Source organism: Scleropages formosus, chromosome 20 (assembly GCF_900964775.1).
Source record: "Scleropages formosus chromosome 20, fSclFor1.1, whole genome shotgun sequence".
Taxonomy (NCBI): Eukaryota; Metazoa; Chordata; class Actinopteri; order Osteoglossiformes; family Osteoglossidae; genus Scleropages; species Scleropages formosus.
This window is the reverse complement of record NC_041825.1, coordinates 7776097-7920275: the sequence shown is the minus strand read 5'-3', so window position 1 is coordinate 7920275 and position 144179 is coordinate 7776097. Positions and strand designations below refer to the sequence as shown.

The following is a 144179-nucleotide window of genomic DNA, read 5'->3' as shown; positions in this document are numbered from 1 at the left end:
AGGAGGGTCTCTCAGCCACCATGAAGGAGGACACATCATAAAGAAGGAAGACATACTACAAAGAAGGAGGACTTGAAATGAGAAAGGACACACCATAAGAACAGAGGACTTACCTGCATAGAGGACGACTGGTCACAACCACAAAAGAGGACTCCGCACAACCATGATCAAAGACTCTGCACAAACAGGTGGGTCTCTCAGCCACCATGAACAGGACACATCATAAAGAAGGAGGGCTCAAAAGGAGGACACATCATAAAGAAAGAGGACTCAAAACCACAAAGGAGGACATTCAAGGAGGGGGACTCATTCACCATAAAAAAGCAGGACTTACCTGTCCAGAGGACTTGGGTCTCTCAGCCACCACGAAGCAGGACTTCATCATGATTAAGGAGGACACATGATCATCATAGAAAGAGAGGACTCAAAACCACGAAGGAGGACACGCCATAGGGAGGACTCCTCTCTCAAACAGGGAGCTCTCCAGCACCACGAAGGAGGTGAACTCGCCGCCACTAAACACAGGACTCGCTCCGCGCACGGCCGCGAAGGCGGATCCACGCGCGTAACAACAGGCGCGCCGCTCCACGCGGCACGCGCGCGCAGCCGGTCGTGCGGGAGACGCTGCGGCGCCGGCGGTGTAGCGCAGAAGCGGGACGAGCAGCGTCGCCAGGCTCGTGTCGGCAAATTTGAAGTAACGGAGGAAAAGAACAACACACACAGCAACTTCCCTGCGTGACACTTCCGCGGAGCGGCGTGACGGCGAGTAAGTATCGGCGGCACTTTTCCCAATTCCGTCCTTCGGCGCTGCGTGAAGAACGCGGTCGCGGAGCCGCGGCGCGGAGAGGCAGGGCAGGCGGGTTTAAAAAAAGTGTCTCCAAGTGTGTGAGCGGGTTCCGAGCTGCGGGATCGGCGGTTTCACTAAATAATAAGTCTCTGGCTTTTCTGCCTCGAATAATAATAAGGAGTCTTGAGGAAATAAAAAGAGCAAAAAAATACATTCAATTCATCGATTCTGTCTGCACCGTTCGTTCGTTCGCATGATTTTCGCGCCGCCCTGTCGCTCCTGTTTTCGTTTAGCTGCGGTTTACGAGGGGCTCAAAAAAGGCAAATCACTGCCAGTGCAAATCAGTGCAAATCAGTGTAAAAGTACGACGCTGAGTCTGTAAGTATCCGCAGTAATGTTTCATATTTCCAGAGGCATCGCCGCCGGAATTGCCCTTATTTAATTTACTCTAAGAATTTCTGTGCCTGGTGGCTTTTAAATGTGTTGCTCTAAGTGTAAGCACTAATTTAGTGACTAAAGCACCTCACCTGTGTTTTTATTCTAGCTGGCCTGTCCTGTCACCTGTCACCTGTCACCTTCAAGGGATGCATTTAAGGACAATAAGAGAGTTTTACAGAAGAGCTTTCGCTCGCTGGATGTGTTCTCCACCCTGAAGATTCTGTCCAGGCTTTTGCAACTTTCCAGTTATGGGTCTCGAGGAGTTCGTGACTGTCAGGACATAGAGGGAAGACGGAAAGATGAACCTCTCTTCGGAACGCCACGATGCGCAGAAGAACGCCGTTCCGTTTTTGCTGTTCCAAAATGGATCTCTGGGACGGGCGGGCAAGATGGGCGGCGACTTTTTCGTTCCCAGCAGCCGGGAGTTGGAGAGACTGCTCTTGCTAACCATCCAGGAGCCCACCACCATTGCTCTGACCGTGATGTACACCCTCTCCTTTGTGGTGGGCTTTGTGGGTAACATCATGTCTATCAAGGTGCTCACCAGTAAACGGAACAGGAGACTGTCAGGGGTGAGCGCCACCCGGAGTCTCTTGATCAACTTGGCGGTGTGTGATCTCATGGTGGTCTGTGTTTGCATGCCCATCACTCTGGGCCACACAATCTATACGGCGTGGGTGTACGGGGACTTCCTCTGCAGGGCCGTACCCTTCACGCAGGCCACGTCCGTGTCCGCCAGCGTGCTGAGCTTGACCGTCATCAGTGTCAACCGCTATTACAGTGTGCACAGCCCCCTGAATGCCAGATCCTTCTTCACCTGGAGGAAGATCTTCTTGACCATCACTGTTGTGTGGGTTCTGTCATTGTCTATCTGCATGCCACTCATCTTCATGAACAAGCGGGATGAGATCCAACTAATTGAGGGCCTACCCCTTGTTTTCCCTATCTGCAGAGAAATCTGGCCTCATGCCAAGCTGAAGCAAGCCTACAATGCCCTGCTCTTTATTATGCTTTATTGCATCCCCGTGGCATTTAACTTGACCATCAGCTTCCTCACAGGGCAGAAGCTGTGGAGCACCTCACAGTGTCTGGCGGAGTTTGACTCCCGAAGTCTGGCCGTGCATTCGTCTCGCCTGAAAATGCGCAAGAAGATTGCCAAAATGGTGGTTGCTCTGGTCCTGCTCTTTGCCATATCCTGGCTCCCCCTCTATTTGACCGATATTTGGATCGACCGAGAAGTGCATCCATCGCCGTGGGTTCTGCAGCTGCGCCCCTTTGCTCAGTGGCTCGGCCTGACCAACTCCAGCCTGAACCCCATCTGCTACTGCTTCATCGGAGACCTGTACCGCTCGGCGAAGGTAATCAAAACCCGATACCACCAGAGGTTCATCTCCTTCTTCAGTTCTTCTTTCTCGGAGGATCCTCCTGTCTCCACGTCGCCACCCAAACCGCTCTCCCTCAAGAGGCGGATAGCTGCTGAGAACACGAACAAGGTGGACGAAAAGTTCTCCGACTGGTGTCCTCATAACAGCACGTGTCAGATAACTCAGGTGTCTCTGCATGCCCCGCCATCCTCGAGATGCCCCAGAAACAGATCGGAGCAGACAAGCCTGTAGCTCCCATAACTGCCTCCTGTCGGCTGTCAGGAGCGCTGTTACGGTGCAAGTCGGCTGAAATGCTACATGCAGCTGCACACTGCACAGAACATACCAAATTTGTTGCCTTGTTCTTAGATATTGGGGCGGATCTCTCCGAACTATGACTTCTTATTGTTATAGCAACGATTTTTTGGTTATGATGGAGACTTTTGAGAATTGTCACATGGCAGAGATACCTACAAAGGAAATTGGAAGTGAAGTGAAAATAAAGTGCAATGGACTATAAATATGAAGTTATAAATATGCGATAGATGCACATGCAAAGTACAGAACTCTAAAAGTGAAAATAGGCTCTGAAATGTGTCACGGAAATATGTTTCAGCCGGCAAGCGGGAGGAAGATTCACAGCTGTGCCAGTTGCTCAGTTAGTGCTCAAAGGAGATGTCAGGCTATATCAATCAGAAATTTCTTATCTTTAACTATCGTAGCGCATTGATGTTTCAGCACACATATGCTTTGCCATTTCTCTTGACAGTTATGACCATTAAAGTCAAGCCAGCTCTCTTTTATCTCGTTATTATTGTTGTTAATAACAATAAAAATAATAATTTTTAGGTGATGCCTTCTCCAAGGCAACTTAAAATATTGTATAAGCAATTTTTAACAATGATTTAATCATTTATGCAGTAGGATATTCTTACTGGAGTAATTAGGGGTAAGTACCTTTATCAACAGTAGTGCAGGAGAAGGATGGTTTCAGACCTAGGACCGTCAAAGGGTCAGCCCTAACCACTATGACAAACATAATTCATATTTGAAGCTCACTCGGGTGTACACGTATGTTCTCCTACTCCCAGTTCACTCACAGCTCTACCACACTCTTCTTGCCCAGCTCTGGGTCATTGGAGGTACATGGAGAGCAGCAAGATGAAACTTGAGGAGGTAGGAACATGGGCCCTCTTGATAGGAGATAGGAACATGGGCCCCAGCCTGCACGAGGTCAGATAATTGTGAAGAGCCCAGAACCTCTAAAATGGGAAATTATACATCTTACAATATTTCGAAATAAATGACTTGGGTTTTTTATGTTGAAAAGCCAGACCTTATTCAACTAAGACCCTAGAAAAATAGATGAGGTGAAGAATTTTTTTTTTATCAAAAAATGATAATCAAGCGAATTTGTGAGCGCTTCCAGCCTGGAGTTGGCAATTTATGAAATAGAAATAATTGTGTGCACATCACATGTGTACGAACATGATTGCTGAGGGTAGAAGTCCAGTAGCCATGTGATTACAGGAAATGGGGCGGAATACAAGACCAGCAAGGGACTCGCAGGGACAAAGAGACTCATTTTGCACATTTTTCTCGAGACGGTACTTGATTGTCCGTGCCACAGGCACAACGGTGCGCTTGAAATTCTGCACCCCCCTCGGGTGGAAAAGCACCCTCGATCTTTATGACTACGCTTTGATCTCCTCATCTCGAGAGGTGGGACTTTGTACCACCTATGCTGCGGAAAGTAATAACGCACAGGATATGAGGATATGACCAGAGCCAAATCGGGCCGCTGTTTCGACGGGGACAACGGTTCGAGCGGCGCTTTTGTCAAAGTCTGCTGATAAGCGCTGCTTCTCGGAAGGGTCCGGCTCACGCTAGCACACCGCGAGTTTGTCTCGATGGAGAGCTCTCCGCTGCCTCTGCTCGCCGGGCTCTTCCCTTTGTGCTCCTCTTATCTGCAGAGCCAGACTTCATGATTTGTTCTCTTCCACCACAGTGAAATGTTGCCCCCTTGCCTTTCTCCTTTGTACACGGACATGAGTCCAGCCACGCTGCTTGGTTATTGTGATTTTGCACAGCACATCAGGAAAAAAAGTAAGTTATATCTGGTCAGTAAACATTTGAATATTCACATTATCAGTGGTATCAAGGCATGTGGAGCTTTCTGAAAAGGAAGAGGAATAATAGGTTCGGTTAAACGCTGCAAATTACACATAATGATTCGGGCATTTGCACTTCCGAAATGATGTCACGTACAAATTTTCATCTCACCACAGGTTTCGATTCATTCCCGCAGCCACTGTAGAAATGATGAATTTGAACATTTAATAAACACTTTTTGGGATGTATAGATACACAGTTGCATTGCTCGTCATGATTCTGAATAATTTTCCATTCGGTGAGTCTCAGATGGCAAGTAACTCTAGTTATCAAAGCACCAGTTACCGTGTCGTACGTGAAGAAGGTAGAGTTCATTATACGACGGAAAAAGAGGTGAAAATCTGCCTGGGTTTTCATGCAAGCTCTCTGTGGGATGGGCGGATGACAGAATGTAAGGCCCTTTGGCTGCGGTCACCCTGTAGCCACTGAGGTCAAGGAGTGTGACAGCAACAAATGTAACTACGTCCCATTATTCAGGTGCCTGACAGGCTTCATAATCGCAACCATCCATTCGTCTCATCTACAAGGACCGGATCAGTGAGCAGCTCAGAATGCCGTGCAGGAAGAACAAATACCGTGAATAGCCTCCCTTTGGCACTGTCTGTAATTTTACTGTAACACTTATGTTGCGTTAATTAAGGCTAATTGTATGTGTATTCTGTATTGTCGGTTTCCATAGACCCGCCACCACATGGATGCCATTCATGTTTGGTAACATGAGGATCAATTCAAGTTAATGACTAAATGTTCACTAGGACTTTGTTTCCTAAATTCCTCTCAGCCGCAGTCTTAATAAACTTGTGTGGAGCAAAAAGAAAAAGCTTTTCAGTAGTACATTTGTGATAATTTTCCGATTAATGCAAGTGATATGAATTGTATCGTTGCTGATCCATTTTTTTGTGGGCGCTCATGTCGTGAGATTATATTTCAGTATACAAACAACTGCACTGTGGCTCAATAAACCTAGACCTCGGAAAATTACAGAAACATTAGCAGTCTGAGTCTCAGAATTGGTTTACAGTAATAAGGAAAAGGCTTGAACCTCATTAAAACATAATACACTATTGATTTATTAATTACTCAGTGATGTGGTAGAACAAATAACATGGCCGAGAAAATCCTTGTGGGGGCAGAAATGGTTTTTTCAGTCTTGCAGGCAGCCCAACGGTAGCTGGTCATATTTAATTACGTAGAATTGGCCAGCTGTTTGTGTCAGCAATCTTAAATCATTATGTCCTAATACAGGAGGACTCTGCAGAGGCAATTCTCTTTTCCTGGGGCAACATTAAGCAGTTGTACAGAAACAGTGCTACATCATACTTAATTTATAAATGAAAAAGTAAATATATGCATTAGCTGAAATACGTGAAACAAGAAAATTACAAGTTAGAAAATGTGATTTTATTAACTGTTATGAAATCTTAAGAGCAAATGTACATTTGGTACGAAATACTGAGTACTAAATATTACATTTTGCAACAAACGAACCGGTCCCTGATAAGCAATATATTACGCCACCAGAATAAGATCTATGACATGGTTTGCATTGCTAATTTATCTTCTGGTGACTGTATTTCCAAATGACATTGGGGATGTTAAAGAGTCAGAACTGAAATGGATGTTGCGACCTGCCCCTGGTCCAAAAGGGAATCGTGTCAATCAGTTACCTCTGGCTAGAGTTAAGCTGCAGCTGTGCGGTCTAATGATGAGTGTTAATTGTCTCTCCTACCCAGCAGGTACCCTTCCCCCATAGCACTTCTGGGAGAATTTGGGCTGAGAGTGACAGCTGTATCATACATCTCAAATCAGCTCACCTTACTTCTCTTAGTAACCTTTATAAATTGTTCTCGCAATGGATGAAGGGAAGGAAGTAAATAAATGTCTACATTGTAAAAAGGTAAGAAACTGACTTGTAACCCTTTGAATGAAGGTGCAAAAACCTTCCTGAACAACAGATATTGTTTTGCTGAAAACATGTAAACAAGTGGCAAGGACACCAGGTGCAATCTGAATATCGAAAGTCTCGGGGCAGTTGAGCCGAAGGACAGTGTCCTTCACCGCAGCTTCTTTGGGGTGTAACGCAATTTGACATCGAAAAGGTGTGTTCAAGAACCTACGGTAAAGAAGCTGCTTGAAACCAAACATCTCCAAGCTTAGAATTCCCATTGAAAAGGTAACAATTTTCTAAACGCACAGTTTTATACGATTAATCATCTGACAAGTCGTTGGTGAACAGCTTGACATCAGCAACTGTTGATGGAGAGGACTACAAATAAGCTATTTAGCATTGCCTACAAAAAGAAATTATAGCACGTCGACATTGCTTCCTCCAGGAATGACAGCTTGACAGGGTGTAATTTGCACCGTATTGAGGGTTGAGTAATGAGCTGGTTTCAAATGGCTTGTTCTGCTTCAGGGTCTGTGTTCTCCAGAGCTTCTTAGGGACCCTCTAATGAACCATCCGTGAATAGGGGTCATGATGAGTAGGCAGCTGGGCGAGGGAGAGTTTACAGAGGCCACCTCATTGGATAGCATGGCAGAACTACATTGGCTCCACGTCTCTTCCGTGAAGCAACAGATCCAAAGAGAGATCCATCAGGAACACGAGACTAAATTTACCAAATCGACCAGAGAAATGAAGTATCTTCTCAGTCATGTGTGGTTTTCGAAAATGTTTCTACATCATCAGTAAGCAAAAATTACATAATGGATATTTTAAGACCTAAAAAGCATTAAAAACTTCTTCACTTCAATGCACATCTCCTGGGAGAGATGAATGAAACAGTCAAACGTTTGTGATTTTCACTGAATTGCTTGATGCGCCATAAAATTCTGGCAGACAAAACTTCATGTCCTTTATAATTCTTTAACTTAAAAGCAATTTAAAACCTGCAGCATTTCCAGTGCGTGGCAGATAATACAGATCTCTCAATGCATTAATGAAAGTCCTTACTAATATGAGATGGATTTTTTTTTTTTTTGCTGTTGAGATACTTTGGTGTTATTATTCTAATATCACACATTATTTCTTCATAGGTGATCTTCTACTGGTGAGTTCATTGCTGACAAGTTTCTTTTGAAAAGTTCCTCCAATTGGTATTTATGAACGAACCGCACTAAATCAATGATTCATCTCAAAGAGCTTTTCTACCACCCAGACCATGCACATGTCCTTCACAAGCTTGTTAGACCAATCATTACTATCCATTGAACACTACTGCCAAAATCCCGGCAGTCCTTGGTTCTGGGCTGAATTTTGATCTTCATTATGTACAAATACAATAGCAGAAGGACTGCTTGGCTAATACATTAAATATAAGTGTGATTTTAAATGTAAGGTCAGGAGAAAAGTTTTATTCCACGTCATACCGTTGCCAATAAGTTGTCAGTCTGAAAGTATTTAAACTCTTGACAAAATTTTACAGTCCAGTGTGTGCTGCGCCACGGGCCACCCTACCTGTCCATCATCTCTAATATTCTATAAGAGACTCAACAACCAAGACCAGCTGCAAACTCCTCAGAGGACCCCACACCAAAACACTACCCTGCTGTGATATGTCTAACCACTGAGATGCAAATTATGCAAAAAAATTCAGTAAATCACTTCAGCTGTTGTTTTTAATTCCCTTCTATTTTATAAATTAATCAGAACTATTACCTGTGAATGCGTGATCTATTTTCCATGACCTCCGTGGCTGCAGGGGTAAAGACATGAACCACATACGGTTCAGTCGGAAACGCACCCCGGAACACAATACCTCAGGTTCCTGTGCCAATAAAAAATATAGTCTCATTTATTGTATGTAGAGACCTTCAGGGATTTCTATAGGCATATTGTTATGGAAAAATTGTCTTCTCTGCTAAAATAAAAATCTTGAAAGAAGGATATACATTTCAGTCACATTCATTCTTTTTGCTGATGCTTTCCTCCAAAGTGATTTACGATGTTAAGCTACAAACATTTATTTACCCATTTACTGTATACAGCTGGCTAATTGTACAGAGAGTATTGTTTGCTTCGAGTGTCCTACAAGATGCACATTGAACTGAAATGCTCATTGCAGCTCGACAAAGAAGCAGAAATGAATTTCCATTGAAACGTAACCGATTTTGCACTGAGCGTGAGCCCTGAGACACATCACACAAATTTAATGTGGAAATCAGCTCATTATCTTGGCACTATCAGAACTTCGGGAAAACATCCCAGAGGTTCCCTCCCGATGGTTTCAATGCTTCGCACATTCCCCCCGCAGTTACAATTTTTCCCATTTACTATGTTGATAGATAATACACTCACTTTTGGGGTAAACAAAACTTCAAAAACATTGGAAATTTATTTTCAGACTGTCACTCGTGGCAGTTTTTTTCTTTGTAATAACTTCTTGCAAAACGTTTCAAAACCCCTGTGTAGCTTGATTCAGGTGTGTTTCAGCAGTCAACTGGAGGCGACTGATGATCTCTCTGTTGCTGTGAGGGCGGCCGGCAGGGAACCCCTGGCGACCTGAGAACGGAGACTGTTGACATATCGGCGATGGACGACCTGACAGCCCCGTCGCGCTGTCGTTTTGTCCGATGGAAGATAAATATTGAGCTACTGGATATTAAAAACCGCAGTGCTGTTTGGAGAAAGGAAAGCGCGGGTATGGTAGGACAAAAAGAGGATGAAAAAGAAAAGGAGATGAATTTCCATGCAGATAAAAACTCATCCCGCTCCACCTCAATCAGGGCAGCATGAAAACATTTTATTTTAACTTCTTGCTGTGTTTCACAGCATCCCTTTTTATTTATTTTAGTTTTATTTGTTAATTCAATAAAACATCGTTAATTAAATGTGCTCTCCGCTGGAAATTCACACACATCTAATTATTTCTTTATTTTTTTAAGCTTAGCTGGAGCTTTTAAAACACACACACACACACACACACACCAGGGACTTCAGATTCGGAACTTCAGGTGGTTCCCTCCAGGTTACAAGCACACCTGCTATTCCCTCTCTGCAATTTCTGTTCATTATTTTCGTCCAGAGATTGTAAAATTTTGCATTTAATGTGTCTCCCGCAGAGTAAAATTCGTTGCCTTTTCATCCGCACCTTGAAATATCATCTAGGAGATGAATAGTGCCGTATGTATTGAGGCTCGGCCCTAGTGGAGATCCTCCATTTTCCATGTAGCAGCTTTACAGATATCATTACCGGAATGTGTGATCTGTGAGGAATCTGTGGGCTTTGGCAATTATTGCACATCTGAGCTATAATATAAATTCCTGGTATTACTTGTGCTAGCAGCCCATGGAGTGACCACTCTCGTTTGCACTGCACTGTGGAATTTGTTACTTCCATACGGAGACGAAGGGTGGCGTGTAATAATAAATAACAAATTACAAATCATAGTAACTGTGTTCCATGGATATCTGTGAACACGAGAACTAAAGGGAGAGTGGATTACTTGCTTGTCACATTGAAGACAACAGCATGAAGAACAAGTGTACAATATGAGCTGCTTCTCTTCAGTTCGTTCGTTGCAGTAGAGTACAGCCTAGGTCGATTAACACTGCTCGTCTTACTTTGGACGCGTCTGGCAATCATTTCAGTAAATTCATTACAGCAGTCCAGGGTAACAAACGTGGTGGTGCAGCGGGTTCTGCCGTTACCCGCTCTGTGGCGGGTCTGGGGTTTGAGCCCTGCTTGGGGTGCCTTGCAATGGACTGGCGTCCCATCCTGGGTGTGTCCCCTCCTCCTTCGGCCCTGCACCCTGTGTTGCCGGCTTAGGCTCTGGCTCACCGCGACCTCGCTTGGGACAAGTAGTTGTTGATGATGGCTGGATGGTGTAACAAATATGATAGATTGGAGGAACCCAAGCTGGGACAGAATTCTGTTAGGCATTTTACCGCATGGTTCTACTCATTGCAGTGCATTATTTACATGGCTTTTATATGCAATAGAAAGAGGAAAATATTGGAGAGCCTCAACATATTAACTGTCCCCTCCCCCGTCTTGTAAATAAACTTGCTGCTTACGAAATAAAGACAAAAGAGTCTCAGTTTTAGTCTTACAATTCACGTATAACTCAAAATGAATGAAAGATTAAACACATCTGACCTTTCAGAGGCAACAATCCATCACCTGAAATCTAAACTAGCGCAGGACAAATTAAATTCTACCTTCTATTCTTTAAGACATCTCTCACAGCTGGGAATTTCTAAACTAACAAGAGTGAAAAATAAAACCGCCTGAATGTCAGGAGTCCCGGAATAAATGAGTTTCTATTTGAATGATAAAATTGTCTGTCTCAGTTTGTAGGGCAACGACACAAGGCAGGGGATATAGGATGACGGTGAAACCCATAGAAACCCCGTCAAGTCGTCATTTTACGTGTAGATAGATACTCTCTGAAAACAATGACCTCTCACACTCTTTTACCATCGTCAGGTAAACTCGGGAAGGCAGGGTACGAAAAAGTGTAAGTGTTCGGAGTGCCTAGAGATAGCAAGGAGGTGGGGAGCAGCAGGTGGGACGGAGTGAATATATGTGGAGACTCCAAAGATTGGGGCAGAAAGGTGAAAAACACAGTAAGAGAGGTCGGGGTCTTTGGTGGGTTGTGGACTAGATGAAGCACCAACAGAAGGTGCAAAGCAGTCAGCGTGTTGGAGTTGTAGGGGGTCGAATTCTTTGATGCTGGAATGGCTGGAGTTGTAATAGCCAGGCTCAGAAAAGGCCGCTTTTTCCAATCTCAGCTGAGTGATGGTACTGGTGCGTCCTGGTGCCCAGCAATCACAGCAAATGAGCTCTCACCTGGCCAGCAGCCCTTTGGATTTGCTTTGCTGAAAGTACCTTCGCCAAGAACATGAGCGAGCTCCAGCTGTTTCCTTTTATTTCAAATCAACAGGGCTCTATCGCTGAACCGCAGCATCTCCTGAGGTCAAAGGATTCGACCACCTGCAAGTTCAGCTCCAGGTGTTCTGCATTCAGGAATTCAGTCTTTTCCAACCCTCTGCACAATAAGTAATGAACGCTAGTAATAAGTGACAATCATAAAATAACACTGGAGACCAGTTTCCATCAAACTACCTGCTGTTAGAAGCTCTAGTTAAGAAAGTAAGATGCCACACAGCTGAATTTAGGCATGTGAAAGAAAACAGGGAGGTGTGCAATGTGGATGGGCATGTGGATGTGGCTGGAAATTGAACAGAAAGGAGAGGGGACTGGTGCTGAAGACCAGCTCTGCCAGATAGCAGCCTCAATGACACTTTTCATAGTATAAAATATCCTGAACTTTCTACTTCCTCCCAAAATTTGGTCAAGGAAAATTTTCAAGGCTTAGAACCGAAAAAGCAATTTTATAACTTGGGGAGTAGCAAACACTGCTTTAATCGTGAGAATGTGTGGTGTGTCAGTTGCTTGTCATGCCCCCGGTTTTGAACCATGAAAAGTCATTTCAGAGCTGTCGTACATTGGCAGCGGACCGACTTCTGTCGAAGGTGGGGCCCGCACGGCCCCTCTAGGAACACGAGGTCTTCGGTTAATCTCAGTACACAGCAGTGTGACTGAAGTCACGATCTGGGCGAAAGTCACGTCACGTATCACTGCTGCTGCAAGCCAATCGTAAGTTAGAAGACCATCCTAGAAATCTGCAGGACTGTAATTGTTCCCCGCTTTTATAATGAATTCAAGGGATCAAATCTATGCAGAAGTTCAGTCCAAATCCACACATTTTTATAGCAGCTCATCCGGCATTTTAAAGTAGCCTTACTGTTAAATAAGTCCAGGTATTTGACATGGCTATAGGCAGCTTTTTTTCACACGTGTCATAAATTCTACTCCAGTCGACTCCAAACCTATAGAAAGTTTACAAATATGTGACGAATATGTACAAATAGTTTGCCTTTACCTGTTATTTATTTATTTAAAATTCTTAAATATTAAATCCCATTATTGAAAAGGCAATGGACCCAAAATAGAATTTTTACAAGCAAGACCAAAAACAAATCAAGGTTGAAGTTTTGCATTGCCGTATTGTCAGATGGAAAGTAATAAATTGAGCACATTCCCGGGCACAGAAGCTAAGGCTGTATAAAATAATATTCCATAAACACTAGTTTAGAAAAGCATTGGCAGGAACATCTATTTTAAAAGTTCTGGTGGTAAGAAAACTGCAGGCTGATTTAGGGAAAGAGTTTAAAAAATGCATGCAACGAAGCATCGAAGTGCTGATGCTGGTGGTGTTCTTCAGCTTGAACCTTCAGCAGAGTGCACAGAAGTCAAGTAATAACTTTAGCGCACTCTGCTCTTTTAAATTCATAAGGAACTAAGAACTGAAGAAAATAACTATCATTGTGTTACGAGCTTAAATTGTTATTATTATTATTATTATTATTATTGTTGTTGTTGCTCAGGACATGCGGTTATTGAAATGGCATGGATTACTATTATTACTATTATTATTATTATTATTATTATTATTACAGTAAAAATGGTGAGTGCCACAAGTGAGTGATTTATGTGTATTAAACTGACAAGTGCTGGTTATACTCGAAAACTATTAATTTTTCACCCAAAGTACATTTTTGACATTTGGTGAAATGTGTGATGGACATGACTGTGCCCCTGGAAGCCACCTGGTGTCAATACTGCTATGACCTTTTAGGCCTCTCTGTGGCTGAAGATCATGGTGCAGATGAGATATTGCATCATCCAGCCACTTTCCCAGAAAGATATGACTCAAGGTGGAGCCTTTATGTTAAATATCTGTCAGTGTTAGAAGGAACATAAAAGTCAAGAAGGAAATGAATTGTTCCAGAGGGAAAAAAAGACATCACCTTTCGTTAAGTTCAGAGCAAGAAATCAGTTAGAAGATTTTCATTGCTACCTTTGAAAATCTGAATAATAAAAGTCTTCAAGAATTACTTTGAAGCTTTCAGTTTCATCGACTAAGATAAAAAATTTTGTGAAGTAGTTTTAAGTTTAAATTTTAAATTTATTCTTTTTATTTTATGATAAGATGAAACAAATTCATATTTCTGTACGCCTGGCACAATAAGCAAACACTAGTTGTGTTTGGAATTGAACATTTAGCTTTTTTATTCCTTTTGAAGACATTAAAAAAGTAACATTGATTTCAAAACATAATGCATTTTTTAACCTATCATCTGTGCCTTCCTAAAGTACCAGTCAAAAGTCTGAATACTCTTGCACTGGGCCAAAAAAAAACAGAGAAATTGGACATGCGAGGGGGGTGCGGTGGTGCAGTGGCTTGGACCGGGTCCTCCTCTCTGATGGGTCTGCAGTTCGAGTCCCGCTTGGGGTGCCTTGCGACGGACTGGCATCCCGTCCCGGGTGTGTCCTCTCCCCCTCTGGCCTTATGCCCTGTGTTGCTGGGTAGGCTCCGGTTCCCCATGACCCCGTATGGGACAAGCGGTTCATAAAATGTGTGTGTGTGGACATGCGAGGAGTGGAATTTGGTCTCATGGACTAATCAATAAAAATTTCAGAATGTGTTTGTGGGTCCAGCTACCCACTACTTGCAAGATGCAAAGGAGAAGAGCACATGAGTTGGGGCAGTGTGGTTCCCACTATCCTGCATGGTGGTGGCAGTGTCATGGTCCGCAGTTACTTTGTGTGAGAGATGGTAATTTTACCAAGTACATAGCAGTCTCATCCACAATGGTTCTATGGCTAGTTGGATCACCCTTCACTCTTTTGCAAGATAACAACCTAAAACTTTCCACCAAAGAAGGAGAGTGAAGGACAACCCGAACTAATGATCTATATGTAAAAAAGCTAGGTTCCAGCAAGTGTTCAGATAACAAACATATTACATAAGAGGGCTGTGCACTAAGTAGTGCAATATTCCGTCATAAAACTGAGAAACAAGTTCACCTTCTGGGCTAATTATAAGTGTACCAGCATAAACACACACAGGGACATACTATGATATCAGCTATACAGAGAATCTTCAGCATGTGCGAAAGTACAAAGTGGTCAGCTATAAACCCACAATGCAGAATCTAATGGACTACATAAAACAAAGCAGCACAGTACCAGCATTGGAAAAACAGCAGCAATCAAAACACACTTGGATGTTTTTATTGTGTTTTGCTAAATACACTCTGTTTATCTTCTTAATTAATTAGGACCTTGGGATATAGTAAAAGGTTAATAGAGAATAAAGGAAAAATCAGAGAGGAGTCTTTATTTGGGGTGAAGCAAACAGAGAAAAGGTCGTAACTGGCTAAGAAACCATTTAATGTTATTACAGTGGAGGAAACAACGCAATAAGGTGTCACTGTCCATCATTATTAAAGAAGTATGTTTTTAATATAATATACAGTATTGACATTGCTCTAAGTGACATTTATTTAAAAGGTACTCATTAGCTTAGTGTTCGTTTCGAAAAACTGCTGTCAATCATTTATGATTGTCATATGTAAACGCCTCGAAACCATAATTACCCATCCATTTTTCATGTTCCATACGATGTCTCACAGTTATTGTGCGCAACTGTGAATATGTAAGGGGCCTAGGAAGAAGGAGGATTGATGCATTAAATCTGAACCTACGTTCACCACCTCCTGATGAAATAGTGCTTCTCTACCGTGCTCCTGGTCTGCTGCAGTGTGCCGCAGTACTTAGGCTCTCGGCTACATCAGTCATAAGCCTCCCTGAATCCATTTATCCTTCTCTTGTAATGCTGAGGTTGTTAACGGTGGACATTCTCACACTGTGGTTCAGTACGATCACTAGAGAAAGATATTTGTCAGAGAGACGTCAAATCCAGAGTCCTGGTTGGTGTGTATTTGGAGGCCTTGTTTCTAATTCCAGAAATGTCAGCACTTACGGGACACTGGGACAAGTGCTGTTGTGGACAGCTACAGTGTCCAGGATGAAAACTCCGGTGACAGACACTTCAGCATCGTCCTAATTGGCTGCCGTGAGGTGTCAGTCAGCCGAGGCGAGTTTGTCCAAGACACATTACGTAATACAGTGCGCATGGATCATAAACTGGGCCAATACTGCTGAAACGTTCAGTCTTTGACGGACTGGCGTCCCATCCCGGGTGTCTCCCCTACCCCTTCAGCCTTGCGCCCTGCGTTGCCGAGTTAAGCTCCGGCTCACCGAGACCCTGCTCGGGACAAGCAGCTTCAGCCAGTGTGTGTGTGTGTGTGTGTGTGTGTGTGTGTGTGTGTGTGTGTGTGTGTGTGTTCAGTCTTTCCAAAAGAGAGTAAATATAGACTTAAATCACTGTGTTAAGCTCTGCAGCATAATAGGGTGGCGAGTAGCGCTGGGGCCTCACAGCACCAAGAATATGGTTTCCAGTGTGAGGTTGAACCTGACTTTGTCTACGTAGAGTTTGCATGTTCATCCCATGTTTATGCATGGGTTTCCTCCTGGTGCTCTGGTTTCCTCAGTACAAAGACATGTTTCAGGTGATCTTGTGACTCTAAATTGTCCATAGTGTGTTTGTGTACTAGGGGGTGCGGTGGCACAGTGGCTTGGACCACAGTCCTGCTCTGAAGTGGGTCTGTGGTTCGAGTCCCACTTGGGGTGCCTTGCGAGGGACTGGCGTCCCGTCCTGGGTGTGTCCCCTCCGGCCTTACGCCCTGTGTTGTCAGATTAGGCTCCGGTTCCCCGTGACCCCGTATGGGACAAGCGGTTCTGAAAATGTGTGTGTTTGTGTACTCAATGTGCAATTAAGTGTGTGTGATTGCCCTCCAATTGACTGGTCAAAATTTATGCTGCCTCATGCCCTATGCTTCTTGGGTAGGCTCTAGACCACCTTTCCCCTGCACTAAGATAAGCGGACACCAGTAACAGCTAGATGGATGTTAAGTTCTGGAATGGTGCTGTGACGCAGCACCGGGGTACACTGCTTCTTCCAGAAGTGAGTTGCGCTGATTGTTATGGACTCTTATGAATGAACAGAGTGCACCCACAACCTAATGGAGCAGGTCAACTCCAGGTTTGCTTTTAGAGAGCCTTAAGAAAGAGCCTTAAAATAAACGGGGTGCAAACAAATAGATTAATGATGCCTGTATTCTCCCTTGAGGGGAATTAATGACTCCCAAATTTAATTAAGTCATTAAAAAGACCCTGCGGTTGTTATTATTTTAGTGCATAACAAGATTAAAAGGGTCAGGGCAATTATTGTTCTCAGCAAAAGCAAGAGCAGCACTCAGCATGACAGGCATCAGTGTGATCTGAAAAATTGAGTTAAATGCTATGACAGCCATAACAATGAGCCCGTGCTTTTGCAACTGATAACGGAGTTGCATGTGAATGCGTAATTAAATAACATCTTACAAACATACGTGTTGTCCGCTTGCTTCAGGTAATATCTAAAGGCCTTCCATGAAGAAAAAAAAAAAAAAAAACTTATTTGGTGTTCAAAATGAAGAAGTTATCGTCAGTTTTTGCGGCCGGTTACATAATTCACTGAGAACAGCCGTGCAACTTTGCTGCTCAACAGAAAAGCATCTGCTGAATGTATAAATGTGCGCTGCTCTGTTAGTGTTACAGTTGTTTACTGTAATGACAAATATTTCACCACAACATGTTTAGTTTCTTGCTAAAAGGTATAAGCAAAGTGTGGTGACTTAAAACACCACCGATGTTAGGAATACTTTAAAAATTACAAACTAAAACAGGGATGGATGGCGGTTTTTAAACAACTTCCGAAGCTTGAAAAGCAGCATCTAAGTTTTCATTTTAGTACACACACACACACACACACACACACACACACACACACGCTTTCTGAACCGCTTGTCCCAGATGGGGTTGCGGGGAACCGGAGCCTACCCGGCAACCGAGGGCGTAAGGCCGGAGGGGGAGGGGACACACCCAGGACGGGACACCAGTCCGCCGCAAGGCACCCCAAGCGGGACTCGAACCCCAGACCCACCAGAGAGCAGGACCCAGTCCAACCCACCCCACCCCACCCCACCCCCCTGTTTTAGTATTAGTTTTATATAATCATTTTATTTTGCATGGACAAATTTTTCACCTTCCATGACCCTGACGAGGACAAGTGGTTAGTGAGAATGAATGAACGAATGAAATGTTCACCCCCAGGTGTTTAAATTTTAAATGAGCACACATGAAAAACAGTAAAATATAAAATACACACACATTGGCTTAAACCATTTGTCCCAAGCGGGGTCACGGCAAGCCAGAGCCTAACTCGGAAACACAGTGCATAAGGATGGAAGGGGAGGGGACACACCCGGGACAGGATGCCAGTCCATAGCAAGGCACCCCAAGTGGGACTCGAACCCCAGACCCGCCAGACAGCAGGACCCGGTCAAACCTGCTGTGCCATCGCACCCGCAAAAATAAAAAATACTTTATTAAAATAAGATCAAAATGTGTTTCAAATCACCACTGCAACTGTTGCTCACGGAATCTTATCGTATGGGATAAATTATGTCTTGTGTTGTCATATAGAAGTATCTTTATGTATCTGTACAGGAGTGTAGTCAGGATGTAAAAAAATGGAAATAGCACACAAAGCTTGCCAGTTATTGCTTTTTAGCACAGTGATGGAGTGCAGAAAGCTGATTTCTTTAAAGAAAAAAAAAAAACCAAAGAATTATAATACTTTTGTGCTATATTGCATGAACCTCTTTATTCATAAAAGTGAAGGGTAATGATTCCAGTGACACTTGCATTCTCACCACAAGGCTGTGTGATGATAGTGTTATTAATCTGGCATTAGTAATATTACTATGAATATTCTAAAGTTAATTGTAATTATTCTGTTCACATGCTGCGTTAAATGTGTCTGGCCAAGAAATCAATGAAACCTGGAAATATGACAATTTTATGCTTTAAATAACTCTTCTCTCAGTTAACAAGTACAAACCCTTTTCCACACAAAGTATAAATGCCATTTTATTGCATATTACAAAAAAATCACTCTCCTCCTACCAATGGAGCTTCACAGTGTCTAGGTGATGAAAGCTGGGTAGAGTTTATTTTAATAAGCTCATAAATCAGTACAATCTGTCGGGTAGCAACAGAGGAGGGACCGACGTTTAGAGCCACTTCCCAAATTCTCAGTGTGTAAATTGGGTCCATAAATTCCTGTTCCTTAGTATAGATCACGCTTGTTTACGTGAGTCAGCCCATGAATATTTTTTAATTACAAAAGCCACTCGTGCAAAGTTTACAGGCCGTCCTGCATTACGATTAACGGGATTGCCTTGAGACGTCCGTCTTCTATTTCAATTTCCGGAAAATTGAGAGAAATGATTCCGTGAAAGTGTCACACTGTGTGAAAACATCCCAGGGACAAAAACCTGCGCGCCAGTTCAGTCCGTCTTTTTCCTTCCTTTGTCTTTCCCTGGCTGGTTGTCGCATCCGGTGTCTATCTGTCGGTCGTGGCTATTGAAAAGTTAACGTGTGACGTGTGCTCCTCCGACACATGGCTCCGTCACCTCTCACAGTGCTCTTGTCTAATAGAGGCATGTGGGAGCTGCGCAGTCGCAAGGAGAGCAGGAAGCAGCTCTGATGAAGCCGTCTGGGATATCCTGGCCGAAGGGGCCTTTCTAGTCTTAGAGAACAAAAGGTGGTCGTTCTTCTATGGCACAGAACTCCAGGCCCAGATCTGAATATGAAATAGCCTGGATTGAAACCATCATCTGAGCAACAGTGACCAAATCCTTTCAATTGCTCATTTCAAATTTCGTCTCATTTTCAAAGTTGATGCTTTTCACTTGGAGGGTGCGGTGGCGCGGTGGCGCGGTGGGTTTGACCAGGTCCTGCTTTCTAGTGGGTTGGGTGTTCGAGTCTTGCTTGGGGTGCCTTGCGACGGACCGGTGTCCGGTCCTGGGTGTGTCCCCTCCCCCTCCGGCCCACTGCCCTGTGTTGCTGGGTTAGGCTCTGGCTCCCTGCAACCCTGTATGGTGTGTGTGTGTGTGTGTGTGTGTGTGTGTGTGTGTGTGTGTGTGTGTGTGTGTGTGGTTTTCACTCAAATGTTACTGTAAAAATTCACCTTCACTGTCAGTACACAAGTATAATGAATGGTAGCATGGTGGCACAGCGAGTAGTGCTGCTGTTTCACAGCGCCTGGGCGGTGTGAGAGAACGTGGGTTCGATCCCTGCTCTGTCTGTGTGGAGTTTGCATGTTCTCCCCATGTCTGTGTGGGTCCCCTCTGGGTGCTCTGGTTTCCTCCCACACTCAGAGAGAGTGTGTTCCACTGATGGATGGATGAGTGACCCATTATAAGTAGTGTATCTAGCAGTGTAAGTCACCTTGGTGAATGAGGTGTGCGGGCTCATAACACTACATAGAGTTCATTGGAAGTTGCTTTGGAGAAAAAAACATCTGCTAAGTGAATAAATGTAATGTAAATGAAATGCAACTTCAGAACATAGCCCAAAAGGCAGAATAAACACACACGTTGGAACTGCTTGTCCCATACGGTGTCGCGGGGAGCCGGAGCCTAACCCAGCAACGCAGGGCATGAGGGGGAGGGGACACACCCAGGACGGGACGCCAGTCCGTCGCAAGGCACCCCAAGCGGGACTTGAGCCCCAGACCCACCGGAAAGCAGGACCGTGGTCCAACCCACTGCGCCACTGCAGCCCCCCTAAAATAAAATATTTAAATCTAAATCTTCAACTTTAAAATAATCATAAAATGAAGAATTGTTATGATTTACACTCCTTATTCTATTTATCTACTTGATTCAACCAGTGCAACATGGGGTTCACTTATTTTTGCACCTGCACTACTACTTTTCTTCCTACACGTTTCTTCTAAAGCAACATATGGAGTCGGTCCTTACACACCTAATATGTCACTCAAGACGTGATCAGCTACTACACTCCAACCAGACCCCTCCGCTCATCCATTTCTGCTCGCTTGGTGGTTCCACGCACGGAAGGTAAAGCATGGAGATTCTTGCTTCTGGCTCCGTTGTGGTGGAACGACCTCCCCCTGCCACTCAGAACTGCTGAAACTCCGTCCACACTTAAGAAGGATCTGAAAACTCACCTTTTCCAGACTCACTTCGCCCATGATCTCTCGAGCTCATCGTATGGTGTGAATGTTCATGCACCATAACTTTATGATCATGCCGAGATAAGCCTTTACGCAGCCGCTACTCCTGTCTTGTATGTAAATGTTTGTGAACATTAAAAAAAAAAAATTGTAGGCAGGTGATCAGGATTCGTCTATTCTTGAGCTTTTATGCACCTACTCATGCGATGAACATCGGTGCATAAAGTGTAATGAAACATACTAAGTTTACTTAAGAATCACATGTCTGCAACTATGTCTCTCTTCCTCCTAATGTAATGCACAAATTGTATTTTCTCTGAGATGCAGAGAAAAGCATCTGCTAAATGAATGAATGTCACTGTAAAGAGAAAGACTGCTTCTCGTTCAATAATGATTTTGCGGTAAAAGTAAGGGACGCAAGGGGTCACATACTTTCAAGCAGCAGCGTAGCTCTTGCGTGAACTGAGCTACGAGATTAAGATAGTTGAGGTAGCTGAGACCTCCAGGAGTTTGCTCTTATCAGCCCTCGGTCCTTAGCAGCACCGTGACACCGTGACACTCCGGACTTCCGCTCCGGCCGCAGACGTAGATGCGCCGCGAGGTTCGGTCGCCGGCGATCTATACTTAGTGCGATTTTCCTTAACGCAGATGACAGGCACCTCCAGATCTGACTTCAGCAAGTAAAGGGTATGTGCTACACTCGGGGTTTCCACATGAGCGCGCCCACACTCTCTTAGGGGAGGCCTTTCGTCTGTAAGGCGCACCGACACGCCGCACTCTCCGCTCACACTGCGCTCTCTTTTCCTTTTCATCGGTTTGACGAACAGCACAGGGTTGTCGGAGCACTACGCTGAGAAATTACAAACATGCCCAGAAACATCGAGAGAGGGATCAGGTCAAAAGGTTACAGTACATCATAGGATGATCATGCAGCACTTACTAGTAACTTCCAGAAGGGCATCCACATATCCCACAATTGGGATTTACAGTTATTTGACACTTTTCTCCAAGGCAACTTATAGTGTTAAGGTTACAGTTATTTACCCCTTTATACAGCTGGGTCATGTTTTTTTACTGGAGCAATGTAGGGTAAGCGTCTTGCTCAAGGGTACTACAACCAGCAGTGGGGATCAAACCTGCAACAGTTGGATCCAACAGCAATGGCTCTAACCACTACACTACCAGTCACCCCGTTTGTTTGGTGCCCATGTATGAGCAGTTAACCTACATACCACACCATCATCAAGAAAGAGACAACGAAGCTCATTTTCCAATAGACTCATTCAGCTCCGCTGCCGTAAAGAACGGTTCAGGAAATCATTCCTACCGTTCGCAATAACATTGTACAACAGCTCACCTCTGTGTGACAGATGAACTATTCAGCACTATTAACATTCATTTTGTTACGACTTCATAATGATTATATTACCGTTTTGCACAACTTGCACTATACTGTTGCACTACATACTGTTTTAATTTATTTATTTAATATACTTTTTATTCTTTTCTTCTTCCAACTGTATATATAATTGCACATACTATATTTTTATCTTGTATTTTTCCACTTGTTTTATATGTTTTTTTTTTTTTTTATATTGCAAGTATTTATCAGACTTGTGTTCTGCTGCTGTAACATAATAATTTCCCTTGTGGAATCAATAAAGTATCTATCTATCTATCTATATGTAAGAAAGGAGTGAGTTGTGGTTTAACAAGACAATCGTTGGGGAAGAATCAGATTCTTCAATAAAGGTTTCTTGGATAGTTGTAGGAACCTTGCGTGGTTCCTACAAGTGGTGTCTTATCTGCTTCCCAGAACAGATACACCACAGTGCCTGGAGAAGCTCTGCATTTAAAGCACAGCTGAGATGGTGCATATTTTCGCTGCTTACAGTCCTGGTGAAGATTGCCACGGAACTTAAGTGATACCTTGAAAAATATTAGGTGTAACCGCACACTGTTTGGATCATTTTCTAAGCACCACAACTGTAACGTTCCATTTAATACTCATTTCCATGGAGTTGACCCTTGAACAACACGGGTTTGAACTGCGCGGGTCCACTTACACGCAATTCTTTTTCCAGTACTGTATTATGAATGTGACTGTAATACTGTATGCCATAAAAATTTTATGACCATTCATTCATCAGTGTATAGGACAGGCTACCGTGAAGCAATCGTATCGATTACATTAGGCGACCGTAAATCAAATTGTTACTTCTTCGTTACCCGTGAATGAATCTTCATACCTGTAAATAAATATGAATTTCTTTTTCACATTTTCTTTTCATTTTTGATGTCTAGTCTTAGTAATACATATGACATCTACAGTGTTTTGTATCATAAGACAATATTGATGTAGGTACAGACAGACGATTTATCTTGTAAATTTACGTTATCGATAAATACAGTACAGTACCGTAAATGTATTTTCAACTCCTTATGATTTTCTTAACAACATTTTCTTTTCTCTGTCTTACTTTATTGTAAGACTACAGCATATAATACAAATACAAAATATGCGTTAATCGACTGGTTACGTTATCGGTAAGGCTTCCGGTCAACAGTAGGCTATCAGTAGTTACAAGTTTTTGGGGAGTCAAAAGTTATATGCGGATTTTCAACTGCACGGGGAGTCGGCGCCCTAACCCCCACCTTGTTTAAGGGTCAACTGTATTTCTGCTTTTTAATAAGAGTGTTTTACGATTTTACGACTCAATAATTGTTTACTCTTCTGCGGAGCCGGATAGGGCCGCGTAACCCAACAAACACATTAATAACACAGCTGTTACCACAGAGGCTGAGAAATTTAAATGTTCCTCCGCAGAGCATGTGCGGAATTCGAAAGACGGGAACACGTCGTGAAACTCGGCAACGTTTTCCCCGCAAACGTCAGCGAGCGTGTCCACAAGCAAGGCCTTGTTCAGTCCCCCAAGATGTGCCTGAACAACAAATGTGGGTAATAACGTCTGGTTAAATAAAACATTACTTCGGAAACAGAAATGTATTGAAAATGTATTCCCATGTATCATTCGCAGTTATAGATCTCAAGGGGCGACCGTCAGAAGGATGGAGCTGCCATGTATGTAAAGCAGGGAGCATATTGTTATGACAAGATATGAAATGACTTAAGCAATGAATAAAAGAAGAAAACTTTTTAATAAAATGCATGAATTAAAAAATAAATGACGGTTTTGAGTACGGTGAGTTGCGAACGCTACCTTCGGCGTGGAATAAAATTGGATACAGAAAGTCTGATATGTGAAAATGTTAAGATGGAAAATAAAATGTTTTTTTTATTATTATATCGACGTCCGTCCTCTTTTACTTTAAAAACTGTGAAGAGAATGTGACATTTTGAGCTGAGATTTGCCATAATGAAATCCCGCCACTTGGACAGGTGTGATCTCGGCCCCGGTATCTAGTCCACTTTTACGCAAGTCACGTCAACCTCGTTCGTCATCCTTTCGCTGTGTTTTACCGCGCTCCTTGTTTCTTCACATAACACGTAACGGCAACGTTACTACACATTGCATACTTTGCTTAAGGTGTTCAGTTAGGTCCCAATACCATTTAGGCAGCTTGTTTCGCGTGCATTAGCGTCACGCTGGAGAGCGGCCGGCCTGGAGCGAGCGGGAGCCGAGATGACCCGTGACAGACCTGTCAGAGCCGATTCCGAAAGAGGCACTCGTAAGAGCCTGACACTCACACGCTGACCTTTCTCGCCAGGCTCTGCCGCACAGCACTTGGTTCATGACCAATTTAGCAGGCTGTCCGCTGTCATCCATCCTGGCCCTTTCAGCTCTTTCCCACAGCATTTCGCAGCGCCTGCATGGGAAATGAAGCCCGAGGCAGCCTAAGGAATTATGTGGATCGCTCACGTCTGATGAACTCGAAACCCAATTATTACTAATCAATAAAATCAACAAGCGCACTAAACACAGCTACGCTTTGCACTCTGAATTTGACAATGTCTGCTAGAGTATTTGCACTCTGTAGTCATTATAGATTTCTCATATGCAGGAAGGAGGTGTGGTGGCGCAGTGGGTTGGACCACAGTCCTGCTCTCTGGTGGGTCTGGGGTTCAAGTCCCGCTTGGGGTGCCTTGCGACGGACTGGCGTCCCGTCCTGGGTGTGTCTCCTCTCCCTCTGGCCTTATGCCCTGTGTTACTGGGTAGACTCCGTGACCCCGTAAGGGACAAGCAGTTCAGAAAATGTGTGTGTGTGATATGCAGGTCTAAGTGGTTTATTAATTATTACTATGTGGCTGTTATTATAATAAAAATCACACACCTTTGCTTTTCACCAAAGTGATTAACGGCGAAATTATTTATACCATCCAGCATGGTCGGCATGTCAATTTTCAGAACAAATCTGCAGGGTGGGGTTTCCATCTAGTGGTGAACAAACCGCTTACGGTATTTTTAGTTGCCGTGTTCAGTCCCGCCAAGGTGTAATTTGCATATGCAACCTGCTATTGTCTGCTGCGCTACATACAATACAAAGCAAACTACATTATATTTCAGCTGGACAGGCGAGTACCTGCATTTTACTTTATGAAGCACCAAATTTTGCAAATGCAAATTTTTCACATTTATTCATTTAGTTGATGCTTTGCTCCAGGCAGCTTACAATATTAACCTGCTTACAATTATTTATCCATTTATACAGCTGGGTAAGTTTACGGAAACAGTTCTAGGGTAAGTACCTTGCTCAAGGGTACTACAGCCGGAGGTGGGATTCAAACTTCTGGGTCCAAGGGCAGCAGCTGTAACCACTACACTACCAGCTGTCCCCATAGAAATAAACACAGGACTGGAGGGAATGTAATGAGTTGATAGTGACTAGAAAACTTTGTGCTCTACATTGACAATGAGCAGTACTGGTGAACTTCATCAAATAATTGTTCTTACACACAGAACAATTTAAATATGTTAAATTTTGAAAAAATGGTGTATAACAGGAACTCGGGGACAGCTGGTAGCGCAGCGGTTAGAGCTGCTGCGTTTCGATCCGAAAGGTTGTAGGTTTGAATCCCACCTCGGGCCGTAGCACCCTTGAGCAAGGTATTTACTCTAAATTGCTCCAGTGGGGCAAAAAACCCAGTTGTATAAATGGGTGAGTAATTGTAGTTAGATTAACACTGTAAATTGCTTTGGAGAAAAGTATCAGCTAAATGAATAAATGTAAATCATGGACAATTATTGAGAAAGGAGAACTATGCAGCACATAGCGGTCGTCTCCAGAGATTCCCACGGACTGCTGTATGTGTTCGAGTGAGTCTTCTGTGCAGCTGCGGATGGGCTCTTAACAATAGGCTGAGTGGGAGCTATTTCACCGACCGTCAGGCATGGGCAGAGGTGCGATGAAACCACGCGATTGTCTTGCCGTCCCTTTGGAAGGGGAGTTATCGCTTTGTTGGGCCGATGAGACTCTAATTTGTGTTTTTCGTGCAAGAAGGAACATGATCTCGCCGAGCAACGCTCATTAAGGCTCGCAGCGCTGCTGGGACTTTTTTAGGATGCTGACATTATTTTGCTTAACACATTTACATGTAGCTTCATGTGTACAGTACTTATTTCAAATAGTGCCACTACGCACTTCGTAAAAGTGAAACGCAAATTGTAAATGTTACACGTCAGCAGCGCTAACACCTCATTCTGAGCACTTTGCCTTTAGTAGCTGGGTGAGAATAAAAAAGAAAAAATATAATCAATACTATTTTAATAAGATATGTGTTTTCTGGCTCTAAAAACAAAACAAGGCCTTAGTACCTGAAAAAAAAAAATCTGACTGGCTTTATTTGCACGCAGACAGACATCTCCGTTTCAGATAATAAGTAGGTATTGCAACAATATATCGGGAATACAAACAATATTTAGACCTACGTAAATGACTCAAATTCTCTGCGTTTAACAACAAAAAGGTATTTTAAAATGTGCTAGCGTTAATATCAAAAACTTCAAGGTGCTATACAGTTTTAATGAAATAATATTTCAACTGGTATAAATTGTATACTGTCCAATACTAACATTATTGTTGAATATTATACATATCTAATCTTCCCTTTGAATGCTTGGCAGTAGCTCTGATCATCCTCATTATTACCCATTCAACAGTTCCTAAATATTAAACCTTACAGTAAAAAATTTCTTATCATGCCAGAAGCCAGGATGATTTTTCTGGCATTGCTAATTCCACTTAATGGTATACCATACCTGTTCATGTACATATATTTAACTTAATTTATTTCACTTGTATTGCAACCATTTGTATTGTCTGTGCAACTGAATTCCTCCCAGGGATCAATAAGTTCTAAGATCTATTTTTGTAATAAATGCTGCGCATTTAAATTAATGCAAAAAAAAAGGACAAGCAATACAATCTACAAAATGTCTTAAAAATATAAAATATATACAGGGCTTCAATATACTCAATACAAATATATTACAAAAATTTTGACAAGCTAAACAAAAAATGAACGGAAAGAAAGATACTTTATACCACATGATTACGCAACTATTAGAGCCACAGTACACAGCATATAATATCTATTTCTAAACACACGGCAAATAACAAAAGTCAGCGAAAAGGAATATTACGTATGTTCATAAGTGCTATTTTTAAATGAAAAGTGCGCTCCCATTAAAAGCAGCCACAGTCAGAAGAGTCCGTTCCTGTGGCGGGCGTCACTTTGGCTGCTTGCTCCTTTGTGCCTCGTGCCGGGGAGGGTTCGCTTGAAATTCCCAGGCTGCAGTAGGAGCTTGTTTGTGCCTGACAACTCTGACGGGCCTTGAGAGTTAAAAAAATAAAAAGGTGTGTTTATTTCTAGAAGCTGCAAAAAAATGCACATACATTTAGGCGTTTAGACAGGAAAAAAAAAAAGAAAAACTATAACGATGCTCCTGAGACCCAAACCTCTGACTCGCTTGTGCAGGGTCTGACCTCTTCTGCCCTCGGCGTTCTTCTGGAGCACGGTGCAGGGCGGGGTGCCTCGCATCTCCAGCTTCAGGATGTGGCTTTCGCCTAAACACGAGTACCTTGTCACTTCTCAGTTACCATGGAAACGCTATGCCTCCTAAGTACATGCAGTATAGATGTATCCTCCAAGCGTAATGTATACACTTAGGTCTGATACATAGACCACAGTGGAAAGGGGTACATTTTGGGGTGTAGGCTACTGAGAGTGTGTGTTTGGACCGCTCCGTCCGGACGACTTTGAATGCGCGCGCGCTCCAGTTGTGTTGGAGGTCTTATGTGCTACTGACGTGAGCTGGACATGCATCTGTGTCCACTTCATCGAACAAGCTTGAGTTTTTCATTTCCATGTGTTAAACAGCTGGTTTAACAGCTAAGGGTACAGCTGGTAGCATACTGGTTCGAGCTGCTGCCTTAGCGACCAAAGGTTGTAGGTTCAAATCCCAGCTGCGGTGCCCTTGAGTAAGTTACCTACCCTAGAACTGCTCCAGTAAAATTACTCAGCTATATGAAGGAGTAAATAACTGTAAGTACCTTAACATTCTAAATCACTTGGGATAAATTTAAATGTTGATTTCATAAACTATGGACTGGCCAGATTAAATTGGACCTTTCTATCAATGCATTATTTCCTTAAGAGCCGTTTAAATGATGTGCCCGACAAAACGCCCTACCTTTGTGATGAGAGATGGGATATTTAATTCCATTTAATTTTTTATTTGTTGCTGGCAGTGGTGGCGAAGGATTTCCCCCTTTCTTTAGCGAAAACTGGTTCGAGTTTTGTATGTGTCGCGCAAGTCTGTTATCCGAAATGCTCTCAAGAACAGGGTTCCTCGAAGTGCTGATCTTGGGTTTCTAAGGCATGTAAAAAAGGAGACAGCAATACAAGACACTGGGATTTGGTCTGACACGCATAAAATGCACAACACTGTAAAAAATACTTTTAGCTGGTTTTTGAAATACCTTTGAGACTGAAGGGAATCGTTAAGTTAATGGCATTTGTACGCATTTTAATGCACGTTTTGCTTTCGAATGCATACCCGTTTCAAGTTGGCCTCAAAGGACTTTGAGCGCTTCTTCCGAGCCCGCCTCTCGATGGAGGCCATCCCTCTGTCAGCTCTCTGCAGCTCCTTTTTGGAGCTGGACTGGGAGCTTCCTGGCACCCGGAGCGGCAGCCTCTTGACCTCCAGGCCTTCTGGGGTACGGATGGCCAGACTGTCCATGCTGATGGCCGGCTGGACCGTGACGATGCCGGGGGTTCCATGGGGCTCCGAAGCAGCCCTGTCCGACTCCTCGGCCTCCTCGAGGGATTGCACTGACACCAGGCTCCGCTCCTTGGCCCTGAAGAGACTGCTGCCCGACTCCACGTTGTGTATCCGCGACCGCCTCCTGGCCGCCACCACGGAGATGCTCTTGGTGTCAGAGGCAATCGCCTTCATAGTCTCGGGGCTGATACCCTCAGGGGGTCTATTGATGCCCTTCAACTGAATAAGCTTTTATTTGCAAAAAGAGGAAACGCAGATATATTGTTTACATATGTATGATTGTGCACATATTAATGAAAGGTAATGGAATTTAGACAGGATTAGTTCAGCTTCTAAAAGGGGGGATCATTTGGGAAAGTCCTGGACGAACTAATACCATTGAAGGAACCACGATTTCTGTTCCAAAATGCACAAGCAATAAAATAGAACAGAACAGTTTACGAACACAAAATTCAGAGTTTTCGAACGGCCGAGTAAAAGTCCAGCTATTAGATGCTGCGGCAGGAACTGAAAAGAGCAGTTCATGCTTGAAAATGCAGAGTTGAAGAGTTTCCGCAAGGATAAGTGGTTCGACTCTCCTCCACAGCACTATGACACACTCATCAGCACCTACAGACAATGTCTAGGCGTAGGCGTTACTCCTCAGGGTGGCAGAACCAGCTACCGCATCCAAGGGGGCAACTGCTTTATTCACACAGGGTACTGTGTATTGTATCAGTTTACTGAACCAATAAATAAGTATCACAGTTTTATTTGTCCACTCAGGGTTCCAGCTATCCAATTTTTGGTTTTGGTTGAAGATCTGGCCAAATTTACAGTGAAAAATGTGTGGTGAAGCAGAAAAACAGGGAGGAAAAACCAGGGGTAATATTTTTTTCCACAGTGGTCTGTAGAGCGATGAGTACTGTAGAGCACAGCCTTCATTATAAGGGAATGATGATTTGCCCCTTTTTGTCTTTCTCAAAATCTGCAGCAGTGCCTGTTACCAGGACTCACTGAGACAGATAGATAAATGCTTAGAAACACGCGATCTTGTCGCGAAAAGAAACGCACACCACCTTTCAGTTGACAAAATTAAATTTAATTAATCAAAACTAATTACCTGATTTAATGAAGTGGGGCTTGAGAAAATGTGGCCGCGCTTCAGTTGATGGGACTTGGTAGTGGATTTGAACACCTTGTTGGATTCACTAAAACAAAGATTTATACGTGATGGAAATAATTTTTTAAACTTTGTCATAAACACACACACACACACACACATTTTCAGAACCGCTTGTCCTATACAGGGTCACGGGGAACCGGAGCCTAACCCGGCAACACAGGGCGTAAGGCCGGAGGGGGAGGGGACACACCCAGGACGGGACGCCAGTCCGTCGCAAGGCACCCCCAGCAGGATTCGAACCCCAGACCCACCGGAGAGCAGGACTGCGGTCCAACCCACTGCGCCACCGTGCCCCCCTTGTCATAAACACTAGATATTAAAACCAAGAAGTCCAAATAGACCACCTCTGGATCTGTGTATTATTGATGGAAAAAGCCAGCATTTCATGGAATTTGCTATCCTTTATGAAAAATGTAATTACCTTTCATGATCCGGCACCAAAGAAGGAAGTTTGTTCTTATTTCTTGAGGACATGCTTTTCCTGTTCTCTTGAACCACTGTCCTAGGGGTAAGATCGTCCTTGTCCTTGTCAGGGATCAAATCTCCCAGTTTCATCTGTTTGGCAATATCTAATATTGATCCATCCTAGGAATACAAAAAACAGTTCGGGACGCACAGCCAGTTCACTTGGAAATCTGACTCTGAAACCGTTTTCAACTCCACACATTTGTTATCTAAGCATTTTAAGTCCTCTGTCGTCTTAGAATGAAAACAGACCTACTGTTGTGGGAGAGTCTTACCAGCATTGTGCTCGAAGTGATGGTGTGGAGACTGAGAATCTGGTCGATGCTCCCATCCCTCAGCTCATTGAAGTACAGCGTATACAGCTGCTCGAGCTCATGTGGCACTGGGATCTCATAGTCTGGAAACATTCGAGCAAATAAAAGCAAAATAAAAGTGCCAGTAGATACCAAGGATTGTGGCTAGATTAAGAGTACAAGTCAAAAGTCTGAGTATACTTTCTGGACGCCTTTTCAATTTTTTGCACAAGACATCCAGAAACCAAGATTTGGAGGGAAATCAGTTGGCACTTCTTCCCAGCTCTTCTGCAGCCCTTCCCAGAAAGGTAGAACACTTGTGCATTGTTCTGTTTGGCTCTTCGGCCCAATTTGTCCTATAAATGTACTGCCTAGGTTATCCAGGTGTACTCAAACTTTTGACCGGCTCTATACGTTTCCGCCATTTAACGAATGCAGTCGTCGGATATCGCAGACGCTGAAACGACCACAGGGCAGCACCTTCGATGATGGTTTTTTGCTGCTGTATGATCTCATCGCAGAGCGACCTGTGTTGGTCATAACGCTGGATGACAAAGTCCTTGGTGCGCAGGGCGTTTTCCTTGCACAGCACCATAGACCGGATCTCCGTGTTCTCCACCTCTAGCTCGTGCACCCGGCACAGCAGGGCGAGGATCTCCCGCTGCTCCTCGTTGCTGATCCGCTTCGGCAGCAACTCCTCCATCTTGGACGACTTCATTTTCATGCTCGCCAGCTTCTCCTCCAAGTCCGACTATGGGTGGGAAACAAGGAAACGACCCAAACATTACCCACCCACGACGACAGTGGAAGGACAGCAGAAAGGGGAGAAAGATACAGGAAGGCTGCATTACCTTCAGCACCGTGGTTTTCCTCTGCTCTGCCAGGAGCGTTGCAATCTCTTCCCGGGCCGCCAACACGTCCTGGGGCTCAGTAGAGTCCAGCTCTTCAGCACCACTGTCCCACTCCCTGTCTTTGTCCATTTTCTCACTGCGCCTCTCCTCCCTCCACTTCTTGGCACACCTGGCCTTCTCCCTTTCCCAGCTTTTAAAGGAGAGAAACGGTTTCATCGGGGGAACACTATTTTTGCAAAAGGGAGCTTAACAAGGTTAACAGACAGACCCCCCCCCCCCCCAATTTATGTATTGTAATAGTTATTATAGGACACATGCAATATACTGCTGATTATAAATGAAAAATCACTGTATGTGACACTTTCTTTATACCTCCTATTTACACACAGATAGTCATTACAGGATAACTTATGACATACTCTTAATACTGCATTTTCTGGAGCTGCACTAAAGATTTTCACTCTTCTGTACATGTGATGTTGACGATGATGTGACAATAAAGTTTGATTTGGATATGTATACTGCTGATTACAATTAAAAAATAAATAAATTTAAAAAATAAATCACTGTATGTGACTCTTTATACCTCTTACACCTATACTAATAGTTATTATAGGATATATATACTGCTGATTACAACTGAAGAATCACCATATATGACACTGTACAAAAACATTACAGGGCACTGAAAATAGAACAGTGGTGCGACACTATTTCAGTGTGACTTTCTATAAAATCTGAAAATAATATTTAAGAACATTCAAAAATTCTGTGAAAAAAGGACCAGTGAGTGAAAATTTTATTTGTTGCTAAAACATGTCCCTAAGGACAATCACAGCATTTCATGTTCAGAGTTTTGGGTAAAGCCTCTGACTCTGTGATGGTGACCAGGTGCCTGGACATGACAATGTGGAGCTCCATGTTGCATTTCTCCAGCTCCATGAGGCTACGGCGGATCTCCATCTGCTCCCGGAAGGCACAGAGCAGCTGTTCGCGCAGTCGACCCATCTCCCGGCGACTGTATTCGGCCGAGTGCTTCTGCACCTCCGCTGCAGAAGGCACCCGGAGCAAAGCGTTACTCTCAGGGAAGGATCCCAGCTCTTGACTTCTAGGCGACCGCATGAATGTGCACTATTTAGGCAGAATACCTTGAACATCACGTATATCAGCCTTGTCTCTATTCTTCTGCTGCTCGTGACCTTGTTCGTCTATCTTGGCTCTTAATCTCTCGATCTCTTTGCGCAGGTCTGCGATGATGCTCGTGTACTGGGCTATATGGTAGGAAACATTCAGCAGGTTGCGTTTCACCTGCGCACCAAAAACGAAAAAAGCGTTACCAATGTAAAACTCTCCACGGGAAAATATGCGAATGCTCAAAAATGTCATTATTTTGAGATGCGGGAAATATAGCAATTCTTGTTTCAAGCACACACTAAATATTGCAAAAGGGTAGTATCTGCTTCCCCGATAAATTTTGTAGTAGAGGCTGGAAAAAAACCACGCAAGATAATGACCGCAAGCATCCCGGACCGGCTTCTCTGCATCGCTCATGAACCTTTAACCAGGTCTACGTGCCACCATGCGGAGATGCAGTACTTCAGTGGTTTTAGTGATTTTTACCTAGCACCCAGTAAGAGAAAATATCCAATTATACAAGAGCAGCAGTTGGCCATTATCCTCTACCTTAGTTCTGATGTTCTTTGCCTTGTCTGCATAGATGAGAGTGTTTCGAGACTCTTCGAAGTTAGTACTGGCTGGGCTTATGTGCGTGATCATGACCGTTCTGCTGTTCCCACCAAGAGCGTCCTTGTAGTTTAAACAAAGAAACAAGGAAAAATAAAAGGAGTCAGCGGCTTGAAAAAAATGAAGAGGATTGTTCAGTTACTGGAGGAAAAACCTTGAATTAAGCATACGAAGCAAAGCCTTGCAAGTGTTGCCGATATGCTAAGCGCATCCCCAGTAGACAATATGACTCATTCAACCACTTCGAAGACCGTAGAGTAATGAGTCAGGCATCCCACATGACCTTTTCTTCTGAGGTTCCTTTACCTTAAGCAAGCGGGTGAGCTTGCTGTCCCTATAATTGACGAACTGGGCGCCTTTCCCACCCTTCTCGCTCAGCGCATTGATGCAGTTAGCCAAGGCCAGCATGGAGCGGTTAATGTGAGCTCCCTCCTTCATCCTCATCCCCCTGTTCTGGGTCTTAAGAAGAACACAGGTAAATTAAGCATACTGAGAGCCTTGTGATTTCTGTGAATATTTTCATTTTAAACTATTTATTTATACAGAAATTTATAGTTCAAACGATAACTCGAGCACACACACAATGTCTGCAACCGCTTGTCCCCAGTAGGGTCGCGGCAAACCAGAGCCTAACCCGGCAACATGGGGCACAAGGCCTAGGGGGGAGGGGACGCACCCCGGACAGGATGCCGGTCTGCCGCAAGGCACCCCGAGCAGGGCTCGAACCCCAGACCCGCCCCACCGACCCCCAAACGATAATTGACGTGCGCACAATAAAGACAATTACATTACAAAGACTGAAATAAAAACAAACACGCTTCGACCAAGGGCCATATGCATTTTCTTTGCTCGCACCTGTGCGGCTCTCTCCGTCCCGGCCAGGTCGACCATGAAGAGCTTTCCAACACGGACCTCCTCGTTGATGTTCTTCACTCTGCTCTTCTGCTTTACTGTGACTTGCAGTATGGCGTGGGAGCGAGATGATGTTTTGTTGGCAGCAGTGGGCTCCTGGGTACGCTGCTTATTCCCTTTGGTGAGCAGCTGCATTATCTGTCAGGTGAACCAGCATTTACATTTTATATATATATTTTTTTAATTTATTTAGCAGCTGCTTTTCTCCAAAGCGACTTCCAATGAACTCTATGTAGTGTTATCAGCCCACACACCTTATTCACCAAGGTGACTTACACTGCTGGATACACTACTTACAATGGGTCACTCATCCATACATCAGTGGAACACACTCTGTCACTCACACACTATGGGTGAACAGCATGTCTTTGGACGGTGGGAGGAAACCAGGGCACCCACAGACTTACACTGCTGGGTACACTACTTACACTGGGTCACTCATCCATACATCAGTGGATGACACACACACTCTCTCTGTCACTCACACACTACGGGTGAACCTGAACAGCATGTCTGGAGTGTGGGAAGAAACCAGAGTACCCGGAGGCAACCCACGCAGACATGGGGAGAACATGCAAACTCCACGCAGACTGAGCGTGGATCGAACCCATGTTCTCCCGCCACCGTGTTGCCTATTTAACAAATGGACCTTAAACTGAATCGATAAACAGCTCACATTACAATCCTACACAACGTTTATGCCAAAATGGCTAATGAAACTTTTAAATTAAGGAGTGATCCACCAAGAACGGTGTAAACTTCAGCAAGAAAAGCTGAACACATCAAATCAAATTCATTGACACTAAACAACCATTTTCTGGAATGACCATTAAATGGGTATACAAGATTTGTGGAAAAGACCTTTAGTAATCTTTAGGTGTAGATATTTTGGTGAGTTCTTATTTGTATTTAATTATGATTTTAACTCCGGAGGACAAATTCAAAGCATGATGACTCAGACCCAGCTCACGAGTTATGGAACTGAAGACAAGGAGAACATCTGTGGCGTAGGAAGGACTTAAATCAATTAATCAGAAAAAAAAAGCATGTAGGTGTGTAAATACAAAATGTACATTTACATGTATTCATTTAGCAGACGCTTTTCTCCACGGTGACATACTCATAGAAAATACGTGTCCATTACATTAGCAGAAAGAGAGACAAAGATGCGGACGTGTGGTTCTTAAGTACAGTTAGTTTGTTTCTTTCCACCATATGAACCAATGTTCATCATGAGTAGCTGCATAAAACTTCATCAGAATTACCATTTCTCCTTCACGCAAGTCTGGAAGGTAAAGCAGAATTGCACTCCAGAAACTGTAATCTGCAACTGGTGCTGCTCTAATCTCAACGAAACACGTGATCTTGAGCGATCTTTTAAAAGAGAAATCAAATATAGCGTCTTGTCACGGGTAAAACCTTCACCTCCTTCGCATTGCTGGTAGAGACCTCCGTGATTCCCGCAATCCGGATTTCTCCTTTGGCATCTTCTCGCAGGTCTAGGTAGCCAGAGGCAGGGTTCAGGAGGTCACGGATCATTTCATTGTATATCTAACAAATAACATATATATTGTACACTTAATGACATACATATGCATATTTATAAGTAAAAAAATAGCCACAAATCTGAAATTTTGATTTGTAAATGTAAAGAAAGAAAAGCAAAATGAAACAAAGAGGAAGAAAGTTTTGCATTTACTTCTAAATATGACATGTAAACACTGCAATCCATGTCCTCGCTGGCCTCTTCAATAGCTTTGAAAAGGTCATTCAAGGTGCGAATATAAATTCCTGGCTCTGAGTCGATGCCCAGCATTGTGTAGGTCTTCCCTGTTCCTGAAATTGTTTCAAAAAAAAAAAAAAAAGCAAAATTTTATAATTTACACTCCATTTATTTCACGAAATTAAAAAAAAAAAAATAAAAAAAAAATCTAACACTAAGGAAGTCATGTTTACTGAAAGGGCGCCTTTAAATAAGGTCGAATCATACCGTGGACAAACTCGTCTCCGGTGAAATGTTCATACCTGTTGGCCCGTATGCAAACACGGTGGCATTGTAACCTGAAATAACTCCCTCAATTAGGTTCTTCATCGTGGCCACATATACATCCTCCTAAAGGAAAATTGGAACACGATCTTGAAAGATATTTCGAAAGTAAGTCTTTTGTAATTCCGCTCACGATAACACGACAGAAACATGGAATAAAAGCAGTCGGCATGGGAATACCTGAGTTGCCGTAAAGTCAAAGGCCACGTCAAACATGTATGTTTTCTCTCTAGATCGATTAGCCCGCAGAACATCGTCTGGGTCTTCCGAGGGATCCATAAGAACCACCATCTAAAATTAAATTAATGCGTACACACAATGAGTACATCTGCAGCCCACACAGCTGCACTGTACATTCCAGATGTGCGGGGGACAGCTGGTAATGTAGTGGTTAGAACTGCTGCCTTTGGTTCTAAAGGTTGCCAGTTCGATTCCCACCTCTGGCTGTAGCGCCCTTGAGCCAGGTACTTACCCTAAATCACTCCAGTAAAAAAAAAAAAAAAAAAAAAAAAAAAAAAAAGTTACCCAGCTGGCTATAAATGGGTAAATAATTGTAAGCTTGTGATAATTGTAACCTTAACATTGCTGCTTAATTTGGAGAAAAGCATCAGCTAAATCAATAAATGTGGGTCCAATTAAAACAACAAATCAGTGTCAGGCATCTAATAAGAAACAGGTTATTGATGTTGCCTAATTTAGCATGAAATCTTACACTTAATTCATATGATAAATCAATAATACAATGAATGGAACATAGTCCTAAAACTTTCCATAGCCAAAAAAAGTTTTTAACCTCTAAAGGATCATTGGCATCACCTAATAAACAAATTCTTATTAATATTTTTATTATAGAGCATTTTCCACAAGTGTCTCAAAAGCAGTTTACAATATGCCTAACCTAAAGAAACTAAAATGAAAACATAGTAATTCTGACTTTTGTGGTTAGACATTTGCAGAGAAGACCACCTCTCCAACTTAAGGTTTAATTGTGGGTACAGTAATAAATACGTGCTGAACAATCATACAGCTCTCAGGGAACATATAAGCCAGAATTCGGAAATATATGGGCACCGAAGCATGAAGAGCCCAAAAAATGTGAGAAATATTAATTATAAAATGCAGAGGCATCAAATTGCAATGTGTTCCCTCATCCATACTTTGGTTAAAGTTTGTTGCATTACATTTATTTGTGTCGTTGACAGTTTTCTCCCACGCAACTTACAGCGTTAAGGTTACAATTATTACAAGCTTACAATCATTTACCCATTTATACAGCTGGGTAATTTTACCGGAGTAATATAGAGGAAGCGCCTTGCTCAAGGGTACTACAGCTGGAGGTAGGATTCAAATCCACAACTTTTGGGTTCAAAGGCAGCAGTGTTGACCACTACACTACCTGCAGGTTGTCCTAATACAAGACTGCCATGGTCTGGAGCCTATCCTGGAAGCACAGGGCACTTGGCTAGGCAGGGTACACCTCAGACGGGGCACCAGTCTCTCTCAGGGGAATCACACACACACACACACGAAAAACATGCCATTTTGTTCTTAACTCTTTGCATGCCAAACTCCACTCTCTCTCTCACTCTCATTAACCACCCATCCTTTTCAGGGTCACAGCGGTCCAGAACCTATCCCAGAACCCCTGGGCACGAGACCAGGAGGAGGACACCCCAGATGGGACACCAGATCATCGCAGGGTACCCATTCAGCAGCAAGCAAAATAAAGCCTGCTTCCCTTAATCAGGATAAGCAGATTAAGTCAAAGCTCTAGCCTTATCCACCTAAACCAAAAGTATCCTCCCACTGAGAACTCATTACTTAAAACATCAGCAAAGTACACAGTTTAAATTATGGTATTTCCTTACATAACATAAACTCTACAATACGCGCAACTGGGTTTCAGCATGCGGGGGGCGTGGTGGTGCAGTGGGTTGGACCGGGTCCTGCTCTCCGGTGGGTCTGGGGTTCGAGTCCCGCTTGGGGTGCCTTGCGATGGACTGGCATCCTGTCCTGGGTGCGTTCCCCTCCCCCTCCGGCCTTACGCCCTGTGTTGCCGGGTTAGGCTCCGGCTCCCCGCAACCCCGTACGGGACAAGCGGTTCAGACAACGCGTGTGGATTTCGGCATTACGCTACGTCCGCTACAATCAACGATTGACTGGGGGATACCACTGGCCAGATCATCATTTAGATACACAGCTTTACCCCTTAAAGATGCAGCGCAAATTAACAGCCAAAGGATGAGGTGAGCAGTGACATCATGTAGCCTAAATTAAAAGCAGCTGAGCCAATGACAATGAGATACAGTCTCGCCGGGGAAAAACAGCTCAAAGACGCAGGTAGCACTCGGTTTGTTTCGTGCACCACGGTGAGTGAGCATCGCACTTTCGGCCCTTGGCTCCCCGCTGTTAAGCTCACCTGATTGTCAACCTTGTGAGCTACCAAGGTAGCGCCCTCCTCTATTTCAGCCTCATTCATGGGACGGATCCGGAGTGCCACCTAAAGACAGAGAGCAGCCGTTTGTTCAAAAATCACTTTAAGTCGATTCGCACCGGCTACCCACTGGGATTTAAGCAGTGTGCGGCACAGCTGTTTACGCTGTTGCCTTGGACTCGGAAGATTCCTGATTTAAATCCCACTTCCTGCTCTAGTACTTACCCTGTACTGACACAGTAAAAATACCCTGCTGTATACATGGGTAAATCATTATTATTAGCTGATCATCTAACACGGTGAGTCGAAAAAGACAAAAGATTTCATCTTGATAGTAGTAGGTGTTAGCAGATGCTTCAGTCAAGCTGCCCCATATTTATTCTAAACATATAACTTCTTGTGAATCACAAGGAGAGCTGAGCGGCAGAACATTTCAAATATCCTGGATCTGCGATCGAATCTAATAGAGGGTCATTTGGCAGACATACCACGTTAATACACCGAGCAATATGCGTAACCACTTTAAAAGTGAAAATGACAGATTGCACACTGACTCGGGGACCCATGAAATCACAAGAGTAGAAGGCAACATATCCATGGAGTTATTTCGCAGGGCCGGAGCAGCACTGCTGAGCTGTAGTGCGAGCACGCACTCCTCACCTTCTCACATCAGCGAAAGGGAACGCGTGCGGCCCGCTGGAGTCCTTACCGTCAGCTGGTGGTCTTTGGAGTCTCCTGGAAGGTCCTTCATCATGTTGACCGCAGCTCAAGTTTTCTGCTGACTTCACCACTCGATGTCCATCCTTCGGAGAACAGAGCAGCGGGTTGCCGGGCTGTCGGGCTGTCTGGGACCGGTGCCCGCAAGCGCCCGATTATCCGGCCTGTTGATCCTATAAGTGGATGAGAGACGCGAAGAGGACATGTCAGTGTGGACAACACTTGAGTGCCCTGTCTGCAAAATATTACCTATCAATCACCTTTTTCGTTCATTTTACTGTATTACTTCTCAACTACAATGTCACGTTTAGGCATTATTATTATTATTATTATTATTATTATTATTATTATTATAAGAGGTGTTGCAGCTGCTGTGGGCGGCTCACGCGGCACCTGCGCTGAACTGAAGCCCCACCTGTTGGGTCTGGAGTTCGGAGGAAGCGTGTATCCCGCGGTCGGCAGCTGTCTGCACTGAAATATTAACCACCTTCTAGCTTTTCCTCCTACTGAAGGGCACATAATTAAGAAGTGAAAGGAAAGGGGTAATGTAATATAGCTGGTGAGAACAAAAAAAAAAAGTGCCACCGTGAAACTTTATATAATATATATATATAGCAGCCGCAGCGCAGCGCAGCGCAGCCGAGCAGCAGATCTGCCAGATGCGCCGCGGAACTGCACATTGTGTCAAATGGCAGGCGGCTAAATTGCAGCTCAAACGCGAATAATGAATCCGATTTCTAACGAAAAGTTGGCGTTTGTAGAACAATAATTGCTTTTTAAAGGCTTTTTTATGTTGTTTTTTTTTTTTTTTCCTCATTACCGTTAAGTTATGGTTGACCAAGTGCAGTGCAGTCGACGTCCATCACAACGCTCTCAATGATCACGTAGAAACAAAAAGAATAAACATCAGATACACACACACACATATACATTTATATATAACTACGGAGTAACACTGCTTTATCTCTTTTGTTCTAGACTGTAAACCCAATCGGGTGTCAAGCTTGTTCGGTTCCTTCCTTTGTTTACCAAAATTTGTGTTCTCCTAGCTTCGCTGTTCCCATGGTAACGGCCATCCTCCTCCTTGACGGAAGTGTTTTGGAGTGGAGTTAATTATGGGAAGAGTAGTCCACCGCGATCAGGGCGAGACGCGCTCGGAGGCCACTTTATTAGGCACACCAGCCTAATAATTACACTACAAGTGTAATTACAGGCAGCAGCTCCGATGTGGTGGAAAACATCTCGCAGGTGGGTGTTCAGCGGAGAAAGGAGGAGGGCCATAAGTTAGAAAAGAACACGTCGGCACGACTTTGAGGTGCAGAGGGCATCTCGCAACACACCATAGGTAAAACCTTGACGTAGGTATTCTACAGCTGCACAACACGGGTTCCGCACCTGGCAGCCGAGAACAGACACATGAGGCTCGGAGGGTCATGCGATCACAACTGGATAAAAGTGCAAAAATGCTTTCTTGGTCCAACAGAACCTAGTTTTCTTTACATACTTCTTCAGATCTTTCATGGTCAGAATTAGGAGGAAATATGTTGAACCCTGGGATCCATTCCGTCCCATTTCAGCAGTAGATTGGCGGTGTTGATACGACATGGGGAACACTTTGTCACATGTTAGAACCCTTAGTATCAATCAGCATCAATTGAATTTCCAAGAGAACCTTAACATTTCTGCTGACCCAGTGTAGCCCTTTATGGCCTCCAGGTCACCCTTTTTAAATGGATATTTACAAAATTACGTGCTACATTACAAAGTATGAGGTTTTATAAACATCTGCATCAGTTGAAGCTTCCAAATCTCAACCCAACAGAGCATCTTTGGAATGAGATGGAACAGGAAGTTCTCTGAATGCCAGGGAGCTCCAAAAAAAAAAAAAAAACAGGAAGTCTGAAAGCTATCAATCCAATCTGAACTAAGATGCCTGTGTAATACTTCCAATATCCTGATAAACCCATACACCAAAGAACAGGCTGTTCGGGAGACTGAAGTGTGTTCCGACTGGTACTAGCAAGGCGCACCTAATAAAGCAAGCAGTATTTACAGTATTAAAGCATGAGATGTTTCTCCTCCTCCCATTTTCCTTGAAGCAGGTTTAGGAGTAATTTCTTCCTGTACATTATGATACCCATCATCCATAACATCCTAAAAGTATTCTACTACTGGCACATTAGTGTGATGTATATCTGATAAACTTGAGCAAACATTACAAAACCTATAGTTCTGACAACTACCTATAGTATACCTATACTTAACAGTTCAAGCATGAATTATTTGAGCATTTAACAGATACAGTATTGTCATTCCAGTTAATCAGCCAGTCTTAGTACATATACACCAGCTAAGTCACAAATTCCGAGGTTGAAAACAAAAAGCACACCTTATGTAATGTGTGTTCATTGGTGTGCATTACTATTCTAATTATATGTGATGAAAATTAAGGAAACATCTGCATACAATATTTTTTTATATAATATAGGATGCTAAACAAAGCTGTTGAGCTCAATCTAGTGACTCTACAACAGTGAGCATATAGTGCCATTTGCAACAAAAACATTAAAATACATCCACACAGCAGTCTGTGTCCATATTTTTATTTCTTTGTAGCACATTTACCATAAGGAATGGAGGAGTATCCAGGCCACCAGTACTGTGTCAGCACAGTAAAATTTGTAATGATTCCTGATCACCTGTAGAAAACCCTATTCATAGATGTTTAAGAAAAAAAAAAAAAAAAGATGTGATAAAGTGACACTCCACTTGTTATGGAGTGCTTTAAAACCACAGTGAATTCAGCAAAAATAAGAACTGAAACCAAAATAATGTCACTGATAGAATGAGAAGGTATGTACTTATATCAAAAATGCAAAAAACAGTAATTCAAAATCTTCTGGTGCAGTGACCAATATTTAGAAGGCACTATATGCTGATATCACACCAGGATAGTTTTGAAACAATTCTTTGATACATCAGTTTAAAAAACAGGTGGTTCCTTTGCAAAAGCAGTCTTCTCCAAAGATGGCTGAGCTGTTCAAAAAAAAGTGGGGGGGGGGGGGGGGGGGAGTATATTACATCACATACCTTGCTGTATTCGCTACTCGCGATGTCTTAAATTACACTCCCCTTTAATAAGCAATTATTCACACTTGTATATTACAATAAAGTTTAACTTCAGAAGACCTATAAATTTTAGGACAACAAAGACCAGAGTAAAAATTATACATTTTTATAAAAAAAAAAAAAAAAAAAAATTGCATTAACATAACCACTGAAAAGTACCTTGATGTTTATGCCAAATCTCCAAGTGGAATAATTTCTTCATTGATGAAGAATTCAATGGTTTCCTCCTCCCAATCATCAACATTACTGTCCAGTTCATCTGTGTCCACACCTACGAAATATGGGTTACAAAGTTATGTCATTTAAAAGAAATCGGATGTAAGACACAAACTGTAGCAATACAGAAATATTTGTCAACAGTTCGCTGATTTGTCACCCTTAATGTAAAAATCCACAGAATACAGATGAAATGTAGGCTTCAATTTTAAAGTGTAGGGCTTTGTATTTACAAATTTACTTAAATTTGGTTAAAACAGCTTCTTAGCGCATTTTTAAAAGATTAAAAACAAGTTCAGCAAATGCATGTGACTACATTACATTACTACATTCAGAGTAACTAAACCATTTCTTTTGGCTGAGATTAATAAAAATTCCGCTGTTGAAAAAACAATGCAGACTAACAGGAACTGAGTTCAGACATCATTGAAATATTTTTTTAATGTCCCATGGAAAAAAAAAAAGTATTTATGATGTGACTTTACCACGCATACAGTGAACAAAGAAGCAATACGCACAACGTAGTATTAAGATCGTTTAAAACTGTTGCAGGGGTGATTTGAAAAGGTCAGTTTCCAGAGACTCAGAACCATGTAATACATAGACTAATAAATTAAGGGGAATCATTTTCTCCCCATTAGGGCAACAGATTAAAACAAACATCTCCAGTCCAGGCGATACCAGACAGAAATTAACTTGTTTTCCTGAAGAAACCAAACAGTTCAAACAGGTCCAAAAAGACATTTTCTGCTAACTTTCTAAGGCAAAAGTTTGCTTACCTCCCCTTAGTTCCAGACGAAGAGGTCTCTGTTCCTGATACAACTGTATAGCAGCTTCGCGATATTTGTGATAATCCTCCATCATGGTGCGCCTCTTATCAACCAATTCCTATTGCCAAAAATGTCAATAGTTGTCAGACTTGGGTAAGGGACTTAAAAGGACAGGATGGCATCATGGAGGAAAAAACCAAAAGCTACTGCCCAAGTGCAAAATTACCTTTGATGCTTTAGATTGACTCAAACGATCCTTCTGCTCAAAAATCTTTGCATACTTCTTCAGATCTTTCTTGATCAGCTTTTCATAGAAAAAAAGATTACAAAGAAAGGAGTAAAATGGTCCATCTGATGTACCAAAAACATGACAAAAATCTGTCCATAAACTGCAAGAAATTTAAATCCACCTTGATTTGCTCCTGACTGAGAAGAATGGCTGGACGTGGTCTCCACAGCAACTGGCAGAAGCGATCCTTGTTGTTCTTCTGTAGAAGCCGTCCTTGGAATGTCCAAAGCCAATAGGCATTGTCCACCTGTCAGTGGCAATGTTCATTATCCTTCCACATTGCACTAACACACTGTGCTTTCAAAATTACATCAACTCAAATGAACAGTCCTAACCTTGTGGCTCCACCAGGAGACCGAGGTCACCACATATCTTCCTGTTGGGTCCCATTCCACATCTGAAGCCATGTAGTGCTCTGCAATGTTCATCATGGTGCAATCCGATGTGTCAACAAATGCCAGGGCACCGTTCATGCTGTCCAAAAGAAGGCAGCAAAAGAAGGCAGCAAATAAGCAAAAGTCTACAAAAGCAAGAGCGCACAAAATTGTTAAAACTGAAAGAAAGCTCAAACATACCTCCTGAGTCCCGCCAGTACCAGAAACTGCCCCTGTGGACTCCAGAAAATGCTGTTTGCTTGCTGTTTATCAAACATTTCTATGGAGAAGAAAAACAAAGGTTCCATCAGAAACAATTTTAAGGTGGCACTGAAATAATAAATATAGTTTTAGTACGCTAATCTTGAAAGTAAAACAACTAAGTTTGAAAAGTAGGACATACTTATCAACTCGATTTTGCCATTGTTCTTGACGTGGTAGAATGACACACTTATTCTGGGGGATTCTCCATGCAGCACCGCAAACTTACTACCATTTGGCTCCCAGGCAAAGGCAATGATGCCCTCTGTAATGTGAAAATTTCAGTGCAAAGCAAAGACCAAACAAACAGACAAGGGGAACTGAGTGTAGGTAAAAAGTGCTCTAACATTTACCTTTCATCTCCACTACATCTACAGGGACTTGCTTCTCTCGCATCCTGAAGATTTCAAAGTTGGTCACCACACCCTTGAAAAAGTAAAAATTACAGCTTAGTAAGAAGTTCATACTGTAGTGCAAAACTGTTTGCAAACATGATTAATATACAAAACTGTACACTGTACATCCTATTGTTCCAATCACTTAGCCGGATCTCTAGAAACATAACTAACATGAAATATGTGCCATTTATGAACAAAAGAGAACACGCATCATACCTGAGTACCCTTGGGAGTCCTATCAACCTTCACACACAGGTAGTCCCCATTCTTCTGCCAGTGGAGTTTGCAGTCTACTACATTGAAAAGGTTTCGAACTCTAATCTCCTGTCTGGATGGAAGCTGCATAAGGGTGACTCTTGCTGGAATATCCTTATCTTCTGGTACCCAAAATGCAATGATGTTGTCTCCAGGAGACCAGGAAAAATCCCTACAAACAGCATTTCATCTCACTGACCATATTCCTCAAACATCACTGTCAATGTGAAGATAATTCACCAATGGGATAGTCTTAGAAAAATTAAAGTTGCAAGATCTTCTTGTACAAGATACAAGTTGAATGACTCCCTTTGCAGTAACATGTAATGCAAGTCTGTCATGTACATAGCACAGGTATACACTGCACAATGAAATTCTTGCTTGTGCAAGAAAGTGCCATTCTTTGGCATTATAAAACCTGAAAATTCTGGACTTTTAAATAAATAAATAATTAAAAAAATTCAGAAAGAACCATCCAACAATTTAACAAGAAATCACCATTTCTAAGCTGGCTGTCTAGAATTTCTAAACCCTAAAAATTGTGAATATTATGTAACATCCCATTTACTGGAGAAAGAGAGTACCAAAACTAAGAATAAGATTGATATGTACAGCATGCTGAGATGCACTTAAAACCTACATTCTTAAATTATAAAAGCTCTCATTAAAATTCACTCACTTTATCCCATTGATCTTCAAACTCTTCTTGTCCAAAAGTCCCATTGACTGTTGAGGGGGAAGGAGGAAAAAAAAAAAAATGAAAACACAAATGAGAAATGCATTTCATGTAAAGGCCAACTAACTGGTTATATTCACCTTGAATTATTGGTTAAATTCAATTTTTCTTGGACATAAGTCTTTGGCATAGTACATCTTCACTTACGGGTGTTTCATAAATACTGAGTGTGTCTTGTGTCATTCTGGCAAAGAACTTCCCATCATGACTCCACCTGAAAAGCAAAGCCGGTGAAGCTCTGATTCAGCACCTTCAAAACAAGTGACATCCAGGAAATGTGTGGTATGGCACTTTCTTATATTAAAAGCTTGAATCACTCTGGTATATCAAATCTCTCTTCACATTAAAAAGCCTGAGGAACTGAAGACTTCAATCATAAGATCTTTACACTGGTATACAATGATCAGGATATAGCATTTAAATGAATGCCAAAACTTAAAACGCAAACTATAAACTCGCTCTTTACCAGTAACAAGCATGATGAGCTCATGTAACCAGTTACTTTAAGTTGATCTCTGATGGCTGTCACTTCTATTTTTGTACTGAAGCTGATCCAATTATTACAACCTTAAAAAAGAAAAACTAACGCACTTGAAAATCGGCCAGTGAGCAGAATTTTCACAATGGAATCCTCTCTTCTTCTGACCAGTGAGGACATCCCAGATTATAATGGCTTGAGGGTCATCTTTCGTATCCATAAGAGGGCTGAAGGTGACTATGTACCTAAAAATAAAACATGTACAGGTAACATTAATACCTTTAATGATGACTTGGTTTATTTTTAATTAACATATTACATTTTTCTTAATGAATACCTTTCACATGGAGAAAAATCAATAAGATGGACCCCCTGGTGACTGAACCTCTGGATCTGCTTGAATTTCTCCCCTCCCCAAAGGGCTATGCCCCTCTGGTGGAATGTGGCCAAGTAGGTACCTTTGGGAGACCATCTGACATATGTCTCCGTCCAGCGCTGGAGATTACAAGAAACACGGCAGATAAAGACATGTAAAGAACCAATTAGGGAAATGTGCGCTTATGGGAACATCTGACTTGTCAGTAAAAGGCTCTCTAGGATTAGTTTATTGCTAGATTGTTCATTTAATGATGTACTATATGAATAAAGGTCACATGAATCAGTATTTACTCTACACTTGTCTTCTAACTATTTTATTCCGAAAACATGTAGTTTATCAATATGCTCTTCAAGTTGCATTGCTTTGGGAAACCTGTCAACTAAACAGTCAAAAACGTTAAATGTTTTTGTGAGGGGGGGGGGGCAATTGCTTAAGGTATCACTCACAGCCCTCTCCTCTATTAGGATTGGTTCCTTGACATCATTAGAAAATATCCCGGTTCTTTCGCCAGATTCAAAAATCACACTGTACTGATCACGGCAGTCAGGGTCCTCCATCCAGTGCCGCAGGTTCCCCTGTTAACAAAGGAGGGAAATTTTTCCATTTTTTAAACAAAGCTCAACCAACAAGTAAGCTTGATTTACAAGGATATAACTGGATAATTTTGCTCATGGGCAGGCACACAACACTCACAAAGTCTTTGAATGGCTGTTTCTCAGGTGATTCCCATTCATCACTGATATTCACATACCTAAAAAAAGGCAAGCCATTCAGAAGCATTCGATTTCAGCCATTGTGTATTAAACAAAATTTTTTAATGTTATTAAATACTACACTACTGTTGTGATCAGTTCAAACGAGCACATATATAGGCCTTTTGAGTGAGGAAACAGACAGCTAATGGGGAAGAGGGAGAAAAGTGGCTAACAACATACTTGTCAAAGTCAGTGAAGAGATTCACTCGAAACGTGTGCTGTTTGTCCAGCTTGTAGCCATCAGCATTTTTCACAGCTTCTTGTGCTTGCACAGGAGAGGTGTACTCCAGAAAGATGTACCTAGAGGTCAGATCAATTCATTAGATCAGCAGTTCACTGGCACAGAGATGTACCCCTTCCATTGTCAAAAACCACATATTCCAAATCAGGGCCAAGGTGCTCCAGAGCCCTAAACCAGAAAATACAAAGTTTAAGGTAAGGTACTCCATGCATAAGACACCGGTCCAACACAGGGAAATCTTACACATTCATTGACTCACATACACACAAAGGGTAATTAAGAGTCAACAATTCACCTGAAACTTGTCTTCGGACCACGACAGAAAACAACCGGAAGAACCCAAGCGAACATGTGAAGAAATTCCACACAAACTAAACCGGATTTCAACCAATAGCCCACTGGCTTTGAAATACTAGCACTACCTGCTGTGCCACACGCATACAGACGGTCCCCGATTTACGATGGTTCGACTTACGATCTTTTCGAATTTACGATGGTGAGCCGGCGATAGACATTCAGTGGAAATTGTACTTTGAATTTCGATCCCCCCCGGGCAAGCCATATGCGGCGCAGCACTGGGCAGCGGCCCGCATCTCCCAGTCTGTTACGCGGTTGTGTTTTATGCATCCATAATGTCACAGAAACGCCGATCTGTGTCTCCTGCTACTGGTGGGGAAGAAGAAGAGGAGGGTAAATACTCTTGAGGAGAAACTCAAGATAACTGCCCAGCATGAAGGCGGCAAGCCCGTAATGGCCATCGCACGTACGTTAGACTATGACGTTCGGTAGGTTAGGTGGATTAAATGCATTTTTTGACTCGATATTTTCGACGTACGGGTTTCACGGAACATAACCCCATCGTAAATCGAGGAACACAAACGCAAGCGCGCACGCATGCGACCACCACCAAGATAGAGTACATGTGATTTGAACAAATTTAAAAGCGTGAGGCGGGCGCGCGCACGGACTGACCCCTTGGTCTTGCCCTCGGCCTCGGGGTAGAAGTCGTTGGTGATCTTGCCGAACTTGGAGAAGATCTTGTGGACGACGTTCTTGAGCTTCTCCAGGCGCTCGGGTCCCACCTGAGGCACGTTGTCCACCACGATCACGGAGTCGATGCCGTCCGCCTCCTGGGGCCTCTCCCGCAGGATGTCCTCCAGCAGCTCTGGAACACACCGCCATAGTAAGTGGCACCACTGCCAGTGGCACTGCAGCACTTACTTAGATTGGCACGGGACGGGTTCGAATCCCACTTCCTGCTGTACTTCCCTTCAGCAGCAGGGCATTTAGCATGTTGCCCAGCTGGAAAAAAATAATTCAATTGTTAAAACACCCAAAAGTGCTCTGGAGTGCCGTTAACGCGTCAGCAAAACTAACGGGGCGCGCGCGCGATTAATAACGGCCAGCTGGGAGGCCGGATAACGTATCCCGACCTGATTTAAGTAGACGAATTTATCCTAACACAGTTGAAGACAAGTAACTATATATATATATATATATATATATTATTTTACCGAATAAAAATGCGTCCTTGTCAAGTTAGCACTCTGACTCAGGGTATTCACAACATAATATTATATAATTCAGTCACTGAATGAATCATCATGAGGGGAAGGCCGGAGAGTTGGGAATCGGACCTAAACCGCGTAAACGTTAAAACTCGTCGTCCAGACACAGGTTTCCGTGCCGAAATATAACCGCTCAAGCTGCAGCACAAATCCACGCAACGCGGTTCTCCCGCCACGACACGTCCGCGCGCCCACTGTCGCCGTGTCCCCGTGGCACGAGACGAGGCCGCGAGGGCCCCGGGCGCGCGTACGCACGCGCGCGCAGTTTGCGAGCTGCTGGAGCCGAGCTCTCACCTTCGTCGTCCACGTCGTCCACGAAATCCTCGGGGTCGCTGAAGGAGGGCTCCTCGACCTCGTCGAACGCAGCTTCAGCCGCCATGTCTTCGGTGTCCCGCATTTAGTGAATCGCTCGATGTATAAATACACGATAAATATTAACTTTATGCTACTCAGCCTGCTGTGCTACTTGGCAAGCCATGTGCGTAACCCCCGGCACCAAACCCGTGGTCGAGCGAAAAGGACCGTACCATCCGAACCGACACAGGAATGCAGGGTGGCGTCACTTCGGTTCTAACTGACATCCATATATGTAACATATATATAAAGCGTACTATATACAGTTAAATACGGTAAAATAATTACATAAAGCAACCATGTTAACCTAAATAATGAAACTGTCGTTCTAACGAGTGAACACACCCATTGGCATTTGGTACAGTCGAAAGACGGAAGTTCACCACCATTTTCGTTCCGTGTTGCAACAGGAGGAAGTGCGCGGGAAGAGAGCTGCCAGCGGTCCGTAGGCTCTCTTATAGTTTGTAGGCACAAAGGTTTCTGTTACCGGCCGCTTTTTTGCCGTTTTTGTGCTTAGTTTTAGGAGTAAAGCAGGCCGGCTGTGCTTCTTTACCATAGCGGTACACTGTTTGACCTGTGGCGCACTTGAACTCAACACAAGGCTGAACTAGCCTGACACTGACAGTTAGTTACTCACGAAGACTCAGTTTTCGTAGATCATGCTGAATTAGTTAGTATGATTATTATATAATCATGCAGTAACAAGACTTGAATGACTTGTTAAGTGGGATACAGCTGACTAATGGTTCTTATTGTTATTGTAACAGTAAACTAGTTATTAACACACAGCAGCAGCAACAGTAACTGCCACTGGTTATTTGTAAACAGTCGCTGGTTAGTATTGCAACCCAACAAAGTGAAGATCAACAGATCAGATGCGTATGTTGTAGTGTAACACCTTGGGGTAAATTTATTTATATTATTCACCTGACTTCTTCATCCAAGATAACTTGCAGTTGTAACATCTTAGTGCTTTACGCAGTAGGTTGTAAACTCTTACCAGTTCTGGGTAACTTAAGTACCTTGGCCAGGGGCACTACAGCAGGAGTGAGATTGGGAGAGACAACCTCAACGCTGCAAGGTGACAACCCTGGACAGGACGCGAGCTGCCGTCTCTCTCTGCGTGCGAATGAGTCGTGTAAAAACTCAACTGCCATTTATTAATAATGCTAAAGTCTCGGACAAAACGTCACATCATGATCATCGGTTGGGTTGTTCGTAAATCCGCACCGTGCGCTGATTTTCATTTAATCTCAGTTTGATGTGCGCGTTCCAGGTGTGGTTATGATGGACCCCGACTGTGCGGAGCTGCTGCCCCTGGTGTGCGAGGTGCTGGCCAACCCCGATCGGGCCTTACCGGATGACACTTGTCTGGAGAAACTGCTGGACTGGTTCGCAGCTCTAACGAACAAGGGTGAAAATTGTTGCAGCAGCGTACAAATGTATCATAAGTTTATCATATTTTGCTTCAAAGTAGCATTTCAGAGCAGATCACAGTTTCCAGGTGCATGATAACAGCTAGTTCAGTGACCGTCATGCATAGTTTCCCAGTTCAGACGTGTAGACCTGGATACTTATTGAAATGATTTGGAATATAGCAGGTACACGGTTACAAAAGGCCCGGGATTTATAATCCAGCTCTTTATGTCATAGATTCTTACTTACCATACTGCTGGGTGGAAAAATAAGACAACTGAGTAATGCAAAGCTCTGCAAGATACGTGTGGTTTATGAGTATCATACACAGAAATGTATAATAACCTACTAAGTAGCAAATTATCTGAGAGTACAAATGTGCTGTTTGTGATGTTTCACACAAGTTGTGTTTAACTATTAAATTCTCGTGTTCCCAGTCATCCATTCTGCGAGAATAAATGTTTTACTTTATGTGTTTAAACATTTCAGCACCCGGATTGTCTTTGCTGGAGCTCAACCCATGTCTGGTCAGTTTCATATCTAGTGTGTGCACATCGAAATCAGCAGAGCCTAGTGTTCTTGCCTTCGCTCTCAAGCTCGCAGGCCTTTTGGCTTCCAATGAACGGGCTTTTCCGCTCCTAAAGGTACAAAGTCACTATTTAAAAGTCTGATTCTCTGTCTTTTTTGTCTCGGGGTAATCGCAAATTATGCATCACGTTTTATTTCAGGAAGAAGGCATTATGAAAAATGCTTTTGAGTACCAGGGATGGATGGAATCGAGCGTCTGGGAAGATGCAACTGTGCGCAGCGGATGGATTCATGGGCTGCAGAACGTGCTGAAACACTGGCAGGCCATGCAGTTTGTGCTGGAGAATGGTAAGTGTAAGGCACTTGGTGCAAATGACCGTTCCAGGGAAATAAATTTCTTCCTAACAAGTTTCATGCAGTGTGCACTTTTTGCTCGTTATTCACTGTATTAAAACGACTGATTTTCTTAAAATTGTTACATTTGCATACAACCATTAGCGGTTACCAGTGATCACATGATGTTCAATTCAATTTATTTTTATAGAGCGCTCTTCTCACACAGTGACACACATTCTGGGTTGATGAAAGTTTGTTCTCTCGCCAAATAAGTTGAGGAAAAACTCTTTTACATGGATTAACTTGTTTTTATTGCGGTACTGAAGCTGTGTGTTTCTGCACCATAAAATTACTCTGTGCTCATGGTAAACTTGAACATATTTGTGTTTCCTCAGGGCTTCTAAAAGCTATTCTGCGTTTGCAGTCTGACAGAAGTCTTTTTGTTGCCTCAGCTACAAACCAGCTTTTAGCTTGTATTTTAACATTCCCCACGTCGCCGGCTGGGCACCTTTCCGTGAAGGAGGCTCGCACGACTGAGCGGAAAAATGAACGCAATGCCTGCTGCGGCCACGATTCCCCAGAGCGGAATGAAGGCGCTGCGCAGATAGTCGAGCATGTGGAGGAATCATTAACGTCCAGAGTCCCTTTCCGTGCCCATCAGTCTCTGAAGCTCATAGCCCTGAGTCTCACTGGCTGTCAGCCACATGTCAGAGAGGTGTTGTGGCAAAAGACAGTGGAGGCCAAGGAGATGCTCATGGGGAATGGCCAAAGCTCCTTAGTGCAGCCATTTCTGGAAGTGTTGCGTGCTGCTGCAAGGTGAAGTTAATGTGTTGTTGCAAAGCAGCCTGTTTCATCTCGTTTTGTTTTTATCACTTGAATATTAAGTCATCATTATAGTTTGTCACCTTTGTTACAATTTTTTTAGGATTGCTTGGAATTAATGAAATAATTGCTCCCGTTATGTTTTCTTGCAGGACCCATTTGTTTACTGAAGGAAATTTCGGTGTCGTGACACTCATGGACGACGTGTTGTGCTCCTTAAAGCCTATGTTAGCAGTTCCTTTTGCTACAGGGATCATCCATCTGGATAACTGGTAAGAACAAAGTCACTGTGCTTAGATTCTTTTTTTTTTTTTTTTTTTTTGTTTCTGAACAGAGCTGTAATTGGGTGGTGCCATTGTGCAGCAGGTTAATACTGGTGCCTTACAGTTCCTGGGCTGTGGGTTTGAATCCAGCTCATTCTGTGCATGGTTTGCACTTACTAAGTGCGTTTGCATGGGTTTTCTCTTGGTGCTCTGGTTTCCTGCCACAGTCCAAAAATGTGTTTCAAGTGAATTGATGACTATAAACTCCCTGTATTTTGTGTGTGTGTGTTTGCCCTGCAATGGATTGGCATCCTGTCCAGGGTGTACCCTGCCTTGTACCCTGCCTTATACCCTGTGCTTCCAGGATATGCTTCAGACCTCCATGACCCTGCAGTGGATATGCAGTTACTAGCAATGAATGAATGAAGTTGTACTGAAGGTGAACTCTTTATTGTTCTCCAGCCCACAAACCCTAAAGAACAAGGCCACTGCCATCATTCTCCGACCCCTGGACCATGTCGCAGCATTAGTGCTTTCACAGAAAACATGTTCAGGTACCCTTTCCAGTAGCCAAGATGGAACATTTTATAAATAAGTTTAGATTATTTCTTTTCGTTGACATGGTTTCACGTGTCTCAAATCTCTTCAACAGGTGTGGTCAGAGAATCTGACTTTGAGCATTCAGTCTGGGAGGAGCAGTTATCCCAGAAATCATCTTGTATTTCCCTCCTTTGTCTGTCCCTGAGCGGCACATCGGAGCTGCTGGGCCTGGTAAGGGCATACAGCATGTTGTACTTATTTCAGTGTTTTACTGGAAAGTACATCCTTATTTATATGTATTTATCACTCATTTATTAAGTGAGCAAGATGAAAATCCCATGTTATTTTCTTCCTACAGGAGTCCTTACGTGAGGACATTTGTGTGCAGCCGGTGGTCCTTTCAGTAACTACTTTGCTGAAAATATGTGAGGGGGGTCCATTTTTCACCTCCTCTTCGTCATCCGTTAGCAGAGCTGTCAGAAATCTGATTGGTTGCTCAAGAGTTCAGAAGTGTGTACTGGACACGATGGCAGCTCTTAGTCATTGTCCAGGTGTGTCATACCCTTTTATTCTAACAGAAATAGCACAAGATTGAGGCAAGTGTAGTAAAAATGTTTTTTAACCTCCTTTCCATTTTTCAGGAAGTGATGTTTATGCTGAAGACATCTTGAGTGTTCTGCTTTTGGTTTTGCAAAACCCTGATACTGATCAGAATGTAAGTTTGTTTTTTTTTTCCTCCTCCTGTTTTTTTCCCCCTCTTTTACTTTGGTAAGACTGTTTGTTTTTTTTTCACATGCTCTTTGAACTACTGTTATTGCATTACCCCTAGGTTTTCAAGAAAGCCCTTCAAACAGCTTTGAACTGGTTGTGCTCAGGTTCTCAGTCACGCTCAGTGAACTCTTTCCTTAATAAAGGTGACTTTTTTTTTTTTTGCGGGAACGACAAATTTATTGTTATGGATTAGCAATGTGTTCCTCTTAGTATAATGCAAAGATGGCTAACACGGGTTTATATAACACTTATTTACTGTCAGATGTGTTCCCCATGTTGAAGAAGCGGCTTTGTGACGTTCGCTGGGAAGTTAGGGATTCTTCCCTTGAATTCTTGACCCATCTCACCTTACAATTGCAAGGTGATGTTCTTCTTTGGAAACCTCTTAAGTGACTTTACTCATGCATAATGCTGGCTGAGGAAGTCTTTAATGTGCTTTTATTTTGTAATGCAGAAGACCTGAGTTACTGTGAAACCCTTTCAAGCAGTGGGATCTGGGACTTCCTGATGGCATTGCTCAACGATCCCGAGAGCTACGTTCGAGCGAGTGCAATCTGTGCGCTTGGGCAGATGGCCTATGTCACCTGTCCAGTGAAAGGTCCCCCATCAGGATCAAGTGTACAGGTGACTCATTTTTTTCTTTACTCTTGTTTCGCCCACCCTCTGATCATCAACATTGGCAATGAAATCCTCAGACTTAAGTGAATAATTAACTGTGTCTGTCTAGCTGTATTTGTGCTCTAAATGGATTGTAATTCCCCCAGGAGGAGCTTTTTGTGCATTTCGTGGAAATTTTAGCCCAGGACACGGAAGGCTTCGCAAGAAGAGCAGTGATAAAAGTTTTCTCCTATTGGCTAAGACATCCTCCTCTCCAGCCACTGGAGAAGATGGAGAAACACCTGGGTACTGTGTTTCAACTCGGTAGTGATGACTTGGATTGGGAGGTCAAAGTCCATACACTGGAACTGGCTCAGATTGTGATTGATGAGATTCTGGAAACATCCAGCCAGACGTCATGCCCCTATTCCATCATTCCATCTGCACGTTGCAAGGGGAGGGACCTCACAGAATCACTCCGTAAACTGCATCATCTCATGATCTTTAACACACTTTTCAGTGGATTGCTTGACTGCGACAGGCCTGTTGCTCAGCAGGCGTGCAGAATCCTCCTGGACCTCAAAGAGGTCATCATTGACCACACTGATATTGTGGACAAGACTGTAGTCTTTGACCTGCAGGGATGTAAGTGGGGTCAAGATATATTGAAGAAACATTTTGAAAAGCACAGCATCACTACTGCCATTCAGGTGTGTGTAGATATTGAGGAGTTGCTGCAGTCTCTGGATCTGGAAGGCCGGCAACGGGCTTTAGAAAAGAGTAGCGATCATATGGAAAACAGCCCTCGTTCCCTCATGCAAGACATTCTAGCAGCCGCTCACACCGTGGAGGAGAACATTGTCGACTGTTACTGACGTGTTATTTGGTTTTTGTTAAATAAAATTTAAATGTAAATTAATGAACAATTATAGAGACATCTTGGTTTTCTTTTATTTCATTAAAGTTTGCAGTATTCCATAAGTACTTTCTGAAAAAAGCAGCGTGATGATGTGAAATGTGTATCAATTAGGTTTTTGAACAAGTGATGGTCTAGCACAACCTGAAGTGCATTTATCAAAGCTTGTGCTGTCCAGTATATACGGTGAAACCTTTCTTAAATGTACATTTAAACAGAAGAAAAATTTACTGTCCAAAACTTATCAAGGTGTACATAGGTTTGCATTGTGAACATATGCAGATCAGTGATAATATTTTTAACAAAATAACAATCTACTTATGCGAGAGTTTCTGAAAACAAGAGATCAGACATTTGTACCATTTATTCAGCTGGGTAATCTTACTGGAGCAATTAGGGTAATTTCTATGCTCAAGGGTACTATAGCCGGTGGTGGAATCCAACTCTGCAACATTTGGGTCCAAAGACAGCAGCTTTAACCACTACACTACCAGCTGTAACTGCTTTCTGCTTCAATACAGCTACTATATAACCGTCATTTCAGGTCCTCAGTTTTCTAGATGTGCACTTCTGCACTTTCATTCCTCAAAACAAGAGGCTCATTGCACTGCGCTGTAGTTGCCGTGGCAAGTGGGGTGAATATGCAATGGTTACTTCAAAGGAAAACATTTAAACTACTGTTTTATGGCTTAAACCACAGTATCCTCTGAGCTACAATATAGTATTGTTATATTTCTGCCGCAGTAGCTTTGGGGTAAGAGATGATACAGTATGTGGAGCTCCGGTGCTTGGAGAAGCTCTAACACATGTCTCTGCCATAAGAGGGCGCTCTGCTTTTAAGTAAAATCTCCACAGTGCTTAACTTTTCGGAGCTTCCAAACTAAAGATCCTACAAGTGGAAGAGCATTTCATGTCAACTGAAAGTATGTGAGTGAAATATTTACTTTTCTCCTATTTAGAGGTCATGTTTCTCTACAGCAGTTGGCAATACGGTAAAAACATTGAGTAGAAGAAATGTATTGGATATGAATGTTCTCAGGAGGCCTCGCTGGATTCAGCATTGACATGTTTCTGCAGAAAGGCTAGATGTGGTATTGTGGTGTTGCAGGGTTTCACTTCGATGGATCCTTCATAATGCTTGCGTTGACGCAGAGGTAACTACCGCACGACGTCCTCCCGCCCGCCGGCTTCGGACGATCACCTCCTTCATGTGAGCTTCCCGCTCCTCAAAGTCACCAGTGGTAGAACATTTGAAGGCACCTTCTTCCAAGTGTAACTTTCCTTCTCGCCCTCACGGGGGAAAACCGTAAACGCTCCCTGGCTGAAGAACGAAGATGTTCCACTCCACGTACGAGGGTGCGAACATACCCGCTGTCAGGACGGTGGCCAAGCTGGGCTAGCTGGCAGAGCGTGAGCTGCGGCTGCACACGTCTTATTGTCGATGATTAAATATCAGAGTTGAACTTTAGGTCCAGCTAAAGAGCCTGAAGGAAATATAACAGGAGTCATGAGATTTTACTCACTCAGCTCACGGTTCGCCCACAAAAAGGCCTTTTTATGTCCACAGATGACATCCTGGGGCTGATGAAGGCTGTTAAGAGTCATTACCAAAATATTTATCATGGGTGCTGTAGCGAACTTGTCGACGGTGACTTAAGTTCGCAAAAGGCAAAGGTAAGGAGTAACGTCAGTGAGGGGAAAAAAAACGGATGTCCTCAAGAAGTAGTAGTAACTGGAGGGTTTTGGCAGAACCAATTTGCAAACGTAGGGGTAGCAAAGAGCCGACAGCAGCCGCCTTAGTGGTTAGAGCCTCTGCCTTGTGCTTGAAGGACCCGGATTCAAATCCCACCTCTTGCAGTTGGACCCTTGAGCAAGGGATTTACCTTGAACTGATAGAGTAAGACTACCCACCTATAAAATAGGGTAAATCAATAGTGACTTAATATACAAACTTAACACTTTAGACCCGAGATTTGATTTAATGGTTTTAAATGTGATTTATAATAAAGTAAATAGGTAAACAACACTGTGACAGTGTGCCCTGTCCTTATCGAGGCACGTTGAGGCTCCGTTTATTTCCCTTCAACCTTCCATAAGATAAAGCAGCTGTTTATGAAGCTGAATTTGCTGAAAACCCAAGGGGGGGGTCCTCTGTTTTTGGATTGTCACAGATGGCGTCTCCTATGAAATACTGTGCATAGTTGCAAATGCTGCATTTTTACATTTTTCTTTGACCCCCACAATCCAAAAACTGTTTTAGTTGCTGGTTTTATGGTGAAAAAGCTCGTACTTTTACAACATACGTGAGGAATTGTAGCTGCAGTCCTTTCGCAATTAATTGCAGTAATAAAGAAAATTTACTGCTGTGCTGACTTTTTTAAACACATTTAGTACAGTCATTTTTACTATGTATTGTCCCAAGTATTTTTCTTTCAAGCTGTTAGTGATTCAGCTTTCAAAATTTATTACTATTATTTTAACATTTGTAATAATTTCATTTGTAATAATTTCTAACAGCATGTCACTCAACTATACGCTGAACGGATTTATGAAGTGCTTATTGCACAAAAGTCCACAGTACATGTAAATCACTGGTAACGAAGGGGAGGCTGGAATATGGGTACGAAAACGGAATCGGTTTGATGGGTGGAGTGCAATGTGGGGTCTGAGATGAGCACAACTCGGGGAGAAGGGGCACTGGGCAGCGTGGTTCCCCTTTCAGTTCGCCGCTCCTACCGCAGTACCCTTGATCGAGGCTCCTACCCTGAATCGATACAGTAAGAATGCCCTGCTGTACGAATAGGGTAAATCAGTGTAACTAGTACGTATTACCAAGTACGTAATAGCTTCACCGTGGCTGAATCTGTCGGTTAAGTAATGAAGGTGGGTAAAGACAAACTTCACCATCAAATCAAACGTCACATGTTGAGTCTCTACCACTTGTCAAGCTTTACTTGATGATGTCATTTTCATAATCTGCTGCTCCACTGTGAAAATACTACAGTGATTATAGCATAACTATAGTACTACTTGCTTTTGTTGACCGCTTATCCTGAGGAGGATTACAGCAGTCCAGACCCTATCCTGGAGTCACTGGGTTCTAGGCAGTGTCCACCAGTCCATCACAGGCTAGTTGTGTTACATTTATTTATCGAGCTGATGCTTTACGCTGTTAAACTACCTACAGTTATTCACTACAATTATACAGCTGGGTAATTTTACTGGAGCAAGTGAGGATAAGTACTTTGCTCAAGGCTACTATACAGCTGGAAGTGGGATCTGAACTTATGGATCCAAAGGCGGTAGCTCTACTAGAATACCAGGTGTCCCTGGTACGGCACAGCATAAACATTCTTCAGAATCAGACCCCCTGGTCTTTGAAGAGTCACTTTGAGCATCACTGAAGTATTAAATAAACCTAAGAAAAAGGGTTTACGTTATAGTCCTTTTTATTAATAGACAGCTATTGGTTTGTAAAGATGTGACTTTAAAAGCCGTTTTTCACGCCCGCTTTGTAAATCTTGAGCTGGAACACTTGATATGAGTAGAAGAGACTTCAACTGTTGATGTTTGAGATGAAGCGGCGCTTCCCAGGGGCCACAAGGCAGCGAGGGCAGGATGGGTGCACGATACACACGTGCATTCCTCTTTCCTACAGGGCCTCCCTAATACCCTTGGATTTTTTTCTAGCCAAAGGCAGTGTGAAGCCCTGATCAAGGGGCAAAAATGTATTATGGAGATAAGGAGAAGGCCAGCGGACAAGTGCAGCACACCATTTTAATATCACCATTTTTTCACCCCATACATTATATTTATTCATTTAGTTGACACTTTTCTCCAAAGAAACATAAACTGATAAGCTACCTACAATTATTGACCCATTTACACAGCCCAGCTGGCTAATTTTCACTAGAGCAATTTAAAGTAAATACCTTGCTCAAGGGTACTAACAGCTGGAGTTGTGATTTAAACCTGCAAACTTTGCGCCCAAAAGCAGCAGCTCTACTCACGACGCTACCAGCTGCCCTTTGGAGCTGAACATCGTAAATTCTGCTCAAATTTACTCACACAGGTGACATCACTAAGTAAACAAATGTCTAAATCCATAGTCGCAATCCCCAGATCACAGGATGAATCGAGAAGTCCTTCCAGTGAACTGGTGTTTGTTCCTAAATGGACTTCAGTGTGTGTATGTGTGGGTGTGTGTAATCGCCCTGCTATGGACTGGTGTCCTGTCCAGGGTGTACCTTGCCTTGAGCCCCATGTTTCCGGGTTGGATTACATTGGGCAACTGGTTACTGACAATAGATGGATGGATGGATTCTGTACTTTTACTTTGCTCTATAAAAATAAATTTAAATGAATTGCTGCATTTTTAACAGTGCTGATATTTGTTGGAGATTTCTTTGGAGTTGTAAACCATACTTTTATTTCAAAGCACTTTGAGGAGCTGCCTTTAAATATGTTACATAAAATGAAGATTGTTATTATTAGAATTAATTGTAGGTAATAATGGGATAAGTAATTTTATTTGGTTTTCCGATATTCTAATGCTTTTCAGGAATAAATCAGGACTGGTTAACCGTGGGGAAACGATACTCCCTACTCTGTACCCCTTCTAGAAATATATACTAACCATATTAAATATAAATAAGCATTACATGCTGTTCTTGACTAATATTCCTTACAAAAAATGCAGTTTCTTCATATATATTCAAAGCCTGATCAAAAGAAAAACACTAATTAATCCATGCAACACCATCTGTTCAATAACACACCCCATTTTTCACAGTACTAACATTTAAAATGAAAGAATCAACCAATACATTCTGTGCTGAATTTACAGTACACATAAATTCATTTATTTACTTTGACTCAATGTTTAAAATTCAATATGTTCAGAACAGTATTTCTGTAATTAGTGCTTGCGGACGACACCTCTTTCAAAGACAGAAATCACAACATTCTTTCTGGTAATCGTACTCAAAATGATTACACTCTATATACAAAGAACAGTTTTAAATGCAATGCAGTGTCGTTTGAGGAGGAGTACAAAGGACGTAGAAAATAACGTTGGCTGAAGCAGGACACAAACATGTCTTTTCTTAGTGGAAAACAATGTCAGGAAAAGAGGAAATTAACTGGTCATTGAGGACTGTTCACTCTATACAAAAACCCCTCTAAAGAGTAAATAAAAATGACCGCAGCTGAATAATTGTGAAGAAATGAAATGGTCAGGTGACGACACTGAATGGACCCAGAACATAAATATATTGTGAAAACAATGTTTAGCAATATCCAAAGGATTATTAAAAACAATGCAGTTTGTCTACTGTTAGCCTGATGTTAAAGCATCTAGATTATTGCAGACTTTGACACAGTGAGATATTCAGGATGCCACATACTATATATACAGGGGGGGGTTTTAAAAAAAAAAAAAAAAAAAAAAAAAACTTTACATCTCCTGGTTTGGCACTGAAATATATAACTGACCTGTACTGCAGGACACACCATTTCTGTAAAGCACCAAATATGAAATATGACTAATTTAATTAGATTTCACATACAACACTCTCAAAGAAATGTGCCCAAATACAAGATGTAATTCATTCATTTCAAGACTTTTCTGAGCTTTCTATCTACAATAAATAGACCACAGTGTCTCGTAAGGCGCTTTACTGTAAAACACACACAAACACACACTATAAGGAGCAATGGACAAGGCATTGCCTCTAGATAGTTTTCAAAACAAAGGAGTTCACAGTCTTTTATATATTATATTTTTATTCTTTAAGGTTAAGTATGTACTTTTAAATTTGGCCAGATAATTGAAAAATCATACTTACGGGGGGAGGGGGGAACTTTTCTTGTGAGGGAAAAGATTGTGCAAACACTAGTTGAGATTAGCATTTCACCAGTCTGCAATTTTATCAGGCAATAAGACCCAGAGAATGACTTCTAAAACTGATTTGCTCAGACTCGGATCATTCTTTAAACCTATTTTGCTAAAGGTAAAAGTTCTTTGCCTCTTTTCCTTAGCACCTGTTTTTTTTTCCTCTTAATTCCCCATCTCAGTCTGAATGTGTGCATATTGAAATTGCTGTCCTGCAGATGAGTTTATCCTTCAGATGTTACAGAGGATTTATCCAATTTATCTTTTCTGAAGAGTAAATAACATTTTCAGAAGATTCTGCGAGTTATGTCGGACTTCGAACAAGGCTCACCATTCATACTTGAGATGACAATTATGAAATACATCATATTTGAATGACGGTCACTTGTTTACTCTGCTGTTAGTCACAAATATAATGAAAGTTCTGAAGGTACACTAGTGGAAAACTAGCTTACTCGGAAAACTCGAATAGAAATCCTGTGAGAACAACGTGTGGCAACAGTGGCGGAACAGTCTTTCCGTGGAAGGGGTGTGGAAGTCCACCAGGGGAAACGTCAGTGCATAACTTTGAGGTTCCTCTGGTCTAAAAGTTCTCCCTCTGCTCTTCTGAACAGGAGACAGACAAGGAGGAGGATTTTTCCTAAGGCACGCTTACAGTAAGACAAGCCTCTGAGGAAAGGCTTACTGTAGCATTATGTCTTTCAGGTTTTCCTGCAAGATGGTGTCCTTGACAGCATGAAACACAAAGCGAATGTTCTCTGTGTCGATGGCTGTGGTAAAGTGATGGAAGAGGGGCTTGCTGCGATTCCTCCTTTTGCGGTTGAAACACTGCACCAGATAGGTCTGCACATCCTCAAGCCGGTGAGGGTCACCTTGAAAGTCAGAGAAATGCTTACGGATGTTGACTTTCTTCACTTTTTCCACCAGCAGGTCCATTTTGTTGAGGAAGAGGATGATTGATACATTGGAGAAGAGCTTGTTGTTGACGATGGTCTCAAAGATGTTCATAGACTCCACCAGCCGGTTGGTGCGCCGGTCCTCCATCAGGACCTGGTCGTACTCACTGGAGGACACCATGAACAGGATGGAGGTGATGCCGTCAAAACACTGGAACCACTTCTGCCGCTGGGAGCGCTGGCCTCCCACATCTACCATCTTGAAGGGGATCTTCTTGATGACAAAGTCATGCTCCACGATCCCCTTGGTAGCCTTTCTCGCCAGCAGGATGTCCTGCCTGCTTGGGATGTAATTCTAAGAACCACATGAAAAAGACAAAAGACACTAAAATGAAGCAGACTGGACTAATATGGCAGTGATGCACTTCAGACTTCTTCTAAGAATTGATTTTAGACAATAAGATACAAAAAAAGAAATTACAACACAAGGATATGGAAGTTAGGATTAACTGTCTGCATCTTTCGTGTTTTCACTGTCTGTCTGTCGTGCTGAATTCAGTACAGTAACTGCAGGTAACTTGCACAAGTACTCAAAGAGGATTCCAATTTGCTTCATGTACTCATTTTACAGTTTAGAGTAAGACAACCTTAAAATTGAGCTTCTTCCCCAGACCTTTACCTCTGTAGTGTGATACAGCAGCAATACAGAATGACAATTATTATAAATAATTTTGGTGGTTATTATGTGATATTTTATTAATATATTATCAAGAACACAATGGATTCCACAGTATTAAATATTCAATTTAAAAAAAAAAAAAAAAAACAAATTAAGCTACAACTCACCAGTTGCCCAATACGATCCAAATTGTCCAAGAAGTATTTCACCGACTCACCCTGGAGCAGAAAAAAGAAGGGACTGTGTTACGCAACATTTCTGGCTTTGTGAAATAAATCGTATTTATGAGATTCAACATTTCCGTAATCATGCGTGCATACACTTTCAAGGTTGAAAAATTAATAAACATTTAATAAATACACAAAAAATAGTCAACAGCAATATTAAATAGTATAAAAGGAAAAATAAAATCAAAGATATTTGCTCTTCATGCTTTTTTGGGAGTTTCTGAGTGCATTAAAAGGATGGTAATACAAAAAAAGATTTCAAGACGCAAATAGCAGGATCCTCTTTTATCCGAAACGCTTCATTTGCTGATGAACAATATAGCTGCATTTATTGCAACCCCTTCAAACCACTATATATTTTATGCCATGGCAAGTCTTGTGTTTCCACAATACACTAGAGCTCTTATGACTTTCAGCGTCATTCATCTTATCCAGTTCTGTGGTACAGTCTGATCACCATCTTAACCTTCTCCTTTACACTATGAAATGTGGCAATAAAACTTCCTCAAACTAAAAACACTCCGATTCACCTGAAGGTACACACTATATCTTGACAGTAACTGAAAGTTACAGAACTACACATAAGACAGAGATTCGTCATCTTCTTAGGCCATTACCTCTGCAATTACACACTTATACAAAAATGTTCAGAAATAAATTCAGAGAAAATATTACACTTAATTTATTCTACTGAAGCTTGATTACCTTCGCACAAAACTATGTCATGGATAGTAAGAACATAGCAATTTTTTAAATTTATTTATTTATTTTATTTTTAACTTTTATTTAGTTAAACAGGGTCATTTTCAACATAAGCTTCACAAACCCTGTAGGGATCCACTGAGCCCAAATTAAGAAACCCTAAAGAAGGACAGAAAGAAAGAAAGCATATTTGCTTCCAACCTTCACCTAATGTGATCTCACATAAACCCTGCTATAATAGCTAATAATGTATACAATTTTATACATACTGTATACTTTTTACAGTCTGCTTATAATTCAGCATAATGGCATTTATTATCTGCCATTCAGTCATTTTAATTCATCACATTAAGCTCACAAACACACAGAAGACAGGTCAACCACTGATGAGTACTGCAGAGTCTATCCCAGAAACCAAGGGTGTGAGACAGGGGAATCAATACATCAGGAGGCAATCACACACGACTCATTCGTTTATACACGCAACGGGCAATTTACAGTCACAAATCCACCCGAAACACATATTTAGTCTGTGGGAGGAAACCAGAGCATCCAGAGGAAAACCACGCAGATGCAGGGACAACAGACAAACTCCACACAAACTGCGCTGAATTTAGATGTATGCTTGGATAGCGTACACACACTGCAAGACAGCAGTGCTGCACCATTGTGCCACTCAATAATAATAATAATAATAATAATAATAATAATAATAATAACAACAACAACAACAACAACAAAATTAATGCACCAGTTCTAAAGGCAGCTTAAATAACATGAATATCCTTACACTAGACTAAATTAAGCATTATCTTGCAACAAAGATCAACAAGCGTCAAACATTTGTTTCTAATGCTACACAGCCCCTACAGCAGTATGGTGGCTGTGTGCTTTGCATAGTGACATAGGCAGAGATTGTGGAAAATATTTCTTAAAATCATAAAGATTGCTCAGCCAAATTCTCAAAACATGTGTCCAGCGTACCACGTCTCACCGTGTACCCTGTGTTTTAAAGGTGGACTTCAGAGAACAACTTGTAGATTCTGATACTGAATGAGCAAATGAAAATATAAAATTAAAAAAAAAAAGACATGCTTCAAATGTTTTTACCACCTTACAAAATGCATTGGTGTTGTCACCGTCATGAATAAAACACCATCTGTTTTTGATTTAATTAATATTAGGTAACAAATCCCACAATGGATGATTTCATGGAATGATTAACACCCGTTAAGTGAGGGATAAGTGTATCCCACAAATAGATGCACAAACACATACAGACAAAAATGTATTCCACGGTACAGCTTGTCAACTTTTTTGATGTGGTTTTTTAAGAATGTGTACAAAATCAGGGAATTAAAACAAGACTGGTAACTTACATAAGCACTTAAGGTGAGTTTTTCCACAAGGAAAAAATGGGTTATGCTAACTATGGAAAATATAAGATGACCATTATGCCCATTGCGTGGCTTTAGCATTAATTATTTTAAACCATTAAATCAAACTGCAGTTTCCATAAAGTAAGTTTTTCATTTATAGAGAGTTACACTAAAACACCCATTGTTCAAATGTGTTGACATACAAAAAAGTACTTGTTGATTCTCACACTATACAGGTCATTACAATGTAAAGTACCTAATTATAGTAAAAAAAAACATATTGAGGTATTGTTCTGCTGCTGTCATTAGGCTGAAAAAGAACACGCTTTGTGAGACAAACAAAAACCCACGGCAAGGACAAGTTCCACTTTTTTTGAAATAACGGTTTTGTTCATGGGTTGCTTTGTTTCGCCGAGAGCCCCCCCGCCCCCCAGTCCCCATGCCCCAGAACTTGGCTTTTCCATTGTGCCGGCCAAGCGGAGCTGCTCTCGAGGTATTGTCTTCGCGTGAGCGACGCGGCCGTGGCGGCTCTAGCTCAGAGCCGCAGTTCCTGTCTGCGCCATGGCATGTCCACGCGGCCTCGGGGGCTGTCGCTCCCAGCAGGAAACAGCTGCGTGTGAAATAGGGGGATTAAAAAGGCAGTGCCGCCCCTGATTTAGGGAGCCAGAGCCAGGAGCCCTGAGAGACAGGCCCAGCCCCGTACTGCTGTGACAGAACGGAGCCATCAAAAGAATAAAATGTCTGAGCACAAACACGCAACTCGAGATGTACGTGTCACCTCTGCAAAACACCGGGAAAAGAAACCGTCCGGTATGCAATACGATTCGGAACTGATGGAACAGACGCAAGAAAGTGCCTTTGACGAAAATGCACGAAAGCTGTCGCCAGAAACCCCCTTAAAATACAACAATTACTGGGCGGCTTACAGTTTAACTCGTGAAATTTCAAAAAAATCTACTGCAAAAGGATCTTGAATGCGTCATCTGCTGGAACGCTCAGATATCTGAAAATTATGATGCGAAAGAACTTTTTGGTTCATAATCGAATAAATGGAGATGGCTGCTGTCGTTCCATGGATATGCATCGTTCCAACCTGGTTTCAGCACATCGGCAACAAATCTGGCAAAAGAAAAAAAAAAAAAGATGCAGGAAACCTGACCCTCTGTGTCTGTGCTTTGACCTCAGCACTGGCCCATGTGGACTTTACAAAAGAAAACAAAGAGTCACACTGTCGAGCCACTGAAACCTGGGACAGTTCTCCAGATCGAAGCCCCACCAATTTCACAAGTGTTCTACTGCAGTCAAAGGCAGCTTTAATTAGACCTCCACCTTGGGAGTGGATTAAAATTAACTTTCCTGCATTTCAGTAGTCATCCTGGTTACCGAATTACCTTTACAATTATTCATTTAGCTGACTCTTTTCACCAAAGCAACTTAAAATGTAACCTACCTACACTTACTTACCCATCTGTACAGCTGGGTACTTTTACTGGAGCAATTTAGGGTAAGTACCTTGCTCAAGGGTACTACAGCCAGAGGTAAGAGTCGAACCCACGACCTTTGGGTCCAAAAGCAGCTCTAATCACTACGACGGATGCAGGGAAGACAGATCAGCCACAGCCAAGAATTCTGAACCCAGGCAAAGCAGTATCCTCAGTCTGAGTTGGAGTAGTCTTTCTACTCTTGAATGTACCATCTTGCAGATGAACATACATGTTATTCATACGGATGCACGATTTTATAATCTATTTGCCTCCACAAATTTTCTCTTGCAGCAATAAATAGATTTCTTTCAGAAAGTTGTTTTTTTTTGCAAAAAAAAAAAAAAATCTCATCAGTTCAGTATTGCTTAGTGTACATTGTCTATTATAATACACATCGTCTGAACCACTTGTCCCATACGGGGTCGCGGGGAGCTGGAGCCTAACCCAGCAACATAGGGTGTAAGGCTGGAGGAGGAGCGGACACACCCAGGACGGGACGCCAGTCCATCGCAAGGCACCCCAAGCGGGACTTGAACCCCAGACCTACCAGAGAGCAGGTCCTGGTTCAACCCACTGCGCCACCGCTCCCCCCTCCATTATAATGGGGGGGAAGCATATTGTACATTTCATATTATATATTTCTAATTGCTGTGGAGCACTTACTCCAAGCAGTAAGCTCCCTTTCACAGTGTCCACAGATCGAGTGTTTCAGCCCAAAGCACCAGTTGTGTATGGTTAATGTAAAAGTGTGGGAAAGAATCCTGGGAGACCTTGCGGAGCGCTGGTGTTACAGTCAGTGCCTGTTATCCGGTGTACACAAGTGCAGCAGGCTCTACATATCTCTGCTCCGTGGGTATGGAGAGCGTGATTAGCTGAGACACGTGGGCCGAAAAGAACAAGGCAGCAAAGTTTCCTTTCCTAAGAATATCAGACCTGTCGCTTCAAGCTGCCTCAGAGATATTTCTGCTCGTTCTATTTTGGTGCTGGAACATCTCCGTTCGTCCCGGAAGGGTCTGGCTATTGTCTAAATCCAGGAGAAAGAGAAATGTGTGCGCTGCCCCTGTCACGGACATTGTCGGTCCTTCCATCGAGGTTTACTTTTTGCAAGAAAGGACACGGACCTACTACCCAAGATGATGTTCCCATACTGCTCACGGGCGCTGCTGATGTGACACTCAAACGTAAACTCAGAGCTACAATCCCATTGCTGAAACCGATCCAAAACAGACAAAAAACCATTTAGTAATGGCATTCGGAGATTAATTCACCTGACGTAAATTCAACAGATTTACTGAATTATTTTGAATTCATTCACCAGTGTTTAGGACAATATTAATCAGTTCACGTGATGTTTCAAGGAAATTAAAGTCAAAATTTACTGTGTTTTTCTTTCATACAGTGCTTTCACGCAGTAATGTTATTAATCTTGTAAAGCAATTCAGACGAACACAAGACTTCACAATATTTTAATCTGGCAATGTTTACCACATTAAAAAATTATATATATACATCTAGCGAGTTCAAAGAGATGTGTAAGACAGCAAGCAGAATTGATCTGTACTATCGGTTCAGTAAATTGCTGAGTTCACATTGGCATGGGGTGGTTGTACAACCTTCTGCTACATGTGATCATCACAAGACTGCTCTGTGAACCAGCTGTACTGTACAAAAGCGCTATCTGATATAGCACAGCCTTTTATGTAAGAGTTTTAACCTTCATTTTTTAAAAAAAAAAAAAAAAAAAATTGTTTTCTATTTCATTCCATTCTGGTGTAAGTTTCAATAAACAAGCCCTTATTTTTTATTACAATAATAATAATCAGTTCCTTTCAACTGGAGTCGGTTTTCTGTGGGTCTCTGCTTTCCCCTGATGTCCATGAACCTTTTCTTTAAAGCCATAAAAGAAGAGGACAAAGCATGAATCAAGTTAACGTTTATAATCCACTCAAATTAATTATATATTTAGCACAATAACACATTCCTAAATTGTGTCCAGGGATTTCCAGGCAACAGTTTGCAAGACTGTACACTGATTCAGAGGAAAATCCAGATGTTTTCATGGGAAACACTAATCTGCTCAAATGAAGAGGGCCAGGGTCTGTTACAGAAAGCTTTTTACCTCCTTATTGTAAATATCCTTCATGAAATATAAACAGAATGCTGATGAATTTTATGTGGAATGAGTTTTCAGAAGCAAAAAAAAAAAAATTACCCTTTTCCTTATGCAACGTCTCTTTCATCTGCAGACAAAGAGTCTTCTCTTTGTGGACCAAAACTTTTTTTTCCCCCCTCTGTGGTGAATTAAATGTTTGACTTGGATTTGGGTAAAGAACTCTAATTAATCCCCCACAATGAAACTTACCACACCCTGGACTCCCTGTGGCTTCAGCATTATCCAGCAGTGTTGATCTTAGTGTTACCATAAACCTTTACCCTCCTTTCATCTTCACATACATTCTGTCCTGTTTTCTCCACGCCAGAGACCAAATAAGACATAAATCAAAACACTTCACAGTTCTAAAATACTCGGACACATTAACATTTCTCCAGTAAAAGACTCGATTACTGTCTGAGCATGAATATATACAAAACCAAAGGAAAATACCAACAAATTCAAACAGCAACATTTTTCTTTAAAACATATTAGGATTCATGGATAAATTTATACAACTAATGTTTCTGGTTAACGCTACTTTTAAATTTTATATTCTTTGGGAAAGCTGCACAATTAATTCCTTGGCACACGTTCTTTGAATTTCGACAAACACTATTAAAAAACAAAAGATATTCAAAAATATTAAAAAGGTTAAACCTATTATTGTTTCATCAGTAATATGTGTGAAAAATATTGGGACAGAGATTCATACAAACAAAGAGAAAGCAAATGTGCATTCTGAGTTCATTCAAAACCCAGAAAAAAAAAAAAAAAAAGGAGCATGAACCACAAAAAGACAGCGAAACTAAGTCAATCACAATCAGATAGATAGATAAAATCCACACTCGCAAAAACAACCTAGAGCGGAACTGAAAAGCTGTGGTCAGGAAATGGACGAGATTTTTTGGCCTCCATGAGTTTCCTCGCTTTTTTTTTTTTTTTTTTTAAACCACGCATAATACTCCTAATACTTGGAGGGCTGTTCAGGGTTGCCTGTCTTCACCCGTGAGGAATGTCTCTCCTGCCGTACCCCGAGCCTGACCCAGGAAACAACAACAGAGCAAAGACCAACCATCCTGATGGCCCCTCCATCGCACCGGAGCAGCACTGAGCTGGCGGCCTGTACATTCCACCGTGTGCTCTCTCCATGGACTGGGGGTGGGGTGTCCACCGGGGGACTCGCATGCGTTCCACAAGGGGCCTGCTGATAGCAGCCTGACCGACCGTATCACCTTGTAGGTCCATGGGGATGCAAATCACACACACACACACACACACACACACACACACACACCTTCACGTACTCCTCCTTCACTGCCTCTCTTACTGTGCTGTGAATGACTAAAAATGGTGAAGGGTTGGGGTGGCAGTTTAAAATGGAAGCAAGATAACTGTCTAAAATTTTTCTAATATGTTGCATGTCTAAAAATCTCAATTACCTTCGCAAAGTGAATTCTAATAACTGAAAGTAATTACTTTTAGTTTCAGAGGTAAAATGTTTTACGTATGCCCCGTGCGCAAAACTGACACCCATTTATGGTAAAATGTCAGCAAATGTCAACAAAATGGACAAAGTTAATTCAATAGTTAACATTTGTTATACCACAACATAACAAGGCAGTTTCCCCTTCATTATACACACACAATTTTATTATTATTATTACATATAATACTGTATGACTATCTACCTGTGCTAGTTCGGCTCTTTTCTGTGACAATTACGTACCAGGATTTTGCTGCAGAGACACATTTCATTTGAACGTATGACTCTAAATGGCATTTTTTTGTGTGTGTGTGTGTGTGTGTGTGTGTGTGTGTGTGCGCTGCTGCTGCTGACACCAAGCAAAAAGCCCAAAACCGTGCTTAACCCTGTCAGCACATAAATCTTATGGGATATGCTGCAATAAAGTTGTATTTACAGAAAACTAATAAACACGTTAAACTAAACATTTTTATTAAAAATATATTGACGTTACTTACAAATATTAAAAATAAATCATAAAAGCACCAACATACACAGAATAAATACATATAAAAATGTTTGCGTGGGTTTCCTCTTCCAGTCCTAAGACACATGTTTCAAGTGAACTGGTGACTAAAAATTGCATGTTTTCTGTGTCTGTCTGTCTGTGTGCGTGTGTGTGGGGTACATACATGTGTGGTATGTGAGTGTACACCAAATCAAACATTGTAAGTCATTTTGGATAAAAATATCACCTAAACGTGAATTAATTATTGACCATTTCTTTGCCGAAAATGGTCTGATAAACGAGTAATGAAAATTTAAATGTCTCACGCTGCTTAGCTGTCAGACGGCACACAGAATCCAAACTTGGTCCTCGTAAAAATTAACAAAAAAAAACCCTGTAAGTCGAAAAAGGGTTACTGAATGAAACTCCTTGTAAAGTCGGGTTCTCGGAACTCAAACGAGAGTATCTCTGGGATGACTGCGCTCCCTCCGGACTGCAAAAGAACTATAAATGGAGATTTTATGACTAATTTCCTCACTCCCTCCTCCTCTCACACATTAAACAGAAATTAAATGAAGGTTTGCAAGTTGCTGAATGTAAACAAGGAAACATGAATTTGACATTAACAGTTATTCATCATCATATTCTTCATCATTCTTTGGCACTTTTCAAAAATAACATTTTTTCTGTGGTTATCTTTATGATGCAAGATCAGTGAGTATGAAAAAATTACGTTAAATAAAGGTAGTTTAAAAAAAAAAAAAAAATCAACTAACACCAAAGAATATAAAAAGCATAAAAATTAATCTTGTATTTAAGGATCATTTTCACGTCTATTTGCTATATTTTACAAAAATAACTGCTCTGAACAGAGCAGGCAGAGGTTCCCCGACACTCTCAGTTTTCTAAAAGACGAGCGCTGCAGTCTTCGCAAAGACAGCTGTTCACCAGGGCCTCTGACTTGTGAGTGAAAGCACTCTCCTAGGAGGTTCTGAACATGGTCCACAGTATTCTCCGCAGGCAGAGCACCAGCGTTTACGCCTCTGTTAATGCTGTAAACAACACATGCAGGCGCCTACACACACACACACACACACACACACAAAGGGTGGATGCCAGCGAAAGGCTTACAGCTATACTTAAGGGACTCTACAAGCAAATGCATTCATTAACCAACCAGCAATGGCAGTAAATATTTTTAAGACCTGTTGTACATACAAATAGAACAAGCAGTCCTGGCAATAAATACACGTTGCTCAACGAGGAAGATCCCGCGTGACTCAGCACACGCTAACGCAAGTCACGAACAAGGTCAAAACACAGAAGCGCACAAAGTTTCGCTTGGGCAATCGCTCTTTGCTCAAATGACTGCGCTAGACACATTCAAAGGTGTCGGGATAGGGAATGAAAAGATGGACTTCTTCCCAAATCATCAGTGGACTTTGACGTCAATTCTGCATCATCCAACCGAACGGAACTTCTTAGGAACAGAAGAACTCCACACAGGTTCTCTGTAATACGCTGGAAGATGTCCAGGAAGGGTGAGCAGCCACTGGTACTTGGACCCACACAGGTTTATTTTTCACTAAAACCTTTACTCTGGGGGTTTTTCATTGCCCTTTCCTCACTTTCCAGATGGCTTGTCCCAGATGAGCACATCAGCAAATTGTCTCGTTTATTTTCTCTTTGCTTTCTTTTATCATCATTTATGCATCCCTGTATCTATTCCACTGTTCAGAACTGTCCCATTGACAAGAAAAGCACTATATAAAAATCAGTTGAACTAGTATCGATTGTTAACCGAATGGCCAGTAGTGTAGTGGTTAGAGACGCTGCCGCTGAACCCAAAGGTTGCGGGTTTGATTCCGACCTCCAGCTGTAGAACCCTTGAGCAAGGTACTTACCCTAAATTGCTCCAGTAAAACTATCCAATGGGTAAATAAGTACCTTAACGTTGGAAGTTGATTTTGAGAAAACCATCAGCTAAATGAATAAATGTAAATGAATCGAAACTGAAGAGCTGATGTTCAATCAGTTTTTGTGGGATCATAAACTAGGGTCAGCGATGGACTTTATTACCATGATGTCTGGCATGTGGTGCACAGCCTAAGTTGCACTTCATAATGGATCGTTCCCAGGACCAGAGGGCTGTATTAATGGCAGAAAGCACTGCAGAGAACTGATCCAAATGCATTCCAGCCAAATCTGCCTGGCATTACAATCATCACAACCCCTCCATCCCACAGTCCCCACTCCTACTTAATGCCACCCACATATTTGCATAGACTCAGCAGGACCATGAAAATATGCTTTAAAGATTCACAGTAAATCTGGGCCCCACCCTGGTCATCCCAGAGCTCTGGAATTAAGGTTACGCAAAATATAAATATCCCCCTAAGTATGACTTTCTCTCTCAGGAAGAAACGCAAAAAAATGTGATCCAACATAAACGGCCTGAATCTACCACAGTCTCCAGTAACAACAGATCGAGCACAGAAACCACCTGACTCTCAAAAAAGACCGCAGTGTTTGCTTTGATGTTTTAGACAGCGAAGACAAGCTCAACACAAAGTGGGGCGTCATGGTATTTGGGAAGTTGCGGTTGATTTAACCGCCCTTTCCAATAAAACATCAAGGATGAAGTGAATAAATGATACATGCCAGAATCTGTCTAGATGGTAAATAATGGATAATGTAGCCCCAGGGGACTTGAACTATACGTCGGATAATTTCCCTGACTACATTTCAGCCGGACCTTATTCAGGTGAGCAAAGCTATCTGAGAAAGTCCGGAGCTCTGACCTCACCATTCAGAAACACTGGACCACAGAAGAAACAAAGTAGTGCCAGTACTATAGTTAGCTGCCTCGTGTTTTGGAAGCTGCCAGTCTGACTGGTGTTACAGTCTCTAGAGGGTACAAACAGACCCAGAACCACAACAGGCAATGATCAGCACATATATGAAAAATATTCCATGTATACAGGATGGGAGAGAACTGGGATGGTGATGTCCAAATTCTCTTTTAACTCTGCATCCCTCTAGTCATAACATTGGAAGCTCTAGTGTAATTCTAGTGCTGTGGATGCTCTTACATCCGATAAGGTAAAGCCTTTGCCGAAAAATACCTAAATTTCCAAAAGGTACAATCTCCGGTATTAACAGCATCAAACTAATCATGGACTGATTGCTCTTGTGTGTTGGACACGAACATTGTGCTGGACACATTCACATAAATCCTGTCTACTCAGGATCTGGTGGAACTGCATAAATAGTACAAGAAATTCTGTAATTTTGCAATTGCACCAAAATAAAAGCAGTCCCTCTTGAGCCAGTTATTTAAAAGGTAAGTTTTTACTTTAAAATGCAGTAATCCACAGCCACAAAAACACACTACACTTCAAAACCGCTTTCCACGTGTGGATGCATATCAGATATGACGGGATAGAACTTTGTCAGATTTCTCTCGAATTTGTTTCGCATCGTAGCAGCTCCATCCTTCAGGACAAAGACATGCAGAACAGGGCAACACACAAGGACTGTAGGACAAGAAAAAAATAGACTATTAAAAACTGCGTAGACACAGTATTCATAAAAACGTTCCAGTCCCTTTTGCTGGAACCTGCACTTATTAGCAAGCGTAAATATTCTGTAGAAGGCAAGCTTGGCCAAAAATCCTTCACTCTGTCTGGTACAGACTAAACCCAAGTCATCCTACAGCTTCTCGTGGAAACATTAAATTGGCAACAGATTCTAAAACATATACTGTTACTGTAAAAGCAAAACCTAGCATATGGGAAATTGGTTAATGGTGGGAAATTTAAGTTTCTGTTTTTTTTCTTTTTAAGAAGGAAATCCTCAAACAAATAAAAATGTCAAAACCCCAGGATGCCAAATTAATGAAGCAGTTGAAAGAACAGATGTAAAACCTGTTCGGTCAGAACTAACACTTTCAAAATGTTTCTTCCATGGTATATTTAAGGTAACATCTCTCCGACTAATACCCTAGAGAATATTATACCCAAGTCTACAGTCTGGATAGTGACACAGTAATCTCTAAACAGACCCCCTGTCTTGGCAGATAGTTCTCGATGTGGATGACAAAGTACAGTCCTGTGTGGCCCACAGCAGACAGAAAGAGTCTGTAAAAAATTGGATGCCTGCCTTATCAGACACTACGATATGCTGACACGTGTATATGACAGAATTACATTAAGATTTAAGAGAAACAATGAGTGTTGATATACGCACTATTTTCGTGTTTTAAATCATTCTGAGCATACACATCTATATACAGAGATCAACTAAAGTGCATAGCCAATAACTACGCAAATACACGTGAACCTCAAAGCCGACGATACTCTAGTAAAACTACGCAGTAGCTTTGAATCATTGCGCATTCGTGATGTAAAACACCAAGTATCTGTGTCACCCAGCCTTGTAACTGAAGGCCATCCTCCAAAACAGTGCAAAACAGACAGCTGTTCTGGGCCTGAGTCATCCGGAGCTCTGCTTCGCAACCACGTCAAGACTTGGTGCACAATGGAGCATTGTTGTGTACCGTACACACCCTTGGAGCAGAACCAGGGGAACAGGAGGGGCTTTTTTTTCTAATGGAGACAACTGCATGGGAATCCATTATTTAACCCTTTGAGCTACCCCAGTGTTGAAATACTCCACTGTAGACATTTAGAGGTTTCCCTTTTTTTTTTTTTTTTTAACAGCAAAAAAAAAAAAGAAAAAAAAAATTTCTATCTGCAGTAAGACTAGTAGCATTTTTCAAGTAAACAGAATAAATAACTCAATACGGAAAATACACCAAATTTCGAGCATCTAAAGAACAATCCGCGACACAACAGGAAGGCTGCTGACAAAAATGTGAGTCAAACGCGCCTCATGGTAAAGGAGTCCAGGATTAGACGAACAGTAACCTGTTAACGCAGACGTATTCCGTTACCGTCTCTTCGGCTCTCGGCAAACACGAATACTGGCACACCTGCAAAGAAGGTATGCATCACAAGCGCCGATTGCCTTAATCTCCTTCACGTAGAACTATTTCTCCCGAGCGCATTGCACAGACTATGGCTGCTTAACTCGCAGCCTTACAGGGCCAACTCCGGGGAGGTTTTTAGTTCCAATCCGGCAGTAAATCACCTGATTCAACTTAGTGCCTTGACTGAATGCGCTTAACTATGTTTCTGGGTTTGCAGTCAAGTAAGGAAAGGTGAAAAACCTGATAAGAGTAAACTTATCATGACTGTGTGTCACATAGCATTGGCATGCACTGAATTAATAATAATAAAAAAATCATTTATGCTTGAGAAAGGCACTTTATTTCACTTGGAATGTGTTACGAGCGCTTATCTGTGTCCTCCTCGGAAGCCTGCTCACGATATAGTCTAAGCAGCTGCAGCCAGCTCCGTACACAAACACTCCCTTTCCATAACATTTTTCAAGTTGTTTGCTTTGGACTTTCTATCTGAGACTATCAAACACATTAAATTGCCCTTGGTGGTTTATTAAAGGAAGACAAAGGTAGCCTCAGGAAGTCTTCCAGTGACTTGATGGCCAAAGGAATGTCTTTTATACATTGTTTCTTGACCATAGGGACAAGCACTAGTAAGTTTCAACTATTTAGCCAGAAGCCATTTATTTAAAATCCTTGTGTTGAAAATTCACTGAAATAATGTTCACTTGTGTCTTCACTGTAAACACTATTTTTTGTGATCATCATCACTCCCCCGGCCAAAATACTGATTTGTAAATTCTCAAGATCAAAGCTCATCACATTTATGAAACGCAAAACTAAACCGTATTTCTGCCACCCAACAAGATCTAAATGCTAACAAAAGCCAGAGGTGCTTTAATAATTGTTTCACAAAATTCCATAGCAAAATCTGAATTGAATGAATGACACCCAGTCTCGAAGGCTAAAACACTGGCAGAAAAAATGCACTTCTCTATCCCTCAGACCGGGAAAATCCTGAGCAAGTTCATTCACATATGCCAAACAACTAATACTCTGATCTTTCAGGGTCTTTACCTCCTATTCAAAGGTTTGTGTAAAGCTGTCCTTGTTAATAAGATGCGTGGGGCTGGTTGCACTTAATAGTCTGACTGTTTTTTGGGACTATGCATCCTTGACATAATTTTCTCATAAAATACCGAGAAGGGCATTCACATCTGACATACACAGTCGATCCCAGATGGACATTTGGGAAGTGGCCTACGGGGTGTTTAGTGGGGCCTCAGGTCAGAGGGTGAAAAATGTCACGTTGCCAGCAGACTAAATCTTGGGGGACCCATTGGGCTGTTTACCGCATTAGCCGGAGGAGGGTGAATAAGGCCAAAAGAATGTCTCCACTTCGGCGCCTATTCACTGCCAGTGTACCCAGATTAAGGGGCTTTTGCAAAAGGAATGTTTGAAAAGATTCAACAAGTGGCCACAATGCATGAATAAGTGAGAAAATGTGAAGGGGGTGGGTGCTTTGGAAGGTCTGTCAGGCCTACGTGATGCTGGGCAAAACCGAGCGCACCGCTCGCTGCAGGATGCCTCCCGAGCTTCACGGCTTCTTTCCTAAAGTCAGGAACTGAAAGGACTTCAAACCCCGCACCCTCCACAAACACCAACATGAATCAGCAGAGCCTGGCCCTGCCTGGATGCTTTCATTGGCCGTGGCCCAAAGCTGAGCAGCATGAGATATCCCCGTCCATGCTGAGACAGCCTTCCAGGGCTGGGAGGAAAGACAACAACAAGCTGCTGCGTCCGCAACTGAACACCAACAATCTGTAGCAAGATGCAACCCCCCCCCAACCTTCCTGATGTTCCAAACTGATTGATACAATCCTATCTCAAAAGAAGGGGATGAAAAAAAAAAAGGAACTGCACAGGAAAGCGAAATATTTCTGAAGGCACCAGAAGTTTCTTGCTTTTGATATGCTATGTTGACCACGCAGAATAATCCCCAGAAAAATGACAGAAAAACTACGTAGGCATAAGGTCTGCGGAACATGCAGTATAACCCACATAAACCAAGAAAGTATTTCCATGTGTGTATTTTTAAGTCTGAGTGGTGGCTCTTGGTCGTTCCCCAGTGCCGCTGGGAGTCTCTTCCATTTCCTTTTCCCCAGCACCCCTCTCCTCTGTGGGAGGAAGGGGGGGTCCGCAGCTAATAACAGTTTAGTTCTAATGAGCCTCTACCTGGAGCACAGCCAAGTACAACCAAGAGCCTGTGCCTGGAGGCAGAGCCTCGTCTCACATGGTGCGCAAATAAACACAAATACACACATGCAGAGAACTAGACGCACAAGTATACGCATACATACAAAACACAAACAGCATCCCCCACCCCGCAGAAACGCACACAAGCCCAGAGGTATAAATTCAGACAACACAGTACAACACACAGCGCAATATTTGTTTGTCACTATAAACAAAGTAATGCTGGACATAATTACAGTGTAATTACAGCATAACAAGAGGTGAAAGACCAAGTCTAGCCATACAGACCCTGTTCTATTATATAACAAAAATAACAACAGCATTCAAAGTCTGCTTTTTGCAACTTTACAAATGGTTTGCAGAAGACATTGTTTATCTGAACAGTTGTTACTTCTCAGTTACAATAAATAATTCAAGTCAGTCACTGCCACTAGTGACTTTTTCCCCCCATTCTTTTTTTTTTAAATCCTTAATACTTTTATTATATTTGTTACATGAATAAATAATTTTTTCCCCCTGACATGCATTTTATTATTACAGACATGTTCCCCTGCCCTAATCCCACTTGTTCTTGAGATGTACTATAAAGGCGAACGGTGAGACAAAAAGATGCGTTTGGGAGTGCAGCAAAAGTAGGATCTGGGTTCCACGATCTCAGCAGGAAAGCCTGGGACATGAGCACCTCCTGTCAGCTGCTCAGATTTCCTCAACCTAACACTTTTTGTTCACATCAAAGCCATGAGCACCGTGATATTCTGAAGTTTTTTTGTAAGTGTATATTTGAGATCTGGGATGTCGGGTTTCCTGGGTTGCCACCATAAGAGCAGATGACACAGAAATATACGTATATGCAGCCTTCTGCAAACTTACTTAGACATAGTGTTTGTGGTAAGATGCAAAAGGTGTTAAGCTGCACCTAATGAGAGATATGCATTACTCGGGGCTAACCATAACCCAAACCCATACATTTTACCATGTTAATCACAACAATCCCTCCAAAGTTCCAAAAGATGAACCTTTCATACTTTCCCCAGTAAAAAAAGAAAAGAAAAGGAAAAAAAAAAAAAGTCAAACAGTCAAAATAATTTTTTTGGTATGGAAATGTGCAGGTCTGCATTTTTCATAACCTTGAGGTGACTTTTACATCCCTCACAAAAATGGAAAAATCCAAACACACCTTGTGGGGACATCTTCATATTGTCCTTTTTTTATTTACAGAAACAAACAAAAACAGACATGCTGACATTTGTATTTATTTCTGCCTTCACCTTATGAGTTTTTTTTTTGTTTAAGTGTCTTCACTGAGGTTTCGAAACAACCTAACTAGATTTGTACTATAATGGAAGTTTTGTTCACATAAAAATGACCAATTATTCTTTGCAAGCGAACAAATGTTACTAAAACTCAACGAGGCACATTATTACCTTACTATAAACTGACAAGCTGCTAGGCTTGGCCAAACACCACTAGCTTTTTGGTAGCCGCACTTTTCATGAAAATTATTCTAGCTTTCTACTCCAAAACATCACACGTGTCCTGCCCACAATACCACAAGCCTCTAAGCAGAGCAGTATTTGTGTCCAGTCACATCAACACCACATTTTGCTCACTTTTAATATTATTCCTAAGCATCTGTCTTGAAGGCAACTGGTTCTTTAAGAAAAAATTCAGACGGTAAACAAATATTTGTCTTCCTTTTCCAATTTTCTGAATGCAGTGAAGTCAAACGCATGTCTTGCGCCACTTCTGTTAAATGAAGTAAAACAGACCAACATATAGCAAAGGCATGTAAAATGCAAACAAGTGCTTTGCACAATGGAGCATGTGGAAACTGGAACGAAGGATGACTGTGTCCAGGCCCTGCGGTGAATTCTTACAGATTTATCGAGGTGACTTCACGTTTCCCCGAAGGGAACATCTACATTTATAACAGCTGTGACATGCAAGTGCACACAGGAGCGCCGATATCCCAGGGAATCCTTGGCTTTTCCTATCGGAGGGCAAATCAGAGTGAGCCTTGTTTATGCTTATACTCAAAGCCATCTTGTGTCCTCTCCAAAGATGGGTGGGATCTGTCGCCTTGTGCAGTATGCAGACAGCAAACTGGGAAACACAAACTCTTTCCTCTGTGGGAATGAACAGTGTATTATAACATCCCTGTGCTTCACTCCCATCCACGAAAAGACAGGGTAAATACTAAGGGAAGTGTCAAACAGTTAAGCAGTGGTTAAAACTACTAAACTGTGTTTCAACAATCACTTAAAAGCACAGTAGATGTTCGAGGAAGGTTTTGAGAAATAATCCCCTGCCCCCATCAATGCGGCCTGAATGTCGAAAGAACAGCATGACAGCAACTTAACACGATGTGCAGGCTGGCAAGATCATGACTCACTTCCCACAGACCCTAGATAATAGCCATATTTGCACACAGTATATGTATCATTAAACAGTACGACGAATTCACTTAGAGGCAACCCATCAAGCTAAAAACACCCTCGTTGACATCCTCTTGGCTCCGTAAATGGGAATGCATTATAGGCGAAACGCCAGACAAATCCGAAGATGAACATCTACGAGAGACTGCTATCCATACATTTCTTTCGAAGAAGTTCACAACAGGTAGCATATTTATCATCATCATTCTTTCAGCTAACGGTCCTCTCCCAGTGGTTCCCCTGAGCTTAATCTCTCCACTTTCAGGCATAGGATCAATCCAAGAAAACAGCCGCCTCTATAACTTATACGTGATAATGGCTATCCGATGCTCTGCTCCATAAACTCTTAAGGAACAATTCCACAGTAGACAGGAAGTGCCAAGCTTAAAATATCCAATTACTTGTGCTTCTAAAGTAACATCGGCAACCGAATCATAGGTTTCTGGCAAGTCTGACCTAAACCACATCCAAGTGCCACAATTCACTTGTCCAACAGCAACGGTTTCATTCAGAAAGTGGAGCGCAAACATGTAGGACATCTCAGGCACAATTCTGTTAAACTCTTGTGTATAACTCAGTACATTAATATTAGTAGCTAGTTAATACGTTTCACTAAAATTGGAGTAAAATCATCCGGCAGTGACTGTATCATGCTGAGAACCACCCCACACTGTTGCCTGCACAAGGAACTAAGGTGCAAACAAACTGTAAAAATGTGGAATCCCTTTACTTATTAAATCTTAAAAACTTATGACAATATAGCAACGAAGAATAAGCACAGTTACACCTGTCCAATCCCCTGACTGGGATGAGTGGGTGAAACATGCCGAGTGGTACTGGTGTGGAGAAAAGACATCCGACCGGCAGGAAGTGCACATGTCAAAGACTCTCACAGATTAGCAGTGACCAGGAATGTAAAGTGCACACGTGTATGTGGGATGTGAGGCCCGGGTTGACAAGGCGGACGTAATAGCCGTCCCCTCGAGTACGGACAGCCGAAGAGGGGGGCTCCCGATGTATCCATGGACCCTACAGTTGTCCCCGGAATATTAATGAGAGTTTCCTGCATTAAAAGCGGTCTGCTGCCCAAAAGACAGAATGCTATTTATTTATGTAATTAGCCATTTATGGGATCTCAGATGTTCTAACAAGTAGCAGCCAAAGAGCTTTTGTGAACATAAGCAAATGCAATCAAAGCAAAGAATGAGATAGGGAATACAAAACCGTGATCAAAACTATTTTTCTGTAACAGTGCACAGCATTTTCAGACCATTGAAAGAAAAAAAAAAAAAAAAAGGGTTGTTAGTACAGCAGATGAATGTGTTGCTGGTACAGCAGACTGTTGAGATCAAGTAAAGTTTTTTTAAAAAAAAAAAGAAAAAAAAAAGGTGCTTGAAAACAAATTCTGGAAGATTTAATGTTTTTCGTGCTTATACATTTTTGCAAAAGTGGGAATAGAAGACCTGCACAAATACTACATCAAACCACCTGCTGTGCAAATTTTGTGAGCCAAATGTTCCACAACAGAAAATAAAGGCAAATATTCACATGAGTACAGTGTCTGCCAGCTTTTGCAAAATGTCCAAAGCTCCGACAGGACAAAACCATCCTCACTTTTAAAATGCTTAATTTGAGCATCCTTAGACACTATACATTCAGAGAAGATACCTGTGATTGAGAAGACCACTTTCAGAAAGCACAGATGCTTTTCAGTTGCGGTAGGCCATAAAGATATACAAGAGAATTGCCCCCGTGTCTTACATAAACGACCGTGAAACGAGAGAAGACCAGTCCAACGCAGCGTACGCTACTGACGGACTAAGCACACCGTTAAAAAAATACAGCAACAAAACCATAGTGAAAATATTCCTTATTCCATACGTTGACTTCCTCCAGCAAAGACAATTAAGTCTCTCAATCAGAGAAACATTCAGCTCTTTTTCATGGGAATATCTGATGTCGAAAATAAAACAGCAGAAGGAAGGCACGCAGAAATGCGAGTCTCCGAACCCTGTTTTCCTCAGTAGGGTAATGTCTTTTCCCTATGTTCCATCTCGTACTGTAGATGTGTTCTAAGCCAACATCCTCTGACTGGCTGTGGCCTGGGCTGAGGGCCCACTCAGTTCCCACATTAAAGAAGGATGTGAAGGAGCTGCTGCAGAGACCCCATACACAGCTTTGAGGTCCCACATATATCAAGCAAATGAATCACATGTCCGGGGGCCTGTACCCATCAAGTCCAATAGCGCGTCTCAGCACCGCATGCACCATAGGGTGAATATTATATAACTGTTCTATCATACCAGATAAGGAAACTCGCATCGAAAAGCCAAATAATTACAGCAAGACATTTTGACATGACTGTAACTCATAATAATGTGCAGCTAAAGCGTAGCTGTACTGCAATACCTTCGATTGTTCTGTAAAGCAAAATGCAAAAACCAAGGAAATACAATAAATCTGTGCATTTTTCATTATCAAATTTGAAAAAATGCTCCACTTCCATCTGACATGATATTTAAAAAAAAAAAAAAAAAAAAAATGCAGAACTTTTCCATGAGGTTTACCTGCTAACAGTAAGGTTCAGGTTAACCTTGGTAAGAGGAGACAAAGTTAAAATAAAACAGTTGATGAATGAAAGGGGATGTGTGCAATATGTCAGGAGGAAGAAAAAGTTTTGTGATTTATGGCATCACAGCATATGAATTGTAATGCAAATCAAAATAAACCAAGTCTTAGTAAAAAGAATACATTTGAAGATGTGTTTTATGGCATGTCCACCTTGGCCCAGTCCTTTCCTGGCTTGAAAGTATTAAGGAGGAGTCAGTGTCAGAAGAAGAGAAAAACACTAAGACAATATTAGTAATTCCAAGTCACTGTATTTCAGTGCTTTCCAGCAGTAGCAACTGAAAACATCATGATCATGTTAGAATATGACAAGACAAAAAAAAACCGATGCACTGTGATTTCTGTACAAAATTGAGCCGTGAAACAGTACTATTAAGATTAAACCCCACTACAGTCTAAACATTTCAAGATAGGTGTAGTTATAAAATACGAAAAAGCGAAAGGAGAAAATCGATACAAATGGTGTTACTACTGCATTTGACCCTCCAACTCCAGTGGGAGGGAGCATCTCACACTGTTGGAAGAAAATAGGAAAAAAAGAAATCAAAAATGAAATACAGGATGTATGACTTGTACAAGCAAAATTTCATTTGCCAAATTTCTTTACAAATCACTAGCAAAGAAAATGTCACGAATGTGTCAAAAACCTATGACAATTACACAGGAAGAACTGAGTTCACTGGTTGCAATTCAGGTTAAATTAAGGCCACGATGTTGGCAATCATGTAGCAACCATCAATATTTAATTGTCGATGTGAAGATGCATCAGCAACTGACTGTCATTCTCTATGCTCTACTCCCTGTTCTCAATAATAGAGCTATTGTCAGGAGAGCCATGGCAGATACCAGCCTGTCATTGACAAAAACATTGTAAGCAGTGATCTGTGTACAACAGGAAAGCCAAAAATAACAATTAAAGGTATGGATGATGCTAATGATCAACTGCAACCAATTCAGACTCTCATTGCAACTAACTGACAAAGCAGTCCCAGCAAAGGCTGAGATACAACGCTCTAATCTGGCATGTGTGTAATTAAGTCATTAAAGTTGTTGTTGTTTTTGCTACAAATAATAATTATAATATAGACGCAGTACGGAAGATTTCTACAGATATTCTATTAAAAAAAAACTTATGTTTACATTCCCTAGGAGAACACAGCAAGGCTATTTGTTTGTCAATTACCATATTATTTTTACTCTCTTTATTCCCCCAGTGCTGCAGACCAACAAAATGTTAAAATAGTACTACAAATAAAATGCAAAACTAAACGAATGTGACAATACTATTCAGCTTAAAATTATTTTTCCAAGATGATAAATACATAAGAGAACTAATTCATATGCAGTGCACAAAGTTGCAAGCTCAGAGGCATAATTTCTTCTGCCACATCGTCAAAGCTGGCTTCAGCAGTAACAAGATTACGTTCAGACTGACATGTTATTTCACGGTCTTTTTATGCCTCACCGAACGGATACAGGTCAAGAGCAAGAAACTGCAAAAAAAAAATAATACTACACAAGAAGATCTCAGCACTCAAAGAGGCACCCAACAAAAGGAAACCTGAGCTTACACAGTATTTATTTTATTAAAAGACTAGAAAAAACACCAGTTATTTAATTACAGTGATTTTATGCCACCAAAACAGCATCCAGTCCCATCTCAGCCCGCCTGCTGCATTTGCATAAAAAAAATCTGTCATCACGATTTGCACTTATGTGCTACTAACCTACATGCAACTTCTCGCCGCTGGTTAATATTTCATATCACTAACCCATCTCTATGCTACACAGAGCAATCTCCATTCCAGACACTAATTAAACTTTAAGAAGACTGCTCCGTGGAGAGGTCTCACAAGTCGAAGGCCTGCCCCAACCCCACTGACAGCGTCCCGAAAATACCCACACACACTTAAATGTTTTACCAGGAAGCCCTGTGTCATTTTAATAACTTACTGCAGAAATACATTTTCCATTTTGTTTTATTAAAGAGTCGCTCCATCTGTCTCTCACTCTGGTTCCAGAGTATCTTGAAGTGAAGAAACCATGAGCTGTTTATAAATTAAAAAAAAACCTTCCAGCTTATATTTTAAACATAAACATAAACTAATACAGCTACTGGACCTAAGGAAACTTCATTTTACATTTATTCATTTAGCTGGCGCTTTTCTCCAAAGCAACTTACAATGTTATTTACAATTATTTACCTGTTTACATAGCTGGTTATTTTTTACTTGAGCACTCTTAAAGTAGATACCTTGCTCAATGGTACTACAGCTAGAGGTGGGTTTAAAACCTGTGACTTCTGAGTCCAAATACTCTAAATACTACACTGCCAGCTGCCGCTGAATTTTACACTGAGCCACAAATATCCTGACTTTCCTTCACGCTGAACCACTAATATCGCTCAGTTAAATTGTTTAAATTATCATCATGGCAGTCAGAGAAATGTGCTATCGTATGTGTAATATGTGGTAAAATTTAATTCATTTCACAATCAGCATTCTACTTTATCACCATAATGGTATCCCCATAGCACAATTCAAAAAAAAAAAAAAATCATTGTGATGATGACTTTGATGACTGAAATTAGCAGCCATTTGTCTTTCATTTTCATTTAACCATGTCATCCGAGAGAAGAAAAATATCTTTAATGCAACCTAGAATCCAAAGGAGGCAGAGAACGTACGACACTTGACAAGAGCGGAGGTCAGGGGCCCCTCATCCCTCCGCGGCACTCACCAGCTGGAACTCACTCCTGCGCCCATAGGCCTCCTGGATGCCTGCGTCCCCCCACAGAGCCTCAAGCGCGGGAACGTACAGCTGGAAGGTGCTGGGCTCCACGGGCACACCTGCCTTGTTCTCGAAGGCCATCACGAACATGCCGTGCTTCTCGTTCTCCGAGTTCTGCCAGGGAATGCCCAGCTTGTCACGGGCATCCACCAGCACTCGTGTGCCCTGGATGTGGGACAAAACATCACATGTTAGAAGGCTCACCCCCCACGGCAATGCTCTCCTCACAACACAAACAAGCTTCTAAGGGCCACACAGGGCAGCCATTGATAGAGACTGTCCAAGAGAGCAACACGACTGTGGATCTGATGCGAGAGGGTTTCACGTACAGCTTACATGCGGTGACAAATGTCACGCTCGGTTCTGGTGCAACGTTCCTGGTGGTCTAATTAGGAGAGGCCAGGTCAGACACGCACGTCCGACTCGCAACGAGAGCAGCCGAGGGGCTGCGGAGGGTTGAGGATGACTGAACATTCTGGGAGGTTTCCACTGATGTGTGAAGATGCAATTAAGTTTATGTCTTTTGAACCACTTTATAGCAGACAATTAAACAAGAACAACTGTGTGTCGAAGAAAACCACAGTGCTTGCAATCAAACAAAAGGTTTATTTAAATAAATTAATAAATAACCAGACACCACCATTAAAAACTGTTAAAAAAAAAAGAAAGCTTGACAGGACACCACCAGCAGGACCAAAGGACTAGCACTACCATGGCAGTTTAATTTGCTACATTATGATTATGCATTTAAAAACTGAATTCGCTGAAACGTTTTGACTACGGGGGTTTATGAAAACAGTTCAGAAGCCAGCGAGTTATATTCCACATCTCTTGGTTTCGAAACTTGTGCGACATTTTTCAAGAATTAGTGTTACTTTACATTCATTTATTTTGCAGACACTTTTCTCCAAAGAGACTTCCAATGAACTTCACCGGACACCTTATTCACCAAGGTGACTTGCACTGCTAGATACACTACTTAGAATGGGTCATTCATCCATACATCAGTGGAACACACTCTCTTTGTGACTCACACACTATGAGTGAACCCGAACAGCACGTCTTTGGACTGTGGGAGGAAACCAGAGCGCCCGGAGGAAACCCACAGAGACATAGGGAGAACGTGCAAACTCCACACGGACTGGGCAGGAGTCAAACCCACGTCCTCTTGCACCACCCAGGCGCTGTGAGACGGCAGCGCTACTCGCTGTGCCACCATGGCGCCCTACTGCTGTATGATGTTTTGCATCGTGCTTCACTTCTCCAAGTCATAAACAGTCAGTTTTTTCCAAATTCCACATGCAGTCCTAGCGGTATCATAAAAACTACAGTTTACAAGAAGGCAAATGAGAGTCCATACCCCACTGATCAGAACACACTCTATTCTACTGATATTACTTCTAGAGCAGCTTCAGTCCTCTGCATGTGCAACTGTAGGTCATGTTGGACAGGAATGATCTGATAAATAATGACAAATTTTATAGCCGTTAGGGTCAATTAAGTTCATTTCATGTCTTACACTAATCACGCAGCTCTGAATTACAGCATACATTTCAATCAGATGACTTTGTCAAAGCATTAAAACACTTAAATGTTTTACCAGGAACTCATTTGTCACTTTAATCAAGCTCTCTGTGTGCACAGCTGACTGGCTGTAGAAATTTATTTTCTGTTTTGCTTTATTAAAGAGCCACTTTATCATTTACAGCCTCTCTCTCAGGCTCCATAAAAAGTAATACCCGAGTGCAGTGGGACAAACTGATGGGTAACAGAGAATTATTTCAGACTTATAGGATGTAGCTCCATTTCATAGACCCGCCAACCTAAGAGAATAACTTATTTATTCAGCTTAACTTATAAGGTTGCCTAACGTAACCAAGGCCTTCAAATCATTGCACAAGCCTTACAGAAGAGGTGCCAGTAAGCAACTGAGGGATTGATGAAACACGTACCTCTTGATACAAACATTTAAACAATAACTGGTGTTGCAATTTGCATGTTATTTCTTGATTGGTGCAAGAGGCAGTAAAGTTGTTTACAGTCTATCAGTGCACATGTTTACAGTTTTATTGTCCTCCTAACCCATCTTTTACTTATTTATTTGCACTCCAGAGCATTTTGATATGACCCTTTGCCTTTAGTGTCAAACTTGTATTTGAACTTACTTGCCCCCCCCCCGGAGTAAAACCTTCACTCCACCACTGATCTTTTCCCAATGGCTTGCAGCTGGTAAATTATGTACAGCACCTCTGTGGAAAATTTTGCAGGGACCTTGTTTGGTGTTTTACAATGACTGTCCTTCCTGATTTATCAAAGGTCAGAGCTGTGTGCAATTGTGACCTCTTTGGCTGTTATCTAAATTATACGTTAGTCCTTCCTCAAAGCCATGAGGTCAGCTGTACTTAATGAGTAGATGACATCCGCTTTCGAGCATAAATATGCCAGCCAGTCTTAAAGTAATTTTTGCCAAATGACAGCTATGGAGCCGATAAGTAGGGGGGGGGGATGCATTAGCACGGTTTCCCAGGTGCTTTAGGATTGTAAAGCAGTTCACTATCCAAAAAGTCACACCATTTATAAAAGTGTTCAGATCATAAAGGCCTTAATTCATTTATGAAATACATGTGGAAAGAAATTTTAGGTTTTAGAGTGATACTAGTAGTTAAAAGAAACCTGGTTAAAAAAAAATGTCAAATATGCATAATAATCTTAAAAGGCAAGCGAAACGGTTAGGAAATAATTTGTATTCACAAAAAATTAAACCATAGGTATGCTGAAAACTGTCATACAACACAGGGACACGTGCCACCAGCCTTGGAGTAACACCAAAAAAAAAAAAAAAACCACACTGAAGCTCAGAGGCTTTGATGAGGGGTGGGGGTCTGTCTGTATGGGGTAACTATAGGCCTACAGCATTTGGACTATGAAAGAAGTAAATGGGCTAAAAGATCCCGACAAGACCATCATCTGAACTGAAAATTATTCTAAATTATTAGCAGCACACCTCCTTCTTAAAGGCAACTTGCAATGTTAGTTATATTACACTAAGTTACTGACAATTTACCCATTTAAAGAGATGGGTCATTTTTACTGTACCAATTCAGGGTAGGTATCTCCATCACAGGTGCTTGAGCAGGTAAGCAGTTAAAGTCTGTGGTCAATACTAGTACTTTGTTGCAATACAGAGAACTAATTATATCCCTTCTACATTTACATTTATTCATTTAGCAGACGCTTAAAGCAGAGAAAAAAAAAATACAATTTGTGCATTACATTAGTAGAGAGAGAGAGAGAGAGAGAGAGAGAGAGAGAGAGACATAGTTGCAGACGTGATTCTTAAGTAAACCTAGTTAGTTTCTTTCTACTTTATACACTGATGTTCATCGCACAAGTAGGTGCGTAAAACTCAGGATAGATAAATCCTGATCACCTTCCTCCAATTTTTTTTAATTAAAAGGTACACAAACATTTACATACAATACAGGAGTAGCAGCTGTGTAAAGGCTTATCTGGGCATGATCATAAAGTTACGATGCATGAACATTCACACCCTACATGAGCTTGAGAGATCATGGGCAAAGTGAGTCTGGAAAAGTTGAGTTTTCAGACCCATCTTGAATGTAGACAGAGTTTCAGCAGTTCTGAGTGAGAGGGGGAGGTCATTCCACCACAACGGAGCCAAAACCGAGAACCTCCACGCTTGACCTTCCGTGTGCGGGACCACCAAGCGAGCAGAAGTAGACGAGCGAAGCGGTCTGGTTGGCGTGTAGTGGCCCTTCTATAAAATCAAGATATTATGACATGAAGATCGGTGATGTATTTGTCATAAAACCACTTTCCCCTGAAATTATCTGTTACAGATTTTAGTAAACTATGGCTTCAGAAAAGCACGCAAGTCTAGCAACAGTCCGATTTAAACATATCAAAACACAATGCATGAGCAGCGGCCAAATAAAATCAATATAGGTGATACGCTGATACATACTGCCAGTTTTAAATTTACAAGAACTTCAGAAACACACCTTCACTTTTTAACCTCCTTTTTCATGTTTTCGGCTCTGGCTATCACAGGTCCACCACAGAGGTTCTTAGTATTGAGCGCTTTCCCGACAGCATTAAATATTTAACGGACACCGTCAGCCGCATCTAACCCGAGTTATTTAGTGCTGCGGCTAAAAGACAGGGGCAAGAACACGTGGAAACGGTATTTCAAAATGATTTACAGGTCGCAGGAAGAAAGTCTACAGTCTAAATATCTAGACTCCTCCAGCGGCCTTCCACCTAGGCGTTCCTAACGGCCCAATAAAACAGACAGACGTACGAGGATCCGTGTGGGAGGGTGGCATACTGCAAGTGTTCCTTGGCTGAAAACGGGCCTGATGGTGCCCAGGACTTTCCACTCCTGCTGCTCTGTCCCTGTAAAGCAACTTGGGGCACTTTTTAGGAGCTTCAGCATCTCCCTGCTCTCCTTATGTCGGAATGCCAAAATAACAGCTAGGCCTGAGGCGTGCGCTCTTGCAATAAGCTAATGGAACATACAGTCTTGCTACTTAAACGTAGCAATTGCAATTCTTTTCTGTCACGTTAGTCACGCGGCAACAGGCTATCGTTGACATGCAACATATGAAGCGCAAACCGAAGATTCCTTGTCGTCAGATTTTTTAAAATTTGACAGTAAAAGGAATGCGCGACAGACAGACGGCTTCGAAGGGCCGCGAAGAAACAACATACAGGAAACGAAGGTCTACAAACACTGTGCAAAACGTCCCGGTTTGGCCACAGTTTTCTCATTCCCCGCGGATGATGCTAATACAGTAAATAGGGTGATAAAAAGTGCTGATTGAAGCCTCCTTCTTTCCATCCATCGCAAGAGAGGGGCTTTCCAGAGGACCGCCACCCACTCCTGCAGCATTTTGTTTGGTCTCTAGTGTGTGACCAACCCCCCCGGCTGCCACCAATTCCAATCCGGGCCTTCACAGGCCAGCAATGACCTTTCACCTACTTCCTCAGCGCTCTATCTGGGAACGGAAGGCTCCAGTCCTCCTGAGCTTCACTAGGCAATGCCCAGGGGGACCAAGGGAGAGGACTTGAGCGAGGCTGGGGAGGGGGGCACTGTGACTCAACGCAGAGTCATTGCTGGAGGTCAGCCGCGAGGTCCAGTGTTTCCTCTCGCCGAGTCCAGCACAAGACCCACTGACGACGCAGTACACCCGGCTCTCCGGTCCATCACACACGAAACCCTGGGGAGAGGAATGTCTCTCTGTCTCCACATCCAACACAGCAAACTGAGGACAGCTCTGATTTGTCATTTTGGGAAAGACATGCAATAACAACATGAGATACTAGTTTACATTTAGCTGACACTTCATTCCCCAAAGGGCTTTTTAGAATGTTAATATACATACAATTATTTACCCCTTTATACAGCTGAATAGTTTTAGTGGAGCAATTTCAGAGTAAGTACCTTGCTCAGACAGATTACAGCCAAAGGTGAGATTTGAACCTACAACCTTTGGGTCTAAACACAGCAGTTCTAACCACTACACTACTAGACATCCCTGTAACTTACTTTAGCACAATTTTTAATTTTTGCCATACAAGTTAGAAAAAAAAATTTTATTGAAGCTCTTTAACAAGTATGACTCATCAAAACCTTAAATTTAACAAATAATTAAACATCTGAATGAATATTTTCAGCAAAGCGTAAGACTCCGACATAACAGGATTGCTCTACGTATAAAAAAAAAAAAATAATAAGGAATGTGACAGGAATGTCTTTTTCAGGTGGAAGGTAAACTAGAGAAGAGTGTGATTAGGGTTGTTGGGGCTACCAGGCAAAGTTTTAACCGTGTGTAAGGTGAAAACCACATTACTCATCCTCCTGACAAGATCACGCAAGTGAACCGATGATTCGTCCAAGCAGGCGTGTAAGTTGGACGGTCTGACGAGACGAGAGGAGCTGTCTGACGGCAGAGTAAACATAGCTAATCGGGAACAAGGCCTTGTCTGTGCGCTGCCAAGCTCAAACAGTGCAACGCGCCAGAAACACTTGGCCACACCAGCGATTTATCTCCAATAACCACATACACCCGATGCTGGCGCTAAACCAGAGCCACGTGAGGCCGTCTCACCAACAACTATTCAAGAAGGAGACGGTGATTCCTGGAAGTTAACGGTCTTGTTGTTAACTGTAAGCCTATTGCGTCGATTTACATCTTCCTTTGCCTTGCTATGATGGTTCATCCATGTCTCAGGCCAACGCAATTTAAAGAGAGTTGACATGAAGCTGGACAGTGATGAAATGGTCAAAAAAAAAAAACGGGTAAGATCAGGGTGCCTGAAGTAACCACTTGATAAAAATGCACTTTATCAAAACGTTCTAAATCATTCGCACACTTACTAAATCACCAAAATTGTTGACTAGTAGCTGCTGATTACTGTTAAGAAACATCACGTTCCTCAGCACGAGATAGAACGCCTTTTTTTTTTTTCTGGTGTGCTGGATGGTGCCACAGCCTGGCTGTCAAAGTTTTCAAAATCTCTGTTTGTTCACGGTCCCTCCGAGATGTGTGTTTTGCTGAAGTAGATACCACACTCATTATCTAGGTGATGACAAAGTCAAAAAAGCTCAAAGCAACCCCCAGCCAGGACAGGAAGTGTGGAGGGGGGGGGGGGGGGACAGGGTAATGTTCTGGATTTCTCCTCCAAGAAGCAGCTGCTGTGAAAATTATGGAGGCATTCGTTCTGGGAATCAGTTTACGAGGTCAGATGTTCAGTCAGGAGTGCTTTTCTCTATCGCTAAGAGAAGGAAAACAAACAAGCCTCACCCACAAACCACTCCGCGAACCTACAGGAGGACCGAGTCTCCCTTATGCCTAGTTCCTTTATTTCAGTCTTTTTTCCAAAAAAAGAAGTCCGAAGAACCCTGCGGAACCCAGTGGGGTCAATTTGCCATTTAAGGATGACTGAACTTCAGCAACTGGTTTCCGACAGACCTCAGTCGCTTACACTTGACCCCTGACAAAACAATCTCCAATTTCCCATAATCACTCATGTCTGGTTTTCAGCTACAGGCGCTTTCTCTTGCCTTCGGGGCTTTTAAATATGACACATTCCGTCATCCTCGGTGTTGCATCATGTTGTCCAAACGTTGACTTTTTCTGCACACTCCAAGTGAACTAACCTTCACTGAAGCCAGGCAGAATCCTCAGCATTCACCTCTGGACTTGCATGTTCCTGTTCCAAGTACGTTTTTGTCATACATTACATGCGTTATACATTTTAAAGAAACACTGAACACAAGAAGTTATCTGAAGCACATCCCCCCCCCCCTCCCAACTGTCCATCAGACCTTTGAGTTTTTTGGCACGGCTGACAGCTACGTGATGAAAACAGTCGCACCGAAGATGCGGAAAACACTGCATTGTATCAAATGCAGCACAATGGAATGAACTTCGTCACATGTGAAAATCTGTGCTGGTGTGTGCATCCATTTCCTTGCCGTCTTTGACAAGCGCTCAAAGACATGATACAGAGAAAGCTGATATTCACAAGCTTGAAAATCCGAGAGAGCTAAGTTAGGTAATTACAATCCATTGTAGCCAGACAGAGCAGTCGTCACGATCACACAAATCTCATACAAATAGCCTCATCTCTGTTCACTCAAAGCTCAAATAGCATTACAATCAGTCTCTGCCGAGGCAGAAACGTGCAAAAAAAATTGGCAAGTGCGCACTTTTTCATCCTCACTGCCAGCAAAGCGTGCTTTTATTCGCCGCACACTACCACCTTTCCTTTTCATTGATCACTTCATCAAAACAAAAGCCTTACACCAGAAGTTACAACATACTGAAATTGAACCAGAATAACAATGACTGTCAACCAAATACAGATTTAGCACGCACTATTAATCACCTGCTGTTTATTGTAAATTGGGACTATCCTACTGAAGCACACAGAGCGCTAACATACTCGACATACCATGCTTATATTTCTAGCATGGACAAAACGTAAAAAGTATCTAATAAAAGGTAGGCCACGAGTAACACAGCACAAACCAGAAGTTCGTAATCACGATCAAGGTTTGCAGCGCTTCGGAAAGTGAAATAAACACAAAATGTTCACGGAACAGACGTTAAAAGCGTTGCCGAAGAACTGATTCGAAGAGATGATATGAAAGTCAAGTGATGGAAAAACAAAAAGAATACTTGTTGTTTCAATCGGCTATGAGCGGACTGCTCAGAAAAGATGCCTTTCATCAAAAGGTTGCATCTTTCTGCTACAAACCAAGCTGACCTTAAGATACATTACTTAATAGACCCTACGGTACCACCACGTGTTCTTCCATGCAGAGGCGAAAAAAAGCTTCCACATTTCTGGCCCTGTTATTGTCTATAAATGACAAGGGGAAAAGATTATGGTAATTAAAGAATCAGATATGTCAGCTCACAGAACACATGGTGTGCATATGTGTGCGGCGGCTATATGTGATGACGAAAGCCTGCGGCCAGCGTGCGAGCAGGGATAGGACTCCGCTGTGAGGTTCTTCAGCCAAAACACCCTCTCCAGGGGTGAAGTGCAGAGTTGGAGCTCCATTTGTCGATGAGGTAGTTTATCCCTCTCTATTAACCGTCTGTACTGCAAACAGGTTCAAAACAGGTCCAAGTGGAAACAAAATGCCGCCTCCTCAACCACCTACATGATCTTGGATGTGTCTAAAATTACATCACTAAAAGGATTAATAAAGTCATTTAAAAAAAAAATTGACCACTGGTCTGTTAATTTAATAATTCAGACAAAATATGTCTTGTTAAGTAAACCTTTATGCCTTTTATATGAGAAAAAGCTTACAACACCTCTAAATTTCCAATCAGCAAACCAAATATCTCAATAAATTCATATTATTACCCTTAAAGTAATATTGATGGACACAAAAAAAACAGTTGAAACCAAGGATGCTAAACTCATTTCAGAGTGGCCAACAAGCATGTTGAATTAGAGCTGAGATTTTACACTTAGTCTAATGAAGAATTAATGAAAAGCTAATGCTTTATACAACTTGCATTGTCTGTAATGCTCACGTAACCTAATGAATATTTATCAGTACTAATTTAACGTATTTTCCCCATTTTTTTCTCTTCAAGAAAAACAGTTCAAAACACCAGCAACTAACTATGGGATAAGTTACACATTTTTATTTCAATAGATACTTTATTTTTTTTTACATCTATGAGGAACTAAGTTTGAACCCCCTCCAACAGTCATGCTATTCAATTCCAGGAAGGGAGGGGGCTACAGAACAAAACTGACCATGTGACACAGTTGACACATCTGTACACCTGAGGGACACAATTTATTATTACACTGTCTGATTCATCCTGACTCTCACCTCAGCACCAAGGTCTTTAACTTTCTATTTGTGAAAAATTTTGCTGATATTTCAAATTCCTGCAGAATTTATCCACTTTATTTTGCCTTCTAACTTAAATGGTAAACAAACCTTCCGGCCTAAAAGCAGAAACCTGGCTAATTATGAGACCTACTGTAGAAATGCCCTGACCATTAATTATGGTCATATTAAAAAACTCCATCAGCTGGAAAAGTAACACACGTGTAACGGTACTTTTGATGGAGAGCTTGAGTCTTCTAAATATTGAAATGAAATGTGTGCTCCCTTGTAACAGAGAGGCCAGATAGGTCAGCAATTCTCTGTGCCATCCACATACACACTTAAGGAGAGGTTGTCACCAGTGGCGAGAAGCAGTTGGTTCATGGGAAAGAAAGCTTTTTTCTAAATTGGGCTCTTTTCTCAACACAGCACCAGGGGCTTCCCGCTTTCCAGACTGCCTTCCCATTAATTAAGCCCAATGAGTCACCAGCCTCTAACACAATGGAATCTAAAAGGGACTCCATCTGGAAGAAACCAGAGATCACCATCATCATTGTCATCATTCAGAGTGTGAGGATGAATACAACTAATTATCCCGTAGAGGAAGAGGAATGCACTCTTGGCTCGAAGGCTGACGATGCTGCCCCGCAAAGCACAACACAAGGCAAACCTACTATAAACAGCCTAGCGATTCAAGGCACGTCCAGTCGTTCACATGGCAACGCAAGCGCGTGGATTTCTGGAACTTCGTTATTTGGACAAAGTTCATGAGAGCCAAGAACAATCCAAACCAGGCAGAGAGTACTGCCTTCAGAACTGATGAAAAGCATGGATGTAGCATATCTGACCAGTTTTCTAAGCCCTTATCGCCTGTTTAAACTTTTCACATACAAACATTATGTTAACGTCCATTGCTTACATGTCACTTTTACTCAAGGTGACTTACAGCGATTTACTCATCTAAACAGGAGGGCATTCGTACTGCATCAATTGTGGGCAAGTACCAGAATAAGGGAGGGGGTGCGGTGGCGCAGTGAGTTGGACCGCAGTCCTGCTGTCCGGTGGGTCTGGGGTTCAAGTCCCGCTTGGGGTGCCTTGCGACGGACTGGCGTCCCGTCCTGGGTGTGTCCCCTCCCCCTCCGGCCTTACGCCCTGTGTTGCCGGATTAGGCTCCGGTTCCCCGTTACCCCGTATGGGACAAGCGGTTCTGAAAATGTGTGTGTGTGTGTGTGTCTGTACCAGAATAAGGGGTTCGACTGCAGAAGCGCGGATTACAACCCAGGACCTTCATACTACCGCTTCACGTTGTCGAACGCTACGTCGCCAGCTGCAAAACGGCTTTGACCCCTTAGCAAAACATTGTTAATCGCCGTAATTCTGAAGGCCTACTCAGCTGTGCCCTTTCATTTTTTCGATTACTTTCTCTAGTAAACTGACCGTAGCGGTAAAACCAACAGAAAACACGCATTACGTTATCGCACCGTTTAAGGAAAGCTGCTCAGATCCAGCGTAATCCAGTTAACGCTCCAGTTCACGACTCCCGCAGAAAAGTAACAAAGGTAATTAATCCGTTTTATTTCAAGAGGAGGTTTGTTTATGCAGGTTTTCCTGAAACGCGCAATAAAAAGTAACAAACCAAAACCGAAAGCAGCATCCGTAATGATCCCCCGGACTTGGAACGCCGCACCGCGCTGGCCCACGCACGCACGTCCAAAGAAAACAGATTTATCTTCGCCGAACGTGTTTTCCACAGCCCCGACTTGTCTAATAATCATTACCAAATTGCCCAGATTACGAAATAGTTGGCCATTCAATCTGATCGCTTCCGCGATATGTACAATCTCGCTGGAAACGTGGCCAAGGTGCTCCAACTGTATTTCACCACGTCTGACTTCTGAACGTGAAATAAAGGAACTGGGCAGAGGGGAGACCCAGTTCTCCTGGAAGTTCATAGACCCGCCTGCGCTTTTCCAGTTTTTATGGCTCCGCCGCACGCAAACGTAGTAGTTAAGGTTTCGCCGCGCTGCTCCTTTACACCGTCTCACAGGGGCGCTGGCATTATGGTTACAGCGCGCACGACCGTCCGAAGTACAGTTTCGCTGCTCGGCTGTGAGCCGCCACGATGACCTCGCGGCGTGACCCCAAGCCTGGTCCACCACCTGACCTCAGAGACGACTTTGTGCCCCATTTCACCGACGTCACGCGTCATAATACGGTAAAACTACCTTCACATATAACCTCTAATCTAGATACTGTTATTTAAGGCAAGTACCAGGATCAAACTGACTACAGCGTGAATGGGATTTGAACCCATGGCCTTCAGGCTGCGAGAGAACAGCTCTAATCAACGTGTCACCGACTGCCAGGCGTTAGTAGGGATTTCCAGGTGCGTAAGGGTTCCGGTCCCCACCCGGGGTTCAGGTGCATCACCGAATGAATTGTGGGCAGGTGTGTCCGGGCCATTGGGACACCTGAGCACCAGTTTTACCATGCTCACGCTGTGCTTTCTTCCAGGACCAGCCCGGACTTGGAAACTGGGCTTGGGAATGGGTTCCAAGCCCGTCAGTCCCACTAGGAAAAGTGCCCTGCACTCTGCATTCCGTTGGGGCTTTTTTTTTTTTTTTTTTTTTTTCTCTTCCCTTCCCCTCACATTTTTTTGAATTTTTGTGAGGAATATTACCTTGATAATGTTCTCGAAGATGGTGTCGCGAAAGTCCACCAAGGCTTTCTGATCGAACTCCTTGCCGTGGATGATCCTCATTTGCTTGAGGAAGGTGGATTTGCCGCTCTCTCCGGCTCCGAGCAGCAGGATCTTCACGAGGCGCCGCACGCAGCGCCTCTCGCGCGCCAGCATGGCGTCGATCTCGCGGCTCCTGCGCCTCGCCTCGCGCTCCCGCTCCGCGTCCCGCGCCCGGCTGCGCTCCTTGCTGCCGCTGCGCTCGCGACTCGCCTCCGCCGGCAGCAGGCAGCGGCTGAGAGTGCGCACCACCGCAGACATGGTTTACGCGGGGCGGCCGACGACAAAAAAAAGTCCTATTCAGAGATTACTTTTCATTTGTAATAAGATTATTTCCAGCGCTTTTCTCATATAAAACGTACGCCGCGCTCGGTTCCAGTCCGTCGGGTCACTTTTCAGAACCGCTTCGCTCAAAGTAGTCAAGCAAGACGAAAGTCGGCAGCTGTAGCTGCGCCGCCGCTGCTGCTGCTCCCGCTCCCCGCGCGCGCGCGCGCGCATCCACCTCAGGAAGGAGCCCACCCCCCAGCCTCGAGCCTTTGTGTCTTACATTTCGGCCGCGAGTTCGCTCCGCCGGCTTCGCGCAAACGGCGGCGATAACCGCAGCCGTCAGCAAAAATGGCTGCAGACGGCAAGGCGCGTGCACCGCTTCACTTTTTACATAGGTTGTACGCGACGGACATCGAAGGCGGTGAACCCTGAAGACTCGACACCAAATGACCGTGGGAAGTCACCGAAGCGCCTGTTGCTTCAGGCCAGGGTCTCCTCGCGGGTTCCGTCCCCTCCACCGTTCATCTCGAGCTCCTCAGGGTCTCGTCAGAGTGTTTCCGCAGGTTCTTCTCGCGGTCGCCTTCCCTACACCGCTGCTCTCGAACTCTTCAGGTTCTCCTCAGCTTCTCCTCCTCCTCTTCGGAGCTCGGCGCTCGTCCACTTTTGCACAGCCCATCCAAGTTGCCATGGGCGGTGCAGATTAAGTTAACCACGGGGCCATAAAGAAAGTCTCCCACGCTGATTTAAGAGCCTTAAAAGTCTCTAATGCATATTTCTCGGACTTTTGTCATTACTTCATAACTTTTTAAAAAAAAAAAAAAAAAAAAAAGTGAAGCATGGTTTCTGAGGTTGTAGGTAGACTATTCAGCAGCGCTGAGGGGAAAAGGTGCGGATCCTTGCCTTCCCTGAGAGTAAAGCCCTAAGTAAAACTTATTTTTCCCCTCATTATCTCAACAGAAGGATTAATCCTGCCGCTATGAAATCGTCACAAATCCGTAAAAACAAATACGAAGAATATGAAGTTTAGAGGATGCAACTGAACAATTACATTATTATTGCTGTCACTATAAAATGACAACAATATTAGTCTACGGTAGACGTATAATGGAAGAAAGTGCTAGAACTAGATACGTAATTGTTAGATCATTTGAATGCCAAGTCTTGAAAGTATCTTTTTATATGTCAAGGTCATAAGTATATAAATTTATCAGTGATTCAGCAGCTCTTTATGTGCCATATGACAGATACGGATGTTATGTAATACAGTATTTTTTGTTTCTTGTCGTTAGGTTACATTGTTAGCTATCTATGAATTACCGCCCTGTTATATTTATTGTATCTTCACATTAATACTGCAATATAATAGAGCAGTTGTCAAGTTGACTCTATCTGGCAGTTCAAAACAATGCCATTACAATGTGGAAACATCCATAATAGGACTCACAGCAGTACATGACTGCCTGCTGTGTAGGTATCTGGAAACATCTAGTTATTCTCTTCTATATCCCAAGAATAATAATCCACAGATTTCTCACTGCTTGTCTTGCCTCTCCCCAGGGCAACTCGCATTCTATACGTCTGACAGTCCTCCCTCTGGAGGCATTTCCTGCTGCGCTTTCAAATCAGATCATAACTGGAATTTATAGCACATCACTGGAAGACTTATATAATCAGGAGTACAATTAATCGAAACATTTCAGAACAAGTGCTCTCTGCACTCAGGGTAAATGTGTAAGTCTGCTGTGTTTTAAATGATAGTCGGTATTGTCATTGCTGGGGACAGTAGGACTGTTGTAATCTGAACGTTATTGGTTCCAATCCCACATCCTGTCTCAATGTCCTTGACCAAGAGTCTTACCCTGAACTGACACTGTAAGAATACCCTATTGAAAAAATAGGTAAACCATTTTAAAGTAGATCATTTAATGCTGTAAGTAGCCCTGGACAAAGATGTCAGATAAATAAATGTTAGCGATAATTTCACAACTAGTATCAAAGTACTCATGAATTCTCTGTGCTGAAGTTACTGGCTGCTGCCTCTTAGTGGTCATAACAGGGGACAGGACCCACTGGGGAGTTACTAGCATACACACTGCTTCATTTGTACTTATATTAGCATATAGATATAATATTTATCATTTTGGCTGTTTTGACTCAGTGATTTGGATGTGTAACATAATGGGGAAAAAGCTTTAGTTTTAGGAAGTGTGAGCTTCATGAAACCTTCTATGTATACAGTGATCTTACATCATTTCTCAAGGGGTTAGAGGCACTGCCTTTGGACCAAAAAAAAGAAAACGTCACAGGTTCCAATCCCACCTTTTCTTCAAAGCAACATTGTCAGTTGCTTTGGGGAAAAATGTCAGCTAAATGAATTAACGTAAACCTAAATGTAAGTGGGATTTAAATGCCCAATGTAGGATTATGGATTGTTATCTACAAAATTAAAGGTGAAATTAAAGAATGATCATCTGGGATCAAGAAACTCATGAGAAATTCCCAGTCCAGCCACAAGACCACCACTTACAATAGCCAGAGCCTGGCCACATTTGGGACTAGAAAGATCCTTTCTTTGCATTAGACAGTGCAAACTGTCATGCTTATTGACCTTCTTTTTAGAATCAAGTGTACTTTCTGTACATTTACTAGAGAAAAAACAATGAGTAATCAAACAGAATTTGTCAATGAAAGTTTGAGAAATAAATATTAGACCACCACTTTGCATTCAACAGCAACCTGTAAATCACAAATAAAGTACAGTACAATCATCCCTATATAATAGGTTTCTACATTTACATTATATTTACATTTATTCATTTAGCAGATGCTTTTGTCCAAAGCGACTTACATCTCAGCAGAAGTACAATTTATGCATTACATTAAGAGAAGTTTCTCCGCGACAAAAAAAACCATATAATAGCTTAGGGAATTATATAGCTTTTTCATATAACATCTATGAATTAAAGTTTTATTCAAGCAAATTTTGATCATCTAGCATCAAACATTTGTTAATAATACTGCACAGAGCCTCTAGCTGCATTATGTCTGTGTGCATTGCGGAGTGAAAGACATAGGCAGTGATCATATGAATTTGATTTCTTGATATCATGATAATCCTTGGGCCAAATTGTCAAAATGTCTTTAAAGGTATGAAATGAAGTGCCAAGAACACTGGGAAAGGGCATTTCTTTGCAAAGACAGAGAAAGTTACACTGAAAACATATATAACATTAAAAGATAAGTTAGCATATTTTCCACAGTCCTGCATGTGTCGCTCATGACACTCCTTTGCCACCTCACCCACTCCTGTCCCCTGTCCAGTGATGTCCCACTTGGGGGGGGATCTTAACAACCTGTCTTCCCACAGGGTCACAGTTCAATGAAAGTAACTAATATTACTGCAAAATAAATATGACAGAGAATTCTGAACGCTTGAAAGGTTTCCGCAAGCTTTACGCAACACTGAAGAGGCATGTTCGTCTCGCCGTCCTTCAGCACAGCGACCGCACACAATGTTGTCTCAAGAAAGAGAAACTAGCAAGTAGCTTGTTTGATTTTTTTTTTTTTTTTTTACGTACTTTGAGCCATGTGAAAATTATCAGGGCTAAGATAGGCAGCAGACTCGAGCTGTTTCAAAAGCGACAGTTAATCTCAGAGCAGAGGATTTAATAAGAGTATGAAATATGTCAATGTTTGTTCAACAGGGGGCACTGTGGGCCTGAATTTTCACCAATGGAAGGAGAAAGTGTGGGTTTCTTCTGCATCACAACTACCTTACTAAAGTGAGGCCTTGCAAATCATGATAAGTAACTATCCAAAGAGCATCTGAGGCTAGAAAATAAATTTAACGAAACAGAGAACCGAATAAATAAGAAGTGTAATTCTCCAATTTCTCTGGCAGTTTTTCATAACTTTTTGGAAAAAAAAAAAAACATTTGTGCTTTTTGCAACTGCATATGCTAATATGAGCAGCATGACCAATCATATTTTTTAAAAGAGCAGTATGCAAATTCAAATATTAAAGCAAAATCTGCGTACAGCCAAGTTTCTGTTCAAACTGATCAAGTGTTGTAACATGTTTAGAACCTGATGAGAGGACATGATGTGATTATTATGGACACACCTGTTACTTAAATCATTTAATGGGGCGGCACAGTGAGTAGCCTGGATGGTGCGAGAGGATGTGGGTTCAATAGCTGCTCAGTCTGTGTGGAGTTTGCATGTTCTCCTTATGCCTGTGGGGGTTTGCTCTGGGTACTCGGGTTTCCTCCCACAGTCCAAAGACATGCTGTTCAGGTTCACCCAGAGAGTGTGTTCCACTGATGTATAGATGAGTGACCCAGTGTAAGTAGTGTATCTAGCAGTGTGAGTCACCTTGGTGAATAAGGTGTGTGGGCTCATAACACTAGAGTTCAGTGAAAGTCGCTTTGGAGAAAAGCATCTGCTAAATAAATAAATCACACACACACATTGTCTGAAACCACTTGTCCTGAGCGGGGTTGCAGCGAACCAGAGCCTAACCCAGCAACACAGGGCGCAAGGCTGGAGGGGGAGGGGACACACCCAGGACAGGACGCCAGTCCATTGCAAGGCACCCTAAGCGGGACTTGAACCCCAGACCCACCGGAGAGCAGGACCCAGTCAAGCCTGCTGTGCCACTGCGCCCCTCTAAATAAATAAATGTAATGGAAAATTACAAGCATGATTTGGGCTACAAAACACAAGTGTTTAATTCTTTAACCTGTTACTGACTACCTTGGGAGTGGCAGTTAAATATTCGCATATCTTTTTGCACAGCAAACTATTCTCATTTGCACCTCATTCTTGATGTTGCTCCCCCGCACCACACCCCCCCCCCGTCTGTCACATTGCGATTGCCGTCACCATGGAAGTAACACCGGCAGCCCTACTATTTCCTGCCATTGCCATTTCTCACATACCACTCTATTTGTTTCTGTTCAGCAACGTTTTGGGGAAGCTGCAGACGAAACTGGTGTGATGGCAGTAAACCCGCAGTGGAGATAGAATGGGAGGACATCATCGCAGGCAACGGCGAGGTGCTATTTCTCAGCAGATAAAAACAGAGCTGTACTAATAGGTTCAGATGTACGGGGCGCTACTGACTTTCATCGTGCAAAAGGCCTCGATGCTTGCGGGAGCTCTGGAACGTTCCGGAGCCGCTCCGGTCACGTCCGCAGACAACTAGCAGAGGCTCCGGAAGCTGCTCTGTCTGGCAACCCTACGTCACCCTGAGCAGAGCTCTTCATCTGACATCGATTTGGTGTCATTGCCTATTAGTATGCAGAATGACTCACTTGTTCTTTTTAATAATCTTAATAATCACTTTAACGAGCGAGCATCACGTTAACCAATATATTTGCATATATATGCAGCAGGTGACACAGCTGTTACAGTTGTTGCCTTGTGTTCATGAGTCCCAGGTTTGAATTCCACCTCTTGCTGTCGTACCCTTGTATAGGGTATTACCCTAACTTGATACAGGGAAAATTACCAAGCTGCCAGATAAATAATTTATCAGGTATAAATAAAAGTTTATTAAGTTTATGTTTTCTGCGAACAGACAGAAACCACACGATTCTTTGCACGTGGAACACGTCCCTGTTTTGCAAAAGACTGGCTGAAACATTCCTCGATCAAAGTTGGGCTGCAACATTCGTACAGGATTTAATTTAAATTCCTTTCAATATACAAGCACAGAGTAATATTTGATGGTCCTGATTTGTGTGATTTGTAAGTGCACAATTGTTTCTTTTTTTTTTTTTTTTTTAATTTTAAGCCTCTCACATTCAAGTGGCAGTGCATGTTTGATTACTATTGAAAATCTAAATGGAACCGAAATATTAATTGACTAAAATAATTTACATTTATCACAACAATTTGCATGCTTGAAGGAACATGTAACCTCTCCCCTATGTCGACTTGCTGCTTGGGTGTGCTTTTCAATTAAAAGACCAAATAGAATTTAGAGATGAGAGCACTTGTATTTTCACAGCACAACATGTCCGTACTTTAAGCTCCTTAACCACGATTTCTATTAAAACATCTCTTTTTTATCTTTGGTTCTAGTCAGAAGCGCTGCTTCTTTCTTCCCCAACACAAAGCCTGTGTTCGGAGTATGCGCAGTTTGGAGTTCACGTTTGGAGCGCAAGCCGAGGATGTACGCTTTGCTGTTTCGAGAACTTAAAAAAAGTCTTTTCAATAGTTTTTCCGATGAAGAGCGAAAACAAAACTAAATATAGAAAATAAACATTTCCTCTGTTATTGCTAAGTCCCAGCAAATAATTATATGTTGGTTTTCACTGTTATGTTTGATGACAAAATATGCTAAAGGTTTTGATTATGTTTGCCAATCTGAAGTCTACTCAGGCTGTGCGATTTGCCGAGCATTGGAACAGCATGAGTTTTTACGCATTTGGAGGCACGCACAATGGCTCTGATTGCGATGTAAAAGGCAGTTGATGCAATTCAAACGTTCTCCGAGAGCGAGTATTATGTTCTCTTGCTCAGACGCCGCCGTGATCCGAGCAGACATGGCTGATAGATATTGAAAGCAAAGCAGACTGGCAGACCATCTGCTACGAGCGACTTAAACCGTAGCAATTTCTGCATTTCCACCTGCCGTTTCGAGCTCAGCGCGGAAGCACGTGTCCTCGGAGCCGAGCCTTAACTCAAAGCCCGAGCGCTTCTGCTCGGGGAGCAAATATGGAAGATGGATGATTTCAGCACTGCCGCATTCAGAATTGATCCCGCAGTCATCTGTTCCTGTTTAAAAATATTAGAATACCATATACATACTTGCTTTAAATTCAGATGTGAGGAAACATTTCTGAAGAGCAGGTTTCCCTATTCCTGCTTATTATAATTTAATGAGCAAGTTCCAGTAAAATGGTTCATCCAGAATTTCCCAAGTTCTGTCCCTTTGTAGTCAGTTTCTACATGACTTCCACCCTTGCATTCATTTCAATAAATTTGTATGCTGATTGTTATTCCTCTGCTCTAATTTAGCAGCTTGAAGGGCAAGCAGGACTGTACATTTATTATCAAGAAAGGTTCCTTCCGCTCCTTTGGTCATATCTTCAGCACATCCATGGCTTTCAAAGGTATTTTAAATCTTGCTTACATTAAAAATTTGCATTGCAAGGATCTTGGGAAGGTTCTTTTTTTTAAGACTTTAGTGATGCTCCATTCTATAGGTATTTGTGCTTTCTTTAATGAACATTATTTTATTTGAATGAACATTATTTCATTGCTTATCAAACTTGATTTTGCACAGTGAGCTTGCTTTGTCTCCCTTATGCACAAAATACCACATACAATAAGCACACACACATTTTCAGAACCGCTTGTCCCATACGGGGTCACGGGGAACCGGAGCCCAACCCGGCAACTCAGGGCGTAAGGCTGGAGGGGGAGGGGACACACCCAGGACGGGACGCCAGTCCGTCACAAGGCACCCCAAGCGGGACTCGAACCCCAGACCCACTGGAGAGCAGGACTGTGGTCCAACCCACTGTGCCACCGCACCCTCCTGATACAATAAGCACTGAAGGTCAATACAGAATGAAAATGCCAGAATATCTTATTTTGTCATCAACAGAAGTTAAATCTGAGGAATAAAAAGACAATTTGAACGATGTGAAATTTGAGATCCCTTTTTCCTTTTTTTTAATTAATACAATGTGTAATTAATACGATGAGTGAGTGCCAAGTATACAGCAAGAATTGAAGGGTAAAAATATGCCCTCAAGGAGCACAGATGGTATGCACTATGCTTTGGCTTGGACAGCATTTCATTCAGTTTATATTCTCCAAGTCTTTCAGTTTAATTGAAAAACATTTATAATATGTCCAAAATCAAACAATTACTTTCATTGGGTCTAATGCCTTCAAGACAAATTTCATGAGAAATAAAGTCACTGCAAAAGAAATCTTGTTTTGCTGCAAAAAAAAAAATGCCTCCCTGACATTTAGTTACAGAACATTCTCTGGAAATAGACATATATTACATGTATGAATGGGTGTAAAAATGATTTTAAAAAGAGTTTTGCATTGCTTGAATTGGAGTGAGAAGAGGTTGAACAAATGTATGAACTTTAAAAAGAAAGGGGCCGTTGGGAACTCTTCCAGCTCTTCCACATAGCTGTGGATGAGCTGCTAGATGAGGGTCACCGGTGAGCATCTTCCCATAGCTCATGATCCTCTGAACCGGGCCCAAGTAGGATTTCAAGAATATGCATTTTAAGGACACTGCCACTGCTTTCAAACTGTGAACTTCTGAGCACATCGCGTACTTCGACGCAATGGGGTAATGAGTGCATGGAAATGCACGTGGCAGAAGGAGACACAGAGGTACATCAAGACTTCCAGTCACCGTGATGATTTATGGCCAATCCTACGCCAAGATGGTCTGTGTTAATGAAGCCCAGCTGGCCCTGATTGGAACTAATTAAGACTGTTAAGGATAAATAGGGCCAGCTGGGTAGAAGCAGGAAAACACAAGTTTGAGGAAGAAAGAGATAAAATCTTTGGGTTATGAAATATGGCCTAGTGGTAGTCAGTTAAAGTGAGACCTCTTTAAAGGGTCTGAACTCAGTTAAGTTGTCCATGAACCACCTGATTGCCTCTACCGGTCAATGGGCCACACTTTTAGTCACCTTTTTCCTTAAGTATCACTTCAGGATTCAATGGAGATTGTTTTTAAAGCAACTCTACGGAGGACCACACAGCAAAATTGTTAGTACCACCTTTCCACAGTTCCGATTTCCTGGTTAAAAATGTCAGTAGCAAGTTAATTTTCCACAATGGCTAATATGATGTGATGTAGCCTGAAATAACATGTTGGACAAGTTCCATAGTACCAAGAAGAAAATAAGCACCTTTACTTGAGGAAATCTTACTTTGCTTATCAGTTCTCCGACTCTGGGCTGGTGAATATTTCCCTGACTGCAACGTGGAAATTTTTTTCCTGTGTACTTCAGAAAATCCATAATGTTGGATGAAGATCAATAAAACTATGTATACTATATAGCAACTTGACAAAAAAGTTTGTTTGTGCAGCAGAATACTAAAAGACCCCCCCCAATTGGAAGTGGCCTTCCCAAGTTTGTCTCAATTAGCTACTATGATGCTCTCATCCTTTTGTAGAGTAGAATAAATATAATTTTGTAGAAAAAACAGAGGAAGTTTGCAAAAAAATTTACTGCTATTGAACATTAATTTTTCTAGTACTATCGCAGTCTAACTCTTTTCTGTGTGAAATTGTAACACAGTGAGAATTTTTGTCAACTATAAAAAAAATTGAAACTGCCTGCTTTATCATTTATCAGTTATTAGTAAGAAATTCTGAATATCACATGTATGTCCTGAACAGTTATTTTCTGTATTTCTGTGCATCTCCAACACCTAGTCTGTTTTATCGTCTTGTTTTTGTAACGGGTTAAAGGGCTCCTAGCATTGCAGGAAAAAACACAAAAGACTTACTTTGTGCCAACCTTGCTCATGCCCTTGTAATATTCTCAAAAGATTACACAATTATGAAATGTTAGTTCTCATCTTGTGTTGCAAGTGAAATACTAGGTTGCTTTGAATAAAATGGTGCGTTGATAAGACAGCCCGGGTTTATTTCCTTTTCATAACCTTTTTCCAGCTCGACTCTACTGTGTTTACACAGCAGAAGTGTAAAAGTACACAAAAGAATGTTCCTTGCAGGCTATTTCATAATGAAATGTCAACGAGGCTCTTCTAAGAGAAGGTGAGACCCCCAGATTACTCTGAACACATGAAAGTGTCCATCTCCTGCATCCTTCAAGAGCCTCCACAGAAATGTGTTTTGCATTGGCTGGACCTTGTTTACCTTGTTTTTTTCATGACGTCACTGCATAGTCTTGTGCACATGTATACTGTGCGTTTCGTGTGTACGTGGTAGGGGAGGCGCTGCTGGATGGTGGCAGTTTCACCACTAATCTGTGTACTTTGCAAAACAAGTACACGTGTTTTGAAAATGACAGAACAGCTGGGTATCTGAATGCGCCCCTTGTATTTTGGCCAGTTTTATTTTATATTTGAACACTGGATGCAGTCATTGGTCGCAATATTTTGGGAATTTCATCAGCAACAGCATGGACCTGCTCTGTTAAAGCTTAATTTTAAGGAAATACTGCTGAGTGCTTGAGGATGGAGGACAGATGGATGGGCAGGACGAGCAGAGGCTTGGCGAAGGAGTGCGAGTGGGGAAAATGAAGCCACCTGCAGCTCAACATTGGAAAGAAAGAGTTGTTGGTGGACTTCAGGAGGTCCAAGAGTAGTTTGTGTCTAGTGACTTATCGATGGAAAAGACGTATCTGGAGGTACACTTGAACAACAGGCTGGAGTATGAAAGGCCAGAGAGACCATAACCTTCTGAAGAGGCTCAGGTCCTCTGGAGTGCACAGGTTGCTGTTGCTGATGTTCTACTAGTATGTAGAACCTGGTGCGGTCTACTGTGGACTGGTGTCCTTGGGAGGTGGCATTCCTACTGGTGATGTCAGCAGACTGAATAGACTAATTCGAAAGGCTAGCTCGGTTCTGGGTGTTAAGCCAGACTCTCCGGAGTCAGTGGTACACAGAAGGACTCCACACCATCTTAGACATCATGGACAGTGATTCTCACCCTCTGCACACCACCATGGCTAAACCTTCAGCGACAGACTGGTCCAGCATAGACTATACAATAAAGCCTCCTGCTGTTGGGGTCATGACCTCTTATTGTCCAGTTAGTGCTAAGTTATCTGTACTTTTATTTTTGTTTAGTCTTACTTGTCAAAATGTGACATTTATTTAGTCCATTTTGATTCCAGTGTCTCCATAACTACACAGTTTTTCTGTCGCTAAATTGTATCTATACTGCTCAAGCAATTTTTATCAGGATTAAAAAAAAAAGATATGTCAATGCAAACTTAAATGCTGAGCATTTTGAAATAAAACAGATCCCCTACTGACAAAGTTCTTTACATTTATCTGATGCTTTTCTCCAAAGTAACTTACAAGGTTAAGGTTACAGTTATCACAAGCTTATAATTATTCACCCATGTATACAGCTGGGTAATTTTATTGGAGCAATTTTGGGGTAAGTACCTTGCTCAAGGGTAGTGCAGCCAGAGGTGGGGATTGAATCTTTGACCTTTGGGTCCAAAGGCAGCAGCAGCCCTAACCACTACACCACCACCTGTCCACAATTTGGGAATAAGAGTTGGTTCATTACTCAAAAAAGTTTGTCAGTCAGATGGAACATGGAACAGGTGAGGGACTCTTCATCAGTGTAATGTGTGCTGGCAAAAACAGCGCTATTGGACAAATTCACTGTGCTACAAGGACCATGTGTCCATGAGTCTATAACTCTGAATTGTGAGATAAGCTGTAAGTCGCTTTGGAGAAAAGCTGAATATGTCACTTCCGCAGGCTGGGAGGCAGCAGCAGGGTTATTCAGACTGTCTCTCTCCCCCGGTGAGCAGCTTGCAGAGACCGGGCTGGCAGACAGCCTTGTGCACATGACTGCGCATTCTCAGTCCCCTGGCTGAGTATTTATGACCCGTTGTAAATAAGAAAACACAATAAAGAACTGCAGCCAGAGCAAGACCAGGGTGTTGAAAAACTTAAGGCAGCACTTACTATTCGCGACTGCTGTCTGTTGGCACATTGATTGATGCTTTGACGCATGACTTGAATTGGTATGCAAGTTGTGTTTATTAAAAAATACATACTTAATACTTCTTGAAAAAGTTTGTAACAAAACATTTGCTACTCAAAGGTTAAGTTCGAGGCCCACTGTGTTATTATTTTTCCACTGAGCCTATTAATATAGCTGTTTTCTTTTTAAACTGGAATTGTTTCAGTTCAAACAGGGTCCCTTTTATAACTTCAAGTATAAATCCATGTCCTTAATTACTACTTGCTGCTTCAAAGGCATAGGATGTACAAAAATGCCCGAGGAAGACTTTAGAGCAAAAGACCATCATAAGACAAATTACTTAGCTACTTCATTATTCGTAAAGACTTGTCCCTGAATACCGTTGTAGTGGGTTCTACTCTTTGTACCAAGTCTAGACTCATGTAGTTCAAAAACTACATAAACAGGCAGCATACAGGCCATTGTTTGTTTCATTTTAAAGAATCATGTTTATCCCGCTGATGGGAAAATATGGTGTAACAAATCGCACCCTTCTCCTGTTATACATTATTACACTTGGTATTCGGACAATCATGTGAGGTGACCGCACCAAACCTCCAGTGAAACTGCTCTGACCAACTGAGCCGCTGGCTGAGATCAGTAATTAGTCCCAGCAGCTGAACACATACACAGCTGTGTGTGTTGCTCACATTTGTAACAAGTCCCTGTGGTTGAACAAACAAACAGCTGTGTGGATACACCGAGGACACTGGGAACAGACACTGACGCAGTTCAAGATTAGGCAAAATGCTGCATTGTGTTCTCCTTCACATATCCTTATTTTAAGAGCTGGCAAGTAAGTACTAAGAGTAACTGGAGAAACAAAGTCATGATAACTACTGTCTACTCTACAAAGGGCTGTACAACTTGTTTTCTGCTTATTTTCTAACACGTTACATTGCTGACAAACTCCATCCATTGATAAACTAATTTCTTAAACATTTTGCTGGTAAAATGAGAATGTCTCCTACAAGCATACATTCCTTAAACATGTGACATTCCTTAGACAGATGTTAGAATTAGTCTGTCACTGCTGTTTCCATGTAATACTGAAAAGTGTCATTAACTTGCACTTCTTTAACAGAATATAATGAAATTCTATCAAATCAATCTACACAGATGTAGCGCCGGGTTACATTCGGATAAAAGCGGATGGGTATAATTGCCACATAGCAGCTTGTTATTTATGGGTTGTAATTTATACAATTTACACTCTTAATCCTTTCCTACAAGAGATCCTGCTCTATCCATACTGTCTTCCTCTGTTCCTCTAAAATTTTGTCTTTAATGATCTTCAGCAGGTCTTCTACCCCACTCCAGGAGTCAGGTTCCACAGAGGTGTAGAGACAAGGCAGACTCTCAAGGTCTTTCTCCTTCAGACGGCATATCTTCAGAAACTCATCCTCCGAATCAATTTTCAGTGGCAGCCTCCTTCAATAAGAAAGAGCATTGATTAAAAAGAAGACATCTGACTTCAATCAAGCATGTAAACATCTTGTACGAACAACCCGTCTACAAATTTCCATTCACAAGCCTTTTAGCTGTGACCTTTTGTATGATGTTACTCTAATTTTGCAAAGTTCACTGTCTTCCAGTTTGTGTTTAAATGACTGGGACATTTCTAAAAGAATAATGGTAAAAAAAAAAAAACAGGGAAGTTCTACATTTCCTTTAAAACTTGTGCACTTGAGAAGCCTAGGAAATTTGCATACCTCAGTTTTCTAATGTTCTTCTCGCAGACTTTGATAAAGATGATAATGGGATATATTTCTCTTCTGAGCAAATCCTTTGTGCAGCTGAGGTCAGACTCCAGCAAGCAATGTTTATTCTGAGACATAAAAATGAATTTTTATTGTTATTTTATTAGAAGACTGCTCACACTGCAGTACACACACTGAATTGACAGCCACCTTCAACAATAGGACCACCAAGCTGTACGCACAGAATGCCCACATGGCCGGGATACTGTGTCTGCCAAGTGACCTGACAGATTGCCATCCTTGTTATTTTCCTTTTATTGCAGTTCACAGCAGTTCCTCAAAACAGCAATAATTGCTGTGAATTTTTGCTTAAGCTTGAGCAGAAATATCAATATTGGTATCACATTTTCCTATTCCTATTTCTTAAGATTCATCAAGCTGAAATAATTGCCTCTGAGTGACTGGCTTTCATTCAGAAACAAAAACAATTTGCGAACCCAGAGGAAGAACACTTTCTCAAAGACATTTTCCACATCAATAAGCAGTGCACAAAATATTCTTTGTGTTTTTCTCCTAACGTGACCAGTCTATTTAAAGCTGCTGTTTGCACATCTCGGTGTTGTTAGCAGCCTTCCGAACTTCTCAGCTTGGGTGGTATAACACATGACGTCATCCTCGGCCCAGAAAACAAGCTGTTTTCTCACTCAACTTTTCATCGTTTTTGCCTCTTCTCTCCTATGAGTTCTGAACCTGAAATTAGCTGACCTTTTAGCATAACTTTTCACAGTACTAATCCTGGGAGTTCTTATATGAAGTAGCAACTTTTATATTTTCCTTTCAGTGTTCTTCACTTAGTTCCATAAGAAGGCGTGTGTCGTGGGAAAACAGCAGGGCCCGTACGAGACGATGTTTGCATACTTCAAGTTTTGAAATTTAAAGGATATCTTCCCTTTTCCTATTTCATCCTACTTTGTGATGAGACATGATGGCACTGCCTTTAAAGCTGTTGCCCCATAAACTGCTTGGTCGGCGTGGGGCTTGAGCCCAACTCGGGGTGTTTCTCTCCCTGTGTTTGCAACCCCCAGACATGCATGGAAGAAAGCATTGCCCAACTACTTCCGTTCCTCCATCGCCTAAAAAACCATGCAAGTTCCCATGAGCTGAACTCCATTCAATGGCACATTCATCTGTCCTGTGTGAGAGTCACTAAAAGTAAGCAACATACGTTCAATAAAAAAGCAAGTACAGAATATGGCATTTCACCATTTCATCAAACAACTTTCAGAATGAAAACACAAGCAGACACATATAAGATGCAACTGATGGTTTTTTTTTGTTCCTTCAGATTCCGATATTACATCTTACCTTGGTCGCAACTGCTTCAAGATTTTCTGGAGTGATACATTCAAATGAATCACTATGCTTCTCCTTTGAATAAATAATGGGCTCTATTTTTTGCTTCCGAAGAAACTGCTCCTTTGTGACAATATCTGTAAAACAATGGAGAGAGGCAAACGCATAAACAATTCGTTAATTTCAAGTTAGGCTCCTTGTGTTACTATGTGGCTCTATGCAGGAAGCCGACAGGTAAATCTCTGATACGCCACTTGAGCAAGATCATTGTACCAAATAAATTAAAACCGCAGCGAAAATGCGAGTGAGAATTGGAATATAATTTTGTTCAGGTTCCAGAACAATCTAGAATATAGTAAGACTTTTGGGGAGAGTTATCCCTTGGCTATTTCATGATCATTTTATGCCACTGTAGGGGTTTCAAATCACTTTGAAACTATGCATTTTCTAGGTCTTCACACTTGCTGCATGTTTCACTCCTCTTTGGTTTCGTCATACATTAGACTCGAATCCTTATGTTCAGCTCCAGTTTTACGAGCTTCCCCAGCAGCACAGGCTGAAAACAAGTTCTTTGTGTATGTTCCCCCAGTGTTGTTTTGCTAAGTTGCTGTATATTTCAGCACTTTGCTGAAACCTAGTTAGCCCAGAGTCCAGGACGCATGCATTAAGAATATCTGTAGGAGCCCTTAACAGTTGCAGAAATTGCACTCTATGGAAGTGCCCCACATGACTTTGCCCGCTTCCTGAATTTAGCAGCATCAGACCCCTCTAGCAGTTTGAGCAGAGTATCAGAGTACAGAGCGACTGTTAGTGGAATAGTGGTAAAGAACTCGAAAACTGTACACTCTTCTGATGATGAAGAGTAAAGCACTTAACCTGTGTTTCTGTAGTAAAATGTAAGACCACGCGCTGCAGTAATCCTTTAACTGCAGACTGAAGCCAATGTTGAGAACCCAGCGGATGCCACAATGGTAAGGACTTGTCTGAATATTCAATTTTATAAATCATTCTTCACAACAGAGTGGCACAGGGTGCTGAACAACTGAACACTAGTGGAACAGAAGTCATGAAAGAAAACTAACAGACAAAGATAATGGTTTGCAAATAGCACATAAGTAATCCAACATGCAAGGGAGGCGAGGTAAACAAAAAACTGCCAACACCACAAAAGGGAGAAAAATAAACCTCTCGGGGGTCCAAGCACCAGTGGCTGCCTACTGTTTCTGGGCATTCTAGTGTGTTACAATGGGCCTGAGCAGGGGGTGTCTACAGCTAAGAACACCAGCTTATAATGTATCCCAATCACTTTGCAAAACTATGCACATTTATTAATCATGAGTGAGGCATAACCTTATTACCATGAACTTATGGCTGAATACTGAATGCAATTTTTATTTGTATTTTAATTAAATGTAAATGTATTACGAATTGGACAGTGTCTGAAATCCCTGAACTTTGGGCTCTACACCTCTACTACACTACATGGCTATTCTACTGCAAAAACACACTACCCTGTTGCACTGCTGTCCTTAAAATATGCCTTTGAGAAGGATTTCAAAGAATAAATTACTGTTGCCATCTACAGGGTGGCACAGTGCCTGGGTGGTGCAAGAGGACGTAGGTTCGATTCCCTGCTCAGTCTGTGTGAGTTTCCTCCAGGTGCTCTGATTTCTTCTCACAGTCTAAAGACATGCTGTTCAGGTTCACCCGTAGTGTGTGAGTGACAGAGAGAGTGTGTGTGTCATCCACTGATGTATGGATGAGTGACCCAGTGTAAGTAGTGTATCTAGCAGTGTAAGTCACCTTTGTGAATAAGGTGTGTGAGATGATAACACTACACAAAGTTCATCGGAAGTTGCTTTGGAGAAAAGTGTCTGCTGAATAAATGTAATGGTTACCAATCCACTATTCATGGAACCAATTTTGGATTGCTCAAAAAGTAAATATAAAATTTGTAAATGTTGATCCTGAACACGATAACATGATCGACTGTTTGTTTGTTACAATTTGCATCCTAAAGCCAGACTGTTTAATCAAAATTTGTCCCTTCTAAAGTACACATCAATTGACTTGAAACCAAACATTCTTTCAAAACCAAACATCTTATAATGAAATTGCAAAAATGCTAATTGCATGGAGTTCAGTCTCAAAATACAATAAAACCATTCTATTGGGAGTATCAGGGTTAGTCAGAGAAAAAATAATCAGTTAGAGAGAGATAGAAAACACAATTAGACTGAAAAAATTACATGGGATATGAACAAAATAAAAGCAAAGGAAATTAACAGGTTTTTTTTTTTTTTTTTAAACAAAAAAGGTATCAGGAGATTGCTGTTTTCCAACAAAGACTGAAATATATTTATTTTCGAAACGTAGGACACCACATATATGACTTTCATTACAAGTGATCACAAAATTAAATTAATCTTATATTGGTGACCAATGAATTAAAAAGTGCAGAATATTGAATGATAACAATAATGTCATTTAGTGGCTATGTATGCATGAAAAAATCTACAAAAATATTAAAGCAACGAACATGGCTTAAACCTCCTCCTTATAGAGTTAATTTGGTGGCATTTCTAATGGTCTCTTTTTGTAGAATGGCTGCTACAGCATGACTGTGTTGTAGAGTAACACTGATGTAGTTACACAGAGTAGGTCTTTTGTCTAAATAAGGAGGCTTCTGACATTTTTGAAACTATATCATTCATGAAAATTGCTTTCTGCTGAGTCATGTGTACAAAACATCAAGCAGTGGAAATTAAGATTACCTACGCATGTGGACTTACTTTACCTGGCTTGCAGAGATCAAATTCCATGGCTCCTCCTAAATTGAGGATCTTCTGCACTATGGCTTTGGCCAGAGTGTTGGGGACAAAGAGGACTGGCCTCTTTGTCTGGGAATGGTAAGGAGTCACAAGGCTGTATGGGATCAGGTTTAAACTCTTGTTCAGGTCACTCTCTGTATCGGAGTCTGCGTTCCGCAGAGTAGAGGAAACAAGGCACCCTTTAGCTCAACAACATCAAGTGAAGTACAAAAAGGTCAGTAAAGACTTGTTCGTGGCTGACTTCAAAGTGCAGCTCAGTACTAAGACATTCTCAGAAGAGTCTCCAGCTCATAAAAAATGTACAACATGCTTTGGTTATGAGTGACTGACTGACTGCAGGTGGGCTTACACTCTTGCTTCATACTTTCAAACCCAGGCTTAGGTAGTGTCCCGTTGCCCCCACTCACGAGCCGCACTTTTTCATTGCTGTTCATCCTCTTGTACTTGTTGTCAGTCCTGCTGACAAACTGAGATGATACAAGTGTCTCAGACAAACTGCAGGCTATCTACACAAAACATGAAACCCCCGGCAGCCTCCCGCCCGGGCTCAGGCCATCACCTGTAAGATTTGTCCAATTAGGAGACTTGCACGAGATGCTCGAGAGCTGTTTTTAGAGTCTGCTTGAGATGGCAAGTCTTCGGGCCGCAATGTATTCTTGTACAACACAGAGAGAGTGGACATAAAGTCCTGTTTAGATTTTACGTTAAATCTTATCACACAATAAATAATCACATCCTATTTCTACTAACTGCAGGTGGTTGGTTTTATATAATAAATTTTGCATGAAGTTAAACAAATGGACAGAAGCCAGAACTTGATCCAAAACCCCAAATTAATGGTTTAGTTGTCTTAAAATTTTCCTCATTATGCCCAATTAGTCCATGCAAAGAACTTGTTAAGTTTAGTTATTAGCGTTGATATTAAAACTAAACCTTTTAAGATATGCAAGTTCAAACAAGAGCACAAAGCTACTAGCACAGCGGGCCTCACCCTGAGTCCACGAAGGCAGTCCGCATCATCTCGACTACCACTACAGATGAGTTTCTCGAGCTTCACCAGAAGGAGCTTCTGGGCCCTATTCCAACACATCCCACAGTCAGAATGGGAATAAAACAATCCAATCATGAAGCATAGCTCTCATTAAGACCCTGTTCCCCAGCACAAAGTTGCTCAAGTACAAGTTACAGGGAGTCTAAGATCTCGGTAAGATAACAGTAATCAAGTGTCACGGTGTGCTGTGGATTCGCACTGCTAGAGATCAAAGCCCTGCAGTTCATAGAAATGAATACTTCCTCTTCTCCTTGAGAATATTTTACACTTTTCTTTCTATTCCACATGCATGTTGTCCTGCATTATTCATTATACTGGTTGGGTTCTGTTTTAGATTCTTCTTTAAAACTGAAATTAAAAAAATTTGTCTCTGCACAATATAAAGGAGAGACAGTGAGGTACATTCTCAGTGCCTCATCCCTATCCAGAATTGCGACAACTATTTCCCCTAAGTTCTGGGACAGGCTCTGGTCTACCATGACTCTGATCTGCAAAAGCAGTTAATGAAAGTGGATGACTGGATGATTGGCTGGATGGATGGATAGTTTCCTTAAGGCCAAGTGGGACACTTACCTTGTGTAACTGGGGATGGTGCCCCTCTCCAGGTCTTTGTTGGTGAGCATGTCAACACGGGCACACAGCCACTCATACTTCCCCTGGTGCATGGTGTCCAGCACATGGACCACCTCATCGCAGCACAAGCACATAGAGCACCCGTCCGGCGGGCCTGACAAATTTAGGTTCACACGGATGTAAAACGAGTCTCCTGATGTCAGAGTGCCCTCGTCCATCTCTTTCAACAGCTTCCTGTATCCTATCAGATCGGGAGCAGAAGGCCAGGAGGGGCAGAAAGTCATCTGATTTAAACACCATTTCGCACAACACCACAATAATCCCAGTTATAAATGGTATCGACGGTCTTATCTCACAGAGCTCTGGTTTACAGGTCCAAAATGTAATGAAACAGATGAACAGCTCTTTACAAGTGTGTTACATGACACTGCAATGTGTGATGGGATAAAAGTCCACAATATGAGCCCTTTGATCAAAACAAGCGCCACCAAAGCTCAGCATGATAGACACAGTTTTCACATGTGGGATTTGCAGATAAATGAGGCAAACTGGGATGACCAAGAAAGCTAGCCTGAGGCTGGGTAGTTAAGAGAACAGATCTCTCTGAACATCCAGATGTTCTCCCTGGGCAGCCAGCAGTGCGATGCCTTTTGAATTTCAGGCTGCTGTGTGAAACTAACAGGTGCAAAGCTGCCTGGCTACAAAGTTTGAATGCATGTTGTTGGGCTCACCTTCGTTGTTGGACCTGAAGTGCAGTTTGATCTCCCCAACACATCTCTGCAGTGACCAGTAGGCCTCCTCTTTAGTGCATGTGTCCAGAGGAACACTCTGAAGATCCCCATGGACACACCCTTCCAGCTGGGTTCGAGGGCACAAAGACAAGTAAAAACAAAGCACTGCGCAGGACTTCTTAAATGAAAAAAATCTAATAAAAATTCAAATGCAAACATGAATTTTGGCAAATGCAGCTCTGCACAGTATAGTTCCTTTCTCTCACCAGTAAGAGGTGGTGGCCCTCTCTCAGACCAACTCTCTCTGCATTGGACCCAGGCTGGACGGATGAGATGAAGATCCCACTGATGTTCCCGCCCACTAGTGAGACCTCCGACAGGATGGAGTCCCCAGGCAGTGAGACATCTTGTATGGGCCGCACAGAGCTGTTGCCAGGCAGGAAGGACGACATGGAGAGCCGGAAGGGTCTGTCGAACCAGCACAAAATAACTTAAAATAATCCCTCAGGGTAACCCTCCTGCTACATTGATAACAGAATAAGAAATACACATGTGTGAAAGCAGTACAAATGGGTGTTCAGTACATAGCTGGGAATAAAAAGAAAGCTGAAAGAAGAAGACTGGATAGTAGAATAGAACCATCAAACATCTGCAATTAAAAGAAACAGAAGTACAAAGCAACATTTTATCTAGACATGTCTCAAATTTATGGATTATCTGTGAAACTTAACCCTTAATATTAAAATGGAACTGCATGGCAAATAAGGAAATGAATGATTTTAGATGAATGATTTTTGTCATGGACAGATGAGCAAAGAATTAGCAGGGCTGTGCAGTCAAACAAGTGGCTCATTAAACATACATTTACTCTGTCAGCTTCACGCGAAGGAAAATAAAAATTCTCTCATCACTAAAGGACTCTGTTGAACTTTAAAATGTTTGCTTCATTTTCATTTTGGCTTAATTAGCTCTGAAACTGATGATAACTGTCACTTAAGGGCATGATTTGTAAACAATTCGCAACAGGAGTCCACAATTAACTTTTTTTTTCCAAATAGCAGAAAAACAAAAATACTGCTTCAGCCTAATTTTTCAAAACAAGATCTGACAGAATTTTTGATAAATCAAAAAAAAAATTTAAGAAAAAACATTTCATTACACATCTACCGTGTTCCAGAATTTGCTTTCATGTTTAAAATTGTGTCAGCACACCGGTTATTTATAGGCGTCTATTTATTATGCATTTCTACAGTGATCACTCACTAAATAATAAATGAGATACAATGTGGCATTACGCAAAAAGCACATCTGTTAAACTGACATGTGGATGCCCTGGGAAAAAGTCATTCTTTGTAGGTTAAAAGTGTTTATTATAGATGTTTAGACAAATACAATGAAACACTTTTCTGTGTTTTAACATGCAACAACTCAATTGACAGTGTATCCGCAGAGCGCTGCATTGACTCGTAGCGCATCTTTCGGCTTTCCTGCTGAATACTCAAGATGCATATACTTATACAAGGCACAGCAAACAAAGACGAGTTTTAGTGCTTATTGGTAGTCGAGAGGCAGCTTCCTTACTGAACATCTGTCCATCACTTTTAAAAGCACACTAGTGCATTGTGAGGCAACTAAATATTAACAAACAAATCAATCAAACTTTGACAGTCTGATGAATACAAATACTGAATATAAAAACACCAAATCTCCCTAGGTTATTTGAATACATATGTAAAGTAATATTTTTTAAAAAATTACTTCTAGGTTTATGTAGCAAAATGCACTGGTGTGAGTCTATTGGGAGTTTCGTTGTAATAACTGGAGCCATCCAAAACCAATTAAACCTGTTGTGCGAATTCAAACAAACTGGTTTATGCCAAAAATGGTTTAATACATTCACGCAACAGCAGGATCAACAGGTAGCTCAGTGGTTGGAGCTGTTGATATGCAGCTGAAAGGACTTGTGTTTAAATCCCCACTGCTGCTGTAGTACTTTTGAGCAACATACATACATTGACTTGACACAGTAAACAGGTAAAAAAAAAAAAAAGGAGGTTGTTTAGTGTAAAGACCTAAGAGTGCGTAACCACAAACTGTGAAAAACGACGGTATCAGCTGAACAAATACAAAGAAAAATCTTTAACACAGAGGAGGCTTGCATTAAATTAGACATGAGTGCTATATCTTTGTCTTGGAGTTTGAATAGACGTGTACATCTGTGTGACTGGCAGGAAAAGAAGTTCACCTTTCTATTGAAAGCTTCCGGAAGATGCTGCTGACCTGCTCCAGGTCATATGAGTCTAAGCTCTCTGACTGGTGGGATGAGGAGGAGGATTGGAATGAAAGGGCCTCATGAAAAAACTTGCTGGGTTCCTCATCTAGGAAGGTGAGAGGAAAGTCATTCTTTAGTGTTCACATCATAGACATAACAAGGGGGATGTATCCCCACTACCCCAACCATCATAATCCTCCCCCCACTATTTGAGCATAACTGCTGGGCTCTAACAGTTTTTCTTTCCATCCCCAGAACCTGACAAGTTATTAAACACCTGCTTCATGTAGTGGAATATGGCATATGTCAACAGTTCAGCATGATTTTGTACAGTTTTATGTGTACAGTATATTAAGAATCCATATGGTTCAAAAGAAAGTCAACAGCACTGAATAAGTTAACCTGAACTTTAAGATTATGTGTGGTTAATAATTACATGCAATTATTGATATTTCCAGCACAGCAATGTGATTATGTTCAACAGTGTATTTCTGTACTCAGAGGCAGTAATTGGCTCTGGGACATTAAAGGAAAAGAGGCCTTGCGGAGCTCGTGCTCGTACAGTATTAGAATTGACATTCATTAGCTCTCTTAATGTGATGGCAGCTTAAAATTGGATAAAAAATACATTATTTACCACAAAGTTCAGTGTTTTCAGCAGTGTCATTCTCGAAGTCGAAACGGCTGGAAAAGAGAAACATTCCGCTTGTAAGTCCTTTCTCACAAAGCACTGAAGAACATTGAAGGCGTTGCAAGATGAAATGCTAAACTTTCCAAAAACCGTTGCCAAGACAACAGCAAAAATTCCAAAATGAGTATATCCCATATTACCCTATCAGGCTAGGTAACATTCCACAGGTTGTTCGTTCCAAAATAACGTAAAGGGGGATAGAAGGACATGCACACCTTCGTGGGAATGGGTTCTCCTCGCCCTCTTTGCTCCTCCTCACGATGGACTCATTTCCTGGAGGCTCAGGAACAGTGGACATCACACTGTTGCGACACCACTGGTGCTGTCACACACATACACACACCCAGAAGGTAAGAGACTCCACAAAACACACAGCACAATGATAAATTAATATTCCAGCTATTCCTGTCCTTGCTGCTGCTAGTTAATGCACAAAACCTCTAGTGATGTGAGCTGTGATGATAAGACTGTACAGTTCACACACAGACTTTGTCTGTCTTGTTCAATATTTCCAAACACTAATCCTTTTACATTTATGTTAACAACCTAGGCCAGGGGTGGGTGAACATACAGTAGGAGGGCCATATAGTCTGCTGGGTTTATGGTGTCCTGGGAGTCATTTGATTAATTAAAGTCATCTTTTGGATATAAAATAACATTTCTTGTCTTGCTGGTGGAATCTTTTATGGACTGGCTTGCGGCCCTGTAAGTAAATCATTCTCCCAAACACCATTTAAGTAATGCACAATATAAAAGCTACCTGGTAAATATTGCATTTTGAATATATGAGTATTCATCATGGTGAAACTCTACAGAGCAGAAGCACATTTATCACTAGGGCTATCGGGAGTAAAAACAATTCTACAGCTGGAATTTGTTCTAGGTGTGGTAAGCAGCTTCTCAATGATATAAAATGCAGTTGATGGGCATTAAAAAAAAAAAAAAAAAAAATCACAACATACAGAGTGACACACAAAAAGCTTCCAGAAAATCTAAATTACCTTAAATGACTATGGTTCTGGATTATGTAAATTTTGCTTTATTAAAATAAGGGGGGAATAAATTTAGCTATAAACTGTCCAACACCACAAATTTCAGTAATACTGGACATGGCTGGCAGGGGTGCGGTCACGCAGCAGGTTTGGCCTGTGCCTGCTCTCTGGTGGGTCTGGGGTTCGAGTCCCGCTTGGGGTGCCTTACAATGGACTGGCGTCCCGTCCTGGGTGTGTCTCCTCCCCCTCCAGCCTTACGTCCTGTGTTGCCGGGTTCGGCTCTGGTTCGCTGCGACCTCGCTCAGGACAAGCGGTTTTGGACTTGTGTGTGTGTGTGTGTGTGTGTGTGTGTGTGTGGACATGGCCGAAAAACAATATTCAGCCATATCTATGAGAATGTGGGGAACTCACCCCAGCTCCTTTGAGGTTGGGCCTGCGTTTCAACTGAGGTTCACACTGGAAGAACTCATCATCATCTGGGGAATCATCGCTGGCTATGCTCATCACTGTGTCCTCAAACATACTGTCTCTCTTACCGTCCTGACCCATTATCTGAGGCAGCATGGCAAGTGGAACATCCCGCGGCAAACTCTGCACGCAAGCAAAGAGTTTCAATAAAAAGCTATGAATTAAAATTCAATCAAGCTCAGTGCTCTACATTTGACTTCACAGAAAGGACCGACTTAATAAAGACTTAAAAATAATAACAAGGATATAATATAGACAAAGAGCAGAAAACACATTAAACAGGCTGAAAAGTGTTTAGTCCTCATTGATGATGATGATGATCATATCTTGAGCACAGGTAAACAGCAATACAGTATCACAATCATTCATGAAAGGAAACTGCCTGGTTATGTTTTATGATAACTTATGTTAACTACTGAAATAATTTTTTCCATTTTAATGGAATTTGATGATATTTTACAAGGTAAGGGAAGACTGTAATTGGAATAGGTTTTTCATTTTATAATTTCTTAACTGGATTGCAGAAAAAAAAAACACCAACTTAAAAGATAACAATGTTCTCTTCACCTGATCCCATGCACTACCCTTGGAGAGGCGTCTCAGTTTCGAGGTCAGGTTAACTGTCTTCGCCTCCTTGCGCATGATCTCAAGGTTCAGCTCATCACTCCTCTCCTCCAGCTCACGGATTTGCTTGCGGTACTTATCCTTGTCCTTTAGGCACTGCGAGAACTGGTTCTGAGCCTCATCCCGAGAACGATAAGCCTAATGGGTACCCATGGAAACAATACCAATATAGAATGACGACAGTTAGGGGAAGTATCTGCATGTTACTGAGGTGCACAGCATTTTTAATTATTTGTTTTCCTATTTTTTGCTACAAGTGTGATTTTGAACTGCATTAAAGTTAATAGTTTCCAATTAAGAAAAAGCTATAATATTGAATATTCTTTTTTTTCCTCACAGATTTTAATTACACAAGGTGGTCCAGTGAAGTTCATCACACAACAGCAGAGCATAAATCCAGTGTTAACCTCTAATAGTTTATTTCTTATATGTTTCATCCATTAAATGTTGCCAGAGGGAGTAATGGTAACTTTTACACAAAATACAGATGTCTTAGCCCAGCCAATAAGATAAACACTTTCAAGGGGCACTGTTAAATATTTTTCTTGGACTTCACCTGATCTCTCTCTCGTTCCACCTCTTCTAGCTGTATTGTTATCGTGTTTATGCGGTTCTTGTACATTTCACAGTCCTTCAGCAGGGCAGAACACCTCAGCTCCAGGTCTTCCTTCTCCTCCAGGTACTGCAGCAATGAGACAAAGAGCTTGTTACTAAAACACACAGCTGTAGATTTCAGCCCATGTTTTCTTAAGTTTGTTCCAGTCCAGCAGAAGGGGATGTCTGCTACTAAGCTGGTTTGGCGAAATGTGTCAGTGACAATGTTTCTCAGCCTCCAGCTGGTTAAGTTGATTCGTGTGTGTGTGTGCGTGTGTGTGTGTGTGTGTTACCAAAATGAGCTGCACTAGAGGGAACACTTGAATGGCATTGTGCCCTGAGCACTCACCTTGTCCCTCAGAACCTCAGCCTGCCGCAGCTCCATGTGCAGGTTGTACAGTCGTGTGAACAGTTCCTGGCGGTCATCCAAGGCTTCCTGACGGTCGTGCTCCAGAATGTCTACAATGGCCCTCTCTGAGTCCAGAAGCTCCTTCTTCCCTGGCTGCAGGGCCAGCCAAAAAAAAAGAACAGAGAAAAACATGAGAGAAGGACAAAAACATGCCTTCAAAGTCACATACAAATAAATATCACACAATTGCAGGAGCATCTTCATTTAGCTGTTTTTAAAATGTTTGTTTTTCCTTGAGAACTTACTGAAATTATTTTCATTCTTTGTAAGAACTTAACAAGTAGAAACACACACACAGTCTGAAGGCACTTGTCCCGAGCAGGGTCACGGTGAACCAGAGCCTAACCCGGCAATACAGGGCCCAAGGCTGGAGGGGGACGGGACACACCTAGGACGGGACGCCAGTCCGTCACAGGGCACCCCAAGCGGGACTTGAACCCCAGACCAACCGGAGAGCAGGACCCAGTAAGACTCGTTGCACCACCACGTCCCCAAGCCCCAAGTAGAAACACATTTCAGCTAATTATGCTCTAATAAAGATGTCGGCATTGAAATCACAAATCAATGTTTACTTTGCTGTTCTAGACTATTCCAAAGACGGCATTTTTTTATAATATGATCACCTTGAATGTTCTTTTGTTCATGTTCATTCTACCTAAAAAATTTGATACAGTATATAGATCTTGTGAATATAACGTTTTATGTTTACATGGCTGTTTTCATATTTTTGTGAATGGAGACATGACGATTTACAAAAACACAAAATTGATTTCTTTCTCAAACACAAACCCTGTTAGTAATATAAATCATGTGCTACGTGTTTTACATTTCAGAAATTTTACCTGCACAGACTGCATAACAATACACTTACATAACTTGGCCTTTATTCATGATTTGTGCACAAACATTTTGAGTGCATACATCTCTGAAGAAGAATGTTCTGACAGTAACAACAGCCAAGTAAAAAAAAAAAAAAACTTAATAAAAACTGCAAACTTTGGTCATTAAGGTCAAAATGTATCTCTCTGAAGTATTTAATCTTACAAGTAACATCCTGAGATTTTCCTTTTTCAAAAAACCAACAAGGCATGGCCTTTAAAATAACATTTCATATCACTTGAATGTTAAATGCTCTTATGTGTCAAGAAAATCCCTTATGTGTTACTCGAGACTTTTCGGCTTGCTTTAGAGAAGCTTATCTCCGCAAAACATTTAAAGCATCTTTGGTGCAACGCATCCCCTTATCCACATGTTGCACATCAGTACAGGTCTGTTTATTTCGCATCTGGCATTTCATTCATTTAGCCAGCATGTTCATCCTCAGAAAGTTTCATACACATTGTGCAAAAATAAAAAAAAGACTGAGATAAACCTCCATTAGGCGTATTTGCATCAGTTCCTTAGAATTTATTACTTGCAGGTAACGGTTACAAGTGCAGCTGTATTGTCTAAACAATACAAATAAACACAGATGAACTAGATCATCTGTCTAAACTTTCACAGATGATCGACTTCATCTGTAAAAACCCAAAAAAACAAAACAAACTTATTCAGTGCTTAAGAAGCTTCCCACCAAAATGCGCTCAAGCCCGTTATTCCTTTTAAATATAAGTTGAGATTGTCTTTTGGTTTTTTCTAACCATTGTGTTGTGGGTACATGTCTTCATTTAACCTACACTTTTCTCCAAATCAACTTAGAGTGTTAAGCTACTTGCAGTTATTTACCCATTTGTATAGCTGGGTAATTTTACTAGAGCAGTTTAGGGAAAGCACCTTGCTCAAGGGTACTATAGCTGGAGGGGGGATTTAAACCATCCAGATCAGAAGAATTACTGTCTTACTGAACTTCACAACTGCACCTCAGCTTCAACTCATGGACTGATTGATAGCTTTACAACCTGCTTTTGAATTTTCTCACGAAAGCAGGAATTCACAGTTCCTTCAGCGATAGCATAGCATAGTTAATGTGTGAAACACATCTAAATTTCTTTGTGTATGTTTTGTAACACAAGCTTCACACGATTTCACAGTAATGCTATAAATTGTGCCCACTGTATACTTCTGCCAGAGGGGACAATTTCCATTTTCCAAGCAAACATCAATTTCAGAGGCAATCATCTGCTTCTTTCATGGCATGCACATGTGTGCCTCACGCATACCTGTATAAGGGATTCAAGCTCTTCAATCTTCATCTTCAGAACCTCATTCTCACGCTCCAGCTGAAAGATATGCTCTTTGCGGGGCTGGTTTTCCATTTCGTTCCTCAGCTTCAGCGACTGCTTCCTCTCCAAATTGCACTCTTCTTCAACATGATTCAGCCTGTGTTTCAGCTTGTCAATCTAAAATGCAATGGTCACCCTCTTTGTCAAAAGCACGTACACATGTCCAATAAGTTGGAAACAACATTTTTATTCCTAATAATACATTAGAAGTTCTAGTATAAAGTATTATTATTAGTATTATTAGTTCTTTGCCCAAGGTCAGAAACAATGTTTGTATACTTACAATGATTTATCCACTTACACACCTTGAAGTTTTTGCTGGAGCAATTCAAGGTTAAATACCTTGCTGAAAGTTAGTACAGCAAGAGCAGGGATTCAAACTTTGGTCGCTAAACTGCAAAGAGAAGGCTCTGACCACTAAATCATCTGGCACTGAAATTTTTAAAAAAATTCTTAATAGTGGTATCATCAGATAGAGTGGAACTGAGAGTGTCTGTTACGTCGGTGGGCCAAAAGTCTCTGAGGTCTTTTATCATTTTAAAAGCATGATTTCATCACATTTCAGTTGTAGGAACTCACTCAGTTACACCTAGTGCTTGTCCTTGTCAGGGTCATGGTGGTCCAGAGCCTATCTTGGAATGACTGGGTGAAAGGCAGGGGAGGTGAACCCTGGACAGGATGCCAGACCATGGTAGGGTAGCCACACATGCACACATTTAGACACTATGTGGGGCCAATACACGCACAAATTCAGACACATTGTGCGTGACCAATACACCTGGACTCCATGTCTTTGGAGGGTGGGAGAAAACCAGAGCACTCATGCAGACGTGGGGAGAACACACAAACTCCTGAGACTGAGCCGGATTTGAACCAATGCCTGAAACTTATGCACTGTGAGAAAGCAGCTTTAAGCGCTACACCAGTTATCAAAACTGGGAAATCAACTGCATAAAATTTGAAAGATCACTGTTGGTTGTAACAACAAAAGCAAAAAAAAAAAGCCACAATGATTATCAGGCCTGGTTTATTACTGCATTTACTTGCGTTTGATTCACACTGTGTAGCATATCATGCGTTGAGTAAATGAATGATGGCTGCCATGCGCACTGACCTCCAGCTGCAGGTCGCGGCTCCTCATCACAGCCATGTTCTTCTCTTCACTCAGCTGCGCCAGGCGCATTGCCAGGTTGTAGTTGTCGTCCTTCACCTTGCTGAGCTCCTCGCTGCAGTGGTTGCGCTCTTCCTTCATCTTATTGTAGCGCTCCTGGTAGGCCAGCAGCTCCTGGTTGGCCAGCCGCAGCTTCTTGTGCTCGTCCTCCAACGTGCGGTGCTTTCCCATAATGGTCGCCCGTTGCATGTCTTTGTCTTTGGTCTGCTGCTGCAGCTTGAGCACCTCGTTCATGAGGAACTGTGTGAGGACCTCATGCCCTTCCTCCACTGCAGGTAAAGGAAGTTGTCACATATTGACAGCCATTAATATCAGAAAAGATGGTTTATTTCATTTAAGCTAAACAGAGCCATTTCTGATAATTTTGTGAACTAGTGTTCCACTGAAGAATCCAGGAAGGTACGGGTAACCTTCTAAGCTATCTACAGCCAATGCGGGGAGTGCGGGGGGCGCAGCGGGTTTGGCCAGGGCCTGCTCTCTGGTGGGTCTCTGGTTCGAGTCCCGCTTGGGGTGCCCTGTGACGGATTGGCACACCGTCCTGGGTGCGTCCCCTCCTTCTCCAGCCTTGTGCCCTGTGTTGCCGGGCTAGGCTCCGGCTCACCGTGACCCCGCTTCAGACAATGTGTGTGTCTGTGTGTACACCCAATGTGCTATACTGTCAACAGCACTCACAGGTATGAATATGTACCCTCTGTTTTTATTAATCACTTATGCAAGCAGCTGCCATAAGCTAGGGCAATCACACAGTTTAGTAACCAGTTCACCTAAACAGAAAGTTGTTGTAATTAAACAACAGTGGAATAAAATCATGCAAACAGGAGCATAACATTGAGACAGAGCTGGGTCTTGGTTAAAACCTCCCCAAGTGATTCCAGATGTCCACAGGACAGCATTTATGTATCGATACACAACACAATTGATGTTGGCAGCTTTTGTGAAATAAGTGGTATTTTGAGCAGAGACACCACCCCGTTTCATTTTAATGTGTGCAACTTACCGACAATCGTTGAGAACCTCCGAGTGGGAGCGTTGCCTGTGACCAGTTTGTAGAGCTCTGGGTAATAAAACTCCAGACTTTCCAAAAACACCACATATCCCCGCTGACCTTTAGTGCGCAAGATATCCAGAAGTCTGCCTGCAAGGTAAAGAACCATTGTCGGTCCTCTTGTTATTATAATCATCTTGCTCTATAGATCCATCAGAAGTGCCCAGAGGATAACTTACAATGTTACATTTTGAATTGTTCTGTGCTTTCACGTATTGACCTATGCGACACTGCAGAAAAATCCTAGAAAAAATGAGAAAAGTGCTCCAAATTTACAGTTAAATAAATCAATGTAAATATAGTTACAGATGAAAACCTTCAGTCAGTTGGTCATTCATTCATTCATTCATATTAAGGCTTCTAAAAATTTAACACATAAATCAACTGTTCACAAACTAATTCTACACAGTAATCTTTTTAAATCCAGTTATAATAAGTTGACTGTAAAGTTAGTCACTGTAAATAAAACTGGATATTGCTTTATAGTGACTCATGTCACTAATAAAAAAGGCCGCAACAGTTATTTGAAGACCTCACACTTCCTTTCCTTTCCTGAAGCCTTAAAATACTCTTCAATGAATTTACTCATTTCCTCCTCTCAACCTGAATTTAATCTTGTAAACTACAGCCTTTACTTAAAAGACATTACTTTTCCATTTATATTCCTAAGTGGCTGAAAAATGTTAGCAATCAACAGTTTATGACTAATTAAGAGTAATGCCTCTCAATCAATACATTCACTGATTGTTTCTGTGATTTAAAGAGAGGCTTGTGTCTGTAGTTTTAGCTTTTTTTTTAAAAAAAAAAAAAAAGCAAAAAAAAGGTTTTTTTTGCAACATGGTAAGAGATTGTATACTAAGAAAATATGTTGAAAAAGGACTTAGCACTTCATAAAATGGATGTACAGTGTTTAATTGTGCCATCTGTTGCTCGACAATAGACCCTAAAAGTTGCAACTAATTTAGTAAACATCACACATCTAACGCCCATTTATAGAGCAGAATGAAATCGTTTCAGCCGAGTACCATGCTGAAGGGGAGCAATATTAAGACCGTCGCTAATACTTCAACCAGACACATTTTGATCGCCAAAGCCATACATGACAGCCGTTTTCTAAGTCTTATCAATAACCTTGTGTCAATCCTCCCAGGTTTACACCATTACAGTTACAGTAAACTTTTGTTTCAAGCAGTATGACTTCTATTAGTTTTGACTAGAGTTAAAATTACAAAGGAATATGATATACTACTATAATTTAAATGCAAAGCATGAAGCACCGAGAACAAATTGACATGCTTGTGGATGCATGACATTGCTTTATCTACACATGCAGAAAATAGAGGTAACTGAGGGGCTCCCCAGGAGGCCCCGCACTCGAGGGAATGTGTAACCTTATCCCAATGAATAATCCCACACTCCTTCACCGCTGCAAATTAACCTACAAATAAACTCTAGCAGCAACGTCTATCCCAGTAACACTTTTCATTTTCAATCCCCCGGCCCATTTCTGTTATCAAAAAATTAAAACTATCGCGTGTGTGCGTACGTATGTGTGAGGCGTAATTATGCATCTGTTGCACGGGCAGCTCCAGAATGCCAAGTGCTTCCACTTGTCGAGAGGTGTGCCAACAGAAAGGGGTTTGAATTTGCCAAAACATAAGATATTCTTTATGAGACGTTCAGTGTGTGCTGTTACCGAGCTATCGGTTTATCTAGAAGCTTAATCGTATTGAAGAAGTACATATGATGCTATTCTTGGAACATACATTTTATTATCTAATCTCATTTTGTTCCTAGATGTTTTTTTAGCAATCCGGAGCTTGAGTGTGTGTTTTTGCTTTGACCGCAGCACAAGCAGGATTACACCCTGCAGGGTGCAGCAGCAGCTGTCCTTTGCTTTAGTGCTGGACACACATGCAAGGTTTGCAAGGAAACATGGAAATGGCTTTCCTCTGCATGGACGTGTGACAGTGGCCCTTGCGGCGGTTTCACTCGCCATCAGTGCTTACCACTAAATAGACAAATAAGCAACTGTTTAGTGAGTTCATGAATGATGTCAGCATGCTTCTGTCTCGAGGGACCGTTCATGACCGTACCTGCTCGGTTGACCCTGGACACCAGCATGTGCGAGTTGAGCACCTCATCCTCGTCCTGCTCATCGATGACCTTGCACTGTCGGAGGTATGGGGTCAGCTTGCTAGCATTGATGTGGCGGCTCAGGATGTAGCGGTTGTTCTCTACATTCTCCCACAGCGCGTCCTCATCGTCCTTCACCGAGTCTGAACACCTGCTCTCCATTTCACGTAGCTAACGCATCCAACCAGACGGGCGGACACCCTGTTGAGGAATGAGCAGCAGTAAGCCTCGAGGATCGACCTTTGTATCTGTGACTGCTTCCACGTCCATAGAATGATTTCAAAACATAACCTTCATCACAAAACAGTCAAAACAACATGGAAACTAAAGACTACACATCCACATGAAAGACGAAGATATCACATACTCAACACTTTTTTTTGTGTGATCTTCTGCTAGAGCACTTTTCAGTTCAGCATATCTGCAGAACATCTTAATCACAACAAATCAATGGTAAAAAATACTGTGAGTATTCAGATTTTAAGAATACTCAAACTTCTGGTTTGAACCTTGGCTCCTTAAATTTGCTTGGATGTAGACCTCAAACACTATATTGCACTTCACACCATGTTTGTGTGTTTACAATGCGAGCAGTGCAATGCAATGTCCTTTAGGAGAAGAACAACGCTGCCCTATGTTAAATTAAATCATATGCAGCACCAAGCCTGACTTTATATATTTAGGTAACCCTCCAGGTGAACCATTATTTCAAAATACTTTGATGTGACAGCAAGTTCACGTCCTTGCTGAGTCATTTCGTGCTTCTAGTGTATTTTACATCAATGTCACTGTTTGTTTTTACTGTCCTTCAACTAAATTATCCTTTTTATGGCTGCTCTGTGGTTTTGTTAAATTTTTTCTTTTGGCATCAAGCTCGCAATGCAAGAAAAACAACACAGTGCAACACATTCAGGGTAGAGCTGAAGAGGGAGGTGTTTAGAAACTCTGTTTACACAGCTGCATAATTACAGAAGCAATTCAGGTTAAGTACCTTGCCAGAGGGTACGCTAGCAGGAGCCCTCCTGGGACCTGCTCTGCAACCTTTTAATCCACACTATCATAGCTGATAGCAGGCATGAGGCAAACTAACGACGAGCACACAACTGTCATTTAGTTCTTATGAGGAACGCATCAAAATTTGGCACTTGAGCTCTACACCGGCAGTCACATTCTTATCAGCTTAGCTTTGATGGCACGAGTCTCCAGATATTCACACAAAGGGATATTGGTGACCTGCGGTCCTGATCGGAGTCTGCGTGAGTACGTTCGCCGCCCGCGCGCTCTAGCCAAAGCCGAGTGGGTTTTAAAGGGCAGCTCAGTTGAGAACTTGAGCGTGCTACTTCCTGCCACCCCACTTAGTTCACCAGGTCTGAAACCCAGCCAGCATCACACTGGTTCATCGCGTTTCCTGAATGCAAATGTATGTGCTCTTAGCGCCGGCTCGCAATCTCACACTGCAAACACTTTATCTGGGCGCTTTTAGAATCAGAGGCGTCTATTTCTTGTGACAGCAAGCAGCGCTAGCCAGTCGCAGCTTGAACGGAAGCAAATGTCAGGAAGCAGCGAGCAACCAATACTCTAAGGCAGATGTGAGGTTATAAGTGGGTGGGTGATTAAACACAGTGTGAATAATTTAGGCGTGCCTGTTAACTATAATACATAGCAATTAAGCAGGCTGTCAGTCTCTGCACAGTGGCCTGCATTACACAGATTGTAGGAATTATTCTAATACCCTGCAGATTTCCAATAAGTGTATCTTTTAATGAGACTTCTGTTATTGTTGTATCAAATAATGAAACAAGTCGCTGCTGCTGAACATACTGGTTAATAACGAGCCATTAAGAAAAGTAAAGGTCATGTCAAATGGACCAGGTAATAAATGCTCATATAGTGAGTATAATAGCATGTATAATGTGATTGACCTTTTTGTTAAATTGGCCCTTACTGAAAAGTAAAACCTATTCTTGAAGTTAGGAAAGTACTTTTCAGAATGCAGAGGTCCAACTTTCATAGCTAAACACTGATTTTATGACTAATCTACACACCTCTCGCAGACAGAAAAGGTCATGTCGCTGAATTCTAGAAGCGTCTCTGTTTTCCATAGAAGAACTGTACGACGAGGCAGCCTGAGAGCGCCACTAAAAGTGAGATGAAAGTGAATGGAATTTTTTTTTTTTCTGAGAGACAGGCGCAGCGCTCATGCGGAATAACCACTGGCGTGAAGCACGGTTTGACAGTGTTCCCCTCCGCAGGCTGGGTACAAGTCACAACTGCGCCCACACGCTTGCGGTCTCTCGCCCTACTAGACGCCAGATGGCAAAACAGTGCTTCCTCTTCTATTAATCCGAAACAGTGACGCTCCTTTCACTTCATCATTTCTTTAGTGCATATCTGGCCCGACTCTAGCATCTGGCCAAAACGCAGAAATTCGCCATAACTGGTGATGAAAGAGTGACAGGATTTTTGTGCAATAAAGCTCCCACTGTCTCATGATGCCATTAAACAACACTAAACTTTGGGCACTGGAGAGCTGTGGATGAAACTCCTGAGGAATTTGCAAGTGTATTATTTATTCATTTAGCCCGCACTTTTCTCCACACATCTTAAAGAGAGAATTAAAATTCCATGTTTTCGTGCTAAGATACATTGCAATTAGTTACCAGCTACTGAACATACTTCCTACTATCTATCACACTGACAGTCTCAACTAATCACAACCCTCAAAATAAATCACAACTGAAAAAGCAAATGCTTTATTATTACTATTATTCTTATTATTATTATTCACTCCCCAAATATATGTTATTCATTCAGTCAAATATTTTAATTGCTATTGATGAATTTAGATCTCATCAAGAAACCAAAGAAATTCACCGAAGCACTTCGCACAGGACATGTGTAGTTCCTATCTGCGTGATCTTCCGAACTTCTTCTTCTTCTTATTACTACTATTATTATTACTGGTCATTTTTGTAGGAGCTATTCAGGGTAAGTACCTTGTTCAAGGGTACTACAGCTGGAGTCAGGAATTTGAACCTGGGTCCTTCCAGTTCAAGGCAACAGCTCTCATCACTACTGCAGTAGTTCAGTGTCTATCATTACTACAGTGTGGTAAACAGTACTGTACAGAAAGGCCTGAAACATTACAAAACATCAGGACTGAAACATCAGTGAGTGCAGCCACATGAAAACACCATATGAATTTGATTCTTTTTTCAACTAGAAGCCCTTTGGTGGTTTACTTGTGCGTGCAGCCTCATCCATGTAACTACTCTACTAATAATATGGAACGTGCATCACAGCAACACCCACCATCATAAGGCCTTGATCAGAGTGTGTTTCACTGAACGCCAGAACACAGGAAGCAGAAACTCCCCCCAAATGCTTATTCACCCTGTCACAGCTACAAAACGACCACAAATCAACAGCTCACTGAGAACCCATCAGCTTTGACTCCTCCTCCTCCAGCATAACTTTCAGAAGATAACTTTCAAAAGACATACAGAGCTCACAGATGAATTACCCACAAATAGAGATGAATGCTGCAAACACTGAGCAAGAAGTTTTACAATCACCATGGGTCCTGGGATTTTTCAAGTTGAAAAATACTATTTATATATTTATTTTAAGACCTAGTGGGTACAGCAAGAAGGACAAGTCTGCAGATGGCTTACATCAGTGTGTTAATATTTCAGTGGCAGTTGGCTTTACTGGTCAGAACAGTGTTTTCTTGGTACCAATACTAAAAATAAACCACACTGCAGTGTATGAGACATTTAAAAAAAGGAAACATGCTCTTAGCAATAACACTGAGGTCCTGGCACTCCACAGTACAAAAAAAAATCAAAGTAAGTAGGCCAAAAATCCATCTAGACTTCCTCCTTCCGCCTTCTGGGCACTTCTGCATCTTCATTGGACCAATACGGTTTTCTTCTAAAAGTTTTTCCATTTCAACTCTCAATCTGCAATTTATTTCTCAGAACTGTATGCCTAAATATACGCCTGTATGTTCCATGCTTCCCTATCTCATCTAAACGACGGACAAGAGCCTCAGCATCTACACTGAGCAGGCAAAGCCTAAACTGAGGTTTTCCAATTTGGGTATAGGGGGCACGATGCATATGAATATGCTGGTTTTTGGGCTTATCAAGTGCATAATTAATTATTCTTGATTAGGCTGGGACAAATAGCTTTGACCTTTCTGAAAGATCAAGAGGAACAGTAGTTAAAATAGCAGAAGTGAATCTGTAATAATACCAAAGCAAGATATCAGCACACAACTTGGAACTTTGGATTTATGGAGATGCTTCAATATTAAACTACAGACTAATACTTCGGAAAAAAACAACATTAATAATTCTTTGTGTTACTTAATGGATTGGTAGACCGTAACTATGGACACAGCATTAATTATGCATTCCAGGTTCAACAAGAACAGTCACAATTAGGATTCTTCAAGATAACAGATACTTTTGTGCCCAGAGACATGGACTATAATGTATAAAAGTACTGTTCTGCCTCCTGTTGTACCTTACATAGATAGGTGCTGCATGCCAACTGCTCCTGTCAATTACTCAGCAGCATAAATAGGACAAATTTAAGCTGCCATGGACAAAGTATGATCTAGGCAAAGAATATAATCATTGTCTTACATTTATTATTTTATTACAAGTATGCTGCATATAGTCTCAGAAAAAGTTAAAACAGTCAAAATCTTTCAAATTGCACCAAATATTCAAACAACTCAGTCAGACCTTCATTAATTAAGATGATTCCTAGAGCAAATGCATGTATTGAGGGCACCCAAGGTCAGGACTGTAAACGTGCCTTGGATCAGTGCCCAGACAACCAGCTGAACATCTCCAGCTACATATGAATTAAGTTTTTTTTTCATAACATCCAAAGAATCTCTTCCTCATGAGTTTCTTAGCTGGTCTATCGCCCAGTGATATTCCTGAGTATGGTACAGTAATCAGAATTTTCTGTCCAGCACATGCAACTAAACCATTCAAGATGATCAAAAAATGGCCTAAGAGTTGTTTGTGTACCCTGCCAGGTATGCACATGCCACCTCTCTCCACAAGCCACCTATGGCAGCTTGCTTCATACTCTAGTTGTGTCCTGCTAAGAAACAGATGGTTTGGGACCACAACGCCTTTAGGGTGTTATTAGTCCCACCACCAGGACACATCATTTTATTCAGCATTCTGTCAACACACAGAGGTTCTCTGTGTTGTTCTTACATTGTGCAAACATTTGTTACATAAATAAATAAACTGTAGATGTACAGGTAGCAGCTCGCTGTCTAGCATTACTGGAGTGTTGCAAACATTACTGCCCAGAAAGGACTGAAATGTCAAAGCAGCAGGTGTTACACTGTGGTTTCCATAGAACTGTTCACCCAGTTAGCTAAACAATCTGAAAACAGAATCCTCATTAGCAGTCAGTTAATTTTCATTGAACCTGATCCTACTTTATGAAACACAGACTAGGTTTACAATTTATCTATAACATGAAAAATGCCAGTTGTTTAAAATATATAATAGATATACTATTTTAAAGTGTAAATGTTACTGTACATGGGCTACATCTGAAGCAGACATGACACCAATATGGGGCAAAATGGTTTACTTTTTGAATCTTTGCAAGATGATGGTACTACTGATTGTGTTAGGATGACATAAATCATGCATTTTTCACTGACAGAAATCCGAGGTTTTATGAGATATCCAGCTCTAATAAAATTCCCCAGTTTCCATCAAATATTAAGAGAATAAACAGAGTCACATTATGCTGAGCTGCGATATTTAACTGCAACAAGTATGAAAAAGCAAAAGGCATTCTACCTCTTCCAAGACCACAAATTCACCATTAATCATTTAAATATATTAATAAAACCTCTGTAGCTAAAGAAACATTGAATGCATAAGGCAATTATGAACAATACAACGTAGCCAATAAAACACATTCACCATGAATACCTATGCAGCACAATCACAATGCGGTGGATGACAGCGGGCTAAAGCCTGTATACTGCAGCGATGGCTATCCTGGTCCTGGAGGCTGCAGTCCAATAGGTTTTAGAGAATACATTTCAATTTACACCTAATTTAAATCTAAAACACCACATGAGGTGACTTACATCAATAAAGCAATAATGAGCTGAGGTAAAACACTACCACCCTTGAGAACAACGTTTCCAGCCCCTGCTATACAGGGACTCTGGGACAGGATGGTACAGCTTTAAGCTTGGTTTATAACTAATTTATTTGGCTGACTATGTGAAGTCAGTGAGATGTGAGAGGATGCTTGGCAGCTAGGACTAGCTATAAAAATGATGGCATGACAGTAAAAGTGGAGCTTGCATACAGTTAAAGAGGGAAATTAGGGCTAACACTTTTTTACTTTGGTTTCTAACAAACACATACAAGATGAGTGTTAATCAACTCAGCCCCTGATACTCAGAAATTTCACTTCCGAGCAGTGTGAAAGAAAAACACTTCATGCCACAGCAAGCTGTCACAAAACATGAAGGCTGCTTATGTGTGCGGCCCACTGACATCTCACGATAAGAAAACATGTCGTCAGACATCTCACAGCATTTAAGAGCTGCAAAAAACGCAAGGCTATGAGTAGCCCAAAAAACACACCCTCAGTCCAATAAGGAAAGCAGTTCTGCAAAAACATAGCTAATAATGTCTCTGGACACACTTATCAGTAAATCTCTCTGAACAAGACTTAGTTGGGTCTGGAGTCTTCTGGGTCAAGTCCATGTCAGCTCTTCAGCATTTCAAAGTCAAATCTGACAAAGGCCTGAACTCAGCAATTTCTAAAACCTTACTTAATTGAAAACAAGTAATCATAATGAAATTTTTTATTCTCCCTTTCACTGGCGATATGGGTGGAACTCATACTGCTGCACACCAGTGCTAAAACCATGTACTGTATATCCCTCTAACAGTGAGGAGGTTGGTATGAAAGAGCCGCTTTCGTGTTCCCTGAGGGCAACAGGTGAACCACACAAGCCATGCATGGAGAGGCTTTGTGGGAAGAGCAGTTTCCACTGGTTGGACATGAGGGACAGCCCCTGGTTACTGTCCATATTCAAGCGAGGTAGTCAGATTGCTCATTACCTTGTACAACACCTTCGCAGACTTCTCAACACACCTTTCTTCAGAAACCCCCTCCTCATTACATTCCCTTACTCTTGCTGACCCTATCCATCCCTCAGCTATGTCCAAAAAGGATTCCCCTGAGCACACCAGTCTTAGGATGGCTCTGAATGTCATCCAAGCTCTAGGACATATTGAGTGCCAGCCCATCTCCTTAATGGACAGTAACACCTGGTTGAGGGCTCACTGAGGAAAAAAAGAAATCCCAACTTAAGCCCATTTAAGTCTCCCTAAAACTACTGAGGACAGGGCAAAATAGAACATGACAGCTTGTTTGCATTTTGAGTTTCTGTCTTCTGTTGTGACAAAAAAGGGCTTTTTTACATTCTTTCGTTTTTAGCCTAATGTGACTAATTTTGACATTTTTGTTATTTGTTATTGGCAGGAGAAGAATAAAGCTAATGTGTCCACCAGTTATAGCCACACATCTAGCCACTCCCAGAAACTAAGAGTCTCATTATGTTATGTAATTTTAATGGTGTAAACATACAAAACCAGTTTAGTGCTAGCTTGCCAGGTTAGTAACTAAACAAAATACGGTTTTCTTTGAAAGATGGGTTAACAAGTTATGCAACTGTTGAACTGTGAACCAGCGCAGAAGAATCCTCAAAATATGACCTGGTTGTCACATGTCACTCAATGGTATCCAGTTCAGTGTTTCATTACACCTTTACTAGATAGCTTGTCTGCATGGAACTGATCTCTATGAATTTCTTCAAAAGCAAAATTACTTTTAAAATAAACTACGTGGTATAATTACTAAATTGGTTTTCTGTACATAGTATTGCTTGAATGCAGTCTTGGCATGTCATTTGCAGTCTGGCAATCTGGTATTCTCAGTAGGAAGTTAACACATATGTGACTAAGGCTTCTGGCCCTGCTGTTACAGCATAGATGTGCATGAAATATGACTCTCTTTCGCTCTTTCTCTAGGAAGTTCACAAAAATGAAATATGAATCTACACATATACTGTAATCATTCACAGCACAGCTTGGGAAAAAAAAATTGCCATGTAACTTCAACTAATAAACCTTAGGATAAATTAAGCTGTTTTATGACCGACTGAACCTTATCATGAATGCGGACAAAACTCTCCAGACGATTTTTTTTAATGCTTTTCCAAGTTTGGTGTTAGGTATTTTGCTACCTTTCAGTAATTCTCGCAGCAAGTCTTACACACAGTTTCTCTGCTAGGAATTTTGACTCATATTGTGGAAACAAATGAAGAACCTCCAACACTAATTTCAAGTTATGATGACAGTTAATTATACAACATTTCAGAGAGGGCAATAAATACATGATAGGAGCTTTTCAAGTCATAAAATGACTCATATTACAGAAATACATTGTGCTCCAATCAAGTCCAATGTAAATGCAAAGTTGAGATGCATGCAATTTATATTTTTTAAAACTTGTGTAACTACAGTTCCATAATGTGAACACATCTTTATTCTTCAAACATTTTCCAGGTGGTTCTTCTACTAGGCAGCAGTGACTTTGACCACCTAGGCTTCCAGAAAATACCACAGTTTGAAGCACACTGAAATTTCCTTTCAAATTAATGCTCTTATTAACTTGAGTTAGCAGCTAGTGCATTACTTAACGTAATATTTTGGCATCATTATGGTGCATTTGCACGCATGCCAATAAAGCACCATATTTTTTGCAGGTACATAAGCATCTTTTGTTAATGTCAGCTTTCCATTAAGATAAACAAAACTATGACAAAGTGCCTGTTGTGCATAAATACTCAGTGTGAATAAATAAGTGTAATCAAAGTTCTGTTTACTTACTGTTTATCAGCTGAACAAACATAAGAGACTGCATTTTCCAAGTGAGCCAGACCTATGAGTATGATAATTGAAATACGCTTTATTCATAAAATTAGGAAAGCTGGAATTGCAGTTTTTGTTTTTTTTTTTTTTTAAACCAATGCAATAATTGTTTTCATTGCTTCTGTCGTGAAATGAATATTACCAGGCTAGAATTTGTCATGATAATGTGAAACAGGTTCAAAAATCAGGTACAAAAAAATCAGCACTGCTTTTGTATATCTACTGAGCATGTTTTCCGTTGGTTGATATCATACTGCTAGTAAGGGTCTCTCCACCCAGTTCTATCGAACATCATGTTGGTGATTTAATTAAAATGGGAAATTGGCTGCTTCTGCTACTAACTTATAGAGTGTTCATAGTTTACAGTAGGTGAAATAGCACTATTTTCTACATCTGCTGTTGATAAGAATGGGTCAGAATATATCGCCTCAGGGTTCCCGCTCGCGAACTGAGGTAATGCCAACCTGTGTCTCGCGCCTCAGGCAATCTGCGGATACAACAGCCTGTCTCTCGTTCCGTTCCTGAGGCGAATTTAGGAGACGGCAACCTGAACCTGTGCCTGGAGTGGAGCCTCAGGCAAACCGAGGATACAACTGTGTGTGTCTCGACTCTCGTTCCATTCCTGAGGCGAATTTTAAGACACCAACCTCGTGCCTCGGGCAAACTGAGGAGACAAGTCTGTGTGTCTCTCGTTCCGTTCCTGAGGCGAATTTAGGAGACACCAACCTGTCTCGAGCCCGAGGCAAACTGAGGAGATACCGCACCTGTGTCTCTTTCCCAAGTGAGGTGAGTTAAACTTTAAAGTCGAGTCTCCAGACTGCGGCGAGTAATTTAATGAGGTAATCCGACTCAGATCTCCAAGCAGATGTACAGTTATGTTATGTATTTGACAATCATGTGTAGTAACTAACTTGCCACGGAAAGAGTGCCGATTCCCACACTACTGGAACCCCGTGCACGACGTCCCAGTGCTGCCTTTTCAATTTAAGCAGTACTATCTCGGGAGGTTAAGACTGCCCAGTGGAAGGCCGAAAACAGCAAGTGAAACCCGCAGGCGCACCTTACTGTTAGTAGCTGCAGTAGCCATGCATGATTATTATGATGCAATAAATCCGTCGTGACCCATCAGAATCCCGAAGTCACTGCGGTGCAGCACCACAGTAAAACGTTTAACGTAGTGCGCGCTTTTCAGGACGAAACACCCGGGTGACTTACACGCACACACAGCCGCCTTTGCAGAGCGCGTCTCCCTCGGTGCCTCGAATGCGCGATCCGGGGAAGCGCACTTCGAGCTCGCTGTAAAACTTCTGCCTCGACGTCTGAAAACAGGAACAAGTGGTTTTCATACACCTTTTTGCGGGGATTATCTGTGTTTTCTGGCTTCAGCCGCGCGCGAGCTTCATTTCCGCGTTAGAGCCCAGGGGTTGACGAGCTGGAGTCTCTCAGAGGGTAGCCAAGCGGCGTGACACAGGGAGCACACAGTGGCACAGGCACCCTTAGACTAGTGATACAGGCACAGCTAGTTCATTAACCAAATCGCACACGACGGACAGGGACCCATCATAAATTCTGTATAGTAGAGAATACATGCTTCTTCTTATCTTCCACCCTTCCTGGGGCACAGGCCGCTAACAGGGCTCTCCAGGCATTCCGAAGAACTGAGATGTCATGAAGTCTCCTTCCTTGTTTGCATTTCTGTAGCTGGCAAGGTTTCTACGTGGTGTGGGGTAGCTAGCCCCACATCCAACATTCCTCCCTTCTCAGCTGGGCTTGGGACCGTCCATGCCCATGGTGGAGTTATAGAATACATTACTGCTGCAGTAATGTACACAGGATAAAAACAGTAGTATTGGATTTATTGACTATTATTTGAGGATCTTGTTTGTTTACTCTTAACTGTGCACTGTTTTGGAGAAAAGCGCTTGGTAAATGAATCAACACGCACAAACACATTGACTGAAGCCACTTGTCCCGAGCGGGGTCGCGGCGAACCGGAGCCTAACCCGGCAACACAGGACGTAAGGCTGGAGGGGGAGGGGACACACCCAGGACGTGATGCCAGTCCGTCGCAAGGCACCCCAAGCGGGACTCGAACCCCAGACCTACCAGAAAGCAGACCCTGGCCAAGCCCGTTGTGTCATGAATGTAAATGTAAATATTACTGCTTTGGAGAAAAGCCTTTGCTTTGTGGAGGCAAGTATTAGGATTGTGGTTAGGCCTGCTGCTTTAGGACTCCAAGGTCACAGGTTCACATCTGATCTCCAGCTGTTATACCCCTCGCTGAGAAAGGTACTTACCCTAAACTGTTCCAGTAAAGTTGCCCAGCTGGGTAAGTGATTGTCAGTAGTTTCACACTGTATGTTGCTTTGTAGAAAAGCACTTGCTAAATGAGTTAATGTAATGTAAATGCCAACAACATAACAGATTTCTCTTTTGGAAAGGAATAGAGCAGCAGACTCTTCTCTTTCCCAGTCAGCAGCTTGCAGAGACAAGCCTGGCAAGAAACCATTGTGCATGTGCCTACAGGTTCTGAGGCCCCTAGCTGGGTATTTATAACCCATTGTGAATATGAAAATACAGTAAACCAGCCAGAGCTACAGCAGGGTTTTGGAAAAACTAAGTCAGTGCTGGACTATTTGAAACTATCTGTTGCCACATCAGGTGAAGGTTTAGCACATGATCTGAATTGCTATGTAAACTCTTTTTATTAAAAAAAACATGAAATACTTATCAGATAGGTCTGTAACAGTGTAAAGTTTGTTACTTAAAAGTTACAATGACTAACTTACTGTGGTAGGTACACTGTACTGAACTCCTTCTAGTCATTAACCCATCGTATACCAGACCAAGGTTAACACAGAAAAATATACACAAACAGCAATTTAACACATGCATACAAATACATACACACACATTTTCGGAACTGCTCGTCCCATACGGGGTTGCGGGGAACCGGAGCCTACCCGGCAACACAGGGCATAAGGCCAGAGGGGGAGGGGACACACCCAGGATGGGACACCAGTCCATCGCAAGGTACCCCAAGCGGGACTCAAACCCCAGACCCACTGAAGAGCAGGACCTGGTCCAATCCACTGCGCTACCACACCCCCCTGTCAAATACATACACACTACAGGCAATTTAGAGTCACCATTTCACTGGAAACACACATGAACGCAAGGAGATGGGGGTGCGGAGGTGTATTCACTGGGGAAGCGCGCGCACACACATTTTCGGAACTGCTTGTCCCATACAGGGTCGCGGGGAACCGGAGCCTACCCGGTAACACAGGGCATAAGGCCAGAGGGGGAGGGGACACACCCAGGACAGGACGCCAGTCCGCCGTAAGGCACCCCAAGCGGGACTCGAACCCCAGACCCACCGGAGAGCAGGACCCGGTCCAACCTACTGCGCCACTGCACCCCACTGGGGAAGCATTTATATGTATATTTATTCTCTGTACAGTATATTGGTGTTTTTACAGTTTATTTTTTAAAAGTTGTTACAATATATTTTTGTAAAGATCTTTATTAGTATGTGCTTTATTAATGTGTAAGCGATAATTTGTTGTAGCATGTCCCATAAGGTTTATGTGGTGATAGGGATAGACATGGTTTTTGGATTTACACGCAGTATGAGCAGCAAAACAGTATAAGACATATTATTGACAACTCAGAGTCACCAGTTCACCTGAAGCACATGTTATTTGACTGT

At 42.0% G+C, this 144179-nt stretch overlaps 6 protein-coding genes across 9 annotated transcripts; 2 read left to right on the top strand and 4 right to left on the bottom strand.

Annotated features, from left to right (window-relative positions):
- Positions 1 to 1524: 1524 nt before the first annotated feature.
- LOC108926343 (QRFP-like peptide receptor) lies at positions 1525 to 2841 on the top strand. The gene has a single exon (XM_018739009.2). The coding sequence runs from the start codon at positions 1525 to 1527 to the stop codon at positions 2839 to 2841; it is 1317 nt and encodes a 438-aa protein (XP_018594525.2).
- A 24347-nt stretch (positions 2842 to 27188) lies between these two features.
- LOC108926596 (kinesin-like protein KIF19) lies at positions 27189 to 40662 on the bottom strand. Its single transcript, XM_018739364.2, has 22 exons — positions 40451 to 40662; positions 40046 to 40136; positions 39623 to 39803; positions 38899 to 38979; positions 36660 to 36770; positions 36458 to 36545; positions 36132 to 36268; positions 35858 to 35983; positions 34376 to 34570; positions 33827 to 33979; positions 33461 to 33583; positions 32926 to 33085; positions 32652 to 32826; positions 31778 to 31967; positions 31407 to 31677; positions 30909 to 31030; positions 30590 to 30753; positions 30106 to 30193; positions 28779 to 29231; positions 28413 to 28593; positions 27679 to 27786; positions 27189 to 27552 (listed from the first exon to the last, which is right to left on the bottom strand). The coding sequence occupies exons 3-22, from the start codon at positions 39665 to 39667 to the stop codon at positions 27422 to 27424; spliced, it is 3102 nt and encodes a 1033-aa protein (XP_018594880.2). The 5' UTR covers positions 39668 to 39803; positions 40046 to 40136; positions 40451 to 40662; the 3' UTR covers positions 27189 to 27421.
- Positions 40663 to 42217: 1555 nt separating this feature from the next.
- On the bottom strand, positions 42218 to 50020 carry LOC108927506 (eukaryotic translation initiation factor 3 subunit B-like). The gene is made up of 19 exons (XM_018740873.2): positions 49774 to 50020; positions 48884 to 49076; positions 47851 to 47970; positions 47609 to 47666; positions 47362 to 47490; positions 46874 to 47031; positions 46650 to 46781; positions 46206 to 46272; positions 46002 to 46048; positions 45284 to 45494; positions 45023 to 45095; positions 44812 to 44934; positions 44610 to 44688; positions 44370 to 44508; positions 44156 to 44281; positions 43972 to 44049; positions 43755 to 43863; positions 42919 to 43030; positions 42218 to 42666 (listed from the first exon to the last, which is right to left on the bottom strand). Exons 1-18 carry the CDS (start codon positions 49874 to 49876, stop codon positions 42927 to 42929), a joined length of 2049 nt encoding a protein of 682 aa, XP_018596389.1. The 5' UTR covers positions 49877 to 50020; the 3' UTR covers positions 42218 to 42666; positions 42919 to 42926.
- Positions 50021 to 50241: 221 nt separating this feature from the next.
- brat1 (BRCA1-associated ATM activator 1) lies at positions 50242 to 55981 on the top strand. Its single transcript, XM_029246926.1, has 14 exons — positions 50242 to 50914; positions 51110 to 51247; positions 51739 to 51893; positions 51978 to 52125; positions 52509 to 52929; positions 53088 to 53207; positions 53661 to 53752; positions 53851 to 53969; positions 54097 to 54289; positions 54380 to 54453; positions 54568 to 54652; positions 54772 to 54870; positions 54964 to 55133; positions 55274 to 55981. Exons 2-14 carry the CDS (start codon positions 51118 to 51120, stop codon positions 55979 to 55981), a joined length of 2514 nt encoding a protein of 837 aa, XP_029102759.1. The 5' UTR covers positions 50242 to 50914; positions 51110 to 51117.
- Positions 55982 to 60543: 4562 nt separating this feature from the next.
- Positions 60544 to 101699, bottom strand: LOC108927048 (guanine nucleotide-binding protein subunit alpha-12). Its single transcript, XM_018740078.2, has 4 exons — positions 98548 to 101699; positions 86429 to 86644; positions 63658 to 63708; positions 60544 to 63166 (listed from the first exon to the last, which is right to left on the bottom strand). The coding sequence occupies exons 1-4, from the start codon at positions 98863 to 98865 to the stop codon at positions 62597 to 62599; spliced, it is 1155 nt and encodes a 384-aa protein (XP_018595594.2). The 5' UTR covers positions 98866 to 101699; the 3' UTR covers positions 60544 to 62596.
- Positions 101700 to 110610: 8911 nt separating this feature from the next.
- LOC108927573 (caspase recruitment domain-containing protein 11-like) lies at positions 110611 to 142091 on the bottom strand. Of its 4 annotated transcripts, none has more exons than XM_018740982.2 (22): positions 141683 to 142091; positions 131420 to 131660; positions 129276 to 129413; positions 128222 to 128547; positions 127045 to 127224; positions 124826 to 124978; positions 124439 to 124564; positions 123826 to 124020; positions 123202 to 123381; positions 122014 to 122120; positions 121745 to 121791; positions 121081 to 121213; positions 119102 to 119303; positions 118836 to 118962; positions 118105 to 118345; positions 117472 to 117556; positions 117040 to 117135; positions 116830 to 116947; positions 116447 to 116626; positions 113662 to 113786; positions 112309 to 112424; positions 110611 to 112027 (listed from the first exon to the last, which is right to left on the bottom strand). In XM_018740982.2, exons 2-22 carry the CDS (start codon positions 131619 to 131621, stop codon positions 111823 to 111825), a joined length of 3282 nt encoding a protein of 1093 aa, XP_018596498.1. In that variant the 5' UTR covers positions 131622 to 131660; positions 141683 to 142091; the 3' UTR covers positions 110611 to 111822. The 4 variants fall into 4 exon arrangements, with proteins under 4 accessions (XP_018596498.1, XP_029102865.1, XP_018596505.1 ...); XM_029247032.1 differs by having other exon boundaries at positions 116845 to 116947; XM_018740989.2 differs by lacking the exon at positions 141683 to 142091 and adding an exon at positions 141528 to 141647.
- Positions 142092 to 144179: the final 2088 nt, after the last annotated feature.

Excerpts from the sequence above, each read along its gene's own strand:
- LOC108927048 (XM_018740078.2), bottom strand. The coding sequence starts at position 98,865 with ATGTCTGCGGTGGTGCGCACTCTCAGCCGCTGCCTGCTGCCGGCGGAG. Across the intron at positions 86,645-98,547 it reads TCTTCGAGAACATTATCAAG|GGCACACGAGTGCTGGTGGA; the intron begins GTAATATTCCTC and ends TCCCACATCCAG. Across the intron at positions 63,709-86,428 it reads GCAGGAGTGAGTTCCAGCTG|GGTGAGTCGGTGAAATACTT; the intron begins GTGAGTGCCGCG and ends TTTCTGCTCCAG.
- brat1 (XM_029246926.1), top strand. The coding sequence starts at position 51,118 with ATGATGGACCCCGACTGTGCGGAGCTGCTGCCCCTGGTGTGCGAGGTG. Across the intron at positions 52,930-53,087 it reads GTGTTGCGTGCTGCTGCAAG|GACCCATTTGTTTACTGAAG; the intron begins GTGAAGTTAATG and ends GTTTTCTTGCAG. Across the intron at positions 53,208-53,660 it reads ATCATCCATCTGGATAACTG|CCCACAAACCCTAAAGAACA; the intron begins GTAAGAACAAAG and ends ATTGTTCTCCAG.
- LOC108927506 (XM_018740873.2), bottom strand. The coding sequence starts at position 49,876 with ATGCGGGACACCGAAGACATGGCGGCTGAAGCTGCGTTCGACGAGGTC. Across the intron at positions 44,689-44,811 it reads TGGCAAAATCGAGTTGATAA|AAATGTTTGATAAACAGCAA; the intron begins GTATGTCCTACT and ends TCTTCTCCATAG. Across the intron at positions 44,282-44,369 it reads TCTCCTGGTGGAGCCACAAG|GTGGACAATGCCTATTGGCT; the intron begins GTTAGGACTGTT and ends TGCCACTGACAG.
- LOC108926343 (XM_018739009.2), top strand. The coding sequence starts at position 1,525 with ATGAACCTCTCTTCGGAACGCCACGATGCGCAGAAGAACGCCGTTCCG.
- LOC108927573 (XM_018740982.2), bottom strand. The coding sequence starts at position 131,621 with ATGGAGAGCAGGTGTTCAGACTCGGTGAAGGACGATGAGGACGCGCTG. Across the intron at positions 121,214-121,744 it reads TGAAAACACTGAACTTTGTG|ATGAGGAACCCAGCAAGTTT; the intron begins GTAAATAATGTA and ends TCACCTTCCTAG. Across the intron at positions 118,346-118,835 it reads CTTCAGGTCCAACAACGAAG|GATACAGGAAGCTGTTGAAA; the intron begins GTGAGCCCAACA and ends CCGATCTGATAG.
- LOC108926596 (XM_018739364.2), bottom strand. The coding sequence starts at position 39,667 with ATGATGAAGGACCTTCCAGGAGACTCCAAAGACCACCAGCTGACG. Across the intron at positions 36,269-36,457 it reads GTTTGCATACGGGCCAACAG|GAACAGGGAAGACCTACACA; the intron begins GTATGAACATTT and ends AAACAATTTCAG. Across the intron at positions 29,232-30,105 it reads GCCCCACTTCATTAAATCAG|CTTATTCAGTTGAAGGGCAT; the intron begins GTAATTAGTTTT and ends TGCAAATAAAAG.